The 121896-nt window shown below is 40.1% G+C and overlaps 3 protein-coding genes across 5 annotated transcripts in view; 2 read left to right on the top strand and 1 right to left on the bottom strand.

Moving 5' to 3' along the window:
* Positions 1 to 2704: 2704 nt before the first annotated feature.
* DMGDH (dimethylglycine dehydrogenase) lies at positions 2705 to 59490 on the bottom strand. Of its 2 annotated transcripts, XM_057740418.1 has the most exons (16): positions 59390 to 59490; positions 58353 to 58527; positions 52876 to 52974; positions 51263 to 51427; positions 48339 to 48543; positions 41811 to 42059; positions 39821 to 40019; positions 33305 to 33474; positions 32681 to 32834; positions 30714 to 30879; positions 30119 to 30249; positions 28289 to 28506; positions 26447 to 26604; positions 23426 to 23485; positions 8951 to 9085; positions 2705 to 3835 (listed from the first exon to the last, which is right to left on the bottom strand). In XM_057740418.1, the coding sequence occupies exons 1-16, from the start codon at positions 59488 to 59490 to the stop codon at positions 3620 to 3622; spliced, it is 2601 nt and encodes an 866-aa protein (XP_057596401.1). In that variant the 3' UTR covers positions 2705 to 3619. The 2 variants fall into 2 exon arrangements, with proteins under 2 accessions (XP_057596401.1, XP_057596411.1); XM_057740428.1 differs by lacking the exon at positions 59390 to 59490 and having other exon boundaries at positions 2705 to 3032; positions 58353 to 58498.
* A 149-nt stretch (positions 59491 to 59639) lies between these two features.
* LOC130830931 (S-methylmethionine--homocysteine S-methyltransferase BHMT2-like) lies at positions 59640 to 75480 on the top strand. Of its 2 annotated transcripts, XM_057698216.1 has the most exons (8): positions 59640 to 59672; positions 64434 to 64566; positions 66851 to 66967; positions 67919 to 68106; positions 69948 to 70095; positions 71185 to 71367; positions 71637 to 71865; positions 75120 to 75480. In XM_057698216.1, the coding sequence occupies exons 1-8, from the start codon at positions 59640 to 59642 to the stop codon at positions 75199 to 75201; spliced, it is 1113 nt and encodes a 370-aa protein (XP_057554199.1). In that variant the 3' UTR covers positions 75202 to 75480. The 2 variants fall into 2 exon arrangements, with proteins under 2 accessions (XP_057554199.1, XP_057554201.1); XM_057698218.1 differs by lacking the exon at positions 67919 to 68106 and having other exon boundaries at positions 66851 to 66942.
* A 34894-nt stretch (positions 75481 to 110374) lies between these two features.
* The window catches only part of LOC130856321 (betaine--homocysteine S-methyltransferase 1), a 20413-nt gene continuing 8891 nt past the window's right edge, over positions 110375 to 121896 (top strand). The window contains exons 1-3 of the mRNA XM_057740407.1: positions 110375 to 110495; positions 114346 to 114478; positions 121312 to 121430. Of these exons, the coding sequence (XP_057596390.1) occupies positions 110463 to 110495; positions 114346 to 114478; positions 121312 to 121430 (285 nt within the window). The 5' untranslated portion in view covers positions 110375 to 110462. The remainder of the gene's footprint in view (positions 110496 to 114345; positions 114479 to 121311; positions 121431 to 121896) is intronic.

Raw genomic sequence — 121896 nt, 5'->3', positions numbered from 1 at the left:
GTATATAAGTCAATGAATTCTCATAAAGTGAACAGAGTCAGGTAACCACCACCCTGGTCAAGAAACGGGATAGTAGGATTGCATTTTGTCTCATATCTTCTTTCCTTTTCCTCACCTTTCACCCAGCCTACGCCTTAGTGTTCACACAATATTTATTATACACAACTGAATTGCATTCACTTTTTCTGTATTGAACATTTTACATTGTATACCAATTTCTTAAGCTGTTCCAATCCAGCTCTTTCCAGCCATCCTTAAATATCTCAAACCAATATGACTACTGTATTAAGAAATAAAAACAGTCATACTATATGACCAAAAAAATAAGAACCTACTTTTACTAGATAAGAAAGCACAATTAATATATATATACAGTCTTTTAAAAAGTGAAACGTGTACATAATTTAAATACAGCTAAAAAGGCAAACAGTGAAAGATAAGTTTCAGCCCCTCCCCAGAAATACTAGTGTTACTCTTCCAGAGATGGTCTATACATACATAAATACAATTTAAATATTTATATTTTTGCTATTTGAACCTAAATAATAGCATGTTGCATATTGTAAGGCACCATGCTTTTTAAAAACAATAATGTGAGTAGCCCTTTTAAATGTGTTAGCCGATCCCACTACCTCCTTCCATCCTACTGGCCATTTTTGCACCTCTTGACCCTTCGGCCAGGGCTGAACAGAATGTTGGTGTTGTATGCCAGTCACTGTCTTTTGTGACTCAATCCATTTCATGATCTTTCTTTCCTCTGCTCTGTATCACAGGGGGGTCAAACCCTACAAACTACACATCCCAGGCTCCTTTACCTACGTGGCTCCCAGCTAGGTTCATCCAGTAAGAGGCACTTGAGGGAGACTGGAAAGTGGAAGGAAGCCAGGGTGTTTCTTCCCTTCTGTCTGCTTTGGGCAGCATCTTCACCGGTGTGGTTATATCTCTTCTATGGGTCCAGCTGCCACCAGCAGCCCCTCCCTGTATGGTCCTAATGTCAGCTGGGCAGCTGGCATCCCTCTTCAGTTCTCCATGTTAAGTTCCCTCCTTTGAATTACCTGGCAAGTTTGTGACACAGTGAGGCCAAATGAAGAGAGGTGCCCTGGCAGCCCCAGGTGTTGCCATCAACCTTAGTGAGGTGCCAGACACGTGGGTGAAGAAGCCATCCTTTTTAATGATTTTCTGCCCCTTTCACATGACACAATTATTTTCAGTAATAATCATGAAATGAAACAATAACAACCAGAAAAGAAACACGAAGAGTGAAAAATTTCTATTATACTTTGAATATATAGTCATGCCAGTATTAAATAAGAATAGAAATAAAATAAGCGTTATAGTATAAAAAAAGCAAGGGGTTAATATTTTTAAATTGTTTTATGTAGTTTTGAAAAAGGAAAATATTTATACCCACAAATTGGTCTCTGGTAATAAAGTGGTCTGTTGCCTGTGAATAATAAACATTTTCTGTTTTTAAGCTTTACAGTGACTTCACTGAAATTCTTCTTCACATGTTAATGTTTAGCAGACAGTATAGCCAGATTTGTCCAGTTATCTTTGCACAAAGTTGACTGAAGAACATTTTTTAAGCTTTTGATTTCAAAAGTTTCTTTTACATGAGCAACAGATGTTAAAACAAAAACAAAAACAAAACTAGGAAAGGACTTTAACGTAATGACAGGTTTGGCAGAATTTCACAAAAATCTTTCACAACTAACTCCAGGAATTGCAATACTGTCTTTGGTTGTTTTGGGAACAGTCATAGTGGCTTTCAAACTTGTCTGTAGTTAAAAATTTTCCACTAAAATATCTTCATCAGAAAATTCATCAACATTTCTCTTACATACAGTAAAAATTTCTGAAGTTTTTCTTCATCTGCTAAAAATCAGAGAAGATGGCTGAATGGTAACACACTTTGACATCATTTGATCTGTTGCTTTCGAACAAGTGCCCAATCACTGGTGAAAAAGATGAAGGTATTCAAATGCTGCTTTACTGATCTCTTCTACCAATGTTAGATCACCACCATCTTTTGTTGTTTCTCCAGGCATTCTTTAAAATTTGACTTTTTTAAAATAAATGACCATTTCTTTAGATTTTGTTTTGCACAGTCAATTGCCTTCTCCACAAGTTCTATGCACTCCTCCTTTGATTAAAGTCTGATATAATAACATTTTATGTAAATAATTTTCCAGTAACTACTTAGTTACTGAAAAGTTACAATTTAGGTAACTATTAAATGGTACCACTGATGTAGCATTATCTTTTCTCAATTCTTTCATTAGTTTTAACACAATTAACAATTGGGCTACAGAGAGGCTGAGAATGGGAAACACCTGTACCCTATACCAGACCTGCGAGAGAGGGTCTAGATAATATTCTTGATAATTAGCACATGTTTGTTACCAAAACGACTTCCTTCATTTCTTATGTAAGAGGGGATACCAAAGACAAATGAACGGCATGTTGAAGAGTTCCATCACATGATTACTTTTAGAAAAAATTTAAATGTAAGTTTGGCATGTTTTCAAAACTTACAAGTTAAGAAATTATTTTAAAATCTGTTCTAACTACAGAATGTGATCATGCTTCACATTCAGCTTTCTTTAATACACATTTATTAAACTTTTCCAAGGCAGCAAATGTGTGTGTAGAACAAATGATAAATGACAAACTACCTTTTACGAAAAATTTGATTTATTCAGTCAACTAAATCCAAGTAATTTCAAGAGGTATATCAAAGAATTATTTCTAAGTGGCTTTTTTTTCTTGCTGTACACAGGGTTAAGGGCAATCCTGTCAGCTCTTAAGCTCTTGTTTGACCTGCTTTGTCAAATGCTCGTGAAATGATATTCAGAACGGCACAATGTGATGTCAACTTGCATTAATTCTTTCCCAAAGAGAGATGTTCAGTATTCAAACTGTGTTTGTACTGGCACAATCTATTTATGTTTCAGCTTCATCTCCGAAGATTTACAAGTACCACTTCCTTTGGAAGACTCTGTTCTTTTTTGCAATTTCTCTTCTAAAACAACCTTTGAAAGGACAATAATGACGTCTCATAAAAGTGCTTTCAGGGAAGTCATTAAGAAAGTAAATATTTCATGGAATGGAATAAAAATGTTACATATACCAATATTAAATTTTACTATTTTCTTCCTAGGTATATTATGAAAAATTAAAATGATCCCTTATTCAATTAGTATTTCTCAGTGAAGTAGATCCACAAACAATATTGCATTTGTCTTTATGTAAAACATAATTTGTTTCCAGCTAACAAGAACCATATACAAATATTTCTAACATTACATAATGCTTTCTACTTCAGTTGTAATGATTGTATGTTAACAAACACTTAAATGTTTTGCTAATTGAATTTCATAAACAACCATATAGGATGATAAAAACATTCATTTCAAATTTCTTCATTTAAAACAACAATGTAAATCACTCATCCATTATTCTATCTTGCTTAGAAAACAAAGAAGGTTTTAAGATTCTGAGTCTAGATTTTGATGATTTTGAGATAAATTTTTGGTTTCCTCTATTCCCCTGCAAATCATTTATAATTCTGAGTACAATCATATAGCAACCATAATTCAGCTGCCTGCTCAAAGTCTTTTCAAATGTTCTCCTTTCCATCTTTTTTCTGAAGTTGGTTTCTGGCCGGTTCCATCAACACCAAGGGTTCTTGTATGATGGTTGCTGGATAATTTTTGCCCAATAGTTCAACTTCCACTTGTTGTCCCACTTTACTTAGCTCTATGGGGACGTATGCGAAAGCCAGACTCTTCTGGATGCTGTAACTGTAGCTTCCGGAGGTCGTGTTGCCAACCACCTGAAAAACAAGACCCCGCCATCTTCGGCATCTTGGTCACAGCTCTGTGTGCTTCCTTTTTAGATGAAAATTCTCAAAAGATATGTTCAACTTACAAAGGTTTATAATATGCTGTCTGTGAGGATAACACTAGGAGAAAAACTTCACTTTTTTGAGAAGATTAATAAAAGTTTAAAAATCATGAAAAACTTCTCAAAATACATATCTATATTACCCTGAAATTTCTCAGTTTTAAATAATAATATCTAGTTTCTTGATACCTAGTACTATTTTGCTCAGTTCCATGCCAAGAGATCTGATAGGAGGAAGAATCAAATATTTTCATTTTGAACTTTAAAAAAATTCTCTTCCAAAAAAAAAAAAAATTCTCTTCCATCAGACTGGCATGGCAATAATAGATACAAAGAGAAAAATCTAAAAATCCAAATGCAAACCTAGTCAACTGTTCCTGTTGGCATTTAGAAAATGGCCTGCCAGAACAGTGCTGAATTAAACTCTATTAATATATCAGTAGTCAATGTAAAGTGAATTCCTGGTAATTGATAGGCACTTAAATAAATGTTAACTTTTCTCTCTAGCTCTACCAGGTATAAAATATTTTGCTAGACATTCTGGAGAATGAGTAGAGGCCTGGTTCCTACCCTCATGTGCTTCCTGCCTAGTTGAAGAATTAACATACAGACACAAGAAACTATAACTGGGAAGCCAAGGCAGGTAACATAAGGAAGCCAGGATGTGTTCTACATTTTGAAGGTAGGTGGAGTTAGGTGGGTAGAGCAGGGGGATAAAACTTTCCAGGATGAGCTCAGTGTGAATGATCAAAATTAACAAGGATGAAATAAGATAACTTGGGATGGCAAACTAGAGAAAAATACTCAACAAGGAATCAAAACTTAGGAGATGAAAACAATTTCATGCTACCAAAAAAAAAATCTATATAACAATCCTGATTAGATTAGATCTGGTTTCCACAGCTCCTCTTACCTGAAGGAAAGGATGCAAGAAAAGGAAAAACAGTAAAATGCAAAAAAACTACAATACTGGTTTAAACACCACATTTTGAAAAAGTAAAAGGAAGACACCAAAAGCAAAATGATATAGAGCCCTACTCAAAATGGCTACTCCTGGCTACGCAACATCACACTAATCCTTACAGCCTCACCGTTTGGCACAGCAACTGCTTGTAGCTGGTGCTCAAAAACATCCATGGACATGAATCAGCCTGGTGATGTTTCAGCTGCCTCAGCAAAGAGCCCACGACCGTCAACAGTCATATTACAGCATTTCTAGTCGTTTATGCATTTATGACATTAAGTACAGACTCCTACCCCTGTAGCCCCAGTTTTTAATTATCCTCTTGAAACCCCAAATCAGAAGCTCTCCATATAATTTCTGAACTTATTATGGTGATTTAAAAAAAGTGAATGCATTCATTAGTAAAAGTTTCTCTCTGGTGGATTATTAACTGAGATAACACACGTTTCAAAATGCCTTTTCTCCTCTAGATCATAGTTCCGTGATATAAAACTGGGATTTGGGTCAGGGTGGCTGGAGTTTTAATCACTTGGTTTTCTGAAAGACCTTCTTGGTAACTTTGGTTTCACTTCTGAGTCTAAAACAGAGATCTGTGTTTGGAGCTCTGGGAAAGTTAACCTGATTTTCTTGGGCATCTGAAGAAAACAGGAAGAATCCTGAGTGAATCTCTTGGTCAAATGCCCTAACTCACTGGATCAAAAACCCACAATCACTCTTCAGAGACTGCATGCCCCATTTCCTCTGGCCTTCCCATCTCAAATTAAAATCCCAGCAGGAATTCTTCTTGCAGTTATTTCTGTATTAGTAACTTAAAAGAAATAGCATGTTTATTTTGTGAATGCTATTCTTAAAATATTTATTGAATGCTTTGCTTTCAGCTTGATTACTTTCATTTCTCTTTTAATTTCTCTCTAATCCAGGGGTTGAAAGCCCAGAGCATTTTAGAACTCTGGCCTTTCCTTTTATCTTATTACTAAGTCGCCAGGGAAAGGTTTGCCCTAGCATAAATTCTATATCGTTCTACCTTAAAATCTTCCAGGTTCAATTAGATCTATTGCTTTGTTTTGCTCAGTGAATCACAAGAACAAGCCGCCCTCACTCTTTGCCTGGTAGATTCTCATATTCTTTGTGAAATCAAACGTCGGCCTTTTTTTTTAAACCAACGTAAACAAGCTTCACTTATTTTTAGCCTTGTCTCATTCTTCTCTTAATTATGAGAGTTAAAGACGCCTGTAACAGACTTAGAGAAGATAACATGGTAAATAGCCTTTGGAAAAGGGAACATAATTTAAGTTGGATGATATATGATGTTTCTTTGACTGTCACTGTGTGTTTTAGTTTATTAATAATGAAAAAGAAGACTTTCTAAACTCTTTAAACTTGCTTCCTCAAAAGCCTTTTCTTCAAAACCTACTTCCCAGCAAAGCTGCTTTTTTATAACTAATTAAAGCCCTTCTCATGCCTACACTTATGCCTTAATTTTTTAAAAATAAAACCTTACTTAAAATCATAATTCCTCTCTCCAGCACTGCCCATCTCCCAATTAGACTTTACTTTTCCCCTAAGTATCATCACCCTCTGACGTGCTATTTATTTTATTTTATGTTCATTGTTTCTCTCTCCCTCTCCTGGAATGTAAGCTCCATGGGGGCAGAGATTCTTGTCTGTTTTGTTCACTGCTGCATCCTTAGTGCCTAGAATATTGCTGTCACATAGCAGACACTCAGATTTGTGGAACAAATAAATTAATGGGTACCCTATCGCTAGCACTGCAAATATCTGCAAGAATAGAATACCACATACCAAAGGTAGTACTAGTCCAAAGTCAGGAAATAAAAATCAAAAAATATTTCATATCATTCTAGGGTATGAAGAAAATCAAAGAGGGTCACCTGCATGATGAAATGATGATCCTACCGGGCATCAGAGAGGAGACAAGCAGATATCAGGAAATTTAAGAGAAATATTATTAATAACTAAGATTACAAACAGATGGCACATAATGGAAAGATGAAACAGATAACATGAAAACTCAGTACACAGATGGGCAAAGCAAATACAATTTTAAAATGGAACTTGAGTCGCCAGGGTTTTTCTTTTTTTCCAGCTTTGTTGAGATATATTGACATATAACATTGTATAAGTTTAAGGTACATGTGTGTCCAGTTTTTTAACTTGGGTATGGTCACATTTAAGATGTCTAAAAATCCGTCAGTTGATCATGGTGGATGTGGGGTTGCATACAGAATGTTACAACATAACCTCTCCTTCATCGCACAGCCAAGTAAGACAGTCGGTAGAAAGATGGGTGCGGACCGTATTGGGAAGACTGAGAAGGTTGAAGGAGAATAGAGTGAAAAATGTAGGAGAAAACAAAGATGAGGTGGGGGAGGAAATATGATGACCATGGAAAAATTAATTAGAGATGGAAAGAACCTTAGACATTATCTCACTCAGCGGCTTCATTTTATAGATGAGAATGCTGAGACCCAGAGAGGCTCAAGCAGTGAGTTAATGGCAAGAGGGGGTTATCAGTGGAAATCGTGGGCAAATCTGAAATCAGAGAAAGAACATATTAAGAAAAGAGGGCTGAATCAGAGATCTAGAACAGAAAGAGGAAGTGGAGACCGTGAGGTAAGAGCAGGAATGGTTCAAACAGAAGAGCAAATTCAACACCATTAAAGGTGAGGCATTTGAGAAGGAGCTTCAGATCTGAGAAAAGATCCATTGGCCTCATAGTATCTAATAACTATACCATCCACCTACTACTCAGATGTGCAAGAACTGTGGGTAGATAATGAAGTGCTTAGGAGAATACAGTGGGCCATCAGAGACAGAGAAGAGAGTGAATGGGGGTATTCAGCATGGCTTAGAAGAAAGGATAAGAATTCAAAGTGCAACTGTACCTGGGCCAGAAATCAGGTCCATAATCACGTCATTGCTGTGTGACCTCAAGCAAGTTACTTAATCTCTCTGAGCCCCAAAGCCTCATCTTTAAATAAGAATGATCATACATATCTGGGAGGGGTGAGAGTACATGAAAAATATCCAGCACAAGAAGGAACACTGTAGAAGTTAGCTCCATGTCAAACTGACCCCTGCCTCAGCCCAAATGGCCAAATCTTTAGTAATACAAAGGCTGAGATCTGACACCACTGGCTCTCCTCTCCTCTTGTGCTCATTTTGTCACTGAAGAGATGGGGCAAATGAAAACAAGTATTAAGTAGGCTGTTGTGCATAAGGAGAAAAAAAAAACCCTGGGAACAGAATCTCTGAGTATTTGGCTGTTGACCAAGCAGACCCTGCTTAATACAAAACAGCTGTTTAGATGAGTCTTGAAGGCCCTGTGGTCGCCACATGGGCTAAGCTGAGTGTCCCTCTCTGATAACCCCTGCCTAATAACACCAGCCAAAACATTGAGCCAAACTGGGTTTTATAAATAGTCATAAAAAGTAGAGGAAGTGCACTTCTATAGATAAGTTATCCAACTCTGGCTTTACTGAAGATCAAGAGAGAGAGTGAAATGTAGCATCCCAAAGGGAGAAGAAGGTAGTCTCACTCCTCCTAAAGAGAGAAAGGGTTTCCACTTTTCACTTTACTTTCTAAGGTTTCACCCTCTCTTGTCACAGACGTTTTCATTTGCAATTTTTTTTCCTAATGTGCTAAGGTATGAATTGCCTCCTCCTGAAAGATCCCTGAGAAGCTAAGTCAGAGAACTAAATTCTTTATAGAATCTCTCTCTTGCATTCACAGATAAGGATGTGGTGAGCCAACGGGTCATTTTACCTTCTAAATTATATCTTCCTCACTGCCCAATGAATTTCAAGTCCTGGGGTTTATTTTCTTTAATTAAACAGTATAGAATTGTATGTTTTCCAAAATGAGCAGCATTTCATTTTCCTTTCAGTAATTTCTGTTAAGTAATTTCTGTTTCTTGCATGTCACTTCAGAAGTCAAAAAAGAGTGTCATCTCACCAACAGGTAAATAACTAGCAAAAAACTGTAAACAGCAACAGAGACAAGGAGTTTCTGCTGCAGAAACACTGTGGTGGCCCCTCACTATGGGTCCTCAGCGCTCACCTTGCCATCGTACCAGATGCTTTCATTTCCCTCCGGATCAACATCGTCTGTTGCCAAGGTGAGGCAGACCAGTCTCCGTTTCAGCCCCTTGGCTTTAATCTGTTTCAGTGCTTGCTTTCCTATGAAGTCTGCTGGCTGCAGGAATCCAAGATAATGATGATGAATGAATGCTCAGACACTGTGACAAGGTTAGAGATGCAAGCATTTAAATTTGTCTTTGCTATTTTCTCGCCAATTACACATTAAATAAAAATACAGATTGGATCAAACGTCTAGACAAATATTTCTTAGTCCTAGAATGACAGTATCGGCTACCTTTTCTTTCAGAATAGGTTAGACTTAAGGGTAATAACTTGTGATAATTTTACCGAACTACCTAGGCAAAAAAAACGTAAGGCATGATACTGAGATGGTGGATTATGAAAGGGACTCTTGTACACTAATGGTCCTAGACAGTGGGACCGTGGGCAGTGAGCAAGGCGTGACTCAGTTTCTACCTGAAGTAAGTGTTTCCTAAGAAGGAAATTCACGTCTTCAAAATGTGATGCCAAAGCAACTCCAAAATGCCTACTTTTCTTTTCTTCTTCAGGATAACCATCCCTGGAATGTATTAAGGTACTGGGTTGCATCGTTAGTTCATTCGGGAAATTCACTGAGCCCCTACCGCATGGGAGGTATCATGCTGGGCCCTGGGTGGGTTACAAAATTAGTCAGACACAGACATTTTGATCAAAGAGCTTATTCTCTAATGCTGTGTTTTCAACCCTTTTTTCCCCTCCTTTCCCGCAACACATGATAGATGACAGTCCTATTCCTAGTGCAGTCCCCCAGGCACACACAGGGGTATTCCCAACGCAGTGCAAGTGAGTGAGAGTGACAGTGTTATACAGATGACCTTGAATCCATTCTTACACATTAACTAGGGGTCATGCAAACTTCAGGACTTTCATGCTTATTAGTAACACACCTTACAACTGAGTAGGACAAACGGGTGAGCCATGACTCCTCGGTGGAGACACTTAGCTAATAAAGGAGACACAATTCTATCCAACCAGAATGCCAAGGACACTTGACAAATGTGAGAAACTAGTCAGAGCCTAAGAGCAGTGAGAGTGCAAAGGAGGGAAGGCTGACCCAGTGGGGCACTGGGGTAAGGCTTCTATATACATGTGCCCATCTCTTACGTTAAGGGGAAAAAGGAAGAATTTGTGATATCTAAATCACATCTCTGGTGAGTTAGATTTAGAGTATGGAATACAAAATTCTCAAAACTGTTCTCAAAGACTGCTCTCTGAAAAAAAAGATAAAACAAAGGAAACAATAACTTTGATTTCTTCACTAGTCAAAGAAGAAAAGAAACACTCTTTCATGCCAAACATGTCCTCTGCTACCGCCATTTAGGATTTTACAGCTCTTTCTGTGCACATAACATTAAGGATTTGGTACACTATATGTCTTCACCTCTCAACGAAGCAGCAGGAGGGGTTCTCACACACTTTCTGCCAGAGACTCTCCCCAATTCACTCCTTTTCTGACTCAGAGCTCCTAGGACAAGCCCACAATGCAGTATGATTTCTACGGATATCACAGAAATTGCTGACTACACAGGAAGCTGCAGAAAGTTTCCTTTGGCCAAGGTTAAAATAATTGCAAAACAAAAGTTCAATTCTTTCCCCTCTGCTGGGATCCAGATAGGGAGAACCAACCAGAAGCTTTATTATGAAGTCAGATAAAAATTCAAAGAAGACTGGAACTCATGTTATTTAAGACAGGACTACCGGCGGGGGGAAATAAGACAACAAACACAGGAAGAGCTTGATTCATTTGAATTCTTATGTTGGATAAATTCATGATAACACAAGTCATAATAAACCAAAGTTCATTATAGTTAAAATATGTTTATCAAATTCAGAAAGAACGCTACAACAAAAATTTTTTAATTTTTTTTGTTTCTAAAGATTTATTTTATTATTTGTTTGTTTATTTATTTACTTTGGACTGCGTTGGGTCTTCATTGCTGCGCACGGGCCTTCTCTAGTTGTGGTGAGTGGGGGCTTCGTTGCGGAGCACGGGCTTTAGGCACGTGGGCGCAATAGTTGTGGCTCACAGGCTGTAGAGTGCAGGCTCAGTAGTTGTGGTGCACGGGCTTAGTTGCTCCGAGGCATGTGGGATGTTCCCGGCCCAGGGATCGAACCCATGTCTCCTGCATTGGCAGGCGGATTCTTAACTACTATGCCACCAGGGAAGCCATTTTGCTATCTTTTTAAAAGAAGACTTGCTATTATGGATACATGATGACAGGGATGCTTTTTAGTGTTCTTGCCTATATAGGAAGCCAATGATTGCAATGAAAAAAAGTCTCACACTTTTTGTGTGGAAAAGCATACACTCCTGAGTGGCCAGGCACTAAGTAGCGTGATTTGTGGAGCGCTGGGAGACCCTGCATAGTTTCCTCACCTCCTGTTATGAAATCTGAATCTTTGCTGTTAGAGACTCATTTAGATCTTGAAGGTTTGCTGTCCTCCCAAGCCCCTATTCAAAGCATTTTCTTTCAGTTATCTTCTCCACTGTTGTTATGCCCCTGCTGTGTATCAGATACTAGATACAGGATACCCAGAGCTAAATACAACAGGGTCTTGTAGCCTCTGGGAGGTCCCTGAGGAGATGTGACTCCTTCCCTCCACATCACAATATGCCCAGTGCTGAAACTATTTTATCTCCTCAGTGTTTTAACATATCAGAGGAAAAAAGAATAATTTGAGATTACTGGAAACATGGTAGAATATGACACGTGATAGTGTACAAATCAGCTATACCAGTTTCAAACATGACTCAGTGTTGCTTTTGTTTGTTCTATGAGAGGGGCAAAACCACAGTGTTTTGTAAATTTTAAACAAAAAATGTCTGATGCATGTCTAAGGCAGAAATGCAAACAGTTGCTAGGATGGGGGTATGTATGTGGGAACTCAAGAGAGCGTATAATCAGTTCTGCCTGGGGTGAGAGAAGGGACGGGGCAGCCTTCTGTCAGCCAGTTTTACAGAGGAAGCAGCTTGAACTTAGTTTGAAAGATGAGGCTTCATGATAACTGTCGTCTGCAAACCCTTCTCCAAGAGCCCTTGTGCTTCTAAGTCAATCTTTCCAACAATCCACAGCTGTTGGATTTGGGGTCTAAAACAGGTGAGTTAACTTAGCCAAAGACACTCAACCGAGATCTCCGGAGTCCCAGCCCCGCTCTTTTCCTCTACTTTGAGCTGCCCTCACTGAGCCACTTCAGCCAACATCTGCCACACCTTCAGAGGGGCTGTGGTGAAAGCTGGCCACGTCCAAAGCTTCCAGAAATAGGTACTTTAGGAGGTGCTGGACGAGAACTATTGGGGTGAGTGCCGGGGGTGGGGGGAATAAGACGTGCTGGAAGGAGAGCCTAACTGCCAAACTCACAGTTCCACCAAAGTCTAAGCAGGAACATAAGGTATCAGTTAATCACAAGAAATAGGAAAGAGGAGAAAACTTCCTTTAAAAGAGAAAAATTAAAGTAACAAGTTCAGTAATAAGTAACATTAATAGTATGTACAATTTATTAGGCACTTGCTACCTGCCGGACACTGTGTTGAGGCTTTACAATCATGAGCTCATTTAATCCTCGTAAGATTCCTATAAGACAGATCATTTTATCCCCAGCTTATGAAGAGAAGGCCAGACAAAGTTAAGGGTCTCTCCTGAGGATCGGTTGCATAAGTCAGTACCTTTAGATTTTATCCATAGGTATTTTTTAAATGGCTGTGCCTGGAGTCTATCATTGGCAGGCACAGCTGATGCAAATACTTTAAAGAATGTTTCTTTGAAATTATTTTGAAACACAGATATATGATATCACTTATATGTGGAATCTAAAAAAATGATACAAACGAACGTGTTTACAAAACAGAAACGGACTCACAGACATAGAAAACAAACTTATGGTTACCAAAGGGGAAAGGGGGTGGGGTGGGAGGGACAAATTAGGAAGTTGGGAGTAACATATACACACTAGTATACATAAAATAAACAACAAGGACCTACTATATATCACAGGGAACTCTACTCAATATTCTGTAATAACCTATATGACAAAAGAATCTGAAAAAGAATACATATGTATATATATGTATGTATGTATAACTGAATCACTTTGCTGTACACCTGAAATAATACAACATTGTAAATCAACTATACTTCAATAAAAAATAAACTAATTAAAACAATTATTTCTAGGTCGCCTGAACCTATCTTGAATGACATTCACTACACAATAATATTTTTGTACTATGTGAAAGGATTTGAAAACACCCTGAAGGTTCATATAAATGAAATTTAACCTCTCTATCTGTATATACCTGAATTAGGAAGGGATCTTGTCAGCAATATCCTCCTCAGACATGAATGAAAACACTCAAAAACAACAACAAAACCCTAATTAAAAGTAAGGCACAGATAAGAGGCGACACCCACCCCTTGAGACAATTCTCCCTTCTCAAGCTAACCTTGGGCCTGACTTGGGAAGATTTAAAGTGGGGCAACAGCATTTCATTCTCATTTTACTTGGCTTTCTTCCCAAGAATGTAGACTTTATTATGTAGTTATTAATTATAAATGAGAGGAGAATGTGTCTGAAGGTAAGTGCTGTGATTAAAATTGGTGCCTTCAGAATGACCTGAGAACAGAAATGTATTTCTTAATGAGTCACTACCAAATTAACTACATAAATAGCTGTTAATGTCTTTGAGAAACATTTCTGGGGCATTGAGATTATACCTTAAAATAATTTTGGCTTATGTTTCTAATCTATTAATTTTTAAAAAGTAATAAGAGCCATTAAAGCAGCCACCTGTGATACATTCCAAATATAACATCCACATAGATGAAAACATTAAGTAGATTTTAAGTGAAATGTAATTACTCATCTCTTATTAGCTTTATTAAAAGCACACATAGTACCGAAAAGCACATGGAAATGAAATAAATTAAACCTGTATATTCTGGGGTGGGATTCTCAGAGCAACAGAGAGTTTTCAGATGCGTAGCTAAAGTGAATTTGACAGCAGCAGTGGAAGGAAGAGTCTGATACGAACTCAGGGTGGTAGGCTCTTACAGACCAGGAAAGAAATGATAAAAACCTAGTTTTGGACCTCTTCTGTTTCATATTTGGAGTCAAAACCCATCAGAAAATTCAGAGCAGTCATCAGTTTGATTGAATTTTTGGCCAAAATTCTTTTAATATAAATGTCAAAAGTTTCCGGAGGCATAAGGGAACCAGTGTAACATCCTGGGTCCCAAGAAAGTCCCCTTAGAAACCAGGCACAGCTCTGGTTGTGGAATCACACTCCTGCATTTACAGACATGGAGAGAGCTGCAGGGAGGCCCGGTGGTCACTAACTCCTGCCAGTGGCTGAGCGAAGATGCAAATCCAGGTGATCAACTTCTGCCACTGTCCCTCAACACATTCCTTAAAAATGTTCCTTATTTAAAATGAGGCTAGGAATCATTAATTAAAAACAGTCCTCGTGGGACTCCCTTTGGAAAGCACGTGGCCGTGACTAACCTGCGGTCCATGTAAACCTTAACTTTCTCCAGTCATTTGTCAAATAGCAGGTGCATCTGTGTTTGTCTCATAGTTAAACTGATGAAGCCATGTACTGGATTTGTTCATTTGGGGGAATGGATCCGTCGGACCACCACCCCATCAAGACAAATTATACCATCATTCATTTCATAGTCACACAACTAGAATCATACAAGCTTTTAAGCAGGCATAAAACTTAGCCCGAGGTCATTTTTCATAAGAGAAAATTAACGCCTAAAGTTAAGGTTCTTGCCTAAAGTGACAAAGTGAGTTGGCACCAAACCTCAAATTCAGGCTTCCTAATTCTTGGTTCCTTTTCCTTTATGCAGAACTTTGCAACATTCCATATAAGTTTATAATAATCACAATTTCCCTATCTCTTTATTAGCAAAATATTAAATTACGAGTGTAGCAACTCCAGTGTGTTATTATTGACTGGAAATGAATATTCTCACCTAGTTATTATTCTCTGCTTTTGGCAATTTAAAACAAACAATTCATCTAGCATTCTTCTAACCAAAACCACTAATCAAGTATTCCTTCTCACAAAAGCCTTTAATATAACAAGAAAAGGGACTCTATTAACCCAAAGAAAGGTGTGGATACATTGAAACCTGGAGAAAATATTTAAATATGATTCCTAAGCCAGGCCAATAATTAGGTTAATTAGCATCCAAACCAAACTAGATGTTTCAAAATGAAAATAGCTCCCATTATGTATGTTTTATGACTTTTATTAGATTCAATATTAAATAAAATATTTACTTTTCGGTCTTTGAATCTTTTGATTCACAGGAAAACAGTGGAATGGACCTGCAGCTTTGTCAGATGTACTTTTTTTTAAATTGGAGCATAGTTGATTAACAATGTTATGTTAGTTTCAGGTGTATAGCAAAGTGATTCAGAGGAACTTTTATGCTTAACATGCTGCATTAGCAATGATTAGAATATAGAGTTTGCATAATAGCTTTCATCTCTCTAGACCACAGTGAAGAACAATTGCCCTTTTGGTGTTTTAAGTAGCGCACTCAAGTCTAAATACAAAGTAAATAATTTTTAAAGGAAATAAGAAAAACACAAAGAAATGAAGCTGGGGTCTCCAAAACACTGAAAGGGTTTTATCTATAGTTGGTTTTCCCTAAAAGATTTGTTTAGATTCCATTCAATAAGATGGAAGGGACCTAACATTTACTGAGGTATCAAATGTTCTCTAGCTCATCTAATATTTATAACAAACTTATAAGGTGAATATTTTCTTCATTTTACAGATGATAAAACTGAAGTGGCGCAGTGGTTAAGAATCCACCTGCCAATGCAGGAGACACAGGTTCGAGCCCTGGCCTGGGAAGATCCCACATACCACAGAGCAAATAAGCCCATGCGCCACAACTACTGAGCCTGTACTCTAGAGCCCAGGAGCCACAACTACTGAGCCCACATGCTGCAACTACTGAAGCCTGCATGCCTAGAGCCCATGCTCTGAAACAAGAGAAGTCACCACAAAAAGAAGCCTGTGCACAATAATGAAGAGCAGCCCCCACTCGCCACAACTAGAGAAAGCCCGTGCATAGCAATGAAGATTCAATGCAGGGGGAAGAAAAAAAAAGATAAATAGCTCAATAGAACACAATAGAGTCCAGAAACAGACCTAAACATATATGGACAACTGTTTTTTGATAAAGGTACAAAGGCAATACAGTTTGAACATATCTTTTTCAACAAATGGTGCTGGAAACAATTGGGCATCTACGTGCTAAAAAGTAAACTTCAATCCATATCTTTTACCAGATACAAAAATTAAGTAAGAATGAATCACAGCTCTAAATATAAAAAGATAAAACCTCTAGGAGAAAACAGCAGAAAATCTTTGTGACTTTGGGTTAGGCACGGATTTTTTAGCTACAACATGAAAAGCATGATCCTTAAGAGAACAAATTGATAAGAACTTTAAAAATTCAAAAATTAAAAACTTCTGCTCTCTGAAAGTCACTTTTAGACAAATGAAGGTATAAGACACAGACCGGGAAAAAATATTTGCAAAGCATGTTATCTGATAAAGACTTGTACCTAGAATATATAAAGAACTTCCAACACTCAAAACTAAGGGGAAAAAAAGAACCCGATTAAAAATGAGTAAAAATTTGACAAGATACTTCACAGAAGAAGAGACAGGAGTGGTAGACAGGCACATGAAAAGATGCTAAGCATCAAGACGTTAAGGAAATAAATTAAAACCGTGATAAGACACCACTACACAGCTCTTAGAATAAAGTTAAAAAGACGGATCACAACAAATGTTTGACGAGGATGTGGAGAGCCTGGAACTCTCATGTACTGTAGGCAGGAACTTAAAATATAAAAAAATGGTGCACCACTCTGTAAAACGCGTTCTTAAAACGTTGACATATGCCTGCCATTCTATCCTGCAATTCTACCTCTAGGTATTTACCCAAGAGAAGAGAAAGACATAGTCTATGCAAATACTTCCACAAGGATGTTCACAGCCATTTTATTTGTAATAGCTAAGCTGGAAACAACCCAAAAATTCGTCAGTGAGCATAGAGATTGTGCTATACACATACGATGAAATACTACTTAGTATAAATATTGATACATATAACATCACAGATTAGTCTATAATTATGCTGACAGAATCTAGACTAAAAAAAAGACTGTATATTGTATGATTCAATTTATATAAAACTCTAAAAATGCAAAATAGTCTATAGTGACAAAAAGTTCTTTGGGGCCATGTGGAGTGTAGGGAGGGTTGGGAGGTACAGATTGCAAAAGGGCTTCATGCCCTTCTGGGTATGAGAGATGTTCATTGCCTTTGAAGTGGTAAAGCTTTCACAAGTATATACATGCATTAAAACTTATCAAATGGTACACTTTAAATACGTCAGTTCATTGCATGTTAAGCTGTTAAAATAATAAAAATAAAAGTAATCTAAAGAATTACTTCAATTCATTCCCAGCCCTAGTCCATAGACTTCCAAATTAGAAAGCAGTCAGCTAAACAGCACACTTAAACTCTTAGGATGGAAATAGAATGTTATTTCATAACAGAAGTTGGATATATATGAGGATAATGATTCACTGGTTGTTAGTTTAATATACTCTGATGGAGGTTTCAAGAATGATAAACTAGATCTCAGACTAGGTTTTACTTCCTTTTTTCTTTCTTTTCTTTCTAACCACCCCCCCCCCCAACCTCCCCTTATCGTTCAGCAACGGAAATGGGTAAGAGACTGAGGATGGCTTAATTAAAATAACACAATTGTGTGGCTCGAATAGATAACATAGCAACAGTGTCTTCAACCACTCTGCAAGGTGGTATTTCATAGACTTTTAGACATGGAAAGGAGCCCTCATTTTACAGACTAGAAATCTCGGGTGGAAAATGAAGTTAAATAGCTTTCCCAAGGTCACAGAGTTAGAATTTGGTGACATTTTTAAAACTTCAGTTTAAAAAAAAAAATTGGGGACAGAATATAGTAACTGGTAGCTAATCTTCTGACCGGGCTGTTTTCTTGCTTTCCTATTTATTCACAGGACCACAGCAGGTATGAGGTTCAAAGAACTAAAACAGTAGTTCTCAACCTTCATTGTATAATGAAATAAGAAACCAGACCCTGCCCCCAGGGCTGATCCAATCCGTTTGGGCCAGGTCAGCGTTCTCAATCTTCAGCATCCATCAGAATCACGCGGAGGGCTTGTTAAAACCAACTGGAGTTTGATTTTGGGGGTTGGAATGGTGCCCAATGACTTGCATTTGTAATCAATCTGAGGTCACATTGATGCTGCTGGTCTGTGAACCACACTTTCAGAACCATTGGGGGTAAAGCATCAGGTAATTTTTCTTTAAGTTCTCCAAGATAATAATGTTCAGCCAGTTGAAAATCACTGGCCTAAATCATTCCCAAACATTCTCAACCTTGGGGGATTACCTGGGGAATTAGAAAAAAATACTGCTGCCTGAGTCTCTACCCCAGCACTTTTTTTTAAATTGATCTGGGATGCAGCCGGGGCCTTGGGCAAGTTATAAAGGAATCATATTTCAGATGATCTGATGTGCAGCCGAGACTGAAAATTGTCTACCTCCTCAAATCCTATTACAATTTACCTAAAAGTTCCCCAGAGCTGGGTACTTTCACCACCATAACATATTAGAAATTCCTTTCTAACTTGTTGTCTGTGAGCAATGATTTATTTCCACTTTGATGTTTTACTAATGCTAATATGTATTGAATACTTGGATGTAGTAGGCCTGGTGGTGAGGGCTTTGCCTCTTCACCATCTTTTTGTTTCGCTTTGCTTACTGAATGGCTATGCTTTAAATCATCTTTCCTCAAAGAGAGAAATTGTAATTTCTAGAATCAATATTGTCTTCCAAGTTGTGGTTAATATATATGACATTTTATTCTGTTTCTGCTGGTTAGAAACTCAAGACAGGAAAATAGAGGGAAAGAGAGAAAGGACAGGGGGGTCTCAGAGAAAAAAATTCTGATCTTAACACATTACTTCTCTGTAGCTCTTGACTGGGGTTCTCTGGATACGGATAGATTCAGTAATTCCAAGAGGAAAATTCCAAGAATACTTATGATTGCAACCTAAAGCAGCTGATTTTCCTTTTGCTTTTAATTAATGCATTTCTTTCATTTCCAAACTTAAAAAAAAAAAGCCACAAACTTTTTTCCCCAAAAGTAACTTCCTCTGGAACAAATTATAATACTATTAAGCACAATGACATGACTGGTTTCAGGTAAAGAGGTTTTAGCTGAGAAGACTTAAAAAGGAAATATTCAGTTATTTTTACCTGTTTCATAGTTGTGGTTAACGCTTCCTGTCAGAGCCTAACCTAACCCTTCACAAGACGGTACTGACACGTGCTACGACACAACCCTCCTCGTGCAGAACAGTATTTTCAGAATTAACATTAAGAATGCATCTTACAGCCTTAGTTCCTAAAGTTCCATTTGTTTCAAGTTTCATGAGATCTGAGAGCCATCAGGAGCCATATCTTTAACTTTTAGACCTGTGGCCTAGCGAGGCGTTTAATAAATGGTATTTAGCAAATGCTGACTAGATAAATGAGTGTGCACACGGGTGCATTGCTTCCCATAAGCCGACACCATAGGAAGGCTGAGGCTCAGACAATTCGAAGAGTTAAGGAAGGCAAATGCCATCTTTACAATCTAAGATTTCTTCAATACTCCGTTTTTCTTTTCCCTACTTTTGTACCAGTTCTGATAAGAACACAATTCCCACTAATGAGGTCGGATGGTCCATCTCCTCACCCACCCATCTGCCTTCTTCAAATGGCCAAAGCAGCTACTCTGATCCCACCACAAAACACAAAATTACTTATAACAAAAACATGACTGTGGGAGGTAGTCATTGATAAAATGTAGCCATGCAAATTCTATGATACATGTTGCCAGAAAATTCCTGTGCAGTTTTTCAAGGCTGATAAGCCCAGTATGGGAAAGGACCTGGCTGGGAAAAGTGGTGGGTGAGAAAGCACTGCAGTGAGGTCAGAGTTCAGCCTGGGCCAACACACAGGACAGCATCTAGTCACTTCTCTGCTTCAGTTTCCTCATCCTCAAATGAAGAGGTGGTACTGAGTCACCTCCAGGGGTCCTCCTAGCTTGGGCACAGCCTGCATCTCTGTATTTCTCTTCATAGCATGGCTTATACAATTGTGGAGACACATAAGGGCCAAGCAGGGAAGTCTACATTTTTACTTTGAAGAGTAAGAAATGAATTGTTTTTTTAAATTAATTAATTTATTTATTGTTTTGGCTGCATTGTGTCTTCATTGCTGCGCACAGGCTTTTCTCTAGTTGAGGTGAGAGGGGGGCTACTCTTTGTTGCAGTGCATGGGCTTCTCACTGCAGTGGCTTCTCTCGTTGCAGAGCACAGGCTCTAGGCATGCAGGCTTCAGTAGCTGCGGTGCAGTGGCTCAGTAGTTGTGGCTCCTGGGCTCTAGAGTGCAGGCTTAGTAGTTGTGGTGCACGGGCTTAGTTGCTCCAAAGCGTGTGGGATCTTTCCGGACCAGGACTCAAACCCATGTCCCCTGCATTGGCAGGCAGATTCTTAACCACTGCACCAGCAGGGAAGTCTGAATTGATTTTAAACTATTGTAAAATGCCAGGATTTAGGGTTTGGCTTTGTTTTGATTGGTATTAAATATAAATATCCTCCTGTATTTGCTGTTTCAGTTTTCATATAACATCAACTTTCTAAAGTAATATGGACTTGCATTATATTATTCTTTAAAATGTTGTATGAATCCAGGTTGGGTAACATTTTTGTTCAGAGGCACAGGACTCAAATTATCAAGTGACACAGTTCAGTTTGTAATATAAATAAATTTTCCAGGAACCTGTTTTAAAGACTGCTACGACACCAAGGTAAAATTGTTGTGAAACCACCAAATAGGCTCGAAATAAAGTTGATCTGGACTTCCCTGATGGTCCAGCGGTAAAGAATCCATCCTGCAATGCAGGGGACGCAGATTCAATCCCTAGTCAGGGAACTAAGATCCCACATGCCGCAAAGCAACTAAGCCCAGAAGCCTCAACTAGAGAGCCCCCGTGCCTCAAAACTACAGAGCCCACACGCTCTGGAACCCACACATCACAACTAGATAGAAGCCTTGCACACTGTAACAGAAGATCCCGCATGCCGCAATTAAGACCTGACACAACCAAAAATAAAAATAAATTAAAATAAAAACATGTTGATCTAGCCTATTCACCTGTCCTGGAAATTAGCAAGCATCGCTATGGTTAGGTCGATGCCCCCTAACGACCTGAGTCATGGTAATTGAAAAAGACTGACTTGACTAGGTCCAGGTCCTTGTGCTACATGGACCTTCACCCAATAAAAGCATTAGAAATTAACTTTATGACACCAGAATGAGAACCAACAATTCAGAAATCACAAAAACATACCATAAATCATTATGTATTAAATTACTTAGTTTTGAGCTGAGCTTTGGTTATGAAATAATTTAAAGGAACTAATAAAGACACAATCCACACCACACTAAAAATCCATTTTCAACATGAAGAGATTCTCTGTGCCTTATTCCCAAATAATAATACCCAAACACTGAAGAAAAAAGTTGGTTATGTATTTCCCTATTGGTGACCAACAACAGAACTTTAGTGCTTTCAGGAGTCGGGCCATTTTTACCCTTATTTTACAAAGCTCAACCAAGACGTCTGTTATCAGGAGGAGCAATCTGCTGCTAGGGTCTGCCCAAACTCCAAGCACCCGCTTTCTCTGGCCTGGAGGCAGATGGTACGTCATAAAAATAAAAGTCATGGGGAAAATGTACGGAAAGATATTCCCTTTAAAACCCTTTAGGAGGTTCTTTTTTTCCCAAAATCTAATGCTATAAACATATATGTTTATGTTAATATCTTAGCTTGGAATTTGGGAACTGATTCAGGGGCATTAAAAAAGTTTCCTTAGCCTGATTCATATTCATGTGTTCACATATTTCCACAGAATGGGGAAACAGCCTTTAGCTGATTAACACCTAAGGCAGGACAGGACAGGAATTTTGGAATTCTAACAAATATCCTGAACAAAAGCAGCTGCTGTCCTTATCCTTCAATATTATCATCAACTGTACCATTAAGTTCTCTTACAGTAACTAAGACACCGCTTAATAGGTGTCTGAATCAGCTCAGGCTGCTGTAACAAAACAGCACAGATAGAGGGGCTGAAACAACAGGAATTTACTTCTCACAGTTCTGGAGGCTGGTGACTCCAAGACCAAGGTGCCGGCCAATGTGGTTCCCCTGTAAGTCTCCTCTTCCTGGCTGGCAGACAGCTGCCTTCTCACTGTGTCCTCACATGGTAGACAGAGAGCAAGCTCTGATCTCTCCTTCTCATAAGAACATGGATCCCAACATGGGGCCCCATCTTCATGATCTCATCTGAACTAATTATCTCCCAAAGGCCCCACCTCCAAGTAACATCATATGGGGTTAGGGCTTCAGCATACGAATTTTGGAGGGACACAAACATTCAGTCCATAACAATGGGATAACCTCATTCATATTTGTAGGATTTATATAGATGAGCTAGGATGTAATAAATTGGCCTCCATAATATGCTTTTCCACAATGATTATGTAGGATGTTGCTTCTCAGACTTTAGGTGCATCAGAATCCCCCGAAACTTGTTAGAACACAGAGCTCTTGGCCTGACCCCCAGGGATTCTGATTTAGTAGGTCTGTGGGGGAACCTGAGGATCTGCATTTCTAACAAGCTCCCAGGTGATGCTGATGCTGCCTGTTTGAGCACCACAGATGCAGGAGTTCCCTTTGGAATGTTAATATCAGTTATGATTCTTTGCGCCTGTATTGGCTTCTCAATAATACCTATTTTATGCTGAACACATTTGAAATGTTTGAGTTCGCTTATATGCAGATGTTGCAGTTACAAAGATGCTCAATAAGCAGATGGATACATCAGCTGGGGTGAGGTTGCTCACTGTTGTGAGCACCCAGGGAGAGTCAATTAATGCAGGATGTCTCATTAGCTAATTGTGACTTTAGAACTCGCCAAGATTTACAAGACTGCTGAAATGTTATCCTAACTGATTTTTATCTTAGAATTTAGATTTAGTCTTTAAAGTTGCTGGATTCTGCTATCTTACACCTACAGGCACATTACAATGGTTTGATATCAAATTTTGACAAAGCTTAACATGAAGAACTTGAGCGATGCTTACTATTTAAGTTCAACTCATTTGTCCTATAATCACACTTGGTTAAAATTTAAAGCATGGCTTTGTCATGAAACAGCATAATTTTAAGATTTACTTCAAGTACACTTTGAAATGTAAACATACCTTATTTAGCTTTACAAAACATTCCAGTCCAGCTTCCAAAGGATTTGTATCACAGTTCATCTAAAAGGGAAAAACGCATTTTAAATCTTAGATGAGGAGTGCAACTCGTTTTAGTAATATCACTTTCATATACATTTTTTAGGGAAGAGAATGCTTTTTCATTTTGAATATAGATTCTGGAAAAGGAAAATTGTGGACTGGTCTCTAAAGCAATTTTTTTAAATCTAAAATTCAAATGTAGCCTTTCAGCAAATATCGTTATTTCAATAGCAAATTAGAAGCTAAAATTCACAGTTTGTTTCCAAGGCTCTTTTAGTATAATAAACATCTGAGAGATACCACCATGATGTTCTTCCCAGAAACAAGATTTTCAGAAGCTTTCATCTAATACCTAAATAGGTTTTGAAAAGTTATTAAGTAATTTACTTATCTTACAATCATCCAGAAATTGGGATAAGTAGAGGAAAAAGCAGATGGTAGGAAAATGGCTTCTACAGAGTTCAGGAGAGGGAAAAGGAAAAAACAGAGGTTGATGCTCAATCTTTTCAAATTGGTTGAGTTATTACAATATATTTCAAGGGGAGCTAAAGCCTTTATTTGGGACTAGGCCTGATTTTTGTTTGGTGGTTTATTTTGTTGTCATTGGCATCTTTTGCTCCAAGAGAACTGGTCTAAACCCCATATAAAGTAGCCAAACTTAAAAAAAAAAAAAAGAAAGACAACACAGCCCTCGTATGAACTAAATGAGTAATATAAATTTGTTTTACATAATATAAAATTTTGCCTCATATTTCCTAATCAATTTGAGCAACTCTAAAATTATTTTTTACCTGCTCAAATTTTCAGAATTCCAGGAAAAAAATTAAAACAAAGCCCAGATGCTTGATTGCTGTATTAACACTAGAGGGCATGCTGGCACTGCTGGGAAATCGGAGGGACTGGGGATGGAGAAAAGCTTTTCAGACGAGGGCTCCCAGGGAAAGGGCAGGAGAAAACGAAAGGCAGGTGGGTGGAGAAATGCCTGACTCTCAAGGGCTGCTTCTGCTGCTTCATTCCTTGAGGAGTGTGGAGACAGAGCTGTCCTCTACTTCTCTCCCTGCAGAAGCCTCCTCTAAAAACACCTCCACGTCTGCCTTATAGGCTGAGAATCCCTGTAACAGAGCACCTCTTCTGCAAAACAGTAACTTGCTCTAGGACCCTGGTTCTTTCAGTGGCTCCAGGAGGCTGCCCTCTCCACCTCAAAGCCCTCTTGCTTCTGCCCCCAGTCTAACTGTCCAAGGGACCCTACCTGCACTTTCAAACCCATTTTGCCCTCAAATTTATTCTGTAATATCCTAGGCACTTTGTAGACTATCTAATCTCAACAATAACTCTGGAGGATAGACTGTCTCTCTCTTATAGAGAAGCAGACTCTGGAGGGTTAAGGCCATGTAGTAAGTATGTGAAGGATATATTCAAACCCAAGAGACCCCACCCTGAAGTACATCCTTTACCACTGTCCCTTATCTCACCTCCCAGGACTAAAAACTCCACGTCTTCCAAGGAAATAACCAGAGAATCTGAAAAAATTAAGGGATCTAAAAATAGCCTGCCATATTGGAGATAAAATAAGAGAACAGAGTTTGAACCACAGTTTAGCCTCTTCTGTGTAATCTGGACCAAGTTGTTTATTATTTCTTAGTGTGATTGAGTGTAGAACAGGGATTGTGTGTAGAACTCCCAACCTCTTGCCCAAGAATCACCAATAACACCTTCTTCAGGGAGAGTTGAGAAGGTAACTGAGATCATGCCTAAGAAAATGGTGTGTAACTACACAAATAAAAACCCTGAGTTCCCGTTATTAACCGTGGGGGTGGGCTGGACCAGCACATCCCAGACCACCAACCCTGCCCCTCAGAAAGACACTTTTTGTTGTTACTTCCCCAAAAGGTGTTGCAATACAAATAGAAGTGATTGTTCTTCTTCCTCTTGAGAGCAAGGAAAACAGAGAGAACATTGAACAGGCTAGAGGAGAAAGATAACGCAGCCTGAAAGAGGTAAACAATCGTGGTTCTTCTTTAGCTGTTACTACTAACGAACACTTGTAGCTAGATTTGTCCTTCACAAAGCTGATTACTCTCTGACTCTATACGAATGATACTTTGCATCTGGCATTTCTTCCCACCCCTACACTCCTTTGTAGCACTCTTCATTTCAGAAAGAAGGTCATGGGCTGATAATTTCAGGGACGCTGGACCTGGTTGCTGTGCTGCCTGATGCCAGCTTTGGCCATGAATTTGCAGAAGAAAAGAATGCAAGATCCTCACCACCTGGACTCATCATTTACCTGGACTTTGAGCCCCACATATAAAATCTTGCCTGACTCCCGAGGAGTGGGGGGCACAGTTCTTGAGGCACTAGCCTGCTGCGTCTTCCCTTTGCCTGGCAAAGAAAAATAAAGCCATCTCTCTCTTCCTCCAAAATCTATCTCCGTATTTCTATTAGGCCTTTGTGTACAGAGTAGCTGTGATTACGGTAACAAAAGTGCGTGATAAGAAAGAAATGGGGATGGGCAACATGACAGAGGAGAAGGAAGAACTGAAAGATGGTCCTCAAATCCCGTGGGGTAGGCAGGCTCCCTTAGGGCAGCCACACAGTCAGAGGCAGATGTACAGGGCTCTCTGCCAAGCAGGAGGAATTAAGGCAGAAAAAACAGTATGTTATAATTCCACTGAACTTGCAACTGGTAAATTGAGGAGAAAAATCTCTTCCCTAATTAAATAAAGTTTTCCAGACTTCCCTGGCGGTGCAGGGTTAGGGCTCCTCTGAGCTTCCACTGCAGGGGGCATAGCTTTGATCCTTGCTCCGGGTAACTAAGATCTCACATGCCATGTGGCATGGACAAAACAAAAGAAAAAATTTCTTTTCTTCTAATACATACTTTCTTTTATAGCCAGAGCCAATGTTAACACAGTTAAAATTAACCTTTATATAAAAATCAGATACAAGTAAAATGGTAATGAAGATGCTAGCATTTCAAACCTCTGACCCCCAGGCTCTGAAAGCTTTCTCCAGTCTTAAGGCATTCATGGCATAGGTTCCAAAATTGTCAATTCCCTCCTCCTGGCCTGCATTCATGATAGCATCATAAAGTGCCGCAGAATCTTCTCGTCTGTGGTACAGCTCCCAGCCCAGCTCTCCTGAAATACACCCACAAGCGCCCGCGAGAGTAAGAATAATGATCACTAGCTCTAACGTACATTCGCTAAAACATATCAGCAAATGGAGAGATTCCACTTATGCAAGATAGGCATTGGTGAGTTTTAAAAGACCAGTTCCCAAAAAGGTTGCAACCAAACCCCACCGCAAAGGAGCCTGCCATATCACAGACGCTTTCGTGCCCAATCCTGTCCCCCACATGGAGGGTAGCATCTAGGACATCTCATGACACAGAAAGACTGTGATGCAGGAATTACTCTTGCTCCTTGACCTCAGCTTCATAATGTTAAGTGAGGAATTAGCATGGCAGAGTTTATCAAGATGAGGGGGTCAAGGTTTAGACACCTGAAGCTCCCAACTCCTTGGCTACAAATCTCATGGCTTAAAAATAGAGGCAACTGATACAGTTATTCAAATGGTCTTCACTGTGGGATAGCCACAGTCTCTATGGCCCCCCACGCCCCCCTTCTTCCCCACTTGGTCATTTCATTCACCATTAGAGCTGTGTGTAAAAAAACAAAGAAAATGAAACCCGACCCAAACAGTCTGCTTATGTTTTATTCTGGTTACCATTTTGCCAAGGTTGGGCAGAGGAAGCATGGGGAAAAGGGACAGCAGAAGCCCAGGGGAGAACTGTGGCCTTTATAGTGTTTTCCCCTCGTTCCCCATGGCGAAGGCTGACAGTGAGGTGCTTCTCCAGGACAAACACCAGAGCATGAGCAACACGTAACTGAGTGATCGCCTGGGCATCCAGTACTACTTCTGTGGAGGGACAGGGAATCTAGGGGAAGTTAGAAGGGAGCCCAGGGCACCAATGGGGAACTGAAGAGCATTCATTCATCCCTGTTTCCAGCACCTACTATGTGCAACATTAGCTGCATAGGAAGACTTCCCTAATGCACTGAGAGTCAGAAAGAAAGATGCACAGCAGTAAAGCTTTCGGAGAGGTGCCTGGGGCTTCCCTGGTGGCGCAGTGGTTAAGAATCTGCCTGCCAATGCAGGGGACATGGGTTCAATCCCTGGTCCAGGAAGATCCCACATGCCGTGGTACAACAGAGCCCCTGCGCCACAACTACTGAGCCTGAGCTCCAGAGCCCACGAGCCACAACTACTGAAGCCCACGTGAGCCTGTGTTCCGCAACACGAGAAGCCACGGCAATGAGAAGCCCGTGCACAGCAACGAAGACCCAACGCAGCCAATAAATAAATAAATAAATAAATAAATAAATTTTTTTTTTTTTTTTAAAAGTGGTGCCTGACACATTCAGGATGTTCTCTGTGGCAGACTCTATCATTGGGAGACCATTCTGAATATTCCCAGATAGAATCAGCTGGCCTGAACATTCTGTGAACCCTTCCAACTATTCCAACAACCATCCTCTTCCCACTTTCTTACCTACCTTTCCAAATGGTAGGCAGCCAGCTATGGGCCTGAAACGACAACTGGAAATATGTGGAACGACTCTCTCAGACTAGGAGTGAGCAAACAGAATTGTCAGAAGAGTTGGGCAGGAGAAAGCTTCCTCCAGAGTTACACTGACCAAAGTGAGTGTGTGTGTGTGTGTGTGTGTGTGTGTGTGTGTGTGTGTGTGTGCACATTTCTGGTAGCTTCTTTTAAGGTTTAGAGACTTACTCTAGGTCTCTAGGTTGTTTTCCAATTCTTACCAGTATAAGATATCCTGATTGCAATGACAGGAATGTTTGAAATGTTTAAAGACTTGGTTTGAAGAAACTTGAAAACATCATCACTAAGATCTTCAGAGGTCAGTTTCTGAAGGACCTTTCTTGCATGTGGCCCTGCGATGCCAAGGACTCCAAGCTCATCTGTTATGTTTTTAATGTCAACATCATATCCACCTTTGACTGCCTCTTCTTCAATCCATCTGCATTTGAGATTCATAAACATTGTGTTAAATTTTGCTTGAATAATGCATGTTGGTAACAGACTATTTCTTTGAAGATGTGCTCTGTATCTAGAATTACCAGAAGGTCCCTAGAGTGTCATTTTATATAATCACCTAATTTTTAAAGTTGAGGAAACTGAGTCCCAGAGATGCTAAATGATTCTCTTTAAACCACCCACTTATAAATGTGTGGGTAATTTTTCACAGTAGAGAAGGATCCTTCCATTTAAACGAGCTCTGCCACACAATTCTTTTAAGTAGTGACAGCCCTATTGCATTTAAACTAATGATCCAATCTTGGAAAATTAATTTAAACCCAAATTTCCTCTAATACCTGTACACAGGAGGCACACTTGTGCTGCTAAAGGTTAATAATGTGCCTGTCACCAGACACATACTTGCTTTGACAACCACAAGGAAAAGATTAAAACTATAAAGACTAGTTTCAATTTCTGAGTCTTGATGAGTTATTGGAACCCAGTTATAGGGTTTGTTTATAATTTATTGAGCAGTTCCTGGAGCTACACAAGTCTATCATGAAATGATCATCTGCACTGACACAAAGCTCAGTTACTAAGATGGCTCCCAGGACGTCTCAAGCAGCGCAGTGGTTGGGAATCCACCTGCCAATGCAGGGGACACAGGTTCGATCCCTGGTCCAGGAAGATCCCACATGCTGCAGAGCAACTAAGCCCATGTGCCACAACTACTGAGCCCACATGCCACAACTATTGAAGCCTGCACACACGCCTAGAGCCTGTGCTCTGCAACAAGAGAAGCCACTGCACTGAGAAGCCCACGCACCACAACGTGCTGCAACTAGAGAAAGCCCACGGGTAGCAACGAACACAATGCAGCCAAAACTAAACAAATAAATAATTAATTAATTTAAAAAAAAGATGGCTCCCAATGCATCTTGGATTGGAGGATATAATTTGCATCATTTTACAATTAGGGTGAGAATCTGTCCGAGTAAGATGTTTATTAAACAACAACATCCCAAATAGTTTTGAAATACCACAGGCTATAGATTTCAGAGTAGACTAAATAGTAGACTAAAGATTCATGTGAAGGAGTGACTGGGCAGGTCAATGAGTTAGATGCAGCTGTGGGCCAGAGAGCACAAAGTATGACAAAGGAAGAAGAAAACCCAGAGAGGCAGCTCCCTGAAGTGGACCAAATGTGGGCATCAGAATCAGCAAGGCTGGCGTGAGCAGGTTCCTTTAACCTAAGCTTCAGTTTCCTCACCTGAAAATGGGAATAATATATATCCTGCAGGTATATCTATTAAGAGACTTTCTTGAGATAGTGTGTAAAAATGGTGCTGACATACGGGTGATGCCTAACAAATGGGAGTTAATATCATAAAAACCAGGAAACCCCATGGATGGATAACCTTTGGGAGGAGGATGCTTATAGGGGTCCTTATTTCAAATAATTTCCTATAAAAGACATTAAGTTTATTTTAAAAAAATAAGGTTTTAATAATTAAAGTTTTACTTCTAATTACTGGGTAAAAAACAAAAAACTCAGTGCAAGGTTGGGTCAATATGTAATCTATGTAAAATTGTCTTACTAGGTGGACACTTACCTAAGATCATGAAGTTCTGATCCAGAACCAGTTATTAACAGAAACTCCCCAGGAGATTGGTGAGAAACGGTCAACTCAGCATATATTCGACCTTTTGGTGTTAACATGTGACTTATATTTGTAAAACCCACCTACACAAAAGAATTTTAAATTACCTCAGGATGAAATAAAAACCGTACACATCCTTTCAACACCACACGGAAATAAAAATGTGGGCGTCAACACCAAAAAGCATCTGAATCGTATCATTTACATGAACTGTGTGAACCGTCTGTAAACCTAAACCCATTAATTTTGAAGTTTTCAGTTTAAATGATCATTATAATTGCTTTTCATAAAAATTACACTTCAGCCAATTTGGGGGGTTCCCATTGACACAACCAAACAGAGCCATAGGTCCTTAGATGATAATTTGTTTAACAAAAACTTAAATTTGAAAATTAGCTAGAATACCCTTGGTTAGCTGAAGAGTTCTGGTGTTCACACAGAAATCATTAGGTGAGTTGAAATAACATATTGGATGTTTGAAAACGAGGGGATAGAGAATTGAGCAGGTCAGAATCCTGGGCCCTTGTACCCCCATAAGGTTATTTACCTTGGGAATGATATTTGCAAAGAGATGGTCCAACAATCTAATGGAGTCTTGGCCTTTAATGTTAAACTTGCCAAATGGTGACAGGTCAATCACCCCTACTCTTTGCATAACCTGTTTATACTCAGAGCCCACAGGCTCAAACCAGTTTGTGCGGCGAAAACTTGGCCTGAAACACAATGTTTGTCATAAAAGAAGAGTTATTCATTTTCAAAAATTACAAAATAAGGATATTTTCAAACGCCCCAATTGTCTAAAAAATTTCATTTGGGGAAAAAAAAATGCTACCTGTTCTCTCAATCATACATATATATTGGAATCTGATTTTTTAAGGTTCTCATCTATCCCTTGACCCATTTCACAGTAAATGAAGTATTAATTAACTAGAAAATACGATAGGCCGTGAGGCTCTCAGATCTGGAAAACAGCTTAGAAGTCAACCAGTCCTGTAGTTTTCAACCTTGGTTATATGTTAGAATCACCTGGGAGAGCATTTTAAAAAATACTAATTTGGGGGACATAATTAAGCCAGAATATATGAGGGGTGAGCTATCTTGTTTGGTGTTTCTCAAACATTTATGCAAATACATCACTTGCATTTGTTAAGATGCAGATTCTGATGCAGCAGGTCTGGGGAGGGGCCCTAGGTTCTGCACTCGGACAGGCTCCCTGGTGGTGCTCATGCTGGTCCACCTGGAGTAAGCAAGGATCTGGTCCACCATCTTCATTTTTCAGAGAAAAGGCACAAAATGATTTCCATTAGTTCCCATTTGCATTAGTTAATGACAGAGCTTGGCCTGGAACAAAGGTCTCCTGACTGATTATGCAGGGTCCTTTCTACTTTAAGGAATGGACTATTAATGTGGTATTTTAACTTCAGAGCAGGATGCTGTCTGCAAAATGAGTTTTCAGTGGTTTAATTACTAAAATAGTAGAAGAAACAGGCCAGGTCCAAATAGCACAAGGTGAAGAACAACAATCTGAAGGCAACACAGCAAGTCTTCCCACCCAGCAGGTCCCAAAGTCAGCTACTTAAAAATCTTGATCTTCTGGCATTATCTGAGTCATTTAGGAAAAAGCAAACCAGTATTTTGACACCAGTTAATCTCCACTGGCTGACTACAGAGTCCAAATTCATTAATCAATAACTGGCCCTGTACTATACTTTGGACCATTTAGATCTGATCTTAAAAGTAAACATCAAAACCTGTTTAAATAAGCAAAATGACAGGTCAAAAAAAAGGGAACTTAATTTGAAAAGGAAACTTTGTTTTCTCTTGGTTTGTGGATTCCCATGAGAAAAAATGTATAATTACTTTCATCTCAAGTACAACAGTGGTATACAATCCAAGTACAACAGTGGTATACAATCCAACAATGGTATACAATCCAAGTACAACAATGGTAGCAACTTTAGAGGAATTCAGAGAATTGTTTTAATGACATGCTTTATGTTTTAGCTTAACCTAAAATGCTAAGTAAATGACCCTTCCCCCCATATGTCAATAGTACACATAATTTGCATGATTCAATGCACACACCCTAGAAAGCAGCTGCTTTGAGCTATTCCTTGACAAATAGAAAATTCATATTTCCATACTCTGTGATTTGACCAGGTATCCTAAACCTGGACAAACCTTTAGGAGCCAACTGAAGCCACGTGGGGATTTGGAGGGGATGAGGAAGGTTCGTTTGAGCAACTGGAAAATGCCAAGCAGAGGCTTCACCTGGGCTGGCTGTAGGTCTCACGAGGCCACATGGGTCCTAGATGTGGGCCAGTGTCACATGGGATAAACTAAGGCCTCCACTGCAAAGAAAGTGATTTTTGTGGAAAAAGCCTCAATGCTCTTTGAAATGGGATGGAGTGATGGGGTGGGAGGTGGACATGGTGCTTCTCTGGGGTCCTGCCATTCCACCCCCAAACTTCATTCTGCAGTGAGAACGACAGGCAGGTTAAGTCACTCACTTACCTGTACCCAGTGTCCCGGCCCGGTTTGTAGAACCAGTGTGGCTGTTCCCAGCCTGCATGGAACCCCATGGAACACTTAGACTCCAGGGTTTTATAAAGTCCACTGACTCTCTGAGTTGGCCTCCCTGCAAACCGTTCTTCTTTAGGGTAACCAACTGAAAAAGGAAAATTGGTACTCTAAATAGCATAGAACCAAAACTATAAAATATTTTGAAGGGATTCAGAAAATGGAAAACACAGCACTTAAAATCTGGAAGCATATATATATATATATATGTATATATATATATATACACACACACACACACACATATATTATACATATGTATATATAATATATACTATATATGTATTAAATTTATGTTTTTAAAAAACCCAAAGCTGTCATTTACCTTGATCATCAAAGGGTAAAGTAAAAATAGATTTAAAAGTTAAAATCACTGATGCATTCCTCACATTAAAGATACATATTCACATGGATTCCTTTTTGTGTCTTAGAAGCACATGCTTTTTAGACTCCCTAACCATTCCCCCACAATGCATAGAATAAAAAGCATCTAAAGTCAGAGATGCTGCAAGTCAATTCTGAACATACTTTATAGACAATAGTAAATTTGCACTTTACCAATATTGTTGAATCCATATGACTCCCTGGCTTTGGCTTCCGTGTACTGAGTTGTTGTCCATTTGCCATAGCGATTGGGATCCAATTCTATCAGATCAAAAGGAGGTTCTCCATGCAGGATCCAGTCACTGAGATATTTCCCTACCCCACCAGCATGGATTATGCCATATCTAATATAAAAATATATACCCTGTTACTAACACATATAGTTTTCCAACAATGAAACATGTCCAAATATTTAACAAAGCCTCAAAGTTGGAGTATTCTGTGCTATTCAGAACACACAATCAACATTATCTTAATGCTATCATTTTTTTCCTCAAAAAAAAAAATGTTTAGGCATCCAAATTAAATGTTCCTGACTTGATAGCTAGTTTGTTTCCACAGTTTCAAGAGCTGCTTATCTGCAAAGTAGTCTACGACGCTTAGCTAGTAAGGATGCCCACTTTAGGAAAATGGAGGAGAGGAAGCACACAGGCAGATGTGGTTGGTACCTTATCAGCCCTCTTGAGCTATGATTATCCTCACTAATAGGAGCCTTGCAGGAGAACTATGTACACTGTAGAGTGGCACATCCATCTCTTCTCAGACTTAGTTCAGTTCAGGTCCCCTTAGCAATGACCTGTGTACAAGGATCTTGGGCCATTATCGTAGAAACATTCAGACAAAGAGGTGTTCACCCAAGGACTTGGGGGGGGGGGGAAGAAACAATGGCTTCTGTATTTTGCAACCAGTGGGTCACTTGGTGGGAGGGTTGGCTTGTTTTCTATTTCTACATGAAGATGCTTTAAACCAAGAATATGACGGTGGCAAATAATTTGATATCAGATGGAGGGATCACAGTTTAACATCACCCATGTGCAGTTCTACGCATTCACTCTTGTGGGTAAAGGAAAGGAAAGTCCTGAGGAAGGACTCCTCAAGACTTGATGTGGGTTCATCTGTGCTTTAAGTCAAGAGAAGATTCTGAGGAGTTGGAATGAACAGGGAGTCATGGGGAGAGGACCAGAAAAAGGAGCTACATGAGCAGACCTCAAAATGCAAGAAATTCCAATGCCCCAGATGACAGCTACTTAACCAGCATCACAGCTTCTAAGAGCATGGGAGGACCTCGGCAAAGACTGGAAATGGTAACTAACTTTTTCTACAACAACACACCAGTTTTTCTATTTTATAAGAGTGAATGCTTATGTTTGTTATAAGGATATTTCTCAAGTGGAATAAAAAGATGGCAATTTAAACTTCTCTGGCTAGTTTTAAAAAGAGATATGGCTCATCCAAATCAGCCACAAGCAAACTCATTGTTTTAAGAAAGCAAAAAAAATTAAATAAATAAATAAATAAATATATGCTTAAAATAATTGTGAACTACACGCTTAAAATGTTTATTCACTTAAACAGTCCCATTGTATGATATACAACAGTTGCCATTTTTGAGATCTAGAAATACTGTTTATAAGACTTGAAACTATATAAACTTCCTCTGACATTCACTGAGTACTTATCATTTACCAGGCATTGTTTCCTTCTAACAGGTACCAGACGATTTATTCTTTAGCAACTCTATTTTACCAATGAGAAAACCAACCTGCACACAGGGGTTAAATAAGGTCACACAGCAATAAAGTGCAGATTTAGAATACAAACTCAGTCATCTGACCCCAATAAATACTCCCTGTTATTGGACTTTACTTCTTCAATGGCTCTCCATCTTTTTTCAGCCAAGACACACATAACAGAATTTACATCCTTGGCAGACTCCTTGGGCATAGCCAGGGTTGTGCTTCGGTTTCCTGTGGTCTCACTTCTACATACACCATCATGTTCTTTCCCTTTCAACAATGCACACGAGTAAATAAATGGGGCAGAGTGCTGTTTTTTGAGGATAATCTTAAATCAAATCTAACTTATTTTTAAAAAGTAAATTTCTACAAACTTCAGCCCTCTACCCATTATTAAGTTATATGTAAAATCCCATATAACTGAGTATTATGAAACCTCTACTGAGAGCCCCTGTAGTGGTTGAAAGTTTAAAAGCATAGAGTAAGAGAGGCCTGGGTATGATTTTTGTTCTACCACTACCAGCTGTGTGACCTTGGGCAAGCTGTACAACCACCCTGAGCTGTAGTCTCCTCATGTGCACACTTTATGATGCTGGTGGGGAATTAATTGACATGGCGTTTAAAAGCACATAGTAGGCAAGCAATACATGATGGTGGTTGGGTCCTTGTATAGCCAACAACAGAGTATGCCTCTGCCCAATGGATAAGATTTTCATAAGGAAGTAATGTGTGAAGTGGAAGCAAAAGAGAACTTGATGAGGAGTGAGGCTCTTCTTCTATGTCTAGCATTTATCTGCAGAACCCGCTTCTCCTACGTGGCCCAGCTGCTATGCTTTTTGAGCATTTGTATCTGCTTTTTTAGGATGACTGTTAAATTGTCAGGTGTTACACTTTATAGCACTCTCCTCTCTTTAAATTTGCTGTTTGTAATCTGTTCTAAGCCAGGATAACTAGATTCAATTCAATCCAACTCATTAAACATCTGGGGAGCATTGTGCTAGTCACCTGGAAGCAGAAGAACTTGTTAGGTTTGGTACAAAAGTAAAACAGCTTTGACTGAGGGTATTCTGTAAGGTAAATGAGCACTGGCATATATGTAGACAGTTTGCAAATACCTATTCTCTGGACTGGCTGGACTAGAATAACAGAACGCTGAAATTCTGATCCTCGGGACCCTCTCCAGACTATTGAATCAGAATCTACTGGGGGGTGTCTGGGAACCTGTTTGCTTGTTGATTTTTTAATTCAACACACCTTTCACAGATTCTAGTGAAAAATAAGAATTTCATAGATAAGATGCAAAAGAGGATGACACACATGTAAGTGACTAACCACAAAGTTGAGATTCTGCTTTTAAACAAGCCCTGGTACTCAGCCAGATATGGAAGCACTGGCCTTCAGAACCATGGGATGGATCACTGATATAAACTGGGAGGGGTAGTCAACGTAAGCATCCCATCATGTTACATAAGACATATCTTAGCAATCCCAACTTTTAAATAACAAGAAGGCCTTTTGGGGTGAGACCAAATTGGTCAGAGAGGGTGAGGCACTTTGCCTGCCCCCACCTGTTAGCTTCCCCATTCACCTCGTGATGTCTACAACCTGGGAAAATTACCCAGAGGAAGCAGAGCAGCAGTCTGACATCAGCCCCGCACAAGTAGATACAGTTTCCAGGTGATAAGTAACTAGTGTTCTAAAGAAAGCAACTTCCTAGTTTCCTTAGTAATAGGTGTTCTATTAAAATATAAATATCATGAGGCCAGGGATACTGTCTGCTTGTTCACAGACAAAGAGAAATGATCTGCCCATATGTGTGGACTAAATCAATAATTCGGTGATTAAATTAATTGCAGAATCAAAAAGAATAAAATATTTAGGAATGAATTTCGCAAAGAAGAGCAAAACTTACATTCTGATAACTACAAATCATTATTGAAAGAAATTTTAAAAGTCCTAAACAAATGGAAAGACATCCTTTGTTCATGAATCGGAAGACTCAATATTGTTAAGATGACAATACTCCCCAAGTTGACCTATAGATTCAGTGCAATCCCTACCAAAATCTTGGGTGGTTTCTCTGAAAAAATTGACAAGCTGGTCTTAAATTTTACACAAAAATTTAAGAAGATCAGAATAGCCAAAACAATACTGAAAAAGAACAAAGTTGGAGGATTCACACTTCCCAGTTTCAGAACTTACTGCAAAGCTACAGTGATCAAGACAGCATGGTACTGGCATAAGGATAGACATATAGATCAATGGAATAAAATTGAGAGTCCAAGAATAAATCCATACATATATGGTGACTTGATTTTTGACAAGGATGCTGTGGTACAATAAAATAAATAAATATTTGGTTTTTGTCCCCAGTTTCTGGCACAGAGCTCCTGAAACTTTTGGAATTTATATTCTTTTGTATGGTAACAGATGGCTCCATGGAGAGGGGGCAGGGGAACTAGATAGCTTCAGAATAGGGGCTGATCACCATAAGTTCAATCACCAGTGGTCAATGATTTAATCAACTGTGGCCATGTAATGAAACTTCCACAAAAACTCCTAAACAGCAGTGTTCAAAGAGCCTTTGGGTTGGTGAACCCACTGATGCGCGAGGAAAATGGTGCACCAGAGAGGGCATGGAAGTTCTGCACCAGACCCCTCCCTCCCATACCTTGCCCTATGCATCTCTTCCATCTGGATGTTCCTGACTTTTATTCTGTAGAATAAACAGGCAAAAGTAAGGAGGGTTTTCCTGAGTTCTTTGAGTCATTCTAGTGAATTATCTACCTGAGGAGGGGGGTGCAGGAATCTCCAAATGTATAGCTGTACAGTCAGAAATACAGGTGATTCCCTGGAAGTTGAAACTGGCATCTGAACTGAGGACAAGACTGAGTCCTTAACTAGTGGAGTCGGCACTAACTCTGGGAGTTAGCAGCAGAGTTGATTGAATTGTTGGACAGCCAGTTGGTGTCAGAGAATTGGAGAATTAAATGTCAGAAGAGGTGTCAGAAAAAACACATCACAGATGCCAACACAACTCAATGAGTAAAAAATAGTCTTTCAACAATTGGTGCTGGGACAATTGGCTATCCTCAAATGAATCAAGCTGGGCACCCACCTCACAGCACATACAAAAATTAACTCAGAATTGATTAAAGACCTCAACATAAGAGTTAAAACTATAAAACTCTCAGAAGAAAATGTGGGTATAAATCTTCCTTAACTTGGATTAAACAATGGTTCCTTGTATATGATAGCAAAACTACATTCAAGAAAAGAAAAAATTCACATTCTGGACCTCATCAAAATTAAAAACTTTTGTGCTTCAATGGATACCATCAAGAAAATGAAAAACCCACAGAATGGGAAAAAAATTGCAAATCATGTATGGGATAAGGGTCTTGCATCTAGAATATATAAAGAAATCCTACAACTTTACAATAGAAAGACAAATAGGACTTCCTAGGTGGCGCAGTGGTAAAGAATCCACCTGCCAATGCAGGGGACACGGGTTCGAGCCCTGCCCTGGGAAGATTCCACATGCCACGGAGCAACTAAGCCCGTGCACCACAACTAATGAGCCTGTGCCCTAGAGCCCGTGAGCCACAACTATTGAGCCCATGTGCCACAACAATAGAAGTCCACACACCTAGGGCCCGTGCTCCACAACAAGAGAAGCCACTACAATGAGGAGCCTGCACACCTCAATGAAGAGCAGCCCCCACTCGCAGTAACTAAAGCCCGTGTGCAGCAATGAAGACCCAACACAGCCAATAAATAAATAAAATAAATAAATAAATTTATTTTAAAAAAAAAGACAAATAATCCATTTCTTAAATGGGCAAAGTATACAAATAGGTATTTCTCCAAAGAAGATATACAAGTAATGTACAAGAGAAACACTCCCACATGAACATGCCTACATGTGGACTCTATAGGTGATTTCCCAAACCCTCAGTTACATTATACCTTCTAACTTCCTATCTTCATCTGGTTTTCTCCCTCTGGATGTCCCAAAGACCTAAACTTAACACCATCAGTAATGAAACATTATTTTCCCAGTTATTTTTTCGTTTGGGCCTAGCAGCCAACCAGGAGTCAGAGTTGGTAAGGTTGCCATCATTTGCTATTTTTCTCTTTCCCTTAAGACCGAATGCAATCAATCACCAAATCTAAATAATTTTGTTTCCTATCTCTCAGTCCCCACTCCTTAATTCAGACCCCAGCCTCTCTACTGCATTGGAAGAACAGCACCCCAACCCATCTTGTGCCTCTGATAAAACTTATAGCCTTGTTCTCACCTGCAGCCCAGTGCCCAGAACTAGACTGGGTACAAAGCTGGCCAATCATCAGATATGAGTTGAATAAATGGCCAAATAAAATGGCAAAGAAAAGTAAAATATTTGAAACTGTGATATGATAGTAAAGTAGGCTTGATGTTAATATTCCCCAAATTAATGGGACAAATATCAGAGATGAAACATCAAATGGGTAATGGAACCATAAATAGTAAGCAACCCGAGGAATTATAAAGAAATAAATCATGTTGAACAAACATGAATTATGGTAAAAACTGCATCCGATATATTACACATTTGATATTTTGAATTATCTTTGTCATATTGTGTTATGAAAACACCCTTGTACAAGTGGGGCAAATGGACCTGTCTGAACATTTGTAGCATGAAAGGAGACATAAATAATGGAAATGGCAGGAAATATGCAAAGAGAAAATCCCAGGAAATCATTGCTCTTCTGTGTACAAATCTTTTTAACCTATTCAAGTCAAAGTTTCCAAACTGAAATTTTTTATTCTTTGCATTTCATTGATCATGAAAGGAAGAAAACTCTCTGCCTCTCTCCCATTTTCCATTCTTGGCCTGAGATTGTGGGATAAGACGTCTCTCAAGTATATATCTCTATAATAAATGTTGAATTACATGCAGATACTCACCCAAAGCCTATGGCGACCCAGTAGTTTCTCACCCCCTGATGGGGCCCCACCATGGGCAGAATGTCAGGAGAATAGGTGATAGGACCATTGACGATATTGATGATGTCAGCCTTCTTCAAGACTGGAACCATTTCCATGGCAGCTTCCATGTGTTCCATGATTCGGTCTAGATCAGACTCAAAGAGCTCCTTTCCAAAACCTGAAAAGAAATGCCGTTATGGTCAGGATGCCACAGCTGCCCTGAAGTGAGCTCCAAAGTGATTTATATCTCTGGATCAGCTTACATTTAAAGATGGCCCATTAGGAAGATACTTTCTTTTTTAAGTCTAAACTTGATATTTAATATCAACAGATGAGTACTGTTATTATATTACTGAGAAGAATAATGTTATTCCTTGAAACAATAAAACATGAAAGTCAACCTTTTTAATAGAAAATTTTAATTTATGCATATTAGCAGTTTCCAGGATTTGATCACAATTTTAAAAAACACACAATAATAATTTGGTTTGACAAGAGAGATCTTTCATCCTTCAATTAGCCATAAAAGTCTGCTCCATCCTCCCAAGTGAGGGTAAACGGGAGTTCACAATGTCATGTCATAACACTGGGGATAAGTAGAGAACTATTCTAGCATCTAGGATGATGGATTCTAGACATCTTTTAACCCTGGGAAGGAAAGGCATGGAGGCCTCATTCCTCAAGCCCTCTTCCACACACATCCAAGGGTTAGAATTCTGTGAAAAGAGTCACAGGCTTAGAGCAGAGTCAACTTCTTCATAAAAGGCACTGTGATTGTAGGCAGGGCCACAGATGAGCTTTTAAAAGAATGTCTCCACCAATACCGGCGATGTTCCCACAGAGTAAGTAGCCAGTCAGCACCTTCTTGTTCCTCATGTGAACTGCATGTTGGGTTATGGAGGCCTGCAGATCCCCCGGGGTTAGACCAGGGCATGTGGGCGCCCGGGGCCAGCCAACAATCTGGCTCTCCCTCCAACTGGGATTATTTAAATATTTGTTCAACTTCTATTTGGAGGACAGGCTGCCTGCACAGGGGAAGAACAGAGAGGGGGACGCCCAGGTGGCGGATCAGCCTTCCCTCTGGGATCAAGAGCTATTCCCCTCAGGCCCAAACGTGCAGAGCCCACTCAGCAAAACTGAAGCCTTCAGCTGAGCGGTCCAACTTCTGTTGAAGGTGGTTTACCATTCGTAGTGACTGTTCACAGATGTGCTTTGAAGAATAAGGCAGGGATTCATTCCCTAGTCCCAGTAGTTTATCAAAGTGTTATTCTAGAAAGCACAATTACCTCCATGTCTTTATATTCCCTATAATATTTGTGTGCCAATGACATTTTAGCTCCTTTTATAGATTAAAACCCGAGATACCTACTTAGGTAACCCAATCCTTCATTTGGCTCTGCAGAAATGTTTCATGAAAAACAAAAACAGGTCCTTCTCTCCCTTTTGAAACTTGAAAGAGAAACTATGTTACCTCTGAGTTAGCACTGAGGTCTAAGCCTTTCCCACATCCATTTGTGCAGTAGGAGAGGGCTTCAGTTCGTAGAACCAACCTGCCCTGCTCTGCTCTGCTAGAGACTTCTTCTTAACAGACTGGATGTCCTATCTCCCATACCTGTTGTGTTTCCAACTGTCAAAGCACAAGAGCAGCTATATCCAAATCTAGAAACTAGACCAAGTAAGCAGGGGAGTGAGAAAAAAAGGGGGAGGCAGGAAGTTGATGTAGGCAGGTGAAAATTACCTGGGGCCTTCCAAAGCAGTGGGGACATCTTTTTCAGCTTTTCCACAACCACTTCTCTTTCATTATTCCCTGCTAGGACTGTTCAGAGGGATATGAGAACAGAATTTACCTCAAATCCCTCACCTCCAATGCCCCAGGTATCTGATAGTCTAGTATCATGGTGTCATCTTATTCTACAATCAGCCCAGAGCTACAGGGAGGATAAAATATATGCATCTGACCTGCACCCACCTGGAGGCACTCCACTGGTGACCCACGAGTCCTGAACTTTCATTTTCTCCTGACTTTCGTATGGACCAAGCAAAAGCCCATCTCTTTCCTGTCGGAGGTAATAAGAGCCTTCCAGGTCACGGAGCACAGGGAGTTCTCGCTTTAAAGATTTCACTTCAGGGATGGTCGATGTGACAACATATTGATGCTGAACTGGAATGAGAGGATGTTCTAGTCCAATCATCTTACCTACTTCACGAGCCCAAAATCCTGAAATCAAAAAAAATCATTTAAAAATGGCACCGCATATATAAACATACCACAGCCAACAATGATATAGCAATTTAAATTAAAACAAAATATTTAGCAGACTTCAGTACTCATGGCAAAGTCTAAAGCATGTCATAACAACACAAATGAACCTATCTATGAAACAGAAACAAACTCAACAGACAAAAAGAACACATTTGTGGTTGCCAAGGGGGAGAGAGCGTGGGGGAGGGATGGATTGGGAGTTTGGGATTAGCAGATACAAACTAGCATAGGGAGAATGGATACACAGCAAGGTCCTGCTGTATAGCACAGGGAACTATAGTCAATATCCTGTGATGAACCATAATGGAAAAGAATATGAAAATATATATATACATATATATATATTCTGAATCACACTGTTGTACAGCAGAAATTAACACATTATAAATCAACTATACTTCAGTAAAATAAATTTTTAAAAAAGAATGTCATAACTTTAAATTTTTTGTCATTGCAAAATTGAATGGGGGAAGAGAAGATAATATTTTACACTCACCCAGAATTTTGAAGATACTGTAATCTAAGGGTACTCCATTCCTGAAAAAGTATTTTGCTCATAAACAAAAGTTGGCAAAAAAAAAAAAAAAATTGAAGGGAAAAACATAAGCAACCCAAATATATAAAATGCACAAATGTTGATAAGAAAGATAGGAATAAACTGATCTCAGTTGTAGAACAGGGATGGTCAGGCAATTGAAGAGGCCCCATTTGATGTGAACAACATAATAAGCATGCCTGAGAGAGCCTGGCTAGTCAGTCTTCTATCCCCCAGACCCTCCTCTCCCCAAACTGTTGAAGCCTAAAGTTCTACAATTACAGAGTTGCTTTGTTAACTTAAAATTAGGAAATGTATATACTTTGGGAGAGATAGCACCTTAAGTTTTCTCTCTTATTTTAAAAGTTTAGTTTGAATATGTTTGTAAGATCCTTTCTTGCAAGGGCACGAAGGCACCCAGTGTCCAGAGCAGGAGGGAGGAGATGCCACAGCAAAGGGGAGAGGGCTCACAGGTAAGTGGGGGTTCCCACAACCTGTGTTTCTCCCTTCGCAGTGTGCACGGTGATGGCCTTCTCGGTGGGAAGGGATGTTATTTTTTTCCTTTGCAAAAGATGGAACCAGATAATCGTGGCTGAAAGGACCCTTGATTCTCCCCCCCAGGTGACTCTTCAGTCCACAGATGTGGAGCTAAAGTCCAGAGCGATAAAGAGACACACCCAGGGTCATGCTGGGAGACCCTGGAATCATCACATCTTACTGGTTTTCTTGCTACAGAAAGACTATTTTAAAAATCCAAGACTCCTTCCCTTGTGTAAAGATATTTTAGAATCTAAAATGATAAAAACGGTTGTTTGGCAGGGAGGTAGGGTCACTTGACCCACCAATGAATTATTGGGGTTCTATTTCCTTGTTTCATAATAATTTTGAATAATCAGTCAAATGATTATTTCTTTAGAGGTTGCATTCTCTAAATTTTTAACCATTGCTGTTTCTCCTTTTCTTTTCTTTTTTTTTTTTTTTTTTTTGGCAATCTAATAAGGAGTTCTGAAGTCTCTGTCATTACGAAGTTCAGAGCTAGACACAAATCATCCATTACGAGTCGGAACCCCAACTAACGTACTCTTATGTGGTATCTAATCACCACTCTTATGTTCTGTTGCTTCGTTTTGGCCTAACGGCTAAGTTGGTCACACTTGGATAACAGCCCCAGAAATAGGTGTCCATTTGCAAACCAAAAATCTTACCTGTGAGCATGAGAGCTGTTTGCTGTCTTTGAATAATTTAAAGACAACTTATTCTTGCCGATAGGAAGATGTGAATTACCAGTGTCAGGACTTTGCAGGATAATGTACTAAAGCCATATATTCTAGTTATATGCACTGGAGCAATTTTAAAACATAAAAAGCCAAAATATTTAGGCTAGCAATTCAGACCACTGCAGTGGTTAATATACTTATTTCAATTAAAAACATAAATTGAAGAAAATAAATTCTGTCCTATTCAAACATATTTATAAATTTCTGAATCTAATTGCTTGCTTATTAATACACTTCATCAATAAAATAAAGTAGAAATAAGTATGCATAAGTATCGTGTAACTATATTACTCCAAACCCCACAGCAAGCTCTACACTGTTTTCACCTATGGTGGTGGTGTTTGTCGGCATTCTCTTCCTCTATATGTCAATCAAGTTAACCTAAAACTTGCCAGGATCAGACTTAAACCCTAGATTACCCACCCACCAAGTTCAAAGGGAAGAGAAACAAATGTGGAGGAATCCTCTGTAATCTATCATTATCATCTGAAAAACACTGAAGAGAAGGGTCAATAAACATGGCTTTCATTTTTTAAACATGCAGTGATTAGTAGAAATGGAGTTAAAATGAACAGTACAGGTTCGTGGACAAGCTTACTTCCACTAAATGGTTTATACAGTGATAACGATGGTTTATACAATGACATTCTCTGATGCAAAGCATCAGCAAAATTAAGCAATTGTTTTGGCTGAACACTGGGCTGGCATGACCCAATCACATTCCTGATTTACCATATTAGGAAAATTCTTAAGTAAAGTTTACAAAGTTATCTCGGGCTTAATGGGCCAACTGGAAGAAAGGTCAAGAGAAGCATTCATCACCGTGCAAAGGAAAAGCTTGCATCACAGTAAACAGCTCCTGCGCTTGCCCTTGAGCTGCCTCTGGTGCTCAGGTTGCCCCGAAGGTAGCAGAGTGAAGCTGTGTTTAAAGCAGTACTAAAGGCAAGTTAGCCTACTGCACCCCAAGAGGTCAGCAGCGTCAGAAACTCTTCCTCAGCTCTGCTTGCTCAAGCATAAGGTTCCTACATCCCCTCTCCTGTAGGAACACTGATACAGCAGTGTTTCTCAAAAGGTATTTTACAGATCATCAGGTACAGACAGTACAGTACCTGAAGTATTTGTTTAAAGTACAGCTTCCCAGCCAGATAACAGCGAAGCCGTCCCATGGGAAACGTCCCGCAGTGACTTTTATGCACCTAGTTTGAGAACCAAGCTCTTTGGAAAGTGAATTTACCAGCAGAATGGATGCTGGATGACTACAGAGCAAGTGAAAGGAGCTGGGGAACCTTAGGGCTGGTACCAAGCAGCTGTGACACTTGATGCTAGTGTTTCCCAGACCAGGGCATAGACTTTGAAGGAAATAATAATAATCATCATATAAATTGTTACCATTATTATACTTAATTTGTTTAGTGCTTTCTATGTGGTAAGACTTTTCTGGGTACTTTACATCACTTACTGGTCATGACAATTTGTTGAGATGGGAATTATGATCTCCATTTTACAAATGAGTAATCTGCCCAGGTCACACAGTTGGCAATAATGTGTCCCTGGTCAAGATAGCCCCACTGTCCTGGACAGTGCTGGAGACACATCAGCAAACTGACAAATTTTTGCTCTTTGACTTCCCTTTTCATGAATATCCTGAAGGCTCAGCAGCCTTCTGTTATGACTGCATGTAAAGAAACTTTTCGCAGGTTATGGTACAGTTGAGTAGATAATAGTGGCCCTTACATCTTTTACATTTTGGTTCTATTTCCACGTCTATATCCTGATTACTTCAATTAGGTTTCAGAGCTGCCTGAGGGCCTCACCTGAATTTATGAGACATCCTGGTCTCACTGAGTAACTCTGGGGAACATTCCATCAGATGCACATTCTAAATCATGTTAGCACGATGCTTTCTACAGATGGTTGCTTTTATTCATGAAATTAATCTTTGTTAGCTTTAAGTCTAGAAGGGGGCACATCCAAAACTTTATCCCCAATTACTGAGGTTTACTTTTGGCTGAATTCATGAAACCATAAAGAAAGTTGCAAGATTACAAAGAATTTTTGCTACTTAGAAAAAAAGGATGAATGATTTCATTGCCTTAGATCTTCCTAGCAGACTTTAGACCAGGTGTGCCCTAGGACAGAAGGGGTATTGGGGCAGGGGGAATGCCTGATGGGGATTTCCTTGGGCACAGGGCAAGTGAAGTTCAAAAAGAGAACAATGTTTTATGCTTTCGCTTTTATTTTTTAGGCAAAGTGTTTTACATTATTTGGAATTTCAAATGATGTCAAAGAATGAATGAGATTTTATGCTTTTCAAACAGGGGGTATGGGTTAGAAAGAGTCAGAAACACGAATTTAAACTCTTAAATACTGAAGACGTGACTTTTGCCAGGGCCACTTGAAATGTTTTATTAAAAAAATAACATCAGTCAGAAGTTACAATTTAGAGGAAAGAATCCTAAAGGTACTTGTTTCTGGTATGTTCTCATGGCATATCATCTGATCTGATAAATAATAAAGACTGTTTCTATTTTGTAAATTTAAGCAATGACTCAAAGAGCAGACCATGAGACAATCAGTAGCTGCCTCCTGCTTATTTTAGGTTTTAAATTAACTATTATGAACTATAGATAAATATAAATAATTAACCCAGTTTAGACCGCACAAGCAGTTTCATTTACACAGGGATTAATTTTTTTTATGTGTGATATTTGAAAATTACTTCATAGGCAAAGAACCTGATAGAAAGTATGTTAACTCAATAATCAAAAGACCCAGGTTCAAGTCCTGGCTCTGACACAACTGTCACTTTGCCAATCAGCATAACCTTCTTGGACCTTGGTCTCCACAAATATCCCTTTTGGCTTCGTTACTCTGAGTCTAAATTGTAACAGAGCAACCTAAAGAAAAGTTTATGAAATATATTTAATAATGTACTGAAAGGAAAAAGGTTAAAAGTTTTTTGAACAGAGTTAAGTAATCACAATGGATGAGAAGGAACACAATCAAATCTGCTCCGAAAAAGCAAATTGAGAGCAAAGAGGATGCTCATGAATGTGAACATCAGCCACCATGGAAAACAGTCTGGAGGTTCCTCAAAAAACTAAAAATACAGCTACCATTCGACCCAGCAATCCCACTATGGGGCATATACCCAGAGAAAACCATAATTCGAAAACATATATGTACCACAATGTTCACTGCAGCACTATTTACAACAGCCAGGACATGGAAGCACCTAAATGTCCATCAACAGATGAATGGATGAAGATGTGGCACATATATACAATGGAATAGTACTCAGCCATAAAAAGGAATAACATCAAGCTATTTGTAGTGAGGTAGATGGACCTAGAGTCTGTCATACAGAGTGAAGTAAGCCAGAAAGAGAAAAACAAATACCGTATGCTAACGCATATATTTGGAATCTAGAAAAATGGTACTGATGAACGTAATGGCAGGGCATGATAGAGATGCAGACATAGAGAACGGACTTGAGGACGCGGGATGGGGGGGTGGGGGAGGGGGGAGGGGAAGCTGGGACGTAGTGAGACAGTAGCATTGACATATACACACTACCAAATGTAAAATAGATAGCTAATGGGAAGCTGCTACAGAGCACAGAGAGATCTGTTTGATGCTTTGTGAAGACCTAAAGGGGTGGGATAGGGAGGTTGGGAGGGAGGCTCAAGAGGGAGCGGATATGGGGATATATGTATACATATAGCTGATTCACTTTGTTGTACAGCAGAAATTAACACAATACTATAAAGCAATTATACTCCAATAAACATGAAAGAAAGAAAGAAAGAAAGAAAGAAAGAAAGAAAGAAAGAAAGAAAGAAAGAGAAAGAAAGAAAGAAAGAGAAAGAAAGGAAGGAAGGAAGGAAGGAAGGAAGGAAGGAAGGAAGGAAGGAAGAAAGAAAGAAGAACAAACGAACATAGGAAGGAAAAAGAAGCATAATTTGGCAAAACATGATCTGGAGCAGAATAAAATGGAATATGGAGAAGAAAACCAACTTGCTGTGGATAACCAAGAACAGTCATACCGCACACAGCACCAACAAAGTGATGGAGGGAGAACTTTGTACCTTAGAAACAGACAAATTGGGCTTCCCTGGTGGTGCAATGGTTAACAATCTGCCTGCCAATGCAGGGGACATAGGTTCGATTCCTGCTCCAGGAAGATCCCACATGCCATGGAGCAACTAAGCCCGTGCATCACAAAAACAAACAAACAAACAAAAAACCACCCAAAAAAACTCAAACAAAATAAAAAGAAACAGACAAATTGTTCACTATGGGAGTACCATGGTGTTTCATAACAGTGTTCATAGTACAAAGCATTACATGTTGACTAAATAATTTCTTTGTCACTTGAAAAAACCCAGTATTTAAAAAAAAAAAAAAAAAGATGACGCTTACCTGCAGCATTCACAATTCTATTTGCTCTCATAGATCCCCGTGGTGTTTCAACATCCCATGTTCCATCTGATCTGGGTTTCAAAGAAGTCACTGGTGCAGGATATTTTAAAAGAGCACCATATTTCCTAGCTCCAGCAGCCAGGGCCATAGTTAGAGAGTAAGGATCAATGTGACCATCTCCAGGATTATACAGTCCAGCTAAAATCTAAATTGATCATAAAAGAGTCAATATTCAAATGAATATATATACTCACTCAGTGTAACTGCATCCTGCCAACAAATGTTTACCAAAACTGACTTTAAAAATGCCTCATGGCATCAGATTGATCAGTCTCCACTTTTTTTTCTCCCTATGTCCAAGCTCAGACCTAGGCGGGACTCACATGGAGAGTTACGTAGACAGGCTATTTGACAGAGGCTTGCAATTGTGACCGTTCATTCTCCCCTCCTCCACAAAGCAATGGAAACCAAATGTTTATTTAGACACATAACCACCAAGAAGAAAGAGTTTCCAATAGTAGGCAGCTATTAGTTCCAGCTGGTAGCTAAAACTATTACTAAATTTTGATCAATGAAATGCAAATGAAAGTCTCAAATGAGTGTCACGGTCACCTGAACCATTTTAAAAAAAGACAAGTGGCATATACCCTTTGTTCCTTCCTCCATTCTGCTGTCTGGAATGCAAACAAGAGGGCTGGTGCTCTAGCTGCCATCTTGGAGTAAGAACAAAAGAGTCACACCCTAGGGATGACAGAGCAACGACCCAGAAGGTGGCTGGGTCTGAAGTCTTCATGGAAAAGAGCCACCATTCAAGCCCTAGACTGCCTAAATGAAAGAGAAGTAAACGACTATCTTGTTTAAGCATTGTTACTTTGGTTTCTGACATTTGCAGTCAAATCTAATACTAATTGATCAGTTATTTATATTTAATTGTTTAATCCTTGTGAATAAATTCACATGTTAAATATATTTCTCGTATCAGGAAAATGTATACTTGATTCAGTCATTCAGCAACTAGTTCTTAAATACCCACTTTGTGCTAGGGCTTGAGGTACTGTGGGGGAAACAAAGAAGAATCAAACTCAGACGAAACAAGGCGGGAGCACTGAAACAGTATAGTTAGTTCTCATCCATTCAACAAACATTTATTAAGCACCAAGCATTGGCAAGAGGCTTTTGTCAATTTTTTTTTTTGCATCTATTGAGATGATCATGTATTTTTGTCCTTTATTCTATTTATATTACATTCATTGATTGTCAGATGTTAACCTAACCCTGCATAACCAGTATAAATTCCACTTGGTTATGCTAAAAAAAATCATTTTCATATGTTGCTGAATTCAGCTTGCTAGTACTTTGTTGAGGATTTTTGCATCAATATTCGTAAGAGATATAGGTCTTTGTTATCTGGTGATGTCCTTGTCTGATTTTGGTATCACAGCAATATGTTCTGGCCTCAGAATAAGTTGGGAAGGGTTGACTTCTCATCTATTTTTGGAAGAGTATGTGAAGAATTGTAGTAGTAATTCTTCTTTAAATGTTTGGTAGAATTCACCAGTGACACCATCTAGGCCCCAGCTTTTCTTTGTGGGAAGTTTTGGATTACTGATCCAATCTCTTCTTGTAGGTTTAGTGCAAGAGACTTTTGATTTGATGGAATTTGTATTACCATAGACTTCCAAAATTCACATTGGTGTTTTATAATGGATAGGTCCTTATGCGGTGACCCTATATCTATTTGACTTGGCACTCTGCCCAGAGCCAGAGAATATTCTTCCCACATATTTCCATTGCCTAATGTCCTTGAGAAAACTCTGTAATGGTGAGGACTTCCAGCAAAGCATCGCAAGACTGACATATAAACAGATATAAGAATATCCTTCCTAGCAGTGGTGGCAGAATTTTATTGCAGATAATGCAATGCAACACCAATCTGCCACCACACTGGCATCACACAAAACTATACACAAGGGAGTGCTGGCAGTCTGTAAAGATTCCCAGGGTCAAACAACCCCAGCTCCCAGGTCAATGCTATGAACCCTCAAGGATCAGAGATACTGCAGGAGTCACCAGGGAGAAGCACAAAGCCTCTGTTTCCCCACACAGCCCCACCCTGTACCCTTAGATAGTAGGTACAAAGGAGTCAGAGAGCCTGGGTTCAAATCTCTGCTCCAGCTCTTTGTAGCTGGGTGGGCTTGGGCCCACCATGTAAACTATCTAAGCTGCAGTTTCCTATTTAGTAATAATATATACCTTCTATTATTATTATGAAGATTAAATGAGATTATACCATATAAAGGGCTTAGCATAATACCTAGTACATAAGTATGTGCTGTAGTGCTAGGTAGTGCAGTATTAGCCATTGTTATTATTATTCAGATGGAATTATCACCCAGCAAAAAGACAGTAAAATTCCCAAGTGGATTTTCTCAGCCAAATTTGGTTAGATGAATACCTGGCATAGAGCCTGTCAGGGTAGTACAGCTATGAGTTAGGTGATATTTGTGTAGCAATATAACATGTGCTTCTACCTCTGATTTTGTTTAAAAAAATTAATAACACAGTCTTTCTATACACACATTAATCACACCCAGTTATTGTTTTCTCTGCGTTTCTCAAACAGAAGGTTTATTATGGAAACCTCTAGACCTGGGGGACACAGTAACACAGTAATAAAGATGTATTGAAAATATTTCCTCAGTCGTCATAGGTAGAGAGCTAATAAGATTTTTCATTACCTTTACTTTATTTAGCATACATAATAGCCCATCTTGTAATTTACCCAAATTCCAGCATTAATCATCTGATTTTGCCATTCAAAATGTGTGCACAAAGTTTTTCTATTTTTAATTAAATTTCTAAAATAACATTTTCTAATCTTAATTAAAATCAACAAATGGCGAAAATGCCCTTAAGATAGATACCTTATTCATGTTGAGTAAAGGGAACATCTCTTGAATTTTTTCAGGTTCAATAATATACTGTTCCGTTGCGTGCCAGCGAGTCCGAGTCATCTGATATTTAAATTCATCTACCCTTACAGGAGTTGTAGCAATTCTGATACTACCTGGCTGATGGAATCCCACCACCTGTGACAATAATGCCAATAAAAACTCATAAATAAATCATTATTTGGCACTCAAACATGGTTCTGCTCCAGCACAATGAAAATGCAGGTGTACAGGAAAAGGGATTGACTATGCAGTGAAAGTGGTAACCATACACCATATCTGCATCATACAAAAAGATGTTCATCCTATTTACTAAGTGCCTCCTCTGTGCCAGGCCCCATGCGAAGCCCCAGAGATACTGCTGTGAACAAGAAAGACGAAGACCCTGCCTGGATGGAGCTTACAGTCTCCAGGTGAAGACAGACAGCTAAATGCATAATTACAACATGAGACAGTGTTCAGGTACAGCGTGGAAGAAAATTATGTGAAAGAAAGACAAAGGATTTGAAGAGGGAACATGAAGAATCAGAATGTCGCAGTGAAGAGATTGTGTGAATTGACATAAGCATTCATTTGGCATTTACTGAAGCCCTTTAAGTAGCCAAGCACTCAGCGAGGCCCTGGGTGACTGTGATCAAAGACGCAGTCCTTATCTCCAAGTTGCTCAGAGTCTGTAGGGAAGACCAATCAGGCAAGCAATAAACACAATTGAGAGAGATGGGTGTTATAAGAAGGGTGTACACACGTGTTTTTAGAACCAAGAGATGGGCCCTCAGCTCTGCTTGGCTGCTGGGTGAAGAAAGTCAAGGGTGGCTTCTTAAAGGGGACGACCCTGGGGAAGGGTGAGTGATGCTAAAATGGGGACCAGAGAGAACGCTGTCTCAGGCAGAGAGCCCTGTTCATTTTAGAACTGCACGTAATTAAGAATAGCTGAAGCATCTGAGCACAGCAAAGAGCAGCAAGAGAAAACGTTGGAAAGGCAGGCAGGGCTTAGCTGATGAAGGCCCTTCTTCTTTGGCTTCTGTCCTGTAGACTGTGGGGAGCCATGTGATGGTTTTCGACAAGGAAAATAGCATGAAAAATTAAAGCAGACCTCAGTCTTAGTCTGTGGATACTCTTTGCCTGCCACTTAATTTTGAAAATACTAATACAAATGAGAAGAGAGAAAAATAAAAGTGAGAGGCCTTTAGTGAAACACTTTTCACAGCCATGTGACGCCCTGGCATGTACAGTTGTCAGATCTTTTGTAATCCAGTGCTGAAAAGCTCTGATTTCTTAGTTTCTAGATATAGCAGCTGACTAAGGATATTTTTGAAAGCTGCTTTTTAATCTTTTCTCATTTAAAGAATCAGGAGGAACAGGTAATTATATAGGTGATACACTTCAAGAAATTAAATTGATTGAAAAGCAAGCTCTAGAGGTTCTCACCTTAAACTCTCATCAGAATCTTCTACCACATTAAACATTTCACATGCTATAGATGTCACTATACACAGAGATATATGATGATATCAAAAATCCTTCAATAATCTTACATATCTCTGAGAAACTGACCTAAAAGGCAATTTCAAGTTATATGCATTTACCTGTCCGGTTTCTTCTTCCAGTTTCTCATAAAGTTTGATGCTATCATAATGTATTTTCTTTAAGTTTATTCCAGGATGAAAGTAAGTTGTTAAACCTGCCTTAAAAGTGGGGAGGAAAGGAAATATCAAAAAAAAATTAACATTCTCAAAATGTTGATAGTTTATCTGTTAAGAAGTAATTTACTGCTGACAAGAAACTGAGAAGCACCGGCCAGTCCTTTGGGATGAGAACACATCAGCACCAGTTTGAACGCACATTGCATAAGGCTCGTGACAGGTATAAGAACCCATGTGAGCCATATAAATAACGTGAGAGCCAGCCAACAGACCTATATAGTAAGTCCCTAAAAGTTGTTAGGGAAAGGGTTGTTTTCAGATTCAGAAATGGGATGACTTAGATGGAATCACTTAGATTAGGAAGAATATGGGGGGATGGCATACAATGTGGACTCAAACCAACAAAATACGAGTGTTTCTTTAAGGAAAAGGACTATGGACAGGAAAGCAAAAAGTTTTCCTTGTCCCAATCCCCACCATTCCCTTGAATCGAGCAGCCCTTCTGTTCCCTTTCTTGAAATTTCCAAAATCGAAGATCTGGAACACTCCTGAGAATTAGAGCCTGCTGAGTCAGGAACAGACTTTTGTTGTAGCTTAACCAGTTTGATGAATAAGCCCCACAAACATTTCTTGAATAAATACTGAATAATCACTCTCAGGAAAATATCTAAATACTGCATGCCAAAACCCATTTTTATCAGCTCAGGCAGATGCAATATAATATCCACACAAAGAACTCTAAGCAACGACATGAAGCAGGTTCTCTCAACAAAGTGTCTGGGGCCCCCTTCTGCAGCTAATTTATCCTGGAAAGCTCATCCGAACACAATCTGTTTAAGATAAAATCTGTTCAGGGGTATTTATAAGGTTCTTCGTGGTGGGCATTTGGTTCTCCTGAACTCAAAGACACCCCTGTTAATATCATATGATATCACTTATGTGTGGAATCTTAAAAAAATGATACAAATAAACTTATTTACAAAACAGACTAACAGACATAGAAAACAAACTAATGGTTACCAAAGGGGAAATGTGGGGCAGGGATAAATTGGGAGTTTGAGATTAACAGATATACACTACTACCTGTCAATGATACAAAGATATAAGTGGGAGAAGTACCCCTCCTGGCTGTACTATCTGTAACTTGACACCACTTCCTCCATCCCCATCACCACCAACCAAAAGGTTTTTGCTGAAATTTGACTCAATGTTTCATCTTCTCTTGTCCATCAGTAGTTGTTGTAAGTTAATTCAGAGGTACTGCGTTTTATATTTCAAAAAATAGGTACAAATCCACTAAAACGCCTCATTTGGGAAAATACTAACTTTTTAATATTTGACTTAAATTTAAATAAAAAATTTAACTTAAATTTAAATTTATCTCTTGCCTATATGAGTTTTTCTAGATGATACATATCATTTTGCCCAGAAAAATCTAATAATGATACCAACATTTCCAAACATCCCTCCTCAAAATGCTTTCTTTCCAATAGAACTATTTTGCAAAAAATTATTTTTTACTTAATGTGAGCATCACCTTGACTTTGAAGGAATAGACTGCATCTATTGTTTTACATGTATCTAGTACATAGAATGACTGGCAGCCATTTCCATCACTACAAAGATCACCACATTGGGATACTTGTCTTTTTGTAAAGGAAAAACTTTAAGCTTTAGAATTCTTTTAATTATTGTGTCGTAAACACTCTCAAGGTTATTTCCTCTCTCTTTCACCACAAATAATATTATTTAAAGCCTTGTTTCTGTAAAATCAATCACATTGTTGCTATCCTACAGCATGTAATCTGCAATCTGTCATGATAGACTGAAGACAAAAGAAAGAATGGGGACACTTCCATGGTAGAGCACCAACCTCTCCCTTAGTCAGCCTTGGCATCATACACATCAAAGGTGAGAGCTATTTATAAAGATTAGTAAAGCTTAATTTCTTTCTTATATTTTTTAGATAAAAATAAACAGAAAGGCCTAATATTGTCTTCCTACACCCAAGTGGATAATCTTGCATCTTTAGCCCTCAGCCCTCCAAAAACATCCCTTTGGCACCATTCCCAGGGCCAGCCTCTCCTAGGGACCCCATATGCCAAAACTGTTTCTTGCTCCATTTTCTCCCCTTTCCCTCCATCCTACAAGGAATATTCTATATTGGTAGTAGTATCAGGTGCTGACAAACATGTCTCATTAAAATACCTCAGGACTTTTGGATTTGTGATCCTATTTTGAATATTCACATTGCAAGCTGTGCCTTCCTCCCCAAAGCATCTGATTCCTGCATGCTCCAGAAATGTTTAGCCTTGAGCACATGTTCTACTTCAGTGAGACTGTCTTTATTTTTGTAGTCTACCCCTTCAGTTGGCCCTCCAAACTTCCACATTCTCATATCTGCTCCAAAATTTCTCTGTGTTAAAAAAATGAAAGATAAAGATAAAGAATGAAAAGATAAAAATGAAAGATAAAGAAAATGTAGCATATATATATAAAGGAATATTAATCAGCTATAAAAAAAGGAAATTTTGTCATTTGCAAAAACATGGATGGAACTTGACAGCATTGTGCTAAATAAAACAAGACAAAGAACTATAAATACCAAATACCATATGATGTCATTTACATGTGGAATCTAAAAACAAACAAACAAACAAACAAACAAAACAGTGGAACTCAGAGATACGGAGAACAGATTGATGATTGCTAGAGGCAGGGGCTGGGGGGGATGGGGTGAAATGGGTGAAGGGGGTCAAAAGGCACAAACTTCCAGTTATAAGTAAGTCCTGGGGATGTAATGTACAGCATGGTGACAATAGTTAACAATACTGTATTGTATATTTGAAAGTTGCTAAGAGAGCAAATCTTAAAAGTTCTCATCACAAGAAAAAAAATTTGTAACTACGTGTGGTAATGGATGTTAACTACACTTACTGTGATCGTTTTGCAAGATATATAAGTATCAAATCATTATGTTGTACACCTGAAGCTATTATGTCAATTATATCTCAAAAAATTCTAATATGTGGGATTTCTTCATTGGTGCTCCTTGGTGGGAGACTCCTTTGTTTGCAAGAAGTCGTCTAATCAGCTTCCTAGGGCAATCTGGTTTTCTTTTCCTTTATTGGTAGGGGCCCAAATAACCTGGCTTCTGATGTCTGAGTCCATCTTGAGCTCACCCTCATTTTGTGAACCAGAGCCTACTACTTTGTTCACAAAGAAGAATAATACCTTTCCCACTCATTCTGGTATCTCTCTGCTTGAGGGCAAATTATTTTGCACAGTTAAATTTTAACGAGAAGCTATCATCTTAAAAACTTTGCCCACTATTCTTAAAAGACCTTGGGCTAAGAATACATTGCATTATTGTTATTATTATTATTATTCATGGGATGTTTAAGAAGTAATATTGCTGGGAATCCAGTAACTACAATGCAAGTTACATCAAATCAATCAATTATAAATAAACAAGTAAGTAATTAAAATATTAAAGTGTGCATCCTCCTTAGCAATCCAGAAGTGTTAAAAGGGTGTAATCCCTCCCTCTCAGGATATTCCAACCTGCCAAAATTTCCCTCTGCCTACGTGCTCTGGACAGCCTCATGGACCCCTTGCTCCCTCACTTCTGCCCAGTCTCTGCTCAAGTGTCACCTTTTCGAAGTAGCCTCCAGACTCCTCCATCCCCATCACTCTTCATCCCTTTACCCTGCTCTCCTCTGGTGGCACTGACTACTCTAGAGCATCATTTGTGTGTTTTCCATCTGCCCCACCTGAATGGGGCTCCATGAGGGCAGGGGCTTTGTTTTGTGCACTGCTGGGTCATCACCTCCTAGAACAGTGCTGGCCCGACACAATACATATTTGTTGAAAAACTGACCGAATGTCCACCAAAAAGAAGTTATAGGAGAGCTGTGGGAGAAATGCAGGCTTTCTATTGCATGATAACAGGAAGTCTGCATGTAAAGTCTAGTTCAGGGAGGGGAGAAGAGCCAGAAGGGTCAGTGGCTTCCTGGACCCCTCTCTCCAGGAAGCAGAAAGCAAGCTGAGGGACAACTGGTGACACTAGAGACAAATGTGCCTGTGGAGGCTCAGAAAAGACACTCAGGGAGGACCAGGTGGCTGGGCCTCCCTCCCAGACCAAGGAGTGATGGGGCTGGCAGGAAAGGCAAGAGAGAAGAGGAGCTGGGCTTGGTGCCATTTTTCTAGAAGTCTCCATCCAATTGGTGGGTGTGGTCTAACTATGTGACCCCAGGGACTCTGGGGTGAACTGGGCTTAAGTCTGGGCATCACATTCCCCCAAACTCAGCTGGAGGCAGGTGGTCCAACTCTATCCCATACTGTGAGCAGGTTCTGGGTATCAAAAGGCCCCTGAAAGCAGAGTTCCCTCCTGTCTCAGCAGGGGAAAGCTCATGATGCAAAGGGCTGCTGAGCAGAGTCTAACACTGCCCAACTATTTTTTCAATTGAAATATAGTTGATTTATAATGTTATGTTAGTTTCTGGTATACAGCAAAGTGATTGTGTTATGCATATATATATTCTTTTTCATATTCTTTTCCCTTACAGTTTATTGCAGGATGCTGAATATAGTTCCCTGTGCTACACAGTAGGACCCTGTTGTTTATCCTAACTCTTCCTCCAAACAGAAATGGCACCTGCAGTCATAAAAACTTCTTCTTCCATCCTTAGCTGACTTCAGAAATAACTGGTTTGGCACTATGAAAGCAGTGCCAATCACCTCATTTACCTGAGCAGCTTTCCATGTAAGCCCAATTATTACACAGCACTGGAGCAATTATGCATACCATTAAACAAGCGAGATCGACTTGGTTGTGTGTTTTATTTAACACAACACGAAAGCTGTGTTACACGTTCTCAGCCCTCATAATTAAGTCCTCATGAAGCTAAGCTGTTGTCTCACAGCACTAAATTAAAATCATAAATCGACAAATATAAAAGGACCACTAAAGCCAGGTGAGGGGACACAGGTAAAGGTCTCAGGCCTGTATTCAGGGTTACCCAGCCACTAGCCTTCATACAAAAGCTTACATTTACTAACCACTTACCATAAGAACTTTACACATATTAAATCAATCCTCATCACAACCCTATTAGGTAGGTCCTATTAATATTTCCATTTTACACATCGGGAACTGGGAACTTAAGCAACTTGCCAGAAGTCACATAAGTAGAAAATGACAGAGTCAGGATGTGAATCCAGAGTCACATGTTCCAGATTATCTTCTCATGATTATCAGCATCAGAACTGCTGATCCCCCCCTTGAAGTACACCAGCTAAACTGCAGTTGCACTTTCCAACTCTACAGAGCGCCCGGTGGGGAGCTGGGAATGGGAAAAAAAATCGGTTGCACTCGTGACGATTCAGTGCACATGCCAGTGTTGAGGTGTTTTTCTTACTGCGTGCCAGGTAGATCCAGCAGTGAGCTCCGATTTCTCCAGGAGGACCACATCTTTCATGCCTGCTTTGGCCAAGTGATAAGCCAGACTCACACCAACGCAGCCACCTCCAATTATCACTGTTTCTGCTCTGTCTTTCCATCTTGTTTCTGCAGATGAGGGTGGGTTTTCTTCTCTGAAAGACATATTTTTAAATAGGAGCTTTACTAAGCTATGATAGTTACAGGATTGTTGTTGTTGTTGTTTCCTGATGTTTCCATACTTATTCTTCTAGTATTCAACATCTAGTTGCCTGTGAGATTTACATGTGCTGATGTAATCACGGGGGGCCTCAACCTGACTTAGGTAACCTGGCTGGGGGAGGGTGGAGGCATTTGAACCCGGTTCCCCATCATTCTGACCCATTGTAGATAATTAATAGAGCTAAAGAATTGAACAGATGACATCTTTTTCTCAGAGAAATCTAGAGAATAATTTTTCTCAGTCTACTTTAAAAACACATTTATAATTTTATTCCATAAAAAACCATAATCATCATGAAGTCCATTATCTGTAAATCTTGGATCACCTCCTCCCTCCAATGTTTTCCAGGCTGAAGAGAGCCAGACGGAGTACCATGTTCTTCCTCGCTTAACGTCCTCTCACTGTGTACCTGCTTCTCTAACGATAATTACTGCTCCGTGGCTTGATATATTGATTTGCATAACTGTCTTCCTAGCTTCTGCAAGATGCATGGTAAAAAACAAGGTATAAGTTAGTCAAAGAAGACCATATATACACCTGTGTTTGCCTCCGCATAGACCGTCTCCGGATTGATACAGAAGACCGTTGACTGGGGAAGAGAATGGGGGTAGGAGAGTCTTTGCACCGGGAACCCTGTGGACGGTTGTGCATGGAAAAGAACGTACATAACTCGAGATGCGAATGCCCACTTCTTGGGGTCTGAAGCGCTCCTAAGCCGGAGACCGCCCCAGCGCTGCGCTCGCACCCCGCAGCCGCCCAGCCGAGGGCCTCCGCGCAGACCCGGCCCCACTCACCCTTCGCGGCCGCGGCCGGAGCGCGGGCGGCCGGGGGAGCCCCGCAGCGGGAAGCTCCGCAGCCGGAGGCCCCGCAGCCGCTGCGCGGCCTGGCGGAACATGGCGAGGCCGAGGCCGAGGGCGAGGGCGCCGGCAGCTGCTCCCGAGCCAGTCCGGGCGGCGGGGCCTGCGGGCGGCGGTGGCGCCCTCCCCCGGGCGAGGGGCGGGCTCCTGGCTCCCCGCCACCCGGCGCCTGCCCAGCCGCGGCGCGATGGCACCGGCCGGAGGCCGCGGGGCCAAGAAGGTGAGTTTCGGGGAACCCGGGAGGTACGCAGCCCTCCTGGCCCACCTCAGCCCCTCACCGAGCTCTGCCCCTCACCAAGCTCTGCCCCTCACCGAGCTCTGCCCCTCACCAAGCTCTGCCCCTCACCAAGCTCTGCCCCTCACCAAGCTCTGCGGCCTAGGCGAGGCACCTGCACGGCTCTGAGCCTCAGGGTACCCGCCCGCGAGTCGCCGCGATGAGGGTACTGCCCAGCTGTCAGGGTGAGATAACAATCTTGGGTAACATTTACGGAGCCTTGCTTGACTCGGTGCCCGGCCCTGCACGAGTGCTTTACGCAGGTTGTCTCCTCTCTTCACGTTTATTCCCATTTTATAGGTGAGGAAACTGAGGCTCAGAGTCAGCCGACTCACTCAGGGTCACCGATCTAAACAGGTGGAGCAGGGATTTGAAGTCCAGGCCGCACGCACATTTTCTCCTCTCAACCCACCCGAAACCACAGCTCTTCACCTCAGCGGCCCCAGGGCTCGTGCCCCTCGCGTGTTTGGGAAGAGCCCTTGCCTGGCCTCCCGAGCCTCGGACTGGTCTGAAACTGGTCTCGGGCACGGACACGCCTAGACCCCCCGCGGGGATGGAGGGTGGGGTGCGCGGAGCGGGGGTCGGGGCTCTGCCTCACCTCATCCTGCAGCCTGGGTCTCCCGGCTCCCCTTTCCCTATCTGCTCGCCAGCTGTCGCCCAGTTGCCCCATTTTTACGCTGGATGTGTGTGTGTGGTGGTGTTCTAGAAGGGGTGACAGAACAAAATTAGGAAGGGCGTGAACTTGGAGGTGGTAGCTCCAAACTCCTCAAAGCAACCCACCTGAGACCCTAATTCAAAAGCGAGGGTGGGGAAGAAAGGGGCGATATAGACGTGGAAATGTGCACCACGGTTTTATTTATACTAAAAAGATAGGAACAACCAAGATGCCGTACAATACTGGGCTCCGTAAATAAAGTTCATCCACTTAATAAGTTATTAGGCAGTCAATTAAAAAGCTAAGTATGGGAACAGGCAAAGTGCTTTGCAATGTTGTTACAAAAGGAGATAGGATCTATCACAGACTGATCCCAACGATATAAAAACATTTATACACACACTGTAAGGAAGGACACAACAATGGTAGTAGTTGCATAAGATGTGAACTATAGGTTTAAAAAACTTAACAAAAAACATTTTGGATATGTTTTTCTGGTTATAAAAGTAAAATATGGGCATTGAAGAAAACAAGCATGATAAAAAAGTAAAAGAAGCAAAGAACATTGTGCTTTCTCTCTCTAAGCTTTCTCTAATACTATGTTCACGTTTACAGTTCATTTTTTAAAGATTTTTTTAAAAATATGCTGTCCCTGTTCTATTTCCTCCTGGCCTCTGCTCTTTGCAACACCAAGGTTATCATATGAGAATCCACGTTAATGTGTACCTGGGAGTTAACATGTCAGTGGGGTGGAGTTAACCTCACCTCTTTTCTCAGCTAACAGGTGCATTTTAAGAATTCATGTAACTGCCACAGAGGACATCTCCAATTGCCTTCTTTGTGTGTATGTGTGTGATGTATACCGTTCATTCATAGCAATAAAAATAGAATGTTAGATATCAATTTCTACAGAACCATTTCTATTCAAATTAATACAAAAGTATTCTTTAAAACATCCACACAATTGCTTTCTTTGATCCAAAAGAGCAGTCCCGGTGGCAATTGCAGGCAGTCAGGGAGACATTTTAAACTGACTGGACCTCTGACAGCTTCCTGCCACAGGGTGAAGTTGGTCTGTTCCTCCGTGTATGAATAGAGGTGCGCTAAAGCCAGATCTTAAACCCAAGAGGTCTAAATACTGCTACATGCAAAAAGAGGGCACGAATGCCTCTCAGAACTCACTCTCAGATCCAAAGCAGAGTCACTACCAAACTGAAAGGGAGGATGGAATGAAAGTATAAACATACCACAAATCATTTACAGTGCTCTTTATTTTACACAGTCCTGTCATTCTAGAGCGGTCTTTAGATCACACAGGTGTAGCAGTTAACTGAGATGGTAAGTCTAGCAGTAAAGGAGGGGCTAAAAGTTGCTCTGAATTCAAAGACTTATAATTTATTTTGCTAACGGCTGTTTAGAAAACTGGCAAAATTTAAAATGTTGGACAGACATCCAGATAGCAGATCAAAGTGCCTTACCTTTACGTGGGATCATGAAGGCAACAGTCAAAATTTGCACTATCATTTTCTTAAAAATCCTAGCTAATTTTCTGTTAAAGAGTAAAAATTTTCATTTTTTTCCTCCTTGTCAGGACCAAACTTATTGCATATGTGAGATATGTGACATTTTTAAAAGAGTGCTGTCCATCTGCTAACTCTTGGCATGGTTTATTAAGGGCCTACTCTTTGTCAGATGCTGTTTGAGGTGATAGAGATAGAGCCTCAAGCGTCTTACAGCCAAACAGAGGTGACAGGAAAGTAACCAGATACTGCAGCACAGGTGATGGATGCAGGAATAGAGGGTGTATGAACTTAAGCAGGAGACAAAGGAGGATGCAATCACAAATAAGAGTAGGTCAGGCAAGGCTTCGCTCGGGCAGCAATGGAAGATAGCTGAGAGTGGGCTGGAGTGAATCGGAGACCATGGCAATAGTCCAGGAGCAGTGAGGATGAGGGGACTTATGGGAGATGTGTTAAATAGAGATGCTTGATGTAAACCTATGACAGATTGGATGTGGGAGGTAAGAGGCTAACCTATAATACCCAAATTGTGTGTTAATGTTTTTCCCCTCTAGCATTGTTTGATGTGTAATATTAAATCTGATTCTTAACATGGTTCACTTCATTGAAATGAGTTAGATTTTCAAGATGGAATTTTAGACACATGACAATAACTCAGAGTCTCTCTTCTATGTCCCTCTGCAGCATCTATGTATCACGCCGTGCTGTGAGGATCTGTTGATCTAATGACCTTCCCCAGGGTAGCCAGACTTGGAGCTTCTTGAGGGCATGGATCATGTCTAATTCCAACGTTTACCCCTCTTGCCTAGAACTGGACCTGGCCTGTGGGAAGGTCTCGATGAAAGTTGAAAGTTTAAATCCTTTTTATATTTCAAAAGTCCAAAATGAAAAGAGCCAATTTCATTTTATGGAGGGTGTAGGGAGAGAGGTGAGAATCATAGAATACATTAACATTTCTTCTACGTTCAACTAAAATTCATCTTTAGATATACAGTATGGAAAAATAACTAGAGTCAGGAGCTCTCTCTGTCAAAATAGTGTTTATGGCTCACGAAACTGGCCTCCATTCCGATTCCCTTCACAGGAAAATGGAGATGTGGTAGGACGGTGGCCTGGTACTTAGCTTCAGGGCAACCACTTCTCATGTACCTTCCTGGGCTGCAGATCTGACTAGTTAAAAGGGGCAGCTGGAGCTTTTCCTCCCCCATTCATGCACTGTTCTGTGTCCAGCTATAGGCAGGGCTGAGATGAACTGGCCAGTATTTTCAACCAAAGGCTGTATCTGCAACTAGGGCAGGATATACAAGAGAGATAGTGATCCCTATGGGGGTGTTTGCAGTTTTTATAAATTGCAGGGAAGTTGTCTCTGAAAAAATGACCCTTGACCAAAGACCTAAAGGAAATGGGAGGGCAAGCCATGCAGGTATCTGGGGAAGCACTTTGTAGGCAATGGAAACCATGGCCTTGAATAACTGCTCTGGGTGGGCTGACTAGAAAGGTGGTAAAATAGAGACTAGATTAGGAATTTGGAAGATCTGACGTCTGCTTTTTTACTTATTGAACTCTATGATCTTGAGCAAGTCACTTAGCCTCTCTGAACCTCAGTTTCCTCATTTATAAAATGGGAATAAGAACTATCCGCCCTGCCTAGCTCCCAGAGTTGTTAAGAGTACCAAGTGATAATGTGTCCGTGAACATGCTGGAAAAGGTAGGGCCTAATTACGAAACGTTGTGTCCAATAGGATTATGTCCAGTGGTTCCAATAGGATTATGTCCAGTGGTTCATATAAAAAAGAGGTTTATTTTTCTCACCTAATCAGAGGTCTAGTGGTCACCGTCCACAACCTCTGCAGCTACTCCAAGATGTCATTAAGACACCAGGCTGTGGTTATCAGTCCGCACCCCCAGCCTTAGCGTGTGGTTTTCAGTGGCATGGCTGAAAGATGGTGGGTATTCCTCCAGGGCTTACGTTAACATTCCAGACAGGACACAGAAAAAGTGACAAGATGGAAGGGAGTGAGCATCTATATCAGGAAAAAAAAAACTTTTCCGGAAATCAGCAGACTTTCACTATGTCCCATTGGCCACCACTGTGTCACATGGCCACCCACCCCCTCCTCCCTGCAACAAAGGAGCCTGAGGATTTTTTTTTTTTAAGTTGGGGACATTGTCTCCCCAAGCAAAATATATTAGCAAAGAAGAAGAGAAAAAAAAATGCTCATTCATTAGGCAACTAGCAGTGTCTGCCAGAAACATCTTGAAAAAACCCAAATAACCATTACAGAATTAGCACTTTCACTATAATTTGACTCGGATTAAATGGTATTTGAGAAAAAATAGTCACAGAACTTTGCACAAAACAAGTACCTGGATTATCCAAGAAATAGAGTATACTCAGCCTTTCTGAAATACTATTGGGCAGGGATGATTTTCACAGAACTGGAGCTATAAGAGCATTGTACTGCCTTTCCTAAAATTAGAAACTGCTTTTAGGGAAAAAAGAGGAATCTTAGGTGATTTTTCTTTCTCCAGGGCATTTTGGAACATCTGGATAGTGGGGAGCTTGTGGTTGGAGATGGCAGCTTTCTCATAACTCTGGAGAAGAGGGGCTGTGTGAAGGCTGGGCTCTGGACTCCAGAAGCCATAGCAGGGCATCCAGATGCAGGTTGGTGCCAGTGTCACCCACAGTGCTTACCTCGGTGACTTTTTGCTTAAATCTGACTGAGAGAAGATAAATAATAGCGTTTTCTTTTTTTTTTAAATAAATTTATTTATTTTTATTTTTTGGCTGCATTGGGCCTTCGTTGCTGTGTGCAGGCTTTCTGTAGTTGTGGTGAGTGGGGGCTACTCTTTATTGAGATGCACAGGCTTCTTATTGCAGTGGCTTCTTTTGTTGTGGAACATGGGCTCTAGAGCACAGGCTCTGCAGTTGTGGTGCACAGGCTTAGTTGTTTCACGGCATGTGGAATCTTCTCGGACCAGGGCTCGAACCCGTGTCCCCTGCATTGGCAAGTGGATTCTTAACCATTGCACCACCAGGGAAGTCCCATAGCAAATGTCTTCCAAGGAATCTTTCACTTGCCAAAATTCCAAGATGTGGAGACAATGGCAGTACACTAGCTGAATCAAATAGCAGAAATGGCTTCTCTCTCTCTCTCCTTCCCTCCCCTCTCTACACACACACACACACACACACACACACACACTTGCATCTTCATATACTGGGAGTGCTAAAATATACACCCTAATATTTGTGCCATGAATATTTACGTTGTGTATATTCAAGACTTTCCTTAACATAGTAAAACTGTTATTGCCTCAGATTCCTCCTTCTGGCTAATTTTCATGTGATATGAAAAACAGTACGTTTCAGGGACTTCCCTGGTGGCACAGTGGTTAAGAATCTGCCTGCCAATGCAGGGGACACAGGTTCGATCTCTGGTCCGGGAAGATCCCACCTGCCGCAGAGCAACTAAGCCTGTGTGCCACAACTACTGAGCCTGCACTCTAGAGCCCACGAGCCACAACTACTGAGCCCATGTGCCACAACTACTGCAGCCCACATGCCTAGAGTCCATGCTCTGCAACAAGAGAAGCCACTGCAATGAGACGCCTATGCACCGCAACTAAGAGTAGCCCCCGCTCTCGCCACAACTAGAGAAAGCCCGTGCACAGCAATGAAGACCCAACAGAGCCAATAAGTAAATAAGTAAATAAATAAATAAATAAAACAGTACATTTCATAGGGATTAATAGTAACCACCAGCTTAACGGAATATGGACAGTAGACAGCCAGGTTCTGCTGTGGGGAGGAGAGGGGCAAAGAAATAAGAACAATTATACCTCATCCTCCTGGCTGAAAAAAAAAACAGTTGGAGGTAGAAACTGTGATAGGATTGGTTAGTAACATCAAATTGGAACTTTAATTCTATGTTTGCTCTTTTTTGTATTTGCTCTCCTACATGAAAGTAGGAAATAAAGCCAAAGAAGAAATGGGTGAAACAGGATAAAAGCAGGGGGTGGAGCTTTTGCTTCACTCTGATTTTATTCATGTAAGCACAGTGTACCAGACAAATGTGGGGTCATGTTTCGCTTCTTCTACTGACCAGCTGAGTGACCTTGGACAAGTCATTTGACCTGTGAGGATCCATTTCTTCATCTGTCCCATGGGGTGATGACATGGCCTGGTTGTGAGGACTCTTGAGTTGCCCACATGAAATGCCCAGCATATCATAAGTACCTGATGACCATGACTAGTGTTTCACCAGACACCCAGAGTTATACAAAGTTTTGTCTTTCTGGTGTTAGCAGGAAGTTTTGTCTTTCTGCTGTTAGCAGGAAGATTTCATCTGGCCCAAGAAGAACTTGTTCTTAATTTTAGAAGATCTTTTTTGGTCAACCAGAAAGAGAGTGTTGAAATAGCAAGGATAAAGATTGAGGGCGGGGGGTGGTGATGAAGAGAGAGAGAGGAAGGGGATTCTGATGGGCCAGGGAAAGCTCCCTGACTGCGCCTACCCAGCTGCCTGCTACTGAATCCACTCGATGGGGGTGCCACCCACATGCATTCTGTCCACTGTGAGAATTCCCTCATCCTACTTTGAGGGCTCCCTAGTGCTGACTGCTTGTAGACCAGCTACATCCGTCATGACAGGGCAAATGAATAAACCCTCTCTAGACCAAGAGACCACGGGGCCTTGATGTCTGCACGTGGCTGGCACCAGACCATGAAGCCCATCGGCAGGTCCACTCTAAACAGCCCCCAGTTGGTATGGACTCTGCCTTGTCCTGTTCCTGAATTCTGCTGACCTGAACCTGAATCTCTGTATCAGTATTAGGTTTGAAATTGTGTATGATTGAGAGAGACGTGAGTGAGCGAGCTGCTGCTGGAAGTGATCGCTTCTGTGATTTTTACTTTTTTAACTTCAATGGAAAAAACAACGCCTTTGTAGTTCGTCAGCTTCACGTGGAATTCTTGAGAGCAGGATCAAATGTCATGCAGACTTTCACCTTTTCTGCCAGTGGAGACAATATGGAAAGTCAGGTAAATGGTAATGCGGCAGGTGGGAGTGCGGAGGGGTGAGGAGAGGGCTCATCTACAATATAAATAACCTCTCGATGGGAGTCCATAGAATTGACCTGTTGTGTGACTACACTTTATTACAAACTCCTCCACATAAAACATCTATTAAGTAATTAATCATTAAGGTAAACATATGTACTTAATAAGCTTTTTCTGTCTCTTTATCTCAGGGAGGAGGAGGGGACAGGACTGGGAGAAAATATACCATTGGAAGGGCATGGCCATCCTTCTATGCAATTTTTTTGTAGAGAAAGAACATTGTGTAGATGCTGCTTTTACTTTCTTATTTCACATTCTTCTTTTCTGACTCATCCATCTGGAGACAGGGCGGTCCTAGAGAACACAGCACTGGGGTCGGAATGAGGAGACTTGAGTTTGATACCCAGCTTTGCCACCTATGGGTTGTGTGACTTTGTGTAAGACACTGAATGGCATGGAGCACTGGTTTTCTCTGCCAAATGGAGATAACTGATGCTCACATACATAGGGTTGTTGAGAAACGTGAATAAGGTGAAGGATGTGGAAGTATTGTGAGATATTCTGCAAATGTGAAATGTTAATACTTGTGAACATTAATGCTCATTGATTCATTCAACCAACCAACATTTATTGAGTATCTGTTATAGTCCACTTTCTGTGCTAGATACAAAGATGATACAAAGGCAGAGACCCCATTCTGAAGTGGCTCATGGTCAAGTGTGAGAGGCAAATAAATGAGCATTTACTAAAAGCCAGTGTGGCAAGTACAATAATGGGAATACAAGCCCACTGGGACTAGAGGAGATGGTAGCCAACTCTACTGGTCTTCTCGCATTGCAGTTTAAACCAGTGACTTGTACTCATGCTACTTGCTCATTGATCCCCTTGATATCTATTATATTTCACCTTTAAAATGCCAGGCTCACCATGTGCACACTTGCTCTGTAACCTCAGTGAGAAGCTGTAAATGCTGCTGCCTGTGACCTCGCCAGAGAAGTAGCCAACACAGGTGATGCTTTGGTAGCAGGGGGGATCTGCCAGACATCGTTGTACAAACACCACAAGGATGAAGCTAGAATTAAAAAACTTTTTCGACTACAGCTAGAGGTTTTTGCCAGGAAAAATGTGGACTTCTTTATTGCAGAGGTAAGCCTAGTGTTATATGCAAAGGATTAACTCTATTTTGACATAGCTACATAGTCTTTCATTTTCATGAGGGTATGGGACTGCCTTATGCCCTTGTTTCCTCCCTGTGGATGGTCAAAGGTTTATTTAGATGCACTATAGTCAGACTTCCCTGCTGGTGCAGTGGTCCCCCAATACAGGGGACATGGGTTCGATCCTTGGTCTGGGAAGATCCCACATGCCATGGAGTGACTAAGCCTGTGTGCCATAACTACTGAGCCCACATGCTGTGCAGCAAGAGAAGCCACTGCAATGGGAAGCCCATGCACCACAACGAAGAGTAGCCCCCGCTCGCCACAACTAGAGAAAGCAGCAACAAAGACCCAATGCAGCCAAAAAATAAATAAAATTTTAAAAAATCCATTATAGTCAAGGCCAACATCCTCTAGCTTGTATGCTAGGTTCTCTGTGAAGCCAAAGAACAGACCCAGGAGAGGCCTACTTGTAGCCTTTGGTTTTATTCTGGGTGGTTGTAGCAGCTGACTCTTGCGGGGACCCTATAATGCAGAATGAGAGAAGGGGACAGTGATTCAGGGAGCATCCTCTCCAATGGGAGGGGCAGGACTGGAAAGAGCTGTGTGTGGGGGATAGAGACTGTCAGGGAGTAAAGCCTAGAGGGTAGGCGGCTGCTCAGGCTCATCCAGGCCCCACCAATAACACTTAGTACCAAGCAGTAGTTTCCTTGCCCTCTTGCATCCATGCCTTGCTCACTCCCATCTCTCTGCTTTCACTAAAGCTATTACATCTGAGTGATATTTTGAAGCTAGAATCAATAAGAGTTGTCATTGACTGGATATGAAGGCTTAGAATATCCTCTTTCTCCCATCTCCCTATTTCCCAACACTATTGCTACCATCTGCAGTCAAGGCCTCAACCCAGATCTTCACCCCCAACAAAAAGACAATAGCCTGCCAACTGCCAGTTCCCCAAGCACCCTACTGAACCTACTGAAAACCATGCTTCAGCGACCTTCCTAAGGCTTAGGGCTACCCAAGCCTGGCTAACCCACCTGGAAAAAGGTAGGTTATTATTCATTATCTAAAGAAATGAATCCAAGCTCTACCCTATATGTTCTCCAGATGGATGAGAACACAAGTTTGTTTTTAAGAACCTCTCTTTTGACTTTCCCTGCCATTCCTCAGACACTGCTCCTGCAGAATCTAAGTCAAGAAGGAAGAAATGGGAAGATTTCTGCTAGCTTTTCTCCACTTAAATTAAGTTCAGCTTTTCAATTGTGGCACTTATGGGGTTTCCTAGGAAGCACCCCTGCAAATGGGCTCACCAGACAAGGTGTCCTGTCCACCATTGGCAGAGACACTCAGTAACCACCCCTCCCATCTCTGTGCCTCAATGTTCTCATTTGGGAAAATAATCATATTTCCCTTCCTACTTTGTGGAGTACTTATAAATATCTAACTAGAAGTGAATATAAAAGTATTTTGAAGTGTAAAGCATGCAAACTATTAATTATTCTCCAGAGATCACCCAAGTTCCATAAAAAAAATGAGTCCAAAATGTATTAGCAAAACTTTTTTCCTTCAAAATTATGATTTTAAATATGCAATTACTTTAAAACCTTTTTGAAAGTATATCTGAGTGAAAACCTATATGTTATTGTTAAAGGAATTAAAATATTTACTCAGAAAAGTATTCTTTAGTCAGTTTGATAGAGACACATTTCTTAGCACATTTTATCACATATATTTGGTAATTTTTTATAACTGTTTTTGCAACATTTGCATTCTACCTCTCAAAATCTGCTTTATATTTGGACCAATAGAAACACATGAAATTTCTCTTAGTATTTTGAATATGCTGAAGAAGCTGTGTGGGCTGTGGAAGTCTTAAAAGAATCCAGAAAACCCATGGCAGCAACCATGTGTATTGGCCCAGAGGGAGACATGCATGGTATAACACCTGGAGAATGTGCTGTGAAGTTGGTGAAGGCAGGTAATGTGGACCAATGATATGATAAGCAGTTCAGTTATTGTTTATGAAATTTAACAAAGTTTCTTAATATTGGGAGAACAGTTTGAAAATAAAAGCATTAATTGGAATCAATCTCTTTATCTGTAAAACTTAGGAGGTGGAGGGGGATAGCTAACCTCTAAGGCACCTTCCAACTATTAAAAAAGAAAATAAAGATCTATGTGTCTGTTTTTGTGCCAGTACCATACTGTTTTGATGACTGTAGCTTTGCGGTATAGTCTAAAGTCAGGGTGCATGATTCCTCCAGCTTTGTTCCTCTTTCTCCAGATTGTTTTGGCTATTCAGGGTCTTTTGTGTTTCCATACAAATTTTAAAATTATTTGTTCTAGTTCCCTGAAAAAATGCCTTACGTAATTTGATAGGGAGTGCGTTGAATCTATAGATGGCCTTGGGTAGTATGGTCATTTTAAAAATATTGATTCTTCCTATCTGAGAACACTATATCTTTCCATATTTTGTGTCATCTTCAATTTCTTTCATCAGCATCTTTTAGTTTTTGGAGTAAAGGTCTTTTGTCTCCTTAAGTAGGTTTATTCCTAAGTATTTTATTCTTTTTGATGTGATGGTAAATGGGATTGTTTCCTTAATTTCTCTTTCTGATGTTTTGTTGTTGGTATATAGGAATGAAGTCAGATAAAGAAAGACAAATATCCTATCACTTTTATGTGGAATCTTGAAAAATGATACAAGTGAACTTATTTACCAAACAAAAATAGACTCACAGACACAGAAAACAAACTTATGGTTACCAAAGGGGATACAGGGAGGGGGAGGGATAAATTAGGAGTTTGGGATTAACAGATACACACTCCTATATATAAAATAGATAAACAACAAGGACCTACTGTATAGCGCAGGGAACTATATTCAATATCTTATAATAAGCTATAATGAAAAAAAGTCTGAAAAAGAATATACATATATATGTATAATCAAATCACTTTACATCTGAAACCACCACAACATTATAAATCAACTATACTTCAATTTAAAAATATAAACAAGTAAATAAATTGTGAAACAAGTAAATAAAAGTAGCTCTTTGCATAGGGGCTTCAGTTGTTGGCGTGAACTGCCGATTTGGACCCTGGACCAGTCTGAAGACAATGAGACTCATGAAGGAAGGCCTACGGGCTGGAGGGCTGAAAGCACACTTGGTGGTGCAGTCTCTGGGGTTCCATATGCCTGACTGCAGCAAAGGAGGATTTGTGGATCTCCCTGAATATCCCTTTGGTAAGCTCAGGTGCATATTAGAGACCTCGTGGTTTCCTGTTGTTCGGGATTAACAACAAACAGAAATGGCTATAAGGGACAACTACAGTACAGACTTATGATATGAGACTGCATAGGACAAAGACATTCAGTGTTAACCAAAAATGAGCTATCTGAAGAACTCATACTCTAAAATTTATAATTTTTTCATTAAAAAAAAATACCCCTCAGAGCATCAGTCGTTTGAAAATAGAGATGGTAACAGAAGTGCCATAACTATTGTATTACAGCACTGGAGCCCAGAGTTGCAACTAGATGGGATACTCAAAACTACGCCAGAGAGGCCTATGACCTGGGGGTCAGGTACATAGGCCGGTGCTGTGGATTTGAGCCCTACCACATCAGGGCGATTGCAGAGGAGCTGGCCCCGGAAAGCGGATTTTTGCCTCCGGCTTCTGACAAACATGGCAGCTGGGGAAGTGGTCTCGACACACACAGCAAACCCTGGATGGGAGCCAGGTAGGAATTTTTAAATTAGCTTACTCTTTTCCTCTAATCTCATTCTATTTATTGTTAACATTATGCATGCACGTGGTAATAAAAATTGAAAAGTAGAGAAGTGTATAAAATAAAAGGTAAAAGCCACGCCATTTCTAATACCCATCCCATTCCAGGGGTAACCTATTTGCCATTTATGTTGTGAAGTCTTATTCCTCTATTTCTTGTTTTATCAATTTTAGGTGGTAATTACCCTTTATGAAGACTGAGGGATTTAAATCACATAATATTCCTCCTTTCCCTGATCTCTTTTTCCCAACTTTGACTTATTACATTTTTGCTTGCTCTGTTGGTTATCTTTATAAGTTTGAATTTCATATTTAACTACCTGTTTTTTCATCTATCAATAGGAGGCAACATCTCTTGATCCCCCTCTCTGTAAAATAAGAATTGACTTCCTCTGTTTCCCTCTGCTTTTCCTCCCTCATCTACTGCTTGGCTTCTTTAAGGTATATCATTATTTTTACATCATCAAAGTTTATAACCAAACACAGTATAAGCACAGCATAAGCAAATACAGTGGCAATTCAGTAATTACGTGTCCAACTCCATGTGAAATCAAAACTTGGAACATGTTTCAAACTTAAAACTTCTCCTTTTTTTCCAGCAGCAGATTTCAGTGAACAGGAAACCAGGGAAGGCCAGTCTGATCTTTCTCTTTCTCTGTCTTATGCTTCCAGCCCTCCCTTCCCATATTGCTAATCATGGTTTCTGACCTCTTCAGATTCAAAGAGAGAGGCGAGGGGATGGAAAAGGGAGTAAGCTGGTATTGCTTGACTGGGTCTGGCAGATCCTCATGAGTGTATTTATAGTTCTTCAGAGGCTTCCACTGGGAACTTTTATCTGTATTTCTCATGCCACAGACAATACATTTTTCTCTCAAAAACAGAGAAAATCCATTTTTCTCTGCTTCGCCCTCAGATCCTGACTTTCTCAGCAGGTCACTACAGATATACCTTATCTGGGGGAGTCTCATTTTCCTTCGTGGTGTTTCTCTTGAGCCTGATTTTAAATTCACTCAGGTTGGCTCCCTCTCTCCTATGAGGCTCAAAACTGGCTAGAAGAACTTTCATCCTTCTTCTAAGGAGACAAACTCTGAGAGTGTGGTCTGATGTCAACTGAACCACAGTCTCTTCACTCACAAGCAAAGAAGCCAACCCATTGGTCTCTGTGATCTAGATTTTCCAGTGTAGAGTCAAGTGAGTCATCTGCCTGGCTCTTAGCCACCTACTTTCAAACTTCTGCAGAGTGTCTGTCTTGCTTTTTTTTTTTTTTTAATTTTATTTATTTATTTATTATTTGGGGGGGGGGGTACACCAAGTTCAATCATCTGTTTTTATACACATGCAGTGTCTGTCTTGCTTTAATACCTCATATCTATCATATCTTGTGCCACCAATAAAATTTCCAATCTAATATCCTGGTACCCTGATCATGATTTTCTAAACATTATTCACTGAGAACCAAGATAAAGAGAAATAAAGCTGTTTTACAAAACATAAGCCCCTTGTAGGAGAATGTTCCAAGCATCAAGGTCAAATTGATTCTCTCCTCTCACATTTCATCCATAGTCCAAATTCAGGCCATATTTTAATTTGCTTCATAGTTGGACTATGACTTTCTTTGTACAATAGTTTTATAGAGATTTCTAATTAACTTTCTTTTTTATTGTTGAAAGAAGAATAACAGGCCTTCACCTTCTCTAAGGTCTTCCAATATCTAAATGATACTATTTGTTACAATCAATCACCTTATTATTGAAGAAATGTTTCTGGGGGCTCATTGAATTACTGTTCTATTTTGAATCATTCTCTCTCTCACCTCCCCCCACCCTGCCCTCTCCCTCTCTCTCTCTCCCTCACCAGCAACACAATGCCATTCCTTTCCCATCTTTTAGAAACCAGCCACAATCTCTGCCATCTTCCTTAATCAACGCTTGTTGTGTCTTTGATCCATTTTGTATTTCTTTATCCATTTCATTTGGCATTTAGAACAGTCTTCATTTTTGAACTGGGACAATGTTCCTAATGTAAATTAATTTCGATTGTAAAAGTAGGCAAGAAATCATTTAGGCAAACATTACTTCTAGGAGGTATGGACATTTATCCAGGAAGATGTTTTTTAATGGGTCTCATGCTTAGAAAAAAAGTACTAAATAGAAATATAATTAAAAGGTGAGGAAAACATACTTTGATGATGGTTAAAATAGTTCATATAAGTGAGAAATGGCTTATTTTAATAACGTTGTCTAGGGAATCCTTAAAATTCATTAGCAATTTGAATTAAAACATTATTCTGTAGAATAAAGCCAGACATTCCTTGCACCCTAAACTCCCAAACGTACTGAGGTTTGCAAAAATTTGTGATTACACAGAAACCTGTAGATACCCCAGGTTTCTGAAATTTTCACCGTCCAAAAATATTGATTTATTCATTGTTTCGTAAGTAAAGTGGAAAAAAACTGTGAAAATATATTTAACACAAAGGTCTGTGACCAGGAACCTTTGTATACTTCTTTCTTTGTCTAAAAACAAGACACAAATACTGACAAAGTAATTTGTATTCTGTTTTTAGTTACTTTTTGAAGAATTATATTTTGTCTCATTACATTAAAAACCAGCTTCATATACTTGCCATTGTGTTAAAATATTGAGTAGAGCTAGAAGGACGCTGCTAGAAATTTCCAAATGAATATAATTCACAAAAACATGAAATTCAAACACGTTGTCTTTCTCTGAAAGGTGGTATGAAACCCAGTGATTGTTATTGAGGAGAGAATGTAGAAAGACTCCTGGAATTAATGGATATGGGCAGTTTTTCTGTCCATATGTTGAAACTGAAATTCTACTTTAGCCTGATCATCCACCAAACTTATGTGTATTTAGCCTATATATATAAAAAACATACATATAAAACATATTGGATTTATAAAATAGATATGAATTTTTTGATTACTATGTATATATATATATTTTTAGAACTTTTATTGAGATACAATTAACATACAATAAACTGGATATATTTAAAGCGTACAATTTGGTATCCCAATCTCCCAATTCATTCCCCCCCAACCCTCCCCGCTTTCCCCACTTGGTGTCCATATGTTTGTTCTCTACATCTGTGTCTCTGTTTCCGCCTTGCAAACTGGTTGATTTGTACCATTTTTCTATAGTCCGCATATATGTGTTAATATACGGTATTTGTTATAAACACAGGGCTAGAAGGGAGTATTGGGAGAATCTGCTTCCAGCTTCAGGCAGACCTTTCTGTCCTTCATTGTCAAAGCCAGATGCATAAGGAGTAATGAAAGAAAACACTGAAATAGCAGAATGGAAAGAAACCCCCCTCAAGCCCCACCTGGAACCCTTCCTCACCCCTATCCCCAGCCCACCCTGTCTCCAGCTGCCGAACAGCTAATGTGCTGTCAATTCAGCATAGGACGTATACTGCACGCCTGCTGTGCTTAAGCTCCAAGCCGGATGCCAGGGGAGATGAAAAGCTGATGAGAAAGGCTTCTCCTCCTCCAGGTACTTACTGTCCAGTCATGCTGCAGGACATGCTTTTGAAGGCCATCAAGAATAGCGAAACTTGTCTTTTAGAGTGAATTTGAGATTTTAAAATAAGCAGAACTCAGTGAGCAACAAATCCAGTTGTTAATTCAGGTCACTAAACTAGGTACAGAAGGAGGACAGAGCAGCATTCTAAACTAAAATTAATGGTGGGCTTCCCTGGTGGTGCAGTGGTTAAGAATCTGCCTGCCAATGCAGGGGACACAGGTTCGAGCCCTAGTCTGGGAAGATCCCACATGCCATGGAGCAACTAAGCCCATGTGCCACAACTATTGAGCCTGTGCTCTAGAGCCTGCGAGCCACTACTGAGCCCACGTGCCGCAACTACTGAAGCCCGCACACCTAGAGCTGGTGCTCTAGAAGAGAAGCCACCACACTGGGAAGCCTGTGCACCACGGCAAAGAGTAGCCCCCAGCTCACCACAACTAGAGGAAACCCACACATAGCAGCAAAGACCCAACACAGCCAAAAATAAAAACTAAAATAAAAATAAATTTATTTAAATTAAATAAATAAATAAAAGTAATGAGTCTCTCTTTCTTAAATGATTAATCTAATGACTCAAAAGGCAATCCCAAAGGAAAAGATGCAAAAAATGTTTTAGGATTTTTTGAAATAATCGTATAACCTTCCAAAGTGGTTACTTTCAAAAGATGATTTTACTTACAAGTGTTATGTCCCAGAATTTTTTAAATGTGTCTCTATGATCACAAATAGCTAGATTATAAACTACTAAGGAAAAGGACCATGTGATATGCTTCTTATATTTTTCCTTAAAGTATTTAGCATTGTACCAGGCATATTAATAGATGCTCAATGAAATACTTATTGTTGATTATTTAAAATAAGTAAAAATAGATAAACAGTTTTGGAAGACCTTTTTAGAAGTCAGAGTTCAAATCTATCTTGGTCTAATATTTTCTTGACTTATATTTGAGCTATTTGCTATGTGCTGATTTCTCTCTGTTTTTTAAAACAATGTATCAATTTGTAACAATTAATAAAATTAAAAATAATTTACCTTTTATAGTCTTCGAATACTTTAAATTTTATGGACATTCTTTGGAATAATGACAACAACAAGCATTTATTACTTCCAGGCTCTTGCTTCCCTCTCTCTCTCTCTCTCTCAATCTCTCCCCCGCTCTCTCTTTCTATATATATATATGACAAAAGCCAAGCTAGATTTATGAAACACATAGGTTTTATTTTGGGTAAGTAAGTGAGTGCAATGCTTGGAATAGAATGTTGATGAGATGGAAGTTGATAAAACTTCCAAGAGACAAACAGGTAACCAATAAAGTCTTTAAAAGATAGATTTCCTACATTGAAAGATTTGAAATTTATATAGTAATTGGATCCCATTTTAGATAAAAATAAAAATATATTGGGGGAAAGTATTTCAAACCATGTGGTTCTAACCCCAATTTAATAATTGTGCCCCAAAATAAAGTCAAGAAAGTACACTCAGTCCCCAACTCTTAACACCTTGGCCTGGCAATACTAGACAATACATTTAGATAATTAAAAATATAGAAAAAGTGAGGATAAAATTATATTTTATGTAGATGAAATAGTTATATAGCTAGAAATCTCAAGAAGATCATCTGGATAGCTCTTACAAACAATAGGAGAATTCAGGAAAGTGGTTAAAACTTTTATACACAAAAGTCATTGCTTCTCTATATACATTCAACAACTATTTTGAAAGTATAGTGGAAGTAAAGACCTATTGTACATTTTCAGCAAAATTATTAAATATCTAGGAATAATATTACAAAAATGTGTAAGAGCTATTGAAGGAAATTTCAGGATGCAAATAAGATGTATAAATCTATGCACATACTCATAAACAGAAAGACAATATTTTAAGATGCAAAGTTGTTCTAAGTTGATTACTGAATGTAATATATAATCCCAGGGGGGAAATCATCAGGATTGAGGGGAAGCAGACATGCAAACTCTCAAGTTCATATGGTTGGGGCAGGGGACATTATAGGGATTTTGAGAAAATTAGAAAAAGAGAGACAGTGAGGAAGGTGTGGCCTTGCCAGACAATCACTATATATAACGTAGTAATTAAAGCCATTGGACACTTGCATAAAGAAAGATCAGTGGAATATATATATATCAGTGGAATATATATATATATATAAATGTTAATGTGTGATAAAGGGGATATTTCAGGTCAGTAAGGAAAAGCTGTATTGTTTAATAATGTTGGACGTTCAGTCGATCACCTAGGAAGAAAAAGTAAATCCATAAAAGAAAAGAAAACATAAATTTCACCATATAAACAATTTAAAGCTGTGCATGAAACCCAAAATACTCTAAACAAAGATAAAGTCAAAAGGGAATAAAGTGTAACGAGGGTTAGTCACCACTATTCCAGTTAGGGGGTCATGAGCTATCTTAGTTCAACCATCCTGCCACCTATGCAGATGTTGTGAGGGGGGCTCACCTACGTAATTGGCATTCAGAACTCCATTCCACCCCATTTTCTTGGGCTTACAGTTGTTATTAGAGGGAGATGTACCGAGCTAGGGACGAAGCAATGCCTTGGGGTCATTACTAGCTCCATCACCCTTGCTTGATGGTCACTCTTTCACTGTGGGATATGATGCCGTGAAGCACAGTACACCTGGTAGAGATGATGTGAGGTGCCAGGTAGTGAGTCTGCAGGCACTGACACGGTGTTCAGGCAGCTTCTGAACATTGACACATCATCTCTCTCCTTTTTTTTTTTTTTTTGTATTTTTCATATTTCATGTTTACATTTTTAAAGCTTTTTATTGAAATATAATTGCTTTACACTGTTGTGCCAGTTTTTGCTGTACAACAAAGTGAATCAGCTGTATTTATACATATATCCCCATATCCCCTCCCTCCTGCAACTCCCTCCCACCCTCCCTATCCCAGCTCTCTAAGTCATCACCCATCATCAAGTTGATCTCCCTGTGTTATGCAGCAGCTTCCCACTAGCCATCTATTTTACATTTGGTAGTGTATATATGTCTATGCTACTCTCTCACTTCGTCCCAGCTTCCCCTTTGCCCCCCGCCCCCCCCAACCCCGGGTCCTCCAGTCCATTCTCTGCATCTGCATCCTTATTCTTGCCCTGTCACTGGGTTCATCAGTACCTTCTTTTTTTTTTTTTCCGTATATATGAGTTAGCATATAGTATTTGTTTTCCTCTTTCTGGCTTACTTCACTCTGTATGACAGACTCTAGGTCTATCCACCTCATTACATACAGCTCTATTTCATTCCTTTTTATGGCTGAGTAATATTCCATTGTATATATGTGCCACATCTTCTTTATCCATTCATCTGTTGATGGGCATTTAGGTTGCGTCCATGTCCTGGCTATTGTAAACAGTGCTGCAATGAACATTATGGTACATGTTTCTTTTTGGATTATGGTTTTCTCTGGGTATATGCCCAGTAGTGGGATTACTGGGTCATATGGTAGTTCTATTTTTAGTTTTTAAAGGAACCTCCATACTGTTTTCCATAGTGGCTGTACCAATTTCCATTCCCACCAACAGTGCAGGAGGGTTCTCTTTTCTCCACACCCTCTCCAGCATTTATTGTTTCTAGATTTTTTGATGATGGCCATTCTGACCAGTGTGAGGTGATACCTCATTGTGACTTTGACTTGCATTTCTCTAATGATGAGTGATATTGAGCATCTTTTCATGTGTTTGTTAGCCATCTTCATGTCTTCTTTGGAGAAATGTCTGTTTAGGTCTTCGGCCCATGTGTGGATTGGATTATTTGCTTTCTTGATATTAAGCTGCATGAGCTGCTTGTATATTTTGGACATTAATCCTTTGTCCATTGCTTCGTTGGCAACTATTTTCTCCCATTCTGAGGGTTGTCTTTCTTGTTTATGGTTTCTTTTGCTGTGCAAAAGCTTTTAAGTTTCATTAGGTCCCATTTGTTTATTCTTGATTTTATTTCCATGATTCTAGGCGGTGGGTCACAAAGGATCTTGCTTCGATGGATGTCATAGAGTGTTCTGCCTATGTTTTCCTCTAGGAGTTTTATAGTGTCTGGCCTTACATTTAGGTCTTTAATCCATTTTGAGTTTATTTTTGTGTATGGTGTTAGGAAGTGTTCTAATTTCATTCTTTTACACGTAGCTGTCCAGTTTTCCCAGCATCACTTATTGAAGAGGCTGTCTTTTTTCCATTGTATATTCTTGCCTCCTTTGTCAAAGATAAGGTGCCCATATGTGCTTGGGTTTACCTCTGGGCTCTCTATTCTGTTCCATTGATCTATATTTCCATTTTTTGTGCCAGTACCATACTGTCTTGATTACTGTAGACTTGTAGTATAGTTTGAAGTCAGGGAGCCTGATTCCACAACACATTATCTCTTAATGTGGTGCCTGCCAGGCCTAACTTGACTCTTCCCTTCCCAGGCAGCAAGTCCTCTCCCTTCTTGGGAAACTTCTGGGGATCAATTCTCAGCTCCTGTGGCCCACATGCAGCTCATACTGTCTCCTCCGCATTTCCCCTAATGCCCATAAGATTTTCACCTTTTAAGCTTTTCTGAAAACACTCTTTCCCTCTTGCTCTGTTGATGTAACAGGATAGTAGACCAAAAATACTGGAGAAATGAGGTCCATGTTCCTAAAAGTCACCCTTATTGGAGGTGGGGAAAATATTTGCTCTATATCTTTCCAGTGCAGGAAAAAATAATGATTTATTCTTTCTTTCTAATCTGTAAATTATTATCATGTATAATAATAATAATTTACAGATTAAAGCAATCTAAATGCTAATATCCTGTCACAAATATTTACATACATTTGATATACCAAGGGAGATTTTCCTTAACTTGTAAATTAGGAAAAAGATTTCCTTAATCTATTAAACATAGGAAAACATAGGCAACACATTCAAAATTAGGTAAATGCATGTGAAAACAATATGATATCTTTTTTCACCTATCATTAACAAAAACAAAAAACTGATAATACCTTGTGTTGATGAGGGTGTAAAGGAAAAGATATTAACATACATACACATTTTGTAGAAGTGTAAACTTGTACAAACTATGTGGAATGCAATTTGGCCATATCTATCCAAATATAGAATTTACACACCCTTGGATGAGAATGTCATTTCTAAGAATGTAACCTACAATTATTTTCATATTTGTGCAACAACATAAGCCTGGAAACCACCAAAATATTCATCAGTGAAATACTAGTCAAGTGGTTCATGGAACATGTATACATGCTATGATATCATATGATATTGCTTATATGTGGAGTCTTAAAAAATGATACAAATGAACTCATTTACAAAACAGAAATAGACTCACAGACATAGAAAACAAACTTATGGTTACCAAAGGGGAAGGGTGGGAGGGATAAATTAGGAGTTTGGGATTAATATATACACACTACTATATATAAAATAGATAAACAGCAAGGACCTACTGGATAGCACAGGGATAGTTCCTATTCAATATCTTGTAATAACCTATAAAGGAAAAGAATCTGAAAAAGAATATATATATATATATATATATATATATATATATACATAAATATTAATACATATATATGTATAACTGAATCACTTCACTGTGCACCTGAAAATAACACAACTTTGTAAATCAACTACACTTCAATAAAAGATAAAAATTTTAAAAATTTTTAAAAATTAAAAAAGAAAAAGAATACATGAGCTCAACATGTACTGAAATGGAAGGATCCCCCAGGTAAGTTCTAAGTGAAAGTATGCCGCCATCATGCATGTGTAGAATATTTCTGGGAGGATTGCTTCCCTCTTAGGAAAGGGAGACTAGTGATTGAAAGTACGGTGTAGAAGGAAGACTTCCTTTTCTCTGATACCTTTCTTAGTATTTAAATGGGTAGTTACTACTTCTTCAATGAAATAAAAATTTTTTGTTTTTTATACTTTTAAAATTTATATCAAGATTTCTGATTGTAAGAGAGAAAATTAGATATTAGTTTACTTTGTGATACAGAATGAGAAACACTATATCATCAATGATGTACCCGCCAAAGATGCCTGAGTGGAATCTAATCAAGACTTTGGACTTCACTTCCAATTTAGGGGAAATATAGGTGATCTAGGAACAAGGTAAATAATACCACAAGGAAGCAATCAGGTGATTCATATATTCTAAAGGACAGCTGGTCTGGTCCATTCCACAGGTCAGTGTATTGGGAGTGCTCATGTGTTTAAAACAAACAAATGCAATACATGGTCTCAGACTGGATTCTAGTTTTGACAAATCTACTTTAAAAGGTCTATTGGGTACAAATTGGGAAAAAATTAATATGGACTTAGTATTAAGGAATCTGAATTAATTTTGCCCTTACTTTTTTAGACATGCATACAAATTTTTAATGCATACTAAAATGTTAAATTTCTATTTATAATTCACTTTATTTTAACATATAAAAATGAGGTTTTTATTAAAAAACAAAATTCCTACAGGTTCTGATTTGGTACAGGGAAATTAAGGAAAAGGTCACTGTAAAAAGTCAAAAATGATCAGTTAAACTAAGAAAAACTGGTTTGAACTAGCTCTTTCCAGTTCCACAGCAGATGTTTACTGTACTAGGGAGTTACCAGGAAGAGTAGATGGCCCTCTGATAAACCCTGCTGTGCTATGTGCAGAATCAGCAGTGCAGACTAGCAAATAGCTGGCATGGAAACCATCACAAGGGATCGAAGACATGTGCTGAAACTAAGAGGCGAAGTTCAGCTGGAAAAACAATTCCTGCTTTGCAATGAATGCAGCCACGATTTGATGCCCTTAAGCAAAATCATAAGCAGAGTTAAGCAACCCATTTTGGCTGTACAGACAGCTGCCTTGAAGACGAGCAGATATTTTGTCTAATCAGTAATGAAAATGCTGAAAAGAGTTTCAGAAGGGTGCAGTTTTGCCTGACATCAGAGTTATTAGAGTCTTGAGCAAAGTAGATGGGGCATGCTGACAATGGCATTGCTGGCACTCTGGCAATCACATTTCATTTCATTCTGCTATTTGGTCAGAAGAGAAAGGACAGAATAGGAGAGGGAAATAAAAGTTATATTTTTCATCATATGGATTCATATGAGCTGACCTCTTCAAAATAGTGAAATTGGAGAAGCATCTTTCCATGTGATGGTGGCTATTTACCTTGCAGTTTCTGTGCCCTCATACCAATTATATTCACTCAACCATTCACTCATCCATTCGTTATTCAAATAACTTTTTCCTAGTGCTTGACCTCTGATAATTCCTGCACCCTTCCTACATGCTTCCATAGTACCCTACATTTATCATGAATAAGGACAATGTAGTTTTAATACTTTCTTGATCATTCCTGTTTACTTGCCTGTCCCTTACTAGAGGGGGCAGAGAAAATGTCTTGTTAATTGATGTATTCCCAGTACCTGGCACATTACAGAATGCAAAAAAAGATGTGTTGAATGAATGAATGAGTGAGTGGGTGAATGAAGGTACAAACCATGCTAAGGTCAAGGGATGCAAAGATGAATAAGCCACTGTCTTATGCTGCCTTGTTGAATTCTCTAGTCAAAAATATTTTGAGGAACAAGTGTGTGATGTATGACAGACCAGCATCAGGTCATGTTGGTTTAAAGCAGGTGAAGCTGGGGAGACTGGTGTGAGTGAGCAAACAGGGGGCATCAGGAATTGGAAGGGTACACTATGCAAACACAGTGGCTCATGGGGCAACCCCATGAAGGTCCTGGCTGGAGTAGATAGAGGAAGTGTTAGGGTAGAGAAGGAAGTTGGTACTCAGGACCATTAGCAATGGAAAAAAGTGCACCTTTAAAAAGGCATCATTGCTATTTAAAGTATGGAAACTGGAGAAGAAAGATGGCAGCAAAGTAGAAGGATGTGGAATGCATCCCTCTCCACAGATGCATCAGGAATACACTAACAGATGCAATAATTCCCACAGAGAACAAGCTGAACACCAGCAAATGACCTCAGACACCAGAAAGGACTGTAAAGATCTTGACATAACTGGGTAGGACAGAGGGGGAAAAAAAGAAGAAAGAGGAGGAGAAGAAAGGAAAGGGACGAGTCCCACACCCTAGGGTGGGGGGATCTGAAACAGAGGGGAGATTGCCGAATCCGGGGAAACATCCCTTATCTGATGGGGAAACCCCTTGTCCAATGGGGAATTTCCCTGGGTCAAAAGGGAGGCATTTGGGACTGTTCAAAGAGGGTGAAGCGGCTGAGCTGTGGCAGATGGGAAAGAGTGAGAAACACACAGAGGGTCCTCACCCCAGCTTTGCGTATCCAGGCTGAGATGTGGGTTCACATCTGAATATGGGGTCTGGGAGCTGGAACATGGGAACTTGAGAACTGGTTCAGGGTGAGAAACATTGTTGGCAGTGGGGAGATGGACTGAGAGGACAGGAGGGAAGAAATCCTGCAGTGGAGAGTGCCTACACGGAAAGCTGGGCGGCCATGGCTGCGGCTCCATACTGCTGACTCACAAGCAGGGGGGAGGAGCTGCAGGTGTAGCCTCTCTCTCTCTCTCTCGGCGCCTGTGACAGACAAAGGAAGGACCCCTCTGACCTGGCTAATGCACTCAGGGATAACAAAGGCCTCCGGGCTGGGCTGGCCTAGGGTGCTTGCAGCCAAGAGCCAAAAGTCCGCAGAGTGGCCCAGCTCTGGAGACATTCTGTTTACACCTGAGCCACCAGCTTCCCTCTGCAACAGGCACTGCCATGGCTGACTGAGCTACTGAGACCCAGGCAGGGTGCCACTGCTCACTCCCTCCCAGGGGAAGGAGCCACTATTGTACCATCTCTCTCCCCACACACCAGCACTTACAGACGAACAACAAAGGAAGCTCTGCTGGTCTCAGAGTAATACAAAAGCCCAAGGTGGGTAGGAGGACACTTACAGCTGAAACCCCAAGGAAACAGAAATATTAGTATTAATTCTATTGATCTTGTCCATTCTGGGGTTAGTTCTAGTTTTTTGTTTTTTGTTTTTAATTAATTATGATCTTAGTCCTAAGGGATCTACAAGTTTTGTAACATTTTTTATTCTATTTTTATTTTTCACCTTTTTATATTTCTATTTCTAGCTGTTTTTTGTAGTGCTGACTGTATCTCTCCTACCTTCTTTTCATCTCTATCTTTTATACATTTCTATTTCTTTCTTCTGCTTTTTATATTTCCAGTCACACTATGCTCTTCTGTTGCCCTGTCTTCTATCCTTTTTTAGTTTATTTTATCTTAATATACTTATAAACAATATTATCGGTCTGCTCTGTTTCCTTGGTTTATTCTCAAGATGACACACTGCTTTGGTATTTATAATTAGGTTTTTGTCTTTATCTTAGTTCTAAGTATAACTGTCTGATTTCATTCTGAGAATCTTCAGTCTGTCTGATTGTACTCTTGCTCTTTATTATATTTAATCCTAGCTTTAAAAATCTCCCTGGATTTGTGTGTGTGTGTGTGTGTGTGTGTGTGTGTGGTTTTTTGTTTTGTTTTGTTTTTTTGTTTGTTTATTTGGTTTGTTTGTTTTGAATTTCTGTTGGTTTTCTCTTTGATTGTCTAATGGCATACTGGAGTTCTTCTGTCAGGTCTTTCTAGTGCCTTATGTTCTATTGGATTCAGTATTTCTGTGTCTTATACATGTATGTCTTTCCTTGACTTAGTATTTGTTTGACTCAACACTCTGCCATTAGTCTGGGGCTTGGACAGTCTTCTTTAAACCCCTTTATTGCTGGGATAAGCAACCTCTGAAGTCTGGACTGCTCCATCAGAAGTCAAGTAGGGGGCTCTGCGGAGGGAGCACTGAATCCAGGATGCTAGACTACTAGGGAGTCCTCAGAAACAGGGAAGATTCACTGCAGAGGACTCTCACAGAGCCCTGTATCAGAGTCTAAGACTCGGCTTCATCTGACTGTCTGTAAATGCCAGTGCTGGACACCTCACACCAAACTACAAACAAGACAGGAACACAAACCCACCCATCAGTACACAAACTACCTAAAGCCACATTAACCTCGCAGATACCCTAAAACACACCTCCTGATATGTCCCTGCTCATCAGAGAGAAAAGACACAGAGCCACACACCAGAAAGCAGACACCAGACCCCCCCACCAGGAAGCCTACTCAAGACACTGGACAAACTCCACCACAGTGCGTAGAGGGCAGAAACAAGAGGCATTACTACTAGGCAGCATAGGGAAAGGAGACAGCAAATCCTATACATTAGACAAAATGAGAAAACAAAGAAACACCCTGCAGGCAAAGGAGCAAGATAAAAACCCACGAGATCAAATAAATGAAGAGGTAATAGTAAAATTGCCCAAAAAATAATTCAGAGTAACGATAGTAAAGATGACCCAAAATCTTGATAACAAAATACAGAAAATACAAGAAACAGTTAATAAGGACTCAGAAGAACTAAAAAGCAAACAAACAGTAATGGACAACAAAATAACTGAAATTAAAAATATTCTAGATGGTATAAGCAGCAGAATAACTGAGGCAGAAGAACGAATAAGGGAGTTGGAAGATAGAATGGGGGAAATAACTGCCACAGAGCAGGAAAGAGAAAAAAGAATAAAAAGAATGGAAGACAGTCTCAGAGACCTTGGTGACAACATTAAACGCACCAACATTTGAATCATAGGCATCCCAGAAGAAGAAGAAGAAAAAAAGAAATGGTCTGAGAAAATATTTGAAGAGGTTATAGTGGAAAACGTCCCCAACATGGGATAGGAAATAATCAAGTCCAGGAAGTGCAGAGAGTCCCAGAAAGAATAAACCCAAGGAGAAATACACCAAGGCACATATTAACCAAACTAACAAAAATTAACCACAAAGAAAACATATTAAAAGCAGCAAGAGAAAAGCAACAAATAACATATAAGGGAAAACCCATAAGGATAACAGCTGATCTTCCTGCAGAAACTCTTCAGGCCAGAAGGGAGTGGCAGGATATACTGAAAGTCTTGAAAGAGAAAAAGCTACAGCCAGGAATACTCCACCCAGCAAGAATCTCATTCAGAGCTGATGGAGAAATCAAAAGCTTTACAGACAAGCAAAAGTTAAGAGAATTCAGCATCACCAAACCAGCCTTACAACAATTGCTAAAGGAATTTTCTAAGTAGGAAACACAAGAGAAGGAAAAGACCTACAAAAACAAACCCAGAACAATTAAGAAAACACATGTCACTAGTCACCTTAAATGTAAATGGATTAAATGCTCCAACCAAAAGACACAGACTGGCTGAATGGATACAAAAACAAGACCCTTCTATATGCTGCCTACAAGAAACCCACTTCAGACCAAGGGACACATATAGACTGAAAGTAAGGGGATGAAAAAAGATATTGCATGCAAATGGAAGTCAAAAGAAAGCTGGAGTAGCAATACTCATATCAGACAAATTAGACTTTAAAGTAAAGACTCTTACAAGAGACAAGGAAGGACACTGCATAATGATCAAGGGATCCATCCGAGAAGAACATATCACAATTGTAAATATCTATGCACCCAACATAGGAGCACCTCAATACATAAGGCACATGCTAACAGCCATAAAAGGGGACATAGACAGTAACAAAATAATAGTAGGAGACTTGAACACCCCACTTACATCAATGGACAGATCATCCAAACAGAAAATAAATACAGACACACAAGCTTTAAACAACACATTACACCATCTCGACTTCATTGATATTTATAGGACATTCCATCCAAAAACGACAGAATACACTTTCTTCTCAAGTGCACACAGAACATTTTCCAGGGTAGATCACATCTTGGGTCACAAATCAAACCTCGGCAAATTCAAGAAAATTGAAATCGTATCAAGCATCTTCTCTGACCACAATGCCATGAGACTAGATATCAATTACAGGAAAAAAACTGTAAAAAATACAAACACGTGGAGGCTAAACAATACGCTATTAAACAACCAAGAAATCACTGAAGAAATCAAAGAGGAAATCAAAAAATATCTAGAAACAAATGACAATGAAAACACAACCCAAAACCTATGGGATGCAGCAAAAGCAGTTCTAAGAGGGAAGTTTGCAGCAACACAGTCCTACCTGAAGAAACAAGAAAAATATCGAATAAACAACCTAAACTTACACCTAAAACAATCAGAGAAAGAAGAACAAAGAAACCCCAAAGTGAGCAGAAGGAAAGAAATCATGAAGATCAGATCAGAAATAAATGAAAAAGAAATGAAGGAAGCAATAGCAAAGATCAATGAAACTAAAAGCTGGTTTTTTGAGCAGATAAACAAAATTGATAAACCATTAGCCAGACTCATCAGGAAAAAAAGGGAGAAGATGCAAATCAACAGAATTAGACATCAAAAAAGGAGAAGTAACAACTGACACTGCAGAAATACAAAAGATCATGATAGACTACTACAAGCAACTATATGCCAATAAATTGGATAACCTGGAAGAAAGGGATAAATTCTTAGAAAAGCACAATCTTTCAAGATTGAACCAGGAAAAAATAGAAAATATGAACAGACCAATCACAAGCATGGAAATTGAGACTGTGATTCAAAATCTCCCAACAAACAAAAGCCCAGGGTCAGATGGATTCACAGGTGAATTCTATCAAACATTTAAAGAAGCGCTAACACCTATTCTTCTCAAACTCTCCCAAAATATAGCAGAAGGAGGAACACTCCCAAACTCATTCTATGATGCCACCATCACCCTGATACCAAAGCCAGGCAAAGATATCACAAAAAAAGAAAATTACAGGCCAATATCACTGATGAATATAGATGCAAAAATCCTCAACAAAATACTAGCTAACAGAATCCAACAGCACATTAAAAAAATCATACACCATGATCAAGTGGGGTTTATCCCTGGGATGCAAGGATTCTTCAATATACGCAAATCAATCAATGTGATACATCATATCAACAAATGGAAGGATAAAAACCATATGATCATCTCAATAGATGCAGAAAAAGCTTTTGACAAAATTCAACATCCATTTATGATAAAAACTCCCCAGAAAATGGGCATAGAAGGAAATTACCTCAACATAATAAAAGCCATGTATGAGAAATCAAAAGCCAACATCGTTCTAAATGGGGAAAAACTGAAAGAATTCCCCCTAAGAACAGGAACAAGACAAGCATGTTCACTCTCACCATTATTATTCAACATAGTTTTGGAAGTTTTAGCCACAGCAATCAGAGAAGAAAATGAAATAAAAGGAATCCAAATTGGAAAAGAAGAAGTACAATTGTCACTCTTTGCAGATGACATGATATTATATGTAGAAAACCCTAAAGACTCTACCAGAAAACTGCTAGCACTAATCGATGAATTTAGTAAAGTAGCAGGATACAAAATTAATGCACAGAAATCTCTTGCATTCCTATACACTAACAACAAAAAAGCAGAAAGAGAAATTAAGGAAACTCTCCCATTTACCACTGCAACAAAAAGAATAAAATACCTAGGAATAAACCTGTCTAAGGAGGCAAAAGAAATGCCGTATGCAGAAAACTGTAAGACACTGCTGAAAGAAATCAAAGACAACACAAACAGATGGAGGGACATACCATGTTCTTGGACTGGAAGAATCAACATTGTGAAAATGACTGTACTACCCAAAGCAATTTACAGATTCAACGCAATCCCTATCAAATTACCAATGGCATTTTTCACAGAACTAGAACAAGAAATCTTACGATTTGTATGGAAACGCAAAAGACCCCAAATAGCCAAAGCAATCTTGAGAAGGAAAGACGGAGTTGGTGGAATTGGGCTTCCTAACTTCAAACTATACTACAGGGCCTCAGTGATGAAGACAGTATGGCACTGGCACAAAAATAGAAAGGAAGATCAATGGAACAGAATAGAGAACTCAGAGCTAAACCCAAGCACATATGGGCACCTTATCTTTGACAAAGGAGGCAAGAATATACAATGGAAAAAAGACAGCCTCTTCAATAAGTGGTGCGGGGAAAACTGGACAGCTACATGTAAAAGAATGAAATTAGAATACTTCCTAACACCATACACAAAAATAAACTCAAAATAGATTAAAGACCTAAATGTAAGGCCAGACACTATAAAACTCCTAGAGGAAAACATAGGCAGAACACTCTATGACATCCATCGAAGCAAGATCCTTTGTGACCCACCGCCTAGAATCATGGAAATAAAATCAAGAATAAACAAATGGGACCTAATGAAACTTAAAAGCTTTTGCACAGCAAAAGAAACCATAAACAAGAAAGACAACCCTCAGAATGGGAGAAAATAGTTGCCAACGAAGCAATGGACAAAGGATTAATGTCCAAAATATACAAGCAGCTCATGCAGCTTAATATCAAGAAAGCAAATAATCCAATCCACACATGGGCCGAAGACCTAAACAGACATTTCTCCAAAGAAGACATGAAGATGGCTAACAAACACATGAAAAGATGCTCAATATCACTCATCATTAGAGAAATGCAAGTCAAAGTCACAATGAGGTATCACCTCACACTGGTCAGAATGGCCATCATCAAAAAATCTAGAAACAATAAATGCTGGAGAGGGTGTGGAGAAAAGAGAACCCTCCTGCACTGTTGGTGGGAATGGAAATTGGTACAGCCACTATGGAAAACAGTATGGAGGTTCCTTTAAAAACTAAAAATAGAACTACCATATGACCCAGTAATCCCACTACTGGGCATATACCCAGAGAAAACCATAATCCAAAAAGAAACATGTACCATAATGTTCATTGCAGCACTGTTTACAATAGCCAGGACATGGACGCAACCTAAATGCCCATCAACAGATGAATGGATAAAGAAGATGTGGCACATATATACAATGGAATATTACTCAGCCATAAAAAGGAATGAAATAGAGCTGTATGTAATGAGGTGGATAGACCTAGAGTCTGTCATACAGAGTGAAGTAAACCAGAAAGAGGAAAACAAATACTATATGCTAACTCATATATACGGAAAAAAAAAAAAAGAAGGTACTGATGAACCCAGTGACAGGGCAAGAATAAGGATGTAGATGCAGAGAATGGACTGGAGGACCCGGGGTTGGGGGGGGCGGGGGGCAAAGGGGAAGCTGGGACGAAGTGAGAGAGTAGCATAGACGTATATATACTACCAACAGTAAAATAGATGGCTAGTGGGAAGTTGCTGTATAACAAAGGGAGATCAACTCGATGATGGGTGATGCCTTAGAGGCCCGGGACAGGGAGGGTGGGGGGGAGTCGCGGGAGGGAGGGAATGTGGGGATATATGTGTAAATACGGCTGATTCACTTTGGCGTACCTCAAAAGCTGGTACAAGAGTGTAAAGCAATTATATTCCAATAAAGAGCTTAAAAATAAAAAATATGGAAGCCATGTTGAAGTCTAAAAAAAAGTAAAGCCAACATGGCCATTTTAACTGTTTCTCGAAAAAATGAGCATGGGACATACTATTCCTAACTACTTTCAGGAACAGCAAAATGATAAATCATACTTTTCTGATTAGGAAATTAAGAAATATTAGTTCCCCATGCATGAAAGTTGGGCTTCTTTCAGAAGCCTTACAAGTGGCTATGATGAACAGATACACCTATACGTTCTGCTTTCAGGGGCAAAAATTACCCCCCACGTTCCCCTCTAAAAGTATTTGTTTCTCTTACCTACTTGTTCATTCATTCACTCATGCATTCATTCTCTTCAACAAATACTTATTACAGCTCTTATGAGGCAGGCATTGTTCTGGGACTACACAGGGTGATCAGCTGGCCTGCTTGGCTCAGGACAAACCCAGTTTGAGCACTGAAAGTCCCATGTCCTGGGAAACTCCTCTCTCCCAGGGCAAAGTTGGTCATCCTAGAGCCTACGTTAGTGAGGTAAGGTTGAAATTTTAGACAGAAAAGCCCCTTACTCAAAAGGTTATTTTCAAGAAAAAACCTGGAAGAGTTAAAGACAGTAACACGTGGATATCTTGAAGAAGAAGAGTCTAGAAAGGTCAAAGCCCGAGGCAGCCAGCTTGCCCCACGTTTTCAAGGAACAGCCAAGAAGCCAGGATTGCTGGGGACACAGTGAGAGAGGAGAGAGTCACAGGAACTGAGATCCGGCAGGTAGGGAATTCACATTATGTCAGGACTTGACAGTCTTAACACGGATTTTGGCTTTTACTGATTCATATGAGAGGACACTGGTGGGTTTTGAACCAAGAGAGGACAGGATTACTTTGGCTGTTGTGTGAGAATAAGCCACAAAGAGGTCAGAGCAAGAACAGAGAGGTGTAGGATTTAAATCATCTTTTTGAAAGTTCTGGTTTCTCTCAGCTGTGCCCAAAGAAACTGAGGGAAGAATTTTGATCCATTTGGAGTCTCAGTTTTATCTTAAAAAAAAAAAGGCCAGGGGAAGGAGGCTTTACTCTTTCCTGATCCAATTGTGACTGCTGATTCTACACTTTATAATGAGAGGGAAGCAGTTTCAAACGTGAATATAAACGGTGTTATCTAAATTGAAACTCTCACAGTGGCACCAACTTACTGCCATGGAGTTGTGTTGAGGATGCATGGTCTGGGGCCAGACCACCTGAGTTTGAACCTCAGCTCTCTGCTTACTAGCTATGTGGCCTTGAACAAGTGGCTTAGCTTGGAGAAGCTCCTTGTTTTCCTCATCTGTATGAATAAGAGCTGTACTTACTCTTAGAGTTGTTGGGACAATTCAATGAGTTAACACATGTGCCTGGAGCAAGGTAAGTACTCATTAATGTTACACATTATTATAATTATTAAGTCATCCAGCAATGGATGCTCAGCTTTGAAACAGATGTGAGCTTTCAGAGATGGGGCTTGTGACTTACTAATCACTGTATCCTTTTCAGCTCTGAGCACCAAATTTGCTGAATGAGTAAATAACTGCTACTAAAGCATCAGTCATATTATTTTATGGACTGAAAAAAAAATTGAGTTTAAGAACAGAAAGCTTGAAGATTATTTTTTGTCTTGGAAAGTAAATACTTGGATCCTGAACACAATTTTGGAAATAAATTCTATCAGTCAATGTTCTTGTTTGCCAGCAACAGAACCCACTGTACCAAGTTTAAGCAAGAAAGCGTTTATTAAAGATTATTCAGAAGTTCAAAGAACCTCCAGGAGGGCCAGAGTCAGCCTGATCTGAAAAAACAACATTCAGACCAGTCCATGGAGACCCCAATGCTGACACCAGCTACGAGGACCACCTCCTCCATCACTGCTGCCTTGGCCACACCCATTCCAGAAAAGGGGTCCACATGATGCCTGCTTCATCATACCCACTGCTTCTCACTCAGAACTTCAAGTCAGTGTATCTGATTAGCAGGGCCTCATCACAGGCCTGCTACATCCTAGCTGTCAGGAAAGCTAGCAAAGTGAATTTGGGGGATTCTGTTTTGGGAAGGCAAGACTCCTAAAATGGGAAAATCCCCCTACACATAGGAAGGATATGCAAAGATTGGTAGGCAGCCTGACAACAGGACCACATTAACCTAGAGAAATTAAATATTCAGTTGACCTGAAATACCCTTATGATACTCTCACAGTAGAATCTAACCATATGTATGAGATATAGATTATATTGAATGTGTAACTGAGGTTATAAACTGAAGTTACAAGTTAGAGATAATGATTGAAATAAAAACCAGAAAGAGGCAGAAAGTCTATTTAAGTTTTCCATAAATTTTAATGACTGTGAGGCTCTGATTTCAAACAGTATTTACATATAACTCTTAGACCTGCTGGATTTATTTTTCCAGATTTTCTTTCAAATGGAATAATAACATAGAAATATAGAATTTTAAGGCCCAAGGAGAATAGCTCTTTCTGGTTCGATTCTACTGTTGAAAGAGGAAGCTGAGGCCCAAGAAAGTTCAGTGATTTTCTCAACGGTCATTGCTGAAATGAAATTATGTTGAAAGGCCAAATAGTTTCATTGTTTCTTAAAGAATCCTTTTTCAGAGCCTCCGACAATACAGTGCAGAAGCAAGTTGCTTTGATCAAAAGGGTCCAAATCTTAGCTCCCTTCAACATCCAGCCAAAAATGCTGCTTGTGCTTGCTGTGTTCTTCTGGAGAGATTTATTCCTGCCTCTTCCCAAGGATGCTGCATCCCAAAGCCTCAGACATGAAGAATGAGACCAATAAAATCAATTTCCACAGAGACTATAATGTAGAAAATACTGCTCCTCTTTCCCTGCTAAATCAAACAATTGAACCAGCTTTCCCTACAAATCCTCTCCCTTCGTTGTAGCATCACGACATTTATTTGACAAATATTTATTGGAGGCCTACTTTGTGTCAAGCACCATACTAGGCAGTGGCCTGAATCAATTAGCAACAGTGCTTTGGGATTAATTTGGAGAGCATGGTAGCTCGCTCCATCTAATTAGTCTCTTCTTTAAAATGTGGTAGAAAAACCCACCAGCTGTCATCACCAAGAAATAGTGCGCAATTGTTAAATAAATCGCCTTTGGAAAACATGTTCTGATTCTTACAAACATTTTAAGGGACAAAATAGAACATTTTAAGGAGGATATGATGGCGAAAATAAATTTAATAAATTAGCTAATTAACGTAACTAAAGGCACCCAGGTATGTTCTGTATCTCTATAAGCATCTCTGCTGGTTACTAGGAGAGGAGGACTAAGAGGGGATGGCAGCAAGAGGCTGGGTCATCCAAAGGACCAGTTAAAATTTTGTTGCTTGGACAAACACATGAAAAGATGCTCAACATCACTCATCATCAGAGAAATGCAAGTCAAAGCCACAATGAGGTATCACCTCACACCAATCAGAATGGCCATCATCACAAAATCTGGAAACCACACATGTTGGAGAGGGTGTGGAGAAAAGGGAGCTCTCCTGCACTGTTGGTGGGAATGTAAGTTGGTACAGCCACTATGGAAAACAATTTGGAGGTTCCTTAAAAAACCACAAATAGAACTACCATATGATCCAGTCATCCCACTCCTGGGCATATACCCAGAGAAAACCATAATCCCGAAAGAAACATGTACCATAATGTTTATTGCAGCACTATTTACAATAGCCAGGACATGGACGCAACCTAAATGCCCATCAACAAATGAATGGATAAAGAAGATGTGGCATATATATACAATGGAATATTACTCAGCTATAAAAAGGGATGAGATAGAGCTATATGTAATGAGGTGGATAGACCTAGAGTCTGTCATACAGAGTGAAGTAAGTCAGAAAGAGAAAGACAAATATTGTATGCTAACTCACATATACGGAATCTAAAAATGGTACTGATGAACTCAGTGACAAGAACAAGGACGCAGGGGCAGAGAATGGACTGGAGAGCTCGAGGTTTGGGAGGGGGCAGGGGGTGAAGGGGAAGCTGAGACGAAGCGAGAGAGTAGCACAGACATATGTATACTACCAGCTGTAAAATAGATAGCCAGTGGGAAGTTGTTATATAACAAAGGGAGTCCAACTCGAGGATGGAAGATGCCTTAGAGGACTGGGATGGGGAGGGTGGGGAGGACTCGAGGGAGGGTGGGGGAGAGTCAAGGGAGGGAGGGAATACGGGGATATGTGTATAAAAACAGATGATTGAACTTGGTGTACCCCCAAAAAAATAATAAATAAATAAATAAAAAATTTTTTTAAAGTTAAAAAAAAACAAATATCTGTTCCATAAAAAAAAAAATTTTGTTGCTTGGTTCTTTGCCTACACAGTATCATTTGCCATAGGACAAACTACTGTTTATACTGATGTGACCAAATGTCACAGAGTGGGGTGAGATAGTGAAAAAAGGAGATTAGGTAAAGAGTAGAGACCCATGTTCAAGTCCAATAAAGGCTCCAGTAAAGATATGTGTGATCTTCACAAGGCACTAAATCATTCTCAGCCCCAATATCTTAAAAACAAACAGAGTCAGGAAAAAAGACAAACTAAGGAATGAGAAAAAAAATTTGCAAATCATATACCTCAGAAGGGTTAATATCCAGAATGTATAAAGAGCTCCTACAACTCAACAGTTTTTAAAAACCTGATTAAAAAATGGGCAAACACTTGAATAGACATTTCTCCAAAGAAGATATAAAAATGGTCAACAAGCATATGCAAAGATGCTCAACATCACTAACTTTTAAAGAAAAGCAAATCAAAGCTATGATGAGATAACTCATCAGAAATAGCAAGTGGCAGTGAGGATGTGATGAAACTGGAACCCTTGTGCCCTCTTGGCAGGAATGTAAAATGGTATAGCCACTATGGAAAAGAGCATGGTGGCTCCTTACAAAGTTAAAAATAGAATTGATGGAATAAAATTTGTTTTAAGGCAGGACAGGAAAATTTAGCATAATATATTCCCTGTCTGCATTGGGTCCTCCCTTATGTGCAACAGGCATCTGCATTAGACATTAACCAGACCTCCTCAAAGGCAGGAATGCCTGTTAGACCACAAAGATCAATGGTTTTTTTTTCCTTCCTCTGATGACAGCAATGTAACTTCTTAGAAGATTAATTTTTCCTTTTCTAATCCTGTAAGGGGTCATGGTGACCTGTTGCTTGCTTAGTAAAAGTTTATCTGGACTATGTATCTTTGGTAAACTTTATGTAAAATATCAGTGTGTCATTTTGATGTATAATCCTCTGTCTCAAAAATGTGTAAGACTGTGCCTTCCGCTCCTAACAAAAGGAACAGTCCTGAGAGTTCTCTGAAGACTGTCTCCTGGGTTATAATCCTCAGGCTGGATCCAATAAAATTCTCTATTTTGCCTTTAGATTGTCTATTGATTAATTTTTTGTTAACAGAATTATCATACGATTCCACTTCTGGGTGTATACCCCCAAGTTGAAAGCAGAACCCAAACAGATTTTTGTATACCTATGTTCATAGCAGCATTATACACAATAGCCAAAAAGTGGAAGTAACCCAAGTGTAAATCCACAGATGGATGGATGAATGAAATGTAATATAAACATACAATGGGATATTATTTAGCCCTAAAAAGGAAGAAAATTCTGACACATGCTACAACATGAATGAACCTTGAAGATATTATGCTAAGTGAAATAAGCCAGTCATAAAAGGAAAAATGCTATATGATCCCATTTACGTGGGGTTCCCAGAGTAGTCAAATTCACAGAGGCAGAAAATAGAATGGTGGTTGCCAGGAAATGAGAGAAGGTCAAAATGGGGAGTCATTTAATGAGTACCAAGTTTCAGTTTGGGGAGATTTTTTTAAAGTTCTAGAAATGGATGGTGGTAGTGGTTACACAGCACTGGGAATGTATTTAATGTCACTAAGCTGTACACGCGGAAATAGTTAAAGTGGTAAATTTTGTGTATTCTCTATCAAGAGAATAACATCTGCCTGGAATAACTCACTAAACTGTTATGCAGTCAAATTTGGGGCCTTGTACAAGTAAGTAATAAGCACCCAGAGCTAATTCCTTTAATTTGACATTGTGGAGAGCGTCAGACCATAATTGCAAGCCACAGCAGAGCCTACCATTTCGTATCCTCAATCCATCATGTAACTCCAGCAGACAGCTCTGATGCCCCGAGTCCCATTCCCTCCACACCTCTGACTGAAATTCACCTGCCGCTGCCGAGGCCAGTTACCTGCGTCTCAGACCCTGACAGTACCTTCCTTTAGTGCTGCTTGAGTCATCCTGCTCGCTGGCCCAGGGCCCTCTCCCGTGCAGGCTTCAGATCTCTTTTCCCGCAGGCAAACAACCAAAAGTGTGAGGGAGTTAACAGCCTCAGGGCAGCTCTCAATCAAGGGGGAACAGATCCAGAAGATTAACAGTCCAGCATCCTGTCCCTCCAAGTAGACAATTCCCATAGACATTCTGGGTGATTCTCAGGAGGTCCCACGGCAGAGGCAATGCAACCCCGTTGCCTACAGCTAGCAACCTCCTTAGGGACCACACCTGGGCTTTACCCTGTCTCTGCCTTACTCTTTCTACCCTTCACTGTGACTTCCCAGAGTCACATCCCAGATAAACTACCTGAAACCAAATCCAGATCTCAGGAAACCCAGCTAAAGACACTGTAATCCTTAGTTTTATATGAATTTCTTTAATGTTTTATAGCTTAACATTTTTTTAGATATAAGCAGTTCTTAGTAGTGTTCTAGAGTATGTTAACAAATTATAAATGTTTTGAGACTTGAAACACATTTTCATACTCTGGAAGGTGATTGGGTTCCCAAACCAGCACAAAGTTCCAACTCTAAAGTGAAATGGGAAGGGTGGTAGGGCAAGGATTTTCCAGGCAAAACTTTGACTTGAATCTTACAGAACAACCAAGAACACAAAGACAAGCGCCGTACATGGAAGAACTACAGAACAGAATCCGGTCTCAGCTTCTCACCCAACTATATAGGCACATGGCTTCTTATGACTTTACGGGGATTTCTAAAAACAGGCTGGCTGGGATAAAAAGACTAACTCTTCTGTCACACCCAGAGGTGCTAAAGATTGTTGGACACTCAAAGCAGAAAAGCAAGTGAGGTAGTATTCATTTTACTTCAGAGGAAAATAAAACTGGATGGGTGAAGCTATTTGGAGATTGAACTTCTCTAGGGTTTTTTGCTTTCCGTGGTGTAATAGACTAACTCCAGAACATGCTGGCCCAGTGTGGGATGAAGGGAAGGGGAAGGGATGGTCCTGGAAAGCAACTATTTGAAAGAGAAAGAGAAGGAAGAGGGGAAATTCCAAGTGATGGCCATGAGAGGGATCAAAGAGGAACTCTTGTGACCTGGCTGGGGTCACTGTGTGGGACCCATTCCTTTGTCAATCACTTGCTACCTAATTTCTTCTAGCTAATTCAATAGGTATTTATGAGAGCCAGGCACTGTGCTATGTTTTCATCTAACAATTATTATTTACTTTTATCCAGAAATAGATAATAGACTCTTAATTTGTTGAACACAAATGAAAAATCGCAAGTACGAAAAGTAACGTGTATTTAGAACTTCTATATCCCTGCACTTTATACAAAATATCTAATTTGGTAAGTAAACCAAACTTCTTCCATCTACAGCCGAAATCATCCTCAGATAATATACAAAGAGAAGGAAATAAAACCCCAAGCCAAACCCCAAGGAGCAAGAATGAAGTGATTTCAGGGTAGTCTTTTGCTACCTCACATCCCTCACATTTATCCTCACATCCCTATATAACTGGCTCTGGGCTCCCCAGCTCAGAGGTTTCAAAATGGAAGCCAAGCATTTGTCATCGTCCCCATGTGGTTCCAGCCTCCATCAACCTACCTGGCATACAACTTCTGCCCTTGTCCTTTGACAATCTAGTCTCACCCTAGCAGCCAGAACCGAGCTTCTAAAATGTAAGTCAGTTGAATGTCAGCTGGCCTTAGTGACTGGCTTCCAAAGAATAGACAGTGGAAAGGAGGGAAAATATTAACTTTATAGTGGAGAAAACTGGCAGACCCACCTGAACCAAGTGATCGGGTTCATATCACCTTGTCTGGTGGATATCATGAGGCCCTGATATAATGTAATGAGAAGGCACGTCACTCTTCCAGTATTTTTTCCAAAAATCCATCAATCCACTCTAATCATAAGGAAGACATCAAACAAATCTGGACTGATAGATATTCTACAAAATACCTGATCAATAATCCTCAAGACCATCAAGGTCATGAAAAACAAGGAAATCACGAGAAACTGTCCAGACTAGAGGAGACTGGGAGACAGGACAGCTAAATGCCATATAGTAGCCTGGACTGGGTTCTGGAACAGAAAAAGAAGGACATTAATGGAAAAACTGCTAAAAGCTTTTTAAAGCCTGGAGTTTACTTAACAGGAGTATACCAATGTTGCTTTCTTAGTTTTGAAAAATGCACCACAGTTGTGTTCTTTGATGATAACATCAAAGTAACAAACTGGGTGAGCCAGCCTACTTGAAGCAATCCTCAGAATTGAGTTATAAAGAGCTGTGTGCAGATACCAGGACTTATATTGGGATAAGAAGCTGAACTACCTTGTGCTAACTTTGCAACTATTTTACAAACCTAAAACTATTTTAAAATAAAAATATTATTTAAAAAAGAAGCAAAAGAACATAAATGGAGGGAAAACCCTCAAGGGTCCCCAGCTCTTGCTGGATATACGCCAAGTCCCTACAGTGGCCTGCTGACCCTGTTTAAAGTTGCAACACCTAGGACTTCCCTGGTGGTCCAGTGGGTAAGACTCCATGCTCCCAATACAGGGGGTCCAGGTTCGATCCCTGGTCAGGGAACTAGATCCCACATGCATGCCGGAAATAAGGAGACTGCATGCCACCACTAAAGATCCTGCATGCTGCAACGAAGATCCTGCGTGCCGCAACTAAGAGCCAGTGCAACCAAAATTAATTAATTAATTAATACATAAACTTTCTTTTTTTAAGTTGCAACACCTTTTCTGGAATGACCTATTCCCCATCCCTATTTTATTTTTCTGCAGAGCATTTAACGTTTCCTAACATATATATCATTTACTTATTTATTTGTATATTGTCTGTCTTCCCTCCCCACCACACCCACTACATGCCAGAATGTAAACACCAGGACATCAGGAATTTTTTTCTCTTTTATTGACTGGGGAGAATAAAATAGGGCTCAATAATTATTTGTTGAAGGAATAAATGAAAGCATGAATCAGTCAATCCTTTCTACCTGAAAACCCTTATGACTGTAACTCTAAAACTCACTTTCGATATTTCTAGTTTCAAAACTAAAATGACCAGGCTTCCTAGGTGGCACAGTGGTTAAGAATCTGCCTACCAATGCAGGGGACATGGGTTCGATCCCTGCTCCAGGAAGATCCCACATGCCGCAGCGCAACTAAGCCCGTGTGCCACAACTATTGAGCCTGTGCTTTAGAGCCCGTGAGCCACAACTATTGAGCCTATGTGCTGCAACTACTGAAGCCCACGTGCCTAGAGCCCGTGCTCAGCAACAAGAGAAGCCATGGCAATGAGGAGCCCGCGCACCACAATGAAGATTAGCCCCCACTTACTGCAACTAAAAGAAAGCCCACACACAGGAAAAAAGACCCAACACAGTCAATAAAATAAATTAATTAATTAAAAAAAAAACTAAAATGACCAAGTGGATAAAGCAAGTAAATGTCTGATAATACAAGGTTAACTATCTTCCAGACTTGCCACATACACGCATACCTTGGAGATATTGTGGATTTGGTTCCCACTACAATAAAGCAAACATCACAATAAAGCAAGTCATATGAGATTTTTGGTTTCTTGGGGCATATAAAAATTATGTTTATACTATACTGTAGCCTATTAAGTGTGTAATAGCATTATGTATAAAAAAAGGATGAGCATACTTTAACTAAAAAATACTTTATTACTAAAAAATGCTAACCATCATCTGAGCCTTCAGTGAATCATAATCTCTTTGCTGGTCTTGCCTCAACATTGATGGATGCTGACTGATCAGGATGGTGGTTGTCGAAGGCTGGGGTGGCTGTGGCACTTTCCTAAAATAAGACAGCAGTGAAGTTTGCCACATTGATTGACTCTTCCTTCTACAAATGATTTCTCTGTAGCACACAATGATTTCTGGTATCATTTTACCCACAGTTGACCTTTTTTCAGAATTGGAGTCAGTCCTCTTAAACCCTGGGATTTCTCTATCAACTAAGTTGGTAAATCCTAAACCCTAAATACTTTGTTGTCATTGCAACAATCTTCATATCTTCTTCACCAGGAGTAGATTCCATCTCAAGAAATCACTTTCTTTGCCCATCCATAAGAAGCCATCTAGAATGGTGTGTCCTTTGCAGAAGGTTTTCAATTGACTTTGTCAAGATCCATCGGAGGAATCACTATCGATGGCAGCTATAGCCTTACAAAATGTATTTCTTAAATGACAAGGCTTGAAAGTCAAAATGACTCCTTGATCCATGGGCTGCAGAATGGATGCTGTATTAGTAGTTACGAAAGAAAACAAACAAACCAGCAAACATGAATCTCATAGCACATCTTCATCAGAGCTCTTGGGTGACCAGGTGCATTACCAATGAGCAGTCATATTTTGAATGGAATCTTTTTTTCTGAGCACTAGATCTTAGCAGTGGGCTTAAAATATTCAATAAACCTGTTGTCATCAGATATGCTGTCATCCAGACTTCGTTGTTCCATTTATAGAGCACAGGTTAAGCAGGGTTAGCATAATTCTTAAGCACCCTAGGATTTTCAGAATGGTAAGTGAGCATTGGCTTCAACTTAAAGTCACCAGCTGCATTAGCCCCTAACATGAGAGTCAGCCTGTCTGCCCTTTGAAGCTTTAAAGCCAAGGTATTGACTTCTCCTCTCTAGCTATGAAAGTCCTAGCTGGCATCTTCTTCCAATAGAAGGTTGTTTCGCCTGCACTGAAAATCTGTTGTGCAGTGTATCCACCTTCATTAATGATCTTAGCTAGATCTTCTGGATAATGTGCTGCAGCTTCTACATCAGCACTTGCGGCTTCACCTCACATGTTGATGTTATGGAGATATTTTATTTCTTTAAATCTCATGAATGAACCTCTGCTAGCTTCAGACTTTTCTTCTGCAGCTTATTCACCTCTCTTAGACTTCATAGAATTGAAAAGAGTTAAGGCCTTGTTCTGGATTAGACTTTGGCTTAAGGGAATGTTGTGGCTGGTTTGGTCTTCTATCCAGACCACTAAAACTTTCTTCATATCATAAATAAGGTTGTTTTGCTTCTTAAAATATGTTCACTGGAGTAGCAGTTTTAATTTCCTTCAAGAATCTTTTCCTTTGAATTCACAACTTGGCTAACTGTTTAATACAAGAGGCCTAGCTTTCAGCCTATCTCTGCTTAAACTGAGATACCTCATTTAAACATGTGACGCTCCCTTTCACTTGAACACTTTGAGGCCATTGTAGGGTTATTAATTGGCCTAATTTCAATATTGTTGTGTCTTGGGGAATACAGACGCCCAAAAGAGAGAAGGAGAGAGATGGAGAATGGCTAGTCAGAACACACAACATTTATCAAATTTGTCATGGGCAAAGTTCGTAGTGCCCCAATAGTAACATCAAATATCACTGATCACAGATCACCACAACAAATAATGAAAAAGTTTGAAATATTGCAAGAATTACCAAAATGTGACACAGAGACATGAAGTGGGCAAATGCTGTTGGAAAAATGGTGTTGATAGACGTGCTCAACACAGGGTTGCCACAAACCTTCAATTTGTAAAAAATGCAGTATCTGTGAATCACAATAAAGTGAAACACAATAAGACAAGGCATGCCTGTATTTATTCAAATGTATAAAATAATGGATGTGGGAAGCTATTCATTTCAACTTCATGTGAAGTGGCAAAGCATGGAAATAATATTACTCTCCATTAGTACAGACATGCTAAATAAATCCTGGTATACTATACAATAAAATATTAAGCCATTAAAAAAAAGGAAATTCCTCATGTTAATATGAAATGATTGTGAATATGTATTGTTAAGTAAAAAAAGTAAGGCAGAGATAGTGTCTATGGGGCACTGCTTAGTTAAATGGGGTGGGGGGCAAAGAATGTTTATACATATTTGTTGTATGTGCATAAAATATTTCTGAATGGACACAAAAGAACTGAAACATTGGGGAAACTGAGTGCGTGAGGGACAGGATACCCCTTTTTAACTTTTGAATGTTGAACTAAGTGAATGTCTTAACTAATTAATTTAAATTAAACTAACTTTCTTCTACACATTATGCAATGCAAATCTAACAGTCATTTAAAACTAAAATGAAACTGACAACCTGAAATAGAGTTTTAATTTTTCCTTTTTATAGCTTTTTCTAGATCATGAGTGTATAGTTAATCTCATTAACAATTAATGACCTTTTGAATTTAGGGTACCTTATGTATATATTAAATACTGAATTTATTTTCCAAAATGGATTGCTTTTATAACAAGGAAACTATTAGAGTTAACACTGTCTGCCTAAATCATTTCCTACCAGCAGTGAAATCACCGTATTCAAAATCTAGACTGGCGTATTTTCGGTTTTTTTAGTATATTTAGTTTATTGAGCATTTTGTGGGATGCACAAAAGGCCAAGAAGATGTTTTATGTTATTTTAATTCTTGTTTTTAATTTTTTCATTGGAGTATAAGATCTATACAAAAAAATATATTTGCTGTAAACACACAGCTTGGTGAGTATTCATAAACCAAACATACCGCATGTACACAGCACTAAGATCAAAGAACTAGAACATTACCAGCAACCCAAATGCACTCCATGCCTTTCTTGTCACTGACCCCTTCCCTTAGGGTAATCAATATTGTGACTGCTAAGAGCATGACTTAGTTTGGCCTGTTTCTGTACATTATGTGAATGTAATCTTACAGCACTGCCCTTCTGTGTCTGGCTTCTCTTACTCAGCAGTGTGAGATTCACCCATATTGTTGCATGTAGTTGTAAGTGGCTCATTCACATTACATACAGAACTCCATCGTGTAAGTGTGTCACAGCTCATTAACCCATTTTGTTGTCAGAGGGCAGTTTTGAATTTGGGCCATTTATCCATAGGCCGCTATGAACGTTAGTGTACATTTCTTTTGAGGACCAATTATACACGTTTCCGCCCAGGAGTGAAATTGCTTGATATAGATATGTGCAGCTCTAAAAGATATTGCCAAACATTTTTTCCTAAAGAGTTGTACCAATTTATGCTCCTACCAACAGCAATGAGAGTTCCAGTTGCTCCCCTTTCCTCCCCAGCATTTTGTATTTTTCATTTTAGTTATTCTGGCAGATTTGTAGTGGTATCACTGGGAGCTGGTTTCTGAAAGTGTCAGCTTCTTTTAGAAATTCTTTAAGCTGTATAGGTTATAAATACCAAAAAAGTTGAAACTGGGGAAGTGGAAGTTAGAGAGAACCTCATTTTCCATGTATCCCTCATTTTACTTTTTGGGGTTCCTATTATATGCAGATATTTACTTAAAAAGCATATATGTTCCTATAGTCCTGAGGTTCAGGAGCTGGTGGGCGATGACACTTTTACTACTTAGTTATTACTTGTGTTATTACTTTTCTAAGTTAACTGAGGCCTGTGCACTGGTGATGATCTTAAAGTAGACTAAAGTCATATACCAGCCCATCCCAAAGAAATGCTTTACACGGACAAAGATTTCTACTACCACCACCCAGCTAGAAGCCCTCACCAAATCCTCTTCAGATGCAGCCAACTAGTAAAATGGTGATATGCAGAACATAGGAAACAGAAAGGAGAAAACAGCATGTTTCTTGTGAGAAAAAAAAGGGGGGAGGGGAATTTTTAGTTCCAGCTCGGTAGTGAGCTTCCCATCAAATGTAAGCCCCTCAGCAGGGTCTTCGTGTCTAACACTTCCTGGGCTGGACACCACATCTCACCCCACCACGACCAGATTATCTCTGAGCCGCCGGTGATATTTTCTTTATGTCTCCATCTCTTCCTTCTCCCACCGCATACCCACCAACTTTGTGTGTATTTCCCTTGCAGGTTCTAGACCAAGACATGGGGTTGTCCCTAGGGTATAAGTCCCCTAATCAGGAGCTGCATGTGGGAGCTGATGGACCACACAGACATCATGTGCCAGCCCCACGGGAAAAGGGGATCTTTAGCCCCTACTCCATCTTCTTCCACTCAAAGAGGCAAACCATGTTTTATTCATCTTTCAAAGATAAAGGAAACCAGCGTTGATTGGCTATCCCAGGAAATTATGGCTTTTCTTTTCCAGTACCCATTTAAATCAGCCAAGTTTCAGTATGACGGGACAACCCCTGGGTTGTCCAAGAGTCATCATGTGGATGACAACCTGAACGGAGCAGACTGTTTTCTATCAGTAACTAATTGTATGTCCAGTGAATCTGAGTTTCTCCTGAACAGGAGAAGACACTTCTGTGTTAGGCCAGGGAAGTGGGAGTGACGATGAGTTAGATGAGGTTGTAAAGAGTTTGGGAAGTTTTTTTTAGAAAAATAGTTTGCTGAAAAGAAAGAATAGAGTCGCTCTGAAGACGTGATCTCTAATGACATTCAGCCTGGGCTGAAGTCCTCCGCTTAGCTCTGTGCTTGCTGTTGGCATGACCTTGGGAAGGATCCCATTTAATCTGTGCGCCTCAGTATTGTCATCAGTAAAATGGGGATGGCAAAGTACCTACCTTCTGGGGTTACTGTGAAGATTACATAATGCTTATGAAGCACTAGACACAGCTAACTCCACATAGTAAGTACTCATAAAGTTATGGCTTCTGGGTTTTTTGTTTGTTTGTTTGTTTGTTTGAGAAAAAGAAGCAAAAAGAACACATGGCCAAAGGGGACAGGCTAATTATCCTGTTAGGAAGCTTTAAAGGAAAGGAGGCAGGAGAGGAGAGAAAATTTCAGAGCTAGAAAGAGAACCTGGGAAGGATATACCATGCTGGGAGGGTAGTCTGGGAAACTGGGGGTATCCAGAATTCACAGGAACGATGGCTAGAGGACTCTTCTGCAGAATCCAGGAGACTGTACAGATGGCAGGTCTGTGAGCTCTGAGAGAAGCATTTTCACTTGTTGTAGAAAGAAGCCCTGAGGGGACTTGCCTGGTGGCGCAGTGGTTAAGAATTCGCCTGCCAATGCAGGGGACATGGGTTCGATCCCTGTTCCGGGAAAATCCCACATGCCACGGACCAACTAAGCCCATGAGCCACAACTACTGAAGCCCACACGCCTACAGCCCATGCTCAGCAACAAAGAGTAGCCCCCACTTGCCGCAACCAGGGAAAGCCCGCACTGCAATGAAGACCCAATGCAGCCAATAAATAAATAAAAGTTAAAATTAAAACCCACTATTCTCTAGGAACTAGGAATGGGCAGAAGTTGAAGGCAGGAACAGGACTCAGAGGTACCGTTGTGGCCAGCCTAAGGAAGTGCTTGCTGACCACAAGAAGAAGGCAAAGAAAGAACATAGGAAAGGCTGGTTTTTGCTCTAATTATATGCTAGGCCAATTGCGAAAAGGGAATCTGAAAAGTCACCTAGCTTCAACTTGAATGTTACCTATGTAACCAAGGCCCTTAAAAGAGGAATAATGGTGTGATGTGGTTTAATGTGCCTGGTGTGTTGGGATCATGTTGAGTGTGGCCATTACAATGGACAGAGGGAATGAAGCACAGTTGATCCTTGAACAACACGCGTTTGAAATGCGCTTATACACGATTTTTTCCAATAGTAAACACTACAGTAATACGTGATTTGCAGCTGGTTGAATCTGAGGATGCTGAATCGTGGATGTGGAGGAACTGCTTATAAGAAAGGCAAACTATAAATTACAGGCAGATTTTCAACTGTGCAGAAGGTTGGCTCCTCTGACCCCTGAGTTGTCCTGGGACCAGCTGTACTACCAGAAAAGATAAAGTGAGGAAAGGCTGTGCACCCAGGGAAGGGGGGTTTAGGTGAAAAGCCCACCCCCACCATCACTTTACAATGATCCTGAGCAGCAGCAACAAAAAATAACTGAGATTAGTGGCAATAGGAAAATATAAGGAGAGTGAAACCTTCAGTTTGGGGGCTATTTGGGAGAACTCAGACCAAAGGACATCTCACATATATTTGATAACTCCCAATATTCCTTCTATTTACAGCAGAGGTTGAAAACTCACATGCCTTCAAGGTAAGGTAAGTACGTGAACTAATCCAGAGTAGAACAACTGGGTGTGGGCAGACTGGCAAACGGGAAGGCGCCACATAAAGGAATTCACATTCGATTTTTTAAAAACACTGGCCTTGCCAAAGGAAACATAGAAGTTGGCCCTATTTCACCTCACCAGTTTGCAAACAGTTTTACATGATGTTAAAACATACAACATGTTCCATGGTTTAAAGGCTAAATGAAACATTTTAGTCTAAAAAGATTTATGAAAAGCCACATTCATTTTAAAGATGATCCCAACTGAATGGAAAATGAAAAGTCCTGAGATCTTTTCATCTGCATATTGATCAAGGGGACACTTTAACTCCTACATGAGATGGTGTCTATTTCCCCCTTGAGAAAAAGGAGGAAATATCCTTTACCCCCAGCAACAAGCATGGTGTTTGAAACATTGTAAGAATGGGCCTTAAATGTCTGTTGAACGAATAAATGGGGTTATAAGTAGAGCAAACCACTAGCTGGAGACAGAATCATAACCTCTCTTTTTGAGGTTATAAATCTGAAAGGGTGGACCTCCAGCTCTAAGCCTCCTCTTTCCCTTTAGGATTTACTTTTAACCCCAAATGTCTTTGTAGGAGGCCAAAGACTTCAGTGCTATATGACCTTCCTCATCTCATCGCTCTAGCAGAGAACGGAGAACATGGGCAGCCTCCCAAGAAGAGTTACTACAGAACTCACTCCCCAGGTGGCATCCAAGCCACCTTAGTACTTTGCACTTTGGGAATGGGACACAGGGCCTTCAGAGATCATGCTGATAACAATTCTATATCTCCCTGACTTCATGGTTCTTGAGGACAAAGTATAGGTGTCTACCTCACAAAATTGTGAGGAATAGATAATACTGCATATGTAAAAGGCTTAATGTAGTGCCTGGCACATAGTAAGCACTCAGTGAGCTATGGATATCATGAGCTTTATGGGAATCAGTGGGTGCATGAATTTCTTTTTTTATGAATTTTTTTAATGGACCTAATTGGGGTGGGGGATGGAGTAGAACAAACTGAGAGGCTGACGAGAAACAAAATTATTTCAACAGCTGCCTATCTATCATTTTAGAAAAGGTGGAGGTGGATAAGTGTCTAAATAAATTAAATTCCTTACATTTAAATACAAATCCTTATCTATACATGTATACCCTTAGATATACATAGAATTCTGGAAGAATACTTAACAGGTAATAGTAGTTATCTCCAGGGACCTCCCTGGTGGCGCAGTGGTTAAGAATCCGCCTGCCAACGCAGGGGACACGGGTTCGATCCCTGCTCCAGGAAGAGCCCACATGCACGGAACAACTAAGCCCATGTGCCACAACTACTGAGCCCTCGAGCTGCAACTACTGAAGCCTGCATTCCTAGAGCCCATGCTCCGCAACAAGAGTAAGCCACTGCAATGAGAAGCCCTCACACCACAACAAAGAGCAGCCCCTGATCTCCACAACTAGAGAAAGCCTGTACACAGCAACGAAGACCCAACACAGCCAAAAGTAAATAAATTAATTACATTAAATTTTTAAAAAATAGTTATCTCTAGGGAGAACTTGACCTGGGAATAGCAGCTTGCGAAAGACTTTTAAATTTTTGCCGTGTCTATATTTTCTACTAAAAATTCACAATTCATTTTTAAATTAAGTGCTGCTAGTTTAAAATCTCTCCTAAGTTTTGCTGAATGTGCACAAACTGTGAAATTGAAAATGGCTGCTTTCAATTTTTACTGTGGAGCCCTGATACCACCCCCTAGCAACTAGTACCCACCACCACAACTGCTCTCTGCAGCCCTAACTGGGCTCAATCTGAACCTCTTGGTCTCACCAGTACTCACCTGGTTAATACTATAAGTAGTTAACCCATTAGATAGCTGAACTGTTACCTACTCATATACTCCAATGCTTTCATGGTCGAAAATCTAGGCACTGTGAAGGATGCCTGCATTACCTCATACCTCATTCTTGCTGGGCAGGTAAAATAATAGATCATTTGCCTTACGATATATGCATCCATCGTCCTTTCCCTTTTTTTCCATTTTAAACTTGACAATTACCCGAAGCAAAAGGACATTTCTACTTTCTCAGTTTTATCTCAAGTGTACATAATTTTAACAACTAAATTTGTATTAATTCATCACTTGTTGCAGTAATTTCCTTCTTTGCATTTGTTGAAATAGAGGTTATTGTTCTACATACAAAATTTCCTCGTGTGCTTTTTTGTATTTGGGTAAAATGTTCTGAACTCTACTTCAGACTTTTTAGTTGTTCTCTAGGCTATTTACTGTCATGTACATTTTTCTAAAGTAATGTTTTCATTATTTTAAAGTCAATGTGTTCTCACTGTAAAGAAATTTTGGAAAATACAGTAAAACATAATGAATAAAGTAAAAGCAAGACCTAACTCTACCATCAACAGATAACTACTACTAACATTTATATTTTCCTCCAGTTTCTCTAATGCCTATTCGTTTTCATACACAGTTTTTGCTCTGAATTTTGAAGTCTCTAAAGTACATTTCCACTCTCATGTATAAACGATGTGTTTGTCCTTGTTAGATATTGCAAAGATATTATTAGAAACTTTAAGGCATGTTTGGATATAAGGGCAAAGCTCATTTTGAACACACACACACACACACACACACACACACTAATGCAGGGTCAGTATCGGACACTTCTGTAAATGTCATATTTTGTTCGGATACACATTTGTTTGGATAGTGGGTGTATATCATACAGGAGGTCATACTTTAGGCTGAAGTCAGTTCTTCCAGGAACTTCAAGCCTCCTCATTCAATACTCTTGTATCCTCTGCCTTTGACAAATATTTGGGCATTTGATGGAATTCTTAGGAGTCTGGCCTGGCGACTTGAGGTAATGAGACATGATCCCATGCAAGGGAGAAATCAGGGTCGGGGACCCGTGAGGGGAAAAGAAGGGCCAGGCACAGGTAGGTCTGAAACCTGAGCGAGTGGCAACCTCATTATTATTATTATTACCTTCTTATTTTACTTCTGGATGGTTTCACCCATTTGGGAGAACAATCTCGATCACCTCCTCCGCTCGCAGGTTCCCAAGCAGCGACAAGCTGGGATAAAGGGCTGGTAGGCGTGTTCCCCGCCCCAGGCCGGCGTTGGACCGCACAGAGGCTGGGGAAACCACCCCGCGGGAGCAGCGAGTATAAAGAGCCCGGCTGCAGCCGCCGGACAGTTCCGGGCTTTGCAGGGGGAAACGCTCGCCTTGTCAGTCCCCATCCGTGTTAACTACCGTCCGGGACACCGCGAAGATGGCACCGGTTGCAGGCAAAAAGGCCAAGAAGGTGAGTCTGTGGGGGACCCAAGGGCGCTCTCCATCCCGGCAGAGGCGCTGGGTTTCCATCCACAAAGCAGCCCGGCCTCGCATCTCAGCCTCGGGGAGCGCAGAGGGGCCCTTAGAGCCCGACTGTAACCAGAAGCCCCCCCCCCCAGAACTTCTGCTGCAGGACCCCAAGGCGCCTCTGAGCCCCCACTCCTGCCCGCTGACCAGAGCGCCCGCTAGAATTATGTGACCCCCCAAATCCAGGGCGCCCCCAAAGCTCTGAGACTCCCAACGTCTTCTGAGTCCCTCCCCCCGAGATCAGAGCACTCCCCCAAGATGTGGCCCACAGTTACGACTTCCCTCCCCCAAGGCGGTGGGACTCGGGGTCGCCCCACCGCGTGCCCCCTGGCCTCCTCTGTGTCCTCACCACCGCGCGCGCCCCTCGGCGCCCCGCGTGTGCAGGGCAGGGAGGCGCGCGCCCAGGCTCCGGCCGTTTCCCCCTCCCCGCGCGCCTCGACAGACGCCGAGGGTCTCGGGGCCCCCACCCTGCAGGGTTCTCGCTGCGCCCGCCAGTCCGCCCCGCCGCAGCCCGAAGGGTCTGGCGTTGGTTAGGCCATGGTAAGTTTCCACTCCGCAGTTTGGTTTCAGCGACCACAGGACGATGCACCGTGCGGGCCTCGAAAAGACAGTTTAAGAAAGATTAAGCACAATGGCCATAAGATATTGAGGAAGGACTGTTAATAAGTTTTAAAAACAAAAACCCAATAATAAGCCCACCCTTCCCTTGGGACGAGTGTTTAGGTCCAGACGGTGGGCCTTCGTCTAGTTGGGGGTGGAGTGGGGGGGAAATGGATGGAAGGATGGACTGATAGTAGGACTACGGTTAGGAGTGGGAAGAGGAGGGACGGAGGGAGGAGGGAATATGCTTGCCCCTTGGGTGTCAAAGCGCCCAACTCCATGCCTGGCAGACAGAGGCCCAGGGAATGGCAGGGAAGGAGACAGGGCCAGGCCTACCGGCAAGTCCACCTCCCAAATTCATTTCCAGCCATCCCTTTAGAAACGAGTCGTACTTAGTTTCTAAAGGGATGTTCCTGCCTCCTAAAAAGACCTCCACACAAAGAAAAAAATTAATTCAGTTAAACTTTTTAAATGCCACGCTGTCCAAGGATTTAAGATGTTGAGATGGCAATCGATTATAGGCTGTCACCTGCTCAATTAGGTGGAGAATTTTTGCCAATCCATACATCCACTAAAAGAATAGTTGATGTAGGCTGGAAAGAATGATTCTCACAGAGATTTTTTAAAAATTGTGTTTTGGTTTGGCCCAATTTGCAACGCCATAAATCCTAATCTACTCCCTAAACTCAGATTCACAGAATGAAAGGTGTTAAAGGATTATTTTAGATGGACATAAAATGGGAAGGAAAAAAAAAGTTTCTTTGGTTACCTTGTTTCCATGCCTATGTCACTTAAAATATGGACAATAATGTCTATACCTCTGATTAAAATTAAAATATATGTTACAAAACTAACACATGTTCATTGCAAACAACTAGGAAAAACACCGAGAACAGTGTCTGCTACAATTTGATGTATATTCTGCTAGTTTATTGTCCAGGCAATGTACTTTTTAAACAAAAATAGTCTGATATTACACGTATTGCTTTGCAACACTTTTTCACAAATAATACCTTGAGCATTTTCTCATAGCACATTCCATTAAAAAAAAAAAGCCACTTCACTTAGGAACAGAAAAGTCTGAAGTTCAGGTAATTTTAAAATGCAGTAAAATCTAAAAGAGTGTTTTTCCTGATGTAATTGTTCAGTAAATTAACGTACAGCATGGTAATTGAATCACCACTAGCCACTCTGCCACCAAATATCAGATTCTTAGCTATGCTGTTCATTAAAGTGTTGTGGTACTAAAGTTTGAAAACAGACATGAGAGTCCAATGAGAGTTGCTAGGTGACCGAACAAAATACCATGATTATTTCACCCAAATGAAAATTAGTAGCCAGTCATATCTCTTTTATTTGACTGTTGTTCATGTTTTTATACAACTGCACTGACGCAATATATCTGTTTTTCTTGTTAATTGGGTCATAATGATCAAACTTGTAGTTTTAAGATGTGACATTTAGACACATTTGTAATCATGACAGGTATTTGGATTTCAAAATTACATGTGATCAATTCTATATTTTTGTATTTGTTCTCTCATGGACTTGTACACTTGACATTTTTTCTATACGGAAGGGCTATTCAAGAATATATAGCACAGGGCTTCCCTGGTGGCGCAGTGGTTAAGAATCCACCTGCCAATGCAGGGGACACGGGTTGGAGCCCAGGTCCGGGAAGATCCCACATGCCGGGGAGCAACCCAGCCCCTGTGCCACAACTACTGAATCTGTGCTCTAGAGCCCACGAGCCACAACTACTGAAGCCCGCGCGCCTAGAGCCTGTGCTCTGCAACAAGAGAAGCCACTGCAATGAGAAGCCGGCAATTGCCACAACTAGAGAAAGCCTGAGCACGGCAACCAAGACCCAAAGCAGCCAATAAATAAAATAATTAATTAATTAAAAAACGAATATATAGCACAGTCCTCCTACTTTACTGCTTTAAAGTAGAAATGTCAGATGTTTCTCTTCTCTGAGCACCAGCTCTTGAAATGGAGTGGGGGAGGGGCAGAAGTTGGTGAGGACTTGATACAAAATCCTGTGAATGCCTCTCACAGAGTTTGTAATCCTTGTTATATCAGCATTTGTTTTGTCAACCATTATTGGTAATAAATGGAACACAATAGGTAAGTACATTCCAAGTTATTACTTTTCACCAGTCTTTTCAGGGCTGTCCCGCCCTACCCACCCCCGTTTAATATCAAATCCAGACACCATCTAAGGATAAAAGAATCAGGAGGCCCTATCCACCACACCTGGGAGACCTGGTATAAATTACTCAGAGACTCTGGACCTTAATTCTTCATTTGTAAAATCAGAGTGACCTAAATTGAATGCAGGGTACCTTTTATTTTTAAATTCTATAATTTTTTGAAATTAAAAAAAAATGGTTACACTAGAAAATTACTTTCTAATTCATGAAGCCCTTTAAAAAATTAAGTTCAAAATTTCTCTATTAACACCAGGGTAATTATTGCATAGCACTGTAAATGGAATAGGTATGGAGGTTGGACTAGAAACCAGTTTACAAATATTTTATTTGCCTGTCTCTTGCCTGTTCTCTCACTTTTAGCAAGCAGGCTGTGCATGGTCATAACTTCCTGTACAGCATAATGCAGCTACTATTATGGAAACAATCTGAACAGCAAAGACAGAAGTCTTTAATTGATTTGGCCATCTTTGTGGTAGCATCTTCTCCCTTCTGTGTTCACCAAATATCTCTTGACTTTTCAGTCTCAAAATGCCTTAATAGCATTATATCCCACTACAACGTCTTTATAAAATATAATCCTCTCTTTAGTGTATTGATAGAATAAGAAGAAAGACTAACATTCACCATCTTAAGAATGTGTGCTTAAGTATTTATCTGAGGCTTCACAACAAAACATTTTCATTTAATTCCTCTGAAGATATTTGTTCAAACATCCTCCCACAATATTCTTCAAATACTCTTTAGTGTGTTCTGAAAGACACCCCCATCCCTGGCACATACACATAGATACACAAACTTTCAATATATTAGCATTCTGGTGATTTGCCTTGTCACAAATTTCTGTATAAAATATATAGGTATTTGATGAGAATTCTAAAGAAATCATACTTCTCAAGAATATGATAACACAAGTTCTAAACGTTGAATATTGTCTTAAAAACTCAACTAACTCCTTTTCTTCCCCCTCCTCTGTAATTTTAGGGCATCCTAGAACGGTTAAACTCCGGAGAGGTCGTGATTGGAGATGGAGGGTTTGTCTTTGCACTGGAGAAGAGGGGCTATGTGAAGGCAGGACCCTGGACCCCAGAAGCTGCTGTGGAACACCCAGAAGCAGGTTGGTGCACGGCCCTATTCTAAGCTCTCATGAAAGACCACTATGTTAACCCAAGTCTACAAGCATGCCATCAAACATATACATTCATGCCGTGGTGTCCAGATATTTACTATCGCCTGCTGGGCACTGTGCTAGGTATATAAGTACAGATTTACCTCTTGGGTAAGTACCAATGGCCTATTGCTGTGCCCTATATCTACCTCCTGTCCCCTGCCCCTCACGCTAGATCAGGGTCCCCAACCCCTACAGCCTGTTAGGAACCAGACTGCACAGCAAGAGGTGAGCGGTGGGCAAAGCTTCATCTGCCTCTCCCCATCACTCCCCATCACTTGCGTTACCACCTGAACCATTCTGCCCTCCCCCCACCCTCGTCTGTGGAAAAACTGTCTTCCACGAAACCAGAGCTTGGTGCCAAAAAAGGTTGGGGACCACTGCTCTAGTTGTGTCGAGAACCTGGCTCGCTGCCTTTCTCTGCCCCTCCCTCCGACCTTCCCTCCCTCCTTCAACACTCCAGGTGACTTTAACATCCATACATGTGATCCTCCAGCACTCTTCCCGTTAGTGCCTTGATCTCCTCCTCGTCTCCAACGAACTTTTCCTCCATTCCCACCTCAGCAGCCCCCTCCCAGACCTCGCCATCACCAATAGCTGCCCACCTCTGCAAGCTCAAGAACAAGTACCACATTCTCTGACCACCGCCCTCCTGTCATTTCTCCTCACTCTCTCTAGTACTCCTGTTCTTCAGCCTCATCTCATGTCTTTCGTCTCTACAATTTTAGTGTTTGTTAGCCATTCTCCCCCGCAAGTCCACCTTCCCTCCTTACCCACTTTAAGTGCCATGATATGCCATCAATCACCGTCTTGCAGATAAGCCCTCTTCCATTAAGTATTTGCCAACAAGTTAAACTCATTGCATACTGGCTCCACCCTATTTAAGCTCAACTGTCTACTTATCTCACACCTGCACCTACAACCCTATTTCCCACTTTACTCTTTTGACCACAAATCTTTTATGGCCAGCAGGTAGGATGCAGCATGAAGGTGATAAACACTGTTTTTCAAGGCCTCTGTATCATCCTTAAGCAATAGGGAAAGATTAATCTTTAAAAGGGAGGAGTAGGCCACTTCTGCAGGCCCAGAGAGTTCAGGGGGATGTGGATTTTCAAGATTGGTGGGTTAATATGTCTTTATTCCAAGTCTCAAGGTCCCATTTCTTCCTAATCAAACCCTAACTTTTGGCAATAGAATGCTTTACTGGTTGAGAACTCTGGAACTCTGCTCCCTATGTAATTTAGTCCTGGGCTGGATCCTCAGCTTTTCTACTCTCTAGTGACAGGAACTGTGTTTCTTGGTATGCCACCCAAAAGATCTTCAGACTTTTGCACATTGCCTGAAATCAGTGATCTCCTTTAGCCTTTCATTGTCTTTCTCCAGTACTTTGGTGGTAGCCAACAACAGCCATCTAATTCCAGAGTCCTTATAGTTACTGCTTCCCCTGAACCTCTCAGACATCTGAGATAGTGTACTTGCTAGTGCATTCCCTTCCAAGGGTATCTCATCCCAGTTCACTACAGGTTAAACTTTTAATAGTTGTACCCCTAGAGCTTGCTGGGAGCTCCATCACCTGTGGTAGGTGGGTGCTCATTACTAGCTGGCCAGAAGGAGAGCTGACTCCAAAAGGATGCTTTCGAGTTATTTCCTAGGACTCGTTCTGGCTTCAACTCTTGCAGGTCAGACCACTCAGAAAACACATTATGAAGTGGAGATTTGGGCCCAAGGGTTCCACTGGGAGTACATTCCAGAAACAATACGTCTAAGGGAGTGAGGGAAGCAGGCTTGGGCAGAGGGAGGAGCTAAGCTGTGATGAGTTGTAACGGAGGCCCCAGCCAATGTCTCAGGGAGCTCTGGAGTTGGACAGGCACCTCCGAGTTGTCCCAGATTTAGGCAAGGGGGCTAGGTCTTGGTGTTCTCCCCCTACTAACAGCCCGAGCGCTGCACACACAAGCTGTCAACCCTCCCCTCCTCCGGGAGAGGGCTTAACCCTGGGCAAAGGAGCGCTCTGGCCTAGGGCACATCCTAGGGAGGGTCTCAGCAGGAGCCAGCAGCAGTCAACACTTCAAAAGAATTTGAACCTTTCAGAGGAAACCAGAGTTCTTGTGAATATTGTATAAGATAATAAACGGCTGTTTTTTATGTTAGAGGAGAGCGTGTTTCAATGAAATCAGTGATGAAGGACGGAAACTAACAAAGAACATGAACTGAGAGACAGTACAGCTTTGAGATCCAGTGCAGACTCTGGATCCAGGCTGGATCCTGACACAGCCACTAAGCTGTATGGCCTTGGGGAGTTTACTTAGCAAAAAAGCCAAGGTAATATTGACATCTGCCTCACAAAGCTGTTATAAGGTTTAAATACATTGTATGTGCGGTGTTCCAAAGAGTGACCGGCCCCTGTTAAACACTGCAAGTATGAACTATTGCTATTAACTTGAGTGAGCTGCTTCTTCTCTTGATGATATTCTTGGTTGTATTAACCTATTTCTGCTAGAGAAGTACAGAAATGTGTTCAAATCACATTGTCCCTAAAAAGTATCCAAAGTAAAAGAGGTATAGTCACAGTATGAAACCTAGCAAATATACAAAAGTTTAGTATTTCCAAATGAAAGTAGAAATAATACTGCATTCTACCCTTTAAAAAAATGAAATTATTAGGCTTGGGAAGCTAAACCAACAACAGTTCTCAAATTTTAGTTTTACCAGCAGAGTTTGTTAAAAATTATAGATTCCCAGGCCCCACTTACAGAGATTTGGTTTCCTTAGGTTTGTGAGGGGGTCCAGGAAGCTACACATTTATAATACTTGTCTCCAAATGATGGCAAGGTAAACCCGACTTTCAGAAGCATTGCGTTAAAGGGATGTAACACACACAAAAGAATGATTAAGACATGAGAGTGAGAATTTCTAATATATCTATGGTTTGTTTCTTAAGGTCTGCCTCCTGGGTTAAACTCAGAATGAAATATTTCTTGGGCCAAACTGACATTAACAATAAACTACCTTTGCCCAAACTCTGCCATGAAAACAAAATAAGACAGTTGTTTAAACTGCAAATTTCAGTTTTGTTAGTCACATTTTCTTTTTTAAAGTCACACATTAGAGGAGCTCAAGAGAAACTGCTCTGATATTGATTTTCTTTGATTTTATTAATGTAGAAACAGCACATTTGATCTCTTGGCCATTTGTGTCTTAAATATTTTGAGCTTATTTAAATGTATTGAGCATTTGCTCTACTTCTTCTGCTGGGGGCTCCATGCTTTTCAAGAATTAATGAAAACTCCATGATACTGAGTCATCAGATTTAATCCTTTAACCTACAGACTGAGATCCCACATATTCAACTCTGCCAGTGCCTAGATCAAACTCTGTCAACCACAGTGGACTATAGGATGCATCAGAAAAAAAACAAATCTCCTGCTTGTAATGCATCTTCAAAGAACCATTTCATAGAACCTTAGATGTATTTAACATTTTCGGGGGGAGGGGGGTGGTGAAAGGTGTTTAAAACACTCCTGCTCTAAAAGAGAGCAGTGGTCACTGTCATGCTATCTTACGCACATGAATTTGTTTTTTGTGGGTACTTTTCTAATTTTGACTGGCTCATAACTAGAATAGCCTGGAAAGTTTCCCTGCAAACTGGACAGCACCCAAAACATTTTTGTGGGACTGGTGCCTGGACTTGACTTTTTGGCTGGACGCAGTGAGGAAGGGAAGGCTATGCTTCAGATCTGCAATCCCTTATCCAAGCCCTTTTGGGGCCAAATGTGTCTTAGAATCCAGAATTTAAGGGAATCTTAGAAAGTTAATACATTACATACTGTATATTGCATAACACTTTCATTAGGGTCTGAAGCGCTCCCCCACACATCACCAAACACATTAATACTCTTTTTGCATCAAAATATATGACTACCCACTCTGGGGAAAGCCGGGGGCGGGTGGGGGGGGGTGCGGAGCTTTGGGTTGGGATGAATTGGGAGATTGGGATTGCCATACATACATTACTAGTAAGAAAAAAAATATCAAATTGTATGCTTTAAATATATGCAGTTTAGTGTAAAAAATATATATATATGACTACCCACTCTAAATGGGATACAATTATAAATATCCTCATAGTAGTCCAGGAGACATTTTGCTCCCAAATGATTTTGCTGCAAATTTATTATCCCGTTGAAGAAACACTGCAAAATTTTATTTGACCTTTTAGAGTTTGTGGAATTCCAAAGACTTGCATTACTCAAGTAAATTTACAAGGTAATATCTATGCTCTGTATATATATATCTGGGTCATATATGTATATATGCACACATATATATGCACACACACATACTTGTATTGTATATTATATTGTATACCAAGTATAATACATACATTCTATGATGCTAAAATACAGCTAGTATAATGGAGAGTTTAAAGCCATAAAATGAATATATTGAATTAGTATAGGTTGTATCATTGTCGTAGGAACCTGTTACACCCTATTTTTGGTTAAAGGATGAAGACTCTTAGGTTTATGATGAGAGGAAACAGAAAATAGAAATTGAAAGTCTATTCAGAAATTATCAGACTAATTCTCCTACTAAAGTTTATACCAAAAGTTGTTGTTCTTGCACTCAGTGGAATCAGCATTGAATCTGGTGTGATGAATTAAGTTTCCCTGGGTCTGGAGGGGCTTGAGGAATCTGAATTTTTAATTGTCCCCAGGTGAGTCTAGTAGGGTCCCACTTTGAGAAGCAATGCATTTTAAGAAGCATGATGGAATAATCAAATTGATTAAAAGTGAAAGCCGTCCTCACCTTTTTGAATCACTGCCCTCTGGAAAAATCTGATAAAAGTTTATAGACCCTCTGAGCACTATAAAATGTACATACATGCAAAGAATTTGCACACCATTCTAGGGATTTTGCTTTTTTTATACTCTCTGGAAATCCAAAGACCACCTGGATGGATTTCTTATTCATAAACCATTCTGTCCCAGGGTACAGAAACTGAATCTGTAGTTCCTTCTCCCCTGCTCCAACCACAGCAGTTCTGTGTTTATCTGATTGACTCTATGTAAGTTTTTCAATTGATTCTGTTGCTAATTAAAACAACTTCGAACCCCCCTAATTTAGGCATGCTTTTAAGTTCCCACTGAGAACTAAAGTTTCCATGATTTTAAAGCAAAGATTTGGCTTCAAGCTTAGAAATCCATTTTCTGAGATGCAAAAGCTTTTTTGTCTCACCATTTTGTCCATTTATAAACAAAAACTGAGCTTCCTATGTTCTTGGCACCCTGCTAGGCATCTGGGATGCAAAGATGCCAGACTAATCTCCAGTCTTAGTCCCTGAAAGGCTGAGAACACCAGTGTCCCAATAATTTCCAAGCCTCTAATGTAGCTGCTCTCAGACCTGTGGCTTTTATAGGCCTCTGAAATTTCAAAAGAAATTTTAGGATCTGATATATGATTGCTGATTTTTTGCCCAGTCATTTATCCTGACAAAAACAAAATACCATCTACATCTATCACTTTATAAAAAGAATATTCTCCTGTTTTCTTAGGATGGTGATTCTCAACAAAACTGAAAATTAGAATTCATTGGGGAAACTTTGAAAAAAAATTGCCTGTGCCCTACCCCAAACCAATTAAATTAGAATATACGTGGCTTTGACCCTAACATTCATAATTTTTAAAAAGCTTGCAAGGGGCTTCCTAGGTGGTGCAGTGGTTGAGAATCCACCTGCCAATGCAGGAGACACAGGTTCGATCCCAGCTCCAGGAAGATCCCACATGCCGCGGAGCAGCTAAGTCTGGGCACCACAGCTATTGAGCCCATGTGCCGCAACTACTGAAGCCCATGCACCTAGAGCCTGTGCTCTGCAACAAGAGAAGCCATGGCAATGAGGAGCCCGCACACCACAACAAAGAGCATCCCCCACTCACTGCAACTAAAGAAAGCCTGTGCACAGCAGCAAAGACCCAACACAGCCAATAAAATAAATAATTAATTTTAAAAAAAGCTTGCACGATATCTAATGGGCAACTAGAGTTTTAGGACCACTATTTTAGAGCGAAGGATAACGCTTTAAATTGCATCCATTTGATGATATGAAAAAAAAAAAAACCACCCAGAAAACCACACCACTTCCCACGATATTTGCTGCAGCCAGTGAAAGCTATGCCACGTGGTATTCATCCATGGACCTAGCTTGGGAACTTTGCTCCAGCTCTTATTTCACCCTGCTACCAGAATTATCCTTCAAAAACTCTGAGCTAATCACATTAATCAGTGGCTTTAAACCTGTTGATATTTCCCCAATACCTGCGGTCTGGAGCCTAGACTCCTTGGGATGATGTGCACTCTGTCTGGCCCCCCACATTTCCAAGTGCCTCTCCCACCACTTCTCCAGCATATCCTCAACTCCAGCTGCTCACACTGCTTGTCACTCCCCCAAGTGCCAAGCCTGTTCCTACCTCCTTGTCTTTGCTCAGGCTGTTCCCTTTATAGGGAATGCCCGTCCCCATCTTCTCTGCCTGGCAAATGCGCAGAGATGATTCCTCCTCTGTGGGACCTCCTTCTTCCCTTCACCCCACGTCCATGGCAAAGATAATCTTTTCCTCCTGGCAAGAGACTCCAGATCCACCTCTCAGTAGCCCCCAGGATGAGCAAATGCCAGGCAACCCAGAATTTAAGCAGATATCTTCACATTTGTTATCTGAGAGCCTTTTGAAAGCATCACAGGCTAATAAACTGATAGCAATGAATAACTTTCCCTCATTCCATCTCCCAGTTCGCCAGCTTCATCGAGAGTTCCTCAGAGCTGGATCGAATATCATGCAGACCTTCACCTTCTATGCCAGTGAAGACAAGCTGGAGAACAGGGGAAACTATGTTGCAGAGAAAATATCTGTGAGTAACACCATAGGTGGCACTCTCAGGACACAGCAGACACATGTGTCATCACCAGAGCTCTCATAGGGAAAGATGTTGAGCCTCTTTAGAGTTTTGTTTTGTTTCAAACAACGCAGAAATGAGATATATGTAAATAATAATCTTAGGTTTTAACTAGAGTCCCCCAAATTTACAGAAAGGCATTTACTGAAGCAAATCAAAGAAGTATTTAACTATTAATGATTCTCTCAGTCTCTCGGCTAAGTTGCTGAGTGAGTATCCTTATAAACTCTTGCATCTTTACAGTTCTTTACTGTGACACAGTATAGGGAAAAGATCATATGTTCCAGGAGTCAGTGAACCTAGAATCTTTCAGACTCAGCAACTGTGTGATGTTGGGCAAACCTTTTACCCATCCCATCAAATCAGCAATTTCTTTATCTCTAAAATGAAAAAGGAATTCTAAAATTCCGTGAGTCTGTGT

The sequence above is a fragment of the Hippopotamus amphibius genome, chromosome 1 (genome assembly GCF_030028045.1).
Source record: "Hippopotamus amphibius kiboko isolate mHipAmp2 chromosome 1, mHipAmp2.hap2, whole genome shotgun sequence".
NCBI lineage: Eukaryota > Metazoa > Chordata > Mammalia > Artiodactyla > Hippopotamidae > Hippopotamus > Hippopotamus amphibius.
The sequence above is the reverse complement of the archived record's forward strand: the minus strand, read 5'-3'. Positions and strand labels throughout refer to the sequence as shown.

What these genes read in the sequence shown, in the direction of transcription:
- DMGDH (XM_057740418.1), bottom strand. Translation starts at nt 59,490, where the DNA reads ATGTTCCGCCAGGCCGCGCAGCGGCTGCGGGGCCTCCGGCTGCGGAGC. An exon ending in TGGAAGAAGAAACCGGACAG is followed by an intron (nt 51,428 to 52,875) that starts GTAAATGCATAT and finishes TTATTGTCACAG; the next exon opens with GTGGTGGGATTCCATCAGCC. An exon ending in GCATCTGGTACGATGGCAAG is followed by an intron (nt 3,836 to 8,950) that starts GTGAGCGCTGAG and finishes CTTGTTTTTCAG; the next exon opens with GTGGTTGGCAACACGACCTC.
- LOC130830931 (XM_057698216.1), top strand. Translation starts at nt 59,640, where the DNA reads ATGGCACCGGCCGGAGGCCGCGGGGCCAAGAAG. An exon ending in GAGGCCGCGGGGCCAAGAAG is followed by an intron (nt 59,673 to 64,433) that starts GTGAGTTTCGGG and finishes TTCTTTCTCCAG; the next exon opens with GGCATTTTGGAACATCTGGA. An exon ending in TGTGAAGTTGGTGAAGGCAG is followed by an intron (nt 70,096 to 71,184) that starts GTAATGTGGACC and finishes CTCTTTGCATAG; the next exon opens with GGGCTTCAGTTGTTGGCGTG.